We start from the raw sequence: 144179 nt of genomic DNA on the forward strand, positions 1-144179 counted from the left end.
TGCATTTTAACATGATGAAATGTTACATTTTAACATGTTTCATTTTAACATGATAAAATGTTACATTTTAACATGTTGCATTTTAACATGATAAAATGTTACATTTTAACATGTTTCATTTTAACATGATAAAATGTTACATTTTAACATGTTTCATTTTAACATGATAAAATGTTACATTTTAACATGTTTCATTTTAACATGATAAAATGTTACATTTTAACATGTTTCATTTTAACATGATAAAATGTTACATTTTAACATGTTTCATTTTAACATGATAAAATGTTACATTTTAACATGTTTCATTTTAACATGATAAAATCTTACATTTTACATGTTTCATTTTAACATGATAAAATGTTACATTTTAACATGTTTCATTTTAACATGATAAAATGTTACATTTTAACATGTTTCATTTTAACATGATAAAATGTTACATTTTAACTTGTTTCATTTTAACATGATAACATGTTACATTTTAACATGTTTCATTTAAAAATGTTACATTAAAAAATTTTACATTTTAACATGTTATATTTTAATATGTTACATTTTAACATGTTGCATTTTAACATGATAAAATGTTACATTTTAACATGTTGCATTTTAACATGATAAAATGTTACATTTTAACATATTGCGATTTAACACGATAAAATGTTACATTTTAAAATGTTACATTTGAACATGTTACATTTTAATATGTTACATTTTAACATGTTGCATTTTAACATGATAAAATGTTACATTTTAACATGTTGCATTTTAACATGATAAAATGTTACATTTTAACATGTTTCATTTTAACATGATAAAATGTTACATTTTAACATGTTTCATTTTAACATGATAAAATCTTACATTTTAACATGTTTCATTTTAACATGATAAAATGTTACTTTTTAACATGTTGCATTTTAACATGATAAAATGTTACATTTTAACATGTTGCATTTTAACATGATAAAATGTTACATTTTAACTTGTTTCATTTTAACATGATAACATGTTACATTTTAACATGTTTCATTTAAAAATGTTACATTAAAAAATGTTACATTTTAACATGTTATATTCTGTACCGATGGTAGTTAGTTTTTATTTGAAATAACAAAACAATATTATTTAATCATTGGCTAGAAAGATTAAGAAAGAGTGACCAGCAGTTTAGAAGTTTTAGTTTTGTAGGGTTGGTAGTGGTTAGTGATAACTAGGTTCAACTTTGTCAGTTTTAAGTTCACTGGAAATATGGTCATCTAAGTTGTGGTTGCTGTAGAAAATTGTAAGTAGTTTTAATATTGTTTAGTAATAAGATTTTAGCTGATTTATTGTATATAGCTTTGTAGAAATCACTTTTGGAAAAAGATGAAAAGGAATGACTAGTTTTCAAATCAATTTTAATGCATTTCACAAGAAAAGAAAACGAGTAAAGTTTATACAGACCTGTTGAGTTTTGTTCTAGGAGAAGCACATTTTCACAAGAAGTTGTAAAGATCTTAAATCTACTTTTAATTATTAGAATTTATAGAGAATAGTTTTTATTGGGTTTGTGTGATGTTTTCAGACAGAAATCAACCACTTCTTGGTACTACCACTTCTTGTTCACCTTCTTATGATTGGTCCAGTAGCTTTTGCACCACTTCTAGTTGCTTTGCATGGTATCTGCTAGTGCCAGTTCTGACCATTAAACCAGTGTCTCTGTTTAAAGTAAGATCTTTCCACTATTTTATTATTTAGTATAATTTTTGGAAGTAACAACTGGATATTTAATTTCATTTGGAAAGTGTATTTTGAGAAATTTGACATCCGTAAAATAAATGCATCTTTGGGCTACTTTGTCTTTTAATTTATCTCACTTCTACTACCAGCTTAAATTAGATTCATCCTAAATTAAAGTATACTACCTAATTGGCTACAAGGTAGGGGTATACAAGTGCGCCACTCTGCTTATGAATCATTTAAAATTAGAAGCTGGTAAAAGTGAGAAATACGTAGGCCTACATGATTATTGAGGATTATGCCTATGTTAGAAGAATTACAGCAAACAAGTAGAGGCTGAAAATTTTCAACATGTCAAAATACAATTTAAATTATCTAAACAAAGAAGAACTTCTGTACGAGATAAGAATAAGAGGGGAAGAAACGAGTGATAGTGATGTAGACTCTTTAAGAAAAACTTTAAGATCTTGTATTAACCAGAATACCGATTTAACAAATTTAAAAGGTTCATACACTTTATCTGGGGAAATAACTATAATTGGGGAAAAGTGTGAACAAATTGATTCTCTAATTGAACAGTGTAGGGAAAATGTGACTAAACTCAAAATAGCTAAAATCAAGGCTAAACTAGTGCATGTACAAAACCGGACTACTAATCTATTACAATGTAAGCTGGATCCAGATAAGAAAGTTAGTTTAGACAAATTAAATCAGCAAATCTTAAATAGTTTTGAGCAATTTAAAACAATGCATACCTTCTCAGACCAGGAGATGGGGGATTTTGAAGAGGAGCTGAATAACTCTATAGTTGAGCATGAAATAATTGGGGACAAATTAAACCAGTCTAAATCTGTAGTTCCACCAACTGAAAACTTCACTTCATCAACACCTCAAAAAGTAGAAATGGATTGTTTTCAACAAAATGTGCCGGGTCAAGTCATAAATAATCAACCAAACTCATGTACAGTTGTAAATAGTAGCCTAAGTCCTAGTAGCCTTTTTACAAAGTTGTCAAACCCATTGGAAATTTATTTAAAAAATTTTCCTGTGTGTAATGGTTTAGAAACAAACACATTGTTGCAGTTTTTGAGAAACCTAGTTACTGTCCGAAATGAAACTTCTTTATCTGAGCAAGATTTGTATGAGATTCTACCAATTTATTCTACAGCACCATTAGTGAATAAAATATTAGAATTCAAAAGGGAATCAAAATCAATTGATTTGTTGCATGCTAATATAATCACTACATTTTTGCCAATCACCTTAAGGGAAAAGCTGAAACAAGATTTAATTTTTCGACCTCAAAAACACCTTGAACCTTTGTCTATATATGTGCATGAAATAAAAATAAACCACCAGGTATTAAAGTGTGATTTAACTGAGAGTCAACTTGTTAGTTTTATTAAGAATGGAATACATCCTGATTTGCGCAACAAACTAATATTTGAGAAGAACCCTGAAACATTTTTAGACTTAGATCATCTTTGTATAAGTTTAAATAATGTAACATACAATGATTACCTCAGAAATCAAGGTTTTCCAGTTAGTAATAGTAGTGTTAGCAAGCCTTATCTATCAACTGATGATAAGCCTAGGATGGATAAACCTAACCCAGGAGTTCAACGACCTAAAAGTCACTACTCAAATCGTAACAATGAGAGGCCTGTTTGTTTCAAATGTCAAAGAGTAGGTCATATTGCTCGAAATTGTTACAGACCAGATCCAAAAAACTAGTTAAGCCAGGAAAAACACGTAGCCTAGACTACAAATCTGTTTTTCCGGACGGCAAGAAAGAATTCGGAAATAATAAACCTGTATATAGTTCTCATAGTCCCAATTTTAAGTCTGAACTGAGAAGAGTTGTTAAGGATTTTAATAAAATAAATTCACCTGGATTAAAGAAAGTAAAAGCTAAAACTGTAACACATTTACCCTGTATTTCTGTGGATTTAGGAAACAAATTAAGTGTGGGAGCTTTGTTAGACACTGGAGCTAGTCAAAACTTTATAAGCTTGGATTTATACAACAGATTATTGGGAAATAAATTAATTATGAGTGAAAATACTTGGCAGGGAACCATAGTTGCTGCAAACAATGAACCTTTGAACATAAATAAGCAATGTGAAACTTTGATTAAGATAAAATCATTTACCTGGAAACAAACATTTTTAGTGGTTGAGTTAAAATATTTTGACATGATTTTAGGATACCCTTTTATGTGTGCAAGCAAGTTAAACCTAAATATGGATCGACAAATGGGTTATTTTACATTTAAACCTGAAGATGAAATTAAGTTAATTCCAAGTACAAACCTGAGTGAATTAAGCTTAAGTAGTATTAAAGTAGGAGATGTTGAAATGTGTGAAGAAGCTGAGAAGTTAATTAAGAATTTTCCTACTGTTTTTACGGATAAGATAGGATCAGCACTTGATTTGGAAATTGAGCTTAAAGTGACGGATGATAAACCTGTTAGTATACGCCCTTATTTTTTAAGTCCACCCAAAGTAGAGAAGATGAAAGCTATAATTGATGACTGGATAAAACAAGATGTCGCGGAAGTTTCCACTAGTCCATATAGCGCCCCTGCATTTTTGACTCAAGATGACAGACTTGTAATTAACTACTCTGAACTCAATAAGAAGTTAATCAATGTAGATTACCCGCTAGGAGATATGCAGAATATGTATCAGCATCTAAAAGGAGCTAGATATTTTACAGTCATAGATTTAAACAAAGCATTTTTACAATGTCCCATAGCTTTAGAATCCAGAGATTTAACATCTTTTAGTACAATTTTTGGTAAATTTCGTATGAAGAGAATTCCATTTGGATTGAAAATAGGCAGTAGCGTACTATCACATTATTTGGACAAAATATTTAATGACATCAAATTTCAGTATGTGATTAACTTTTGTGACGATATAGTTGTATATAGCCCTGATAAGAGAAACCATATTGAGCACGTTACAGAAGTGATTAAGAGATTAGCAAAACACGGACTTACGGTAAATCCACAAAAAGTCAAATTCTTTTGTAAGGAAATAAGTTTTTTAGGACATATTATTAAACAAGATAGCATCACAATAGATCCCGAGCGAACTAACTCATTAATGAAATTTCCTGCTCCAAAAACTGTGAGGCAAGTGCGACAGTTTATAGGAATGTGTGGTTATTGGTCTAGATATATTCCTAAATATGCTGAAATATGTTTACCTCTGTTTGGGCTGAAGAAGAAAGGTGTAAAATTTAAATGGAACGAGGAGTGTCAAAATGCATTTGAAACCTTAAAGAGTAAGATAGCAAATCCGCCTATACTACAAATGGCCGATTTTTCTAAAGAATTCGAGTTGCATACCGACGCAAGCGACCTTGCAGCTGCTGGTGTTTTATTGCAAAGAAATGAGGAGGGGAATTTAATGCCTATTGCTTACTATTCGAAGAAATTCACACCTACTGAGATGCGTTATAGCACTTACGAAAAGGAAGCTTATAGTGTAATATTGTGTGTAGAGAAATGGCATCAATTCTTGGAAGTAAGAAGTTTTAAATTAGTTACTGATTGTCAAGGTCTTAGTTTCATGCTCAAATCTCGAAAAAGCCGTGGAAGATTGTCTAGATGGTTTGAAAGGTTGTTTAGTCTTCCATTCACAGTTGAACATGTAAAAGGTTCGGAGAATATAATAGCTGATGCGTTATCACGTATGTTTAGTGGAGAGAAAGAGAGTGAGACGGAAATTCACGAAACTAATCTGTTAAGCAATATCAACAATGAAGTCTATTTTTGTAATGTGTTAAATGAAATACCATTGGATCTTAAGGACATTAAAGTACATCAAGAGAGCGATGAAGAGTGTAAGAAAATCATCGAAAGCATCAAGAATAAGACTAATAATGAAAATTATACCCTGAAAAATGAAGTTTTATTGTTTAAAAAGAAGATTTGTTTGCCCAAGAAACTGTTTAGTGTAATATTCGCATTCTATCACAACTCATTAATTGGTGGTCATATGGGAATTTTTAGGACTCAAAGTAAAGTAAATGAAAGTTTTCACCATCCTGAATTAAATGAATTCGTAAAAGGTAAAGTCCGTGAATGTAAGATCTGTCTGATGTCTAAGTCGGAACAACGTAAGTTTGAAGGTCGACTGATATCTGTTCCTGTAACTCAAGCTCTAAACACTGTGTTTATTGACCTAGCTGGACCATTTCCCCGATCAAATAAACTCAATCAGTACATTTTAATTGTGGTCGATGCATTTACCCGTTTTGTATGGTTGTACCCTCTGAAGGATTGCAAGACAAAATTCATCATAGAAAAATTGAAGATAATTTTTGATAGTTTCTCAGTACCCCGAATACTTGTGTCTGATAATGCGAGTTATTTTACATCCAAGGAATTTAAGAAATTCATGTTCAATAACTATGTGGAACACAGAAAGCTAGCTGCGTACAGAGCAAACGGAAATTTGTCGGAACGATATTTGAGGGAGACTAATAATGCTTTACGGAGTTTTTATGGTAATCAACATGATAAATGGGATTCAGATCTGGGACTGATTGCCACAAGTTTGAATACTGCTGTAAATAGTTCGACTAAATCAACTGCTTTTGGTTTAATGTTTGCCCATCCTTGTAACAATGCACTGACAAACTTATGGAATGTTAATGACATTATTTCGGAGAAGTTAACTCCTGATCAAAGGAGGGAAAATTTGGAGAAAGCCATAAATAACGTCAGAAGAAGCATTGCCAGAAATCAAAGAAGGGAGAGATATAGCTATCCTCGGAGAAACCATCCATTTAAGTTGAATATGGAAGTGTACATCAAGACACATTATTTAAGTAATGCAGCGAATAAATTCAGCAAGAAGTTAGCACCTAGATACGTTGGACCTTACGTAATACGCTATTTTCTGAGTGATTCAACAGTACTAGTACAAAATCCTAGCAAGTTAGAAGACGTGAAGAAAATTCATGTAATTGATTTAAAGAAGAGTTAAGTAGTGAAGAGGACCAAAAGTAACCAATGTATTGATGGAAGAGGAAATGTGAAAAATGGAATTAAATGGAAGATTACGGAAGACTGAAGCTAAATTGGTCTTTATGAAATGTCTGTAAAGTAGAAGTTAGATTTGTTTAGTTGAAATATTAATTAGTTAAGGGATTTTAGCAAGCTAAGAGGGAATTTGAAATTTTGTAAATTAGTACTGTGGGAGTTGTTTTAGGTTCTTAAGAATTTTTCAAAGTTTTAAAGTGTTTTTAGTAAGAGAGTGTATAATTGTGTATGTATTGGTGAATGTGTGAGTATTTGTGGCAGCAAAAGGTAGTATGAATCTGTATGAATCTAAAATGGAGTCTGAACGTAGTGTATGAGTGGGATTTTTACTAAAGGACGCACAATAACATTTTGATTAATTTTGCACTTATAAACAGGGAAAATAACACAGAACACAAAACACTTCACACGAAACACACGAGGGAACATAAAAACAGGGAATATAACACACTGGGATAAATAAATTAAGGGAAAACTAAAGAAAAACACAGCACACGCAAACGACATAACTAAACTAAACTGGAGAAGTGAAAGTTTATGTGTCTTGTCTGGAGTTGATGTTGGGAGGGGTCAGTGAACTGTGAGCGGATGTGAAGAGTTCAAAAGAGATTTAAATAGGCTTGTTTAAGATCGCTTAAGTAATTGGGGGTTTTAAAGAAAGGTTTTATTTTAAGGTATAATTTTTGTAAATAAGATTGATAACATTTGAATTGTCATAGGAAAATGAAATGGTTCAAAATGAAAAATTGTGTAAATACAAGTTGTTGTTTTGAGTAGAAGGTTCTGTAAGGTGCTGTAAACGTGTGGAGGCTATTTGAACTAGGAGTTAGTGTTTGTAGAATTTGTTGATAGGTAGCGCTAGTTGAAATGTCAAACGGAGTTAGAGTTTTATTATTTGTTTTAAAAGGTTTGTTTATTTTCTTTTGTAGAGTTGTTGTTTTAAAAGGAAATGTAAATATTAATTTTGAGAAAGAGTGTATAATTTTGTTTATGTAATTTCAAGTTAAGGAGGGGAAATTCTGTACCGATGGTAGTTAGTTTTTATTTGAAATAACAAAACAATATTATTTAATCATTGGCTAGAAAGATTAAGAAAGAGTGACCAGCAGTTTAGAAGTTTTAGTTTTGTAGGGTTGGTAGTGGTTAGTGATAACTAGGTTCAACTTTGTCAGTTTTAAGTTCACTGGAAATATGGTCATCTAAGTTGTGGTTGCTGTAGAAAATTGTAAGTAGTTTTAATATTGTTTAGTAATAAGATTTTAGCTGATTTATTGTATATAGCTTTGTAGAAATCACTTTTGGAAAAAGATGAAAAGGAATGACTAGTTTTCAAATCAATTTTAATGCATTTCACAAGAAAAGAAAACGAGTAAAGTTTATACAGACCTGTTGAGTTTTGTTCTAGGAGAAGCACATTTTCACAAGAAGTTGTAAAGATCTTAAATCTACTTTTAATTATTAGAATTTATAGAGAATAGTTTTTATTGGGTTTGTGTGATGTTTTCAGACAGAAATCAACCACTTCTTGGTACTACCACTTCTTGTTCACCTTCTTATGATTGGTCCAGTAGCTTTTGCACCACTTCTAGTTGCTTTGCATGGTATCTGCTAGTGCCAGTTCTGACCATTAAACCAGTGTCTCTGTTTAAAGTAAGATCTTTCCACTATTTTATTATTTAGTATAATTTTTGGAAGTAACAACTGGATATTTAATTTCATTTGGAAAGTGTATTTTGAGAAATTTGACATCCGTAAAATAAATGCATCTTTGGGCTACTTTGTCTTTTAATTTATCTCACTTCTACTACCAGCTTAAATTAGATTCATCCTAAATTAAAGTATACTACCTAATTGGCTACAAGGTAGGGGTATATATTTTAATATGTTACATTTTAACATGTTGCATTTTAACATGATAAAATGTTACATTTTAACATGTTGCATTTTAACATGATAAAATGTTACATTTTAACATGTTGCATTTTAACATGATAAAATGTTACATTTTAACATGTTGCATTTTACCATGATAAAATGTTACATTTTAACATGTTTCATTTTAACATGATAAAATGTTAAATTTAAAAATGTTACATTTTTACATGTTTCATTTAAACATGATAAAATGTTACATTTTAACATTTTTCATTTTAACATCATAAAATGTTACATTTTAACATGTTTCATTTTAACATGATAAAATCTTACATTTTAACATGTTTCATTTTAACATGATAAAATGTTACATTTTAACATGTTGCATTTTAACATGATAAAATGTTACATTTTAACATGTTGCATTTTAACATGATAAAATGTTACATTTTAACATGTTTCATTTTAACATGATAAAATGTTACATTTTAACATGTTTCATTTTAAAATGTTACATTTTAAAATGTTACATTTTAACATGTTACATTTTAATATGTTACATTTTAACATGTTGCATTTTAACATGATAAAATGTTACATTTTAACATGTTGCATTTTAACATGATAAAATGTTACATTGTAACATGTTGCATTTTAACACGTTCGCTGCGGGCCATCAAACAGCAGGCGTAGCCCCAGTGCGGCGCAGCCCGCAGCGTCGAACAAACTCGATTGCCGGGTTATTGGCTCTCATATTTCGGTATGACAAATAGCAAATAACATGCGGTGATGTCCTGCTTTAGAACAAGAGTCGACGTGGTTCGCTTAACACTCACAGATAGCAGCACTGCTTGGAACGTAGCCAGTCCCATAGTATTGCCAATTTGAGGGAGAAAGACGGGACAACAAGTTGATTTTTAAGTTTGCCAGACGGGGATTTTATGGGGAAATTTTACTACCAACCTACAACACAAGAAAAAGCAAGTCACCCACTACACGCTAACGTGGTATAGGTCCGCCTCCGACCGACGCTAGAGCACAAACTATGATATACGAAAGTCATTGCCGAGCGTATCCCATCGGTTACAGCAGCACCTGAACAGCGCTCGGCCCGTATCCGATCGGATACGCCCGCAGTGAACGTGTTAACATGATAAAATGTTACATTATAACATGTTTCATTTTAACATGATAAAATGTTACATTTTAACATGTTTCATTTTAAAATGTTACATTTTAAAATGTTACATTTTAACATGTTGCATTTTAACATTATAAAATGTTACATTTTAACATGTTGCATTTTAACAAGATAAAATGTTACATTTTAACATGTTGCATTTTAACATGATAAAATGTTACATTTTAACATGTTTCATTTTAACATGATAAAATGTTACATTTTAACATGTTTCATTTTAACATGATAAAATGTTACATTTTAACATGTTTCATTTAAAAATGTTACATTTTAAAATGTTACATTTTAACATGTTACATTTTAATATGTTACATTTTAACATGTTGCATTTTAACATAGTAAAATGTTACATTTTAAAATGTTGCATTTTAACATGATAAAATGTTACATTTTAACATATTGCGATTTAACATGATAAAATGTTACATTTTAAAATGTTACATTTGAACATGTTACATTTTAATATGTTACATTTTAACATGTCTCATTTTAACATGGTAAAATGTTACATTTTAACTTGTTTCATTTTAACATGATAACATGTTACATTTTAACATGATAAAATGTTACATTTTAACATGTTTCATTTTAACATGATAAAATGTTACATTTTAACATGTTTCATTTTAACATGATAAAATGTTACATTTTAACGTTTCATTTTAACATGATAAAATGTTACATTTTAACATGTTGCATTTTAACATGATGAAATGTTACATTTTAACATGTTTCATTTTAACATGATAAAATGTTACATTTTAACATGATAAAATGTTACATTTTAACATGTTTCATTTTAACATGATAAAATGTTACATTTTAACATGTTTCATTTTAACATGATAAAATGTTACATTTTAACATGTTTCATTTTAACATGATAAAATCTTACATTTTAACATGTTTCATTTTAACATGATAAAATCTTACATTTTAACATGTTTCATTTTAACATGATAAAATGTTACTTTTTAACATGTTGCATTTTAACATGATAAAATGTTACATTTTAACATGTTGCATTTTAACATGATAAAATGTTACATTTTAACTTGTTTCATTTTAACATGATAACATGTTACATTTTAACATGTTTCATTTAAAAATGTTACATTAAAAAATGTTACATTTTAACATGTTATATTTTAATATGTTACATTTTAACATGTTGCATTTTAACATGATAAAATGTTACATTTTAACATGTTGCATTTTAACATGATAAAATGTTACATTTTAACATGTTGCATTTTAACATGATAAAATGTTACATTTTAACATGTTTCATTTTAACATGATAAAATGTTACATTTTAACATGTTTCATTTTAAAATGTTACATTTTAAAATGTTACATTTTAACATGTTACATTTTAATATGTTACATTTTAACATGTTGCATTTTAACATGATAAAATGTTACATTTTAACATGTTGCATTTTAACATGATAAAATGTTACATTTTAACATGTTGCATTTTAACATGATAAAATGTTACATTTTAACATGTTTCATTTTAACATGATAAAAAGCTACTTTTTAAAATGTTACATTTTAACATGTTACATTTTAATATGTTACATTTTAACATGTTGCATTTTAACATAGTAAAATGTTACATTTTAACATGTTGCATTTTAACATGATAAAATGTTACATTTTAACATATTGCGATTTAACATGATAAAATGTTACTTTTTAAAATGTTACATTTGAACATGTTACATTTTAATATGTTACATTTTAACATGATAAAATGTTACATTTTAACATGTTTCATTTAAAAATGTTACATTAAAAAATGTTACATTTTAACATGTTACATTTTAATATGTTACATTTTAACATGTCTCATTTTAACATGGTAAAATGTTACATTTTAACATGTTGCATTTTAACATGATAATATGTTACATTTTAACATGTTGCATTTTAACATGATAAAATGTTACATTTTAACATGTTGCATTTTAACATGATAAAATGTTACATTTTAACATGTTTCATTTTAACACGATAAAATGTTAAATTTAAAAATGTTACATTTTTACATGTTTCATTTAAACATTATAAAATGTTACATTTTAACATTTTTCATTCTAACATTATAAAATGTTACATTTTAACATTTTTCATTTTAACATCATAAAATGTAACATTTTAACATGTTACATTTTAATATGTCACATTTAAACATGTTGCATTTTAACATGATAAAATGTTACATTTTAACATGTTGTATTTTAACATGATAAAATGTTACATTTTAACATGTTGCATTTTAACATGTTGCATTTTAACATGATAAAATGTTACATTTTACATGTTTTATTTTAACATGATAAAATGTTACATTTTAACATGTTTCATTTTAAAATGTTACATTTTAATATGTTACATTTTAACATGTTGCATTTTAACATGATAAAATGTTACATTTTAACATGTTTTATTTTAACATGATAAAATGTTACATTTTAACATGTTTCATTTTAACATCATAAAATGTTACATTTTAACATGTTTCATTTTAACATGATAAAATGTTACATTTTTACATGTTTCATTTTAACATGATAAAATCTTACATTTTAACATGTTTCATTTTAACATGATAAAATCTTACATTTTAACATGTTTCATTTTAACATGATAAAATGTTACATTTTAACATGTTGCATTTTAACATGATAAAATGTTACATTTTAACAAGTTGCATTTTAACATGATAAAATGTTACATTTTAACATGTTTCATTTTAACATGATAAAATGTTACATTTTAACATGTTTCATTTTAAAATGTTACATTTTAAAATGTTACATTTTAACATGTTACATTTTAATATGTTACATTTTAACATGTTGCATTTTAACATGATAAAATGTTACATTATAACATGTTTCATTTTAACATGATAAAATGTTACATTTTAACATGTTTCATTTTAAAATGTTACATTTTAAAATGTTACATTTTAACATGTTGCATTTTAACATGATAAAATGTTACATTTTAACATGTTGCATTTTAACATTATAAAATGTTACATTTTAACATGTTGCATTTTAACATGATAAAATGTTACATTTTAACATGTTACATTTTAACATGTTTCATTTTAACATGATAAAATGTTACATTTTAACATGTTTCATTTTAACATGATAAAATGTTACATTTTAACATGTTGCATTTTAACATGATAAAATGTTACATTTTAACATGTTGCATTTTAACATGATAAAATGTTACATTTTAACATGTTTCATTTTAAATTGTTACATTTTAAAATGTAACATTTTAACATGTTACATTTTAATATGTTACATTTTAACATGTTTCATTTTAACATAATAAAATGTTACATTTTAACATGTTTCATTTTAACATGATAAAATGTTACATTTTAACATGTTGCATTTTAACATGATAAAATGTTACATTTTAACATGTTGCATTTTAACATGATAAAATGTTACATATTTACATGTTGCATTTTAACATGATAAAATGTTACATTTTAAAATGTTACATTTTAAATTGTTACATTTTAAAATGTTACATTTTAAATTGTAACATTTTAAAATGTTACATTTTAACATGTTACATTTTAATACGTTACATTTTAACATGTTGCATTTTAACATGATAAAATGTTACATTTTAACATGTTGCATTTTAACATGATAAAATGCTACATTTTAACGTTTCATTTTAACATGATAAAATGTTACATTTTAACATGTTTCATTTTAACATGATAAAATGTTACATTTTAACATGTTGCATTTTAACATGATAAAATGTTACATTTTTACATGTCGCATTTTAACATGATAAAAATGTTACATTTTAACATGTTGCATTTTAACATGATAAAATGTTACATTTTAAAATGTTACATTTGAACATGTTACATTTTAATATGTTACATTTTAACATTTTGCATTTTAACATGATAAAATATTACATTTTAACATGTTGCATTTTAACATGATAAAATGTTACATTTTAACATGTTACATTTTAATATGTTACATTTTAACATGTTGCATTTTAACATGATAAAATGTTACATTTTAACATGTTGCATTTTAACATGATAAAATGTTACATTTTAACATGTTGCATTTTAACATGATAAAATGTTACATTTTAACATGTTTCATTTTAACATGATAAAATGTTACATTTTAACATGTTTCATTTAAAAATGTTACAATTTAAAATGTTACATTTTAACATGTTACATTTTAATATGTTACATTTTAACATGCTGCATTTTAACATGATAAAATGTTACATTTTAACATGTTGCATTTTAACATGATAAATGTTACATTTTAACATGTTTCATTTTAACATGATATAATGTTACATTTTAACATGTTTCATTTTAACATGATAAAATGTTACATTTTAACATGTTTCATTTTAACATGATAAAATGTTACATTTTAACATGTTTCATTTTAACACGATAAAATGTTACATTTTAACATGTTTCATTTTAACATGATAAAATGTTACATTTTAACATGTTTCATTTTAACATGATAAAATGTTACATTTTAACATGTTGCATTTTAACATGATAAAATGTAAAATTTATCATGTTTAATTTTAAAATGTTACATTTTAAAATGTAACATTTTAACATGTTACATTTTAATATGTTACATTTTAACATGTTTCATTTTAACATAATAAAATGTTACATTTTAACATGTTGCATTTTAACATGATAAAATGTTACATTTTAACATGTTGCATTTTAACATGATAAAATGTTACATTTTAACATGTTGCATTTAACATGATAAAATGTTACATTTTAACATGTTGCATTTTAACATGATAAAATGTTACATTTTAACATGTTTCATTTTAACATGATAAAATGTTACATATTAACATGTTGCATTTTAACATGATAAAATGTTACATTTTAACATGTTTCATTTTAAAATGTTACATTTTAAAATGTAACATTTTAACATGTTACATTTTAATATGTTACATTTTAACATGTTTCATTTTAACATGATAAAATGTTACATTTTAACGTTTCATTTTAACATGATAAAATGTTACATTTTACATGTTGCATTTTAACATGATAAAATGTTTCATTTTAACATGTTGCATTTTAACATGATAAAATGTTACATTTTAACATGTTTCATTTTAACATGATAAAATGTTACATTTAAAAATTTTACATTTTTACGTTTCATTTAAACATGATATAATGTTACATTTTAACATTTTTCATTTTAACATGATAAAATGTTACATTTTAACATGTTGCATTTTAACATGATAAAATGTTACATTTTAACATGTTGCATTTTAACATGATAAAATGTTACATTTTAACATGTTGCATTTTAACATGATAAAATGTTACATTTTAACATGTTGCATTTTAACATGATAAAATGTTACATTTTAACATATTGCAATTTAACATGATAAAATGTTACATTTTAACGTTTCATTTTAACATGATAAAATGTTACATTTTAACATGTTGCATTTTAACATGATAAAATGTTACATTTTAACATGTTTCATTTTAACATGATAAAATGTTACATTTTAACATGTTGCATTTTAACATGATAAAATGTTACATTTTAACATGTTTCATTTTAACATGATAAAATGTTACATTTTAACATATTTCATTTTAACATGATAAAATGTTACATTTTAACATGTTTCATTTTAACATGATAAAATGTTACATTTCAATATGTGTCATTTTAACATGATAAAATGTTACATTTTAACATGTTTCATTTTAACATGATAAAATGTTACATTTTAACATGTTTCATTTTAACATGATAAAATCTTACATTTTAACATGTTTCATTCTAACATAATAAAATGTTACTTTTTAACAAGTTGCATTTTAACATGATAAAATGTTACATTTTAACATGTTGCATTTTAACATGATAAAATGTTACATTTTAACTTGTTTCATTTTAACATGATAAAATGTTACATTTTAACATGTTTCATTTAAAAATGTTACATTAAAAAATGTTACATTTTAACATGTTATATTTTAATATGTTACATTTTAACATGTTGCATTTTAAAATGATAAAATGTTACATTTTAACATGTTGCATTTTAACATGATAAAATGTTACATTTTAACATGTTGCATTTTAACATGATAAAATGTTACATTTTAACATGTTGCATTTTAACATGATAAAATGTTACATTTTAACATGTTTCATTTTAACATGATAAAAAGCTACTTTTTAAAATGTTACATTTTAACATGTTACATTTTAATATGTTACATTTTAACATGTTGCATTTTAACATAGTAAAATGTTACATTTTAACATGTTGCATTTTAACATGATAAAATGTTACATTTTAACATATTGCGATTTAACATGATAAAATGTTACTTTTTAAAATGTTACATTTGAACATGTTACATTTTAATATGTTACATTTTAACATGATAAAATGTTACATTTTAACATGTTTCATTTAAAAATGTTACATTAAAAAATGTTACATTTTAACATGTTACATTTTAATATGTTACATTTTAACATGTCTCATTTTAACATGGTAAAATGTTACATTTTAACATGTTGCATTTTAACATGATAATATGTTACATTTTAACATGTTGCATTTTAACATGATAAAATGTTACATTTTAACATGTTGCATTTTAACATGATAAAATGTTACATTTTAACATGTTTCATTTTAACACGATAAAATGTTAAATTTAAAAATGTTACATTTTTACATGTTTCATTTAAACATTATAAAATGTTACATTTTAACATTTTTCATTCTAACATTATAAAATGTTACATTTTAACATTTTTCATTTTAACATCATAAAATGTAACATTTTAACATGTTACATTTTAATATGTCACATTTAAACATGTTGCATTTTAACATGATAAAATGTTACATTTTAACATGTTGTATTTTAACATGATAAAATGTTACATTTTAACATGTTGCATTTTAACATGTTGCATTTTAACATGATAAAATGTTACATTTTACATGTTTTATTTTAACATGATAAAATGTTACATTTTAACATGTTTCATTTTAAAATGTTACATTTTAATATGTTACATTTTAACATGTTGCATTTTAACATGATAAAATGTTACATTTTAACATGTTTTATTTTAACATGATAAAATGTTACATTTTAACATGTTTCATTTTAACATCATAAAATGTTACATTTTAACATGTTTCATTTTAACATGATAAAATGTTACATTTTTACATGTTTCATTTTAACATGATAAAATCTTACATTTTAACATGTTTCATTTTAACATGATAAAATGTTACATTTTAACTTGTTTCATTTTAACATGATAACATGTTACATTTTAACATGTTTCATTAAAAAATGTTACATTAAAAAATGTTACATTTTAACATGTTATATTTTAATATGTTACATTTTAACATGTTTCATTTTAACATGATAAAATCTTACATTTTAACATGTTTCATTTTAACATGATAAAATGTTACATTTTAACATGTTGCATTTTAACATGATAAAATGTTACATTTTAACAAGTTGCATTTTAACATGATAAAATGTTACATTTTAACATGTTTCATTTTAACATGATAAAATGTTACATTTTAACATGTTTCATTTTAAAATGTTACATTTTAAAATGTTACATTTTAACATGTTACATTTTAATATGTTACATTTTAACATGTTGCATTTTAACATGATAAAATGTTACATTATAACATGTTTCATTTTAACATGATAAAATGTTACATTTTAACATGTTTCATTTTAAAATGTTACATTTTAAAATGTTACATTTTAACATGTTGCATTTTAACATGATAAAATGTTACATTTTAACATGTTGCATTTTAACATTATAAAATGTTACATTTTAACATGTTGCATTTTAACATGATAAAATGTTACATTTAAACATGTTTCATTTTAACATGATAAAATGTTACATTTTAACATGTTTCATTTTAAAATGTTACATTTTAAAATGTTACATTTTAACATGTTACATTTTAACATGTTTCATTTTAACATGATAAAATGTTACATTTTAACATGTTTCATTTTAACATGATAAAATGTTACATTTTAACATGTTGCATTTTAACATGATAAAATGTTACATTTTAACATGTTGCATTTTAACATGATAAAATGTTACATTTTAACATGTTTCATTTTAAATTGTTACATTTTAAAATGTAACATTTTAACATGTTACATTTTAATATGTTACATTTTAACATGTTTCATTTTAACATAATAAAATGTTACATTTTAACATGTTTCATTTTAACATGATAAAATGTTACATTTTAACATGTTGCATTTTAACATGATAAAATGTTACATTTTAACATGTTGCATTTTAACATGATAAAATGTTACATATTTACATGTTGCATTTTAACATGATAAAATGTTACATTTTAAAATGTTACATTTTAAATTGTTACATTTTAAAATGTTACATTTTAAATTGTAACATTTTAAAATGTTACATTTTAACATGTTACATTTTAATACGTTACATTTTAACATGTTGCATTTTAACATGATAAAATGTTACATTTTAACATGTTGCATTTTAACATGATAAAATGCTACATTTTAACGTTTCATTTTAACATGATAAAATGTTACATTTTAACATGTTTCATTTTAACATGATAAAATGTTACATTTTAACATGTTGCATTTTAACATGATAAAATGTTACATTTTTACATGTTGCATTTTAACATGATAAAAATGTTACATTTTAACATGTTGCATTTTAACATGATAAAATGTTACATTTTAAAATGTTACATTTGAACATGTTACATTTTAATATGTTACATTTTAACATTTTGCATTTTAACATGATAAAATATTACATTTTAACATGTTGCATTTTAACATGATAAAATGTTACATTTTAACATGTTACATTTTAATATGTTACATTTTAACATGTTGCATTTTAACATGATAAAATGTTACATTTTAACATGTTGCATTTTAACATGATAAAATGTTACATTTTAACATGTTGCATTTTAACATGATAAAATGTTACATTTTAACATGTTTCATTTTAACATGATAAAATGTTACATTTTAACATGTTTCATTTAAAAATGTTACAATTTAAAATGTTACATTTTAACATGTTACATTTTAATATGTTACATTTTAACATGCTGCATTTTAACATGATAAAATGTTACATTTTAACATGTTGCATTTTAACATGATAAATGTTACATTTTAACATGTTTCATTTTAACATGATATAATGTTACATTTTAACATGTTTCATTTTAACATGATAAAATGTTACATTTTAACATGTTTCATTTTAACATGATAAAATGTTACATTTTAACATGTTTCATTTTAACACGATAAAATGTTACATTTTAACATGTTTCATTTTAACATGATAAAATGTTACATTTTAACATGTTTCATTTTAACATGATAAAATGTTACATTTTAACATGTTGCATTTTAACATGATAAAATGTAAAATTTATCATGTTTAATTTTAAAATGTTACATTTTAAAATGTAACATTTTAACATGTTACATTTTAATATGTTACATTTTAACATGTTTCATTTTAACATAATAAAATGTTACATTTTAACATGTTGCATTTTAACATGATAAAATGTTACATTTTAACATGTTGCATTTTAACATGATAAAATGTTACATTTTAACATGTTGCATTTAACATGATAAAATGTTACATTTTAACATGTTGCATTTTAACATGATAAAATGTTACATTTTAACATGTTTCATTTTAACATGATAAAATGTTACATATTAACATGTTGCATTTTAACATGATAAAATGTTACATTTTAACATGTTTCATTTTAAAATGTTACATTTTAAAATGTAACATTTTAACATGTTACATTTTAATATGTTACATTTTAACATGTTTCATTTTAACATGATAAAATGTTACATTTTAACGTTTCATTTTAACATGATAAAATGTTACATTTTACATGTTGCATTTTAACATGATAAAATGTTTCATTTTAACATGTTGCATTTTAACATGATAAAATGTTACATTTTAACATGTTTCATTTTAACATGATAAAATGTTACATTTAAAAATTTTACATTTTTACGTTTCATTTAAACATGATATAATGTTACATTTTAACATTTTTCATTTTAACATGATAAAATGTTACATTTTAACATGTTGCATTTTAACATGATAAAATGTTACATTTTAACATGTTGCATTTTAACATGATAAAATGTTACATTTTAACATGTTGCATTTTAACATGATAAAATGTTACATTTTAACATGTTGCATTTTAACATGATAAAATGTTACATTTTAACATATTGCAATTTAACATGATAAAATGTTACATTTTAACGTTTCATTTTAACATGATAAAATGTTACATTTTAACATGTTTCATTTTAACATGTTACATTTTAACATGTTGCATTTTAACATGATAAAATGTTACATTTTAACATGTTGCATTTTAACATGATAAAATGTTACATTTTAACATGTTTCATTTTAACATGATAAAATGTTACATTTTAACATGTTGCATTTTAACATGATAAAATGTTACATTTTAACATGTTTCATTTTAACATGATAAAATGTTACATTTTAACATATTTCATTTTAACATGATAAAATGTTACATTTTAACATGTTTCATTTTAACATGATAAAATGTTACATTTCAATATGTGTCATTTTAACATGATAAAATGTTACATTTTAACATGTTTCATTTTAACATGATAAAATGTTACATTTTAACATGTTTCATTTTAACATGATAAAATCTTACATTTTAACATGTTTCATTCTAACATGATAAAATGTTACTTTTTAACAAGTTGCATTTTAACATGATAAAATGTTACATTTTAACATGTTGCATTTTAACATGATAAAATGTTACATTTTAACTTGTTTCATTTTAACATGATAAAATGTTACATTTTAACATGTTTCATTTAAAAATGTTACATTAAAAAATGTTACATTTTAACATGTTATATTTTAATATGTTACATTTTAACATGTTGCATTTTAAAATGATAAAATGTTACATTTTAACATGTTGCATTTTAACATGATAAAATGTTACATTTTAACATGTTGCATTTTAACATGATAAAATGTTACATTTTAACATGTTGCATTTTAACATGATAAAATGTTACATTTTAACATGTTTCATTTTTACATGAAAAAATGTTAAATTTAAAAATGTTACATTTTTACATGTTTCATTTAAACATGATAAAATGTTACATTTTAACATTTTTCATTTTAACATCATAAAATGTTACATTTTAACATGTTTCATTTTAACATGATAAAATGTTACATTTTACAATGTTGCATTTTAACATGATAAAATGTTACATTTTAACATGTTGCATTTTAACATGATAAAATGTTACATATTTACATGTTGCATTTTAACATGATAAAATGTTACATTTTAAAATGTTACATTTTAAATTGTTACATTTTAAAATGTTACATTTTAAATTGTAACATTTTAAAATGTTACATTTTAACATGTTACATTTTAATACGTTACATTTTAACATGTTGCATTTTAACATGATAAAATGCTACATTTTAACGTTTCATTTTAACATGATAAAATGTTACATTTTAACATGTTTCATTTTAACATGATAAAATGTTACATTTTAACATGTTGCATTTTAACATGATAAAATGTTACATTTTTACATGTTGCATTTTAACATGATAAAAATGTTACATTTTAACATGTTGCATTTTAACATGATAAAATGTTACATTTTAACATGTTTCATTTTAAAATGTTACATTTTAAAATGTTACATTTTAACATGTTGCATTTTAACATGATAAAATGTTACATTATAACATGTTTCATTTTAACATGATAAAATGTTACATTTTAACATGTTGCATTTTAACATGATAAAATGTTACATTTTAACATATTGCAATTTAACATGATAAAATGTTACATTTTAACGTTTCATTTTAACATGATAAAATGTTACATTTTAACATGTTTCATTTTAACATGTTACATTTTAACATGTTGCATTTTAACATGATAAAATGTTACATTTTAACATGTTGCATTTTAACATGATAAAATGTTACATTTTAACATGTTTCATTTTAACATGATAAAATGTTACATTTTAACATGTTGCATTTTAACATGATAAAATGTTACATTTTAACATGTTTCATTTTAACATGATAAAATGTTACATTTTAACATATTTCATTTTAACATGATAAAATGTTACATTTTAACATGTTTCATTTTAACATGATAAAATGTTACATTTCAATATGTGTCATTTTAACATGATAAAATGTTACATTTTAACATGTTTCATTTTAACATGATAAAATGTTACATTTTAACATGTTTCATTTTAACATGATAAAATCTTACATTTTAACATGTTTCATTCTAACATGATAAAATGTTACTTTTTAACAAGTTGCATTTTAACATGATAAAATGTTACATTTTAACATGTTGCATTTTAACATGATAAAATGTTACATTTTAACTTGTTTCATTTTAACATGATAAAATGTTACATTTTAACATGTTTCATTTAAAAATGTTACATTAAAAAATGTTACATTTTAACATGTTATATTTTAATATGTTACATTTTAACATGTTGCATTTTAAAATGATAAAATGTTACATTTTAACATGTTTCATTTTAACATGATAAAATGTTACATTTTAACATGTTTCATTTTAACATGATAAAATGTTACATTTTAACATGTTGCATTTTAACATGATAAAATGTTACATTTTAACATATTGCAATTTAACATGATAAAATGTTACATTTTAACGTTTCATTTTAACATGATAAAATGTTACATTTTAACATGTTTCATTTTAACATGTTACATTTTAACATGTTGCATTTTAACATGATAAAATGTTACATTTTAACATGTTGCATTTTAACATGATAAAATGTTACATTTTAACATGTTTCATTTTAACATGATAAAATGTTACATTTTAACATGTTGCATTTTAACATGATAAAATGTTACATTTTAACATGTTTCATTTTAACATGATAAAATGTTACATTTTAACATATTTCATTTTAACATGATAAAATGTTACATTTTAACATGTTTCATTTTAACATGATAAAATGTTACATTTCAATATGTGTCATTTTAACATGATAAAATGTTACATTTTAACATGTTTCATTTTAACATGATAAAATGTTACATTTTAACATGTTTCATTTTAACATGATAAAATCTTACATTTTAACATGTTTCATTCTAACATGATAAAATGTTACTTTTTAACAAGTTGCATTTTAACATGATAAAATGTTACATTTTAACATGTTGCATTTTAACATGATAAAATGTTACATTTTAACTTGTTTCATTTTAACATGATAAAATGTTACATTTTAACATGTTTCATTTAAAAATGTTACATTAAAAAATGTTACATTTTAACATGTTATATTTTAATATGTTACATTTTAACATGTTGCATTTTAAAATGATAAAATGTTACATTTTAACATGTTGCATTTTAACATGATAAAATGTTACATTTTAACATGTTGCATTTTAACATGATAAAATGTTACATTTTAACATGTTGCATTTTAACATGATAAAATGTTACATTTTAACATGTTTCATTTTTACATGAAAAAATGTTAAATTTAAAAATGTTACATTTTTACATGTTTCATTTAAACATGATAAAATGTTACATTTTAACATTTTTCATTTTAACATCATAAAATGTTAAATTTTAACATGTTTCATTTTAACATGATAAAATGTTACATTTTAACATGTTGCATTTTAACATGATAAAATGTTACATTTTAACATGTTGCATTTTAACATGATAAAATGTTACATATTTACATGTTGCATTTTAACATGATAAAATGTTACATTTTAAAATGTTACATTTTAAATTGTTACATTTTAAAATGTTACATTTTAAATTGTAACATTTTAAAATGTTACATTTTAACATGTTACATTTTAATACGTTACATTTTAACATGTTGCATTTTAACATGATAAAATGTTACATTTTAACATGTTGCATTTTAACATGATAAAATGCTACATTTTAACGTTTCATTTTAACATGATAAAATGTTACATTTTAACATGTTTCATTTTAACATGATAAAATGTTACATTTTAACATGTTGCATTTTAACATGATAAAATGTTACATTTTTACATGTTGCATTTTAACATGATAAAAATGTTACATTTTAACATGTTGCATTTTAACATGATAAAATGTTACATTTTAACATGTTTCATTTTAAAATGTTACATTTTAAAATGTTACATTTTAACATGTTGCATTTTAACATGATAAAATGTTACATTATAACATGTTTCATTTTAACATGATAAAATGTTACATTTTAACATGTTTCATTTTAAAATGTTACATTTTAAAATGTTACATTTTAACAAGTTGCATTTTAACATGATAAAATGTTACATTTTTACATGTTGCATTTTAACATGATAAAAATGTTACATTTTAACATGTTGCATTTTAACATGATAAAATGTTACATTTTAAAATGTTACATTTTAACATGTTACATTTTAATATGTTACATTTTAACATGTTGCATTTTAACATGATAAAATGTTACATTATAACATGTTTCATTTTAACATGATAAAATGTTACATTTTAACATGTTTCATTTTAAAATGTTACATTTTAAAATGTTACATTTTAACATGTTGCATTTTAACATGATAAAATGTTACATTTTAACATGTTGAATTTTAACATGATAAAATGTTACATTTTAACATGTTGCATTTTAACATGATAAAATGTTACATTTAAACATGTTTCATTTTAACATGATAAAATGTTACATTTTAACATGTTTCATTTTAAAATGTTACATTTTAAAATGTTACATTTTAACATGTTACATTTTAACATGTTTCATTTTAACATGATAAAATGTTACATTTTAACATGTTTCATTTTAACATGATAAAATGTTACATTTTAACATGTTGCATTTTAACATGATAAAATGTTACATTTTAACATGTTGCATTTTAACATGATAAAATGTTACATTTTAACATGTTTCATTTTAAATTGTTACATTTTAAAATGTAACATTTTAACATGTTACATTTTAATATGTTACATTTTAACATGTTTCATTTTAACATAATAAAATGTTACATTTTAACATGTTTCATTTTAACATGATAAAATGTTACATTTTAACATGTTGCATTTTAACATGATAAAATGTTACATTTTAACATGTTGCATTTTAACATGATAAAATGTTACATATTTACATGTTGCATTTTAACATGATAAAATGTTACATTTTAAAATGTTACATTTTAAATTGTTACATTTTAAAATGTTACATTTTAAATTGTTACATTTTAAAATGTTACATTTTAAATTGTAACATTTTAAAATGTTACATTTTAACATGTTACATTTTAATACGTTACATTTTAACATGTTGCATTTTAACATGATAAAATGTTACATTTTAACATGTTGTATTTTAACATGATAAAATGCTACATTTTAACGTTTCATTTTAACATGATAAAATGTTACATTTTAACATGTTTCATTTTAACATGATAAAATGTTACATTTTAACATGTTGCATTTTAACATGATAAAATGTTACATTTTTACATGTTGCATTTTAAAATGATAAAAATGTTACATTTTAACATGTTGCATTTTAACATGATAAAATGTTACATTTTAAAATGTTACATTTGAACATGTTACATTTTAATATGTTACATTTTAACATTTTGCATTTTAACATGATAAAATATTACATTTTAACATGTTGCATTTTAACATGATAAAATGTTACATTTTAACATGTTACATTTTAATATGTTACATTTTAACATGTTGCATTTTAACATGATAAAATGTTACATTTTAACATGTTGCATTTTAACATGATAAAATGTTACATTTTAACATGTTGCATTTTAACATGATAAAATGTTACATTTTAACATGTTTCATTTTAACATGATAAAATGTTACATTTTAACATGTTTCATTTAAAAATGTTACAATTTAAAATGTTACATTTTAACATGTTACATTTTAATATGTTACATTTTAACATGCTGCATTTTAACATGATAAAATGTTACATTTTAACATGTTGCATTTTAACATGATAAATGTTACATTTTAACATGTTTCATTTTAACATGATATAATGTTACATTTTAACATGTTTCATTTTAACATGATAAAATGTTACATTTTAACATGTTTCATTTTAACATGATAAAATGTTACATTTTAACATGTTTCATTTTAACACGATAAAATGATACATTTTAACATGTTTCATTTTAACATGATAAAATGTTACATTTTAACATGTTTCATTTTAACATGATAAAATGTTACATTTTAACATGTTGCATTTTAACATGATAAAATGTAAAATTTATCATGTTTAATTTTAAAATGTTACATTTTAAAATGTAACATTTTAACATGTTACATTTTAATATGTTACATTTTAACATGTTTCATTTTAACATAATAAAATGTTACATTTTAACATGATAAAATGTTACATTTTAACATGTTGCATTTTAACATGATAAAATGTTACATTTTAACATGTTGCATTTAACATGATAAAATGTTACATTTTAACATGTTGCATTTTAACATGATAAAATGTTACATTTTAACATGTTTCATTTTAACATGATAAAATGTTACATATTAACATGTTGCATTTTAACATGATAAAATGTTACATTTTAACATGTTTCATTTTAAAATGTTACATTTTAAAATGTAACATTTTAACATGTTACATTTTAATATGTTACATTTTAACATGTTTCATTTTAACATGATAAAATGTTACATTTTAACGTTTCATTTTAACATGATAAAATGTTACATTTTACATGTTGCATTTTAACATGATAAAATGTTTCATTTTAACATGTTGCATTTTAACATGATAAAATGTTACATTTTAACATGTTTCATTTTAACATGATAAAATGTTACATTTAAAAATTTTACATTTTTACGTTTCATTTAAACATGATATAATGTTACATTTTAACATTTTTCATTTTAACATGATAAAATGTTACATTTTAACATGTTGCATTTTAACATGATAAAATGTTACATTTTAACATGTTGCATTTTAACATGATAAAATGTTACATTTTAACATATTGCAATTTAACATGATAAAATGTTACATTTTAACGTTTCATTTTAACATGATAAAATGTTACATTTTAACATGTTTCATTTTAACATGTTACATTTTAACATGTTGCATTTTAACATGATAAAATGTTACATTTTAACATGTTGCATTTTAACATGATAAAATGTTACATTTTAACATGTTGCATTTTAACATGATAAAATGTTACATTTTAACATGTTTCATTTTAACATGATAAAATGTTACATTTTAACATATTTCATTTTAACATGATAAAATGTTACATTTTAACATGTTTCATTTTAACATGATAAAATGTAACATTTCAATATGTGTCATTTTAACATGATAAAATGTTACATTTTAACATGTTTCATTTTAACATGATAAAATGTTACATTTTAACATGTTTCATTTTAACATGATAAAATCTTACATTTTAACATGTTTCATTTTAACATGATAAAATGTTACTTTTTAACAAGTTGCATTTTAACATGATAAAATGTTACATTTTAACATGTTGCATTTTAACATGATAAAATGTTACATTTTAACTTGTTTCATTTTAACATGATAAAATGTTACATTTTAACATGTTTCATTTAAAAATGTTACATTAAAAAATGTTACATTTTAACATGTTACATTTTAATATGTAACATTTTAACATGTTGCATTTTAACATAGTAAAATGTTACATTTTAACATGTTGCATTTTAACATGTTAAAATGTTACAGTTTAACATGTTGCATTTTAACATGATAAAATGTTACATTTTAAAATGTTGCATTTTAACATGATAAAATACTACATTTTAACATGTTGCATTTTAACATGATAAAATGTTACATTTTAACATGTTTCATTTTAACATGATAAAATGTTAAATTTAAAAATGTTACATTTTTACATGTTTCATTTAAACATTATAAAATGTTACATTTTAACATTTTTCATTTTAACATCATAAAATGTTACATTTTAACATGTTACATTTTAATATGTCACATTTAAACACGTTGCATTTTAACATGATAAAATGTTACATTTTAACATGTTGTATTTTAACATGATAAAATGTAACATTTTAACATGTTGCATTTTAACATGTTGCATTTTAACATAATAAAATGTTACATTTTACATGTTTCATTTTAACATGAAAAAATGTTACATTTTAACATGTTTCATTTTAAAATGTTACATTTTAATATGTTACATTTTAACATGTTGCATTTTAACATGATAAAATGTTACATTTTAACATGTTTTATTTTAACATGATAAAATGTTACATTTTAACATGTTTCATTTTAACATCATAAAATGTTACATTTTAACATGTTTCATTTTAACATGATAAAATGTTACATTTTTACATGTTTCATTTTAACATGATAAAATCTTACATTTTAACATGTTTCATTTTAACATGATAAAATGTTACATTTTAACATGTTGCATTTTAACATGATAAAATGTTACATTTTAACATGTTGCATTTTAACATGATAAAATGTTACATTTTAACATGTTTCATTTTAACATGATAAAATCTTACATGTTAACATGTTTCATTTTAACATGATAAAATGTTACATTTTAACATGTTACATTTTAATATGTTACATTTTAACATGTTGCATTTTAACATGATAAAATGTTACATTTTAACATGTTTCATTTTAACATGATAAAATGTTACATTAAAAAATGTTACATTTTTACATGTTTCATTTAAACATGATAAAATGTTACATTTTAACATTTTTCATTTTAACATCATAAAATGTTACATTTTAACATGTTACATTTTAATATGTTACATTTTAACATGTTGCATTTTAACATGATAAAATGTTACATTTTAACATGTTGCATTTTAACATGTTGCATTTTAACATAATAAAATGTTACATTTTAACATGTTGCATTTTTACATGATAAAATGTTACATTTTAACATGTTTCATTTTTACATGAAAAAAATGTTAAATTTAAAAATGTTACATTTTTACATGTTTCATTTAAACATGATAAAATGTTACATTTTAACATTTTTCATTTTAACATCATAAAATGTTACATTTTAACATGTTTCATTTTAACATGATAAAATCTTACATGTTAACATGTTTCATTTTAACATGATAAAATGTTACATTTTAACATGTTGCATTTTAACATGATAAAATGTTACATTTTAACACGTTTCATTTTAAAATGTTACATTTTAAAATGTTACTTTTTTAAATGTTACATTTTAACATGTTGCATTTTAACATGATAAAATGTTACATTTTAACATGTTGCATTTTAACATGATAAAATGTTACATTTTAACATGTTGCATTTTAACATGATAAAATGTTACATTTTAACATGTTTCATTTTAACATGATAAAATGTTACATTTTAACATGTTTCATTTAAAAATGTTACATTTTAAAATGTTACATTTTAACATGTTACATTTTAATATGTAACATTTTAACATGTTGCATTTTAACATAGTAAAATGTTACATTTTAACATGTTGCATTTTAACATGATAAAATGTTACATTTTAACATATTGCGATTTAACATGATAAAATGTTACATTTTAAAATGTTACATTTGAACATGTTACATTTTAATATGTTACATTTTAACATGATAAAATGTTACATTTTAACATGTTTCATTTAAAAATGTTACATTAAAAAATGTTACATTTTAACATGTTACATTTTAATATGTAACATTTTAACATGTTGCATTTTAACATAGTAAAATGTTACATTTTAACATGTTGCATTTTAACATGATAAAATGTTACATTTTAACATGTTGCATTTTAACATGGTAAAATGTTACAGTTTAACATGTTGCATTTTAACATGATAAAATGTTACATTTTAACATGTTGCATTTTAACATGATAAAATACTACATTTTAACATGTTGCATTTTAACATGATAAAATGTTACATTTTAACATGTTTCATTTTAACATGATAAAATGTTAAATTTAAAAATGTTACATTTTTACATGTTTCATTTAAACATTATAAAATGTTACATTTTAACATTTTTCATTTTAACATCATAAAATGTTACATTTTAACATGTTACATTTTAATATGTCACATTTAAACACGTTGCATTTTAACATGATAAAATGTTACATTTTAACATGTTGTATTTTAACATGATAAAATGTAACATTTTAACATAATAAAATGTTACATTTTACATGTTTCATTTTAACATGAAAAAATGTTACATTTTAACATGTTTCATTTTAAAATGTTACATTTTAATATGTTACATTTTAACATGTTGCATTTTAACATGATAAAATGTTACATTTTAACATGTTTTATTTTAACATGATAAAATGTTACATTTTAACATGTTTCATTTTAACATCATGAAATGTTACATTTTAACATGTTTCATTTTAACATGATAAAATGTTACATTTTTACATGTTTCATTTTAACATGATAAAATCTTACATTTTAACATGTTTCATTTTAACATGATAAAATGTTACATTTTAACATGTTGCATTTTAACATGATAAAATGTTACATTTTAACATGTTGCATTTTAACATGATAAAATGTTACATTTTAACATGTTTCATTTTAACATGATAAAATGTTACATTTTAAAATGTTTCATTTTAAAATGTTACATTTTAAAATGTAACATTTTAACATGTTACATTTTAATATGTTACATTTTAACATGTTGCATTTTAACATGATAAAATGTTACATTTTAACATGTTTCATTTTAACATGATAAAATGTTACATTAAAAAATGTTACATTTTTACATGTTTCATTTAAACATGATAAAATGTTACATTTTAACATTTTTCATTTTAACATCATAAAATGTTACATTTTAACATGTTACATTTTAATATGTTACATTTTAACATGTTGCATTTTAACATGATAAAATGTTACATTTTAACATGTTGCATTTTAACATGATAAAATGTTACATTTTAACATGTTTCATTTAAAAATGTTACATTTTAAAATGTTACATTTTAACATGTTACATTTTAATATGTTACATTTTAACATGTTGCATTTTAACATAGTAAAATGTTACATTTTAACATGTTGCATTTTACATGATAAAATGTTACATTTTAACATATTGCGATTTAACATGATAAAATGTTACATTTTAAAATGTTACATTTGAACATGTTACATTTTAATATGTTACATTTTACCATGTTGCATTTTAACATGATAAAATGTTACATTTTAACATGTTGCATTTTAACATGATAAAATGTTACATTTTAACATGTTTCATTTTAACATGATAAAATGTTACATTTTAACATGTTTCATTTTAACATGATAAAATGTTACATTTTAACATGTTTCATTTTAACATGATGAAATGTTACATTTAAACATGTTTCATTTTAACATGATAAAATTTTACATTTTAACATGTTTCATTTTAACATGATAAAATGTTACATTTTAACATGTTTCATTTTAACATGATAAAATGTTACATTTTAACATGTTTCATTTTAACATGATAAAATGTTACATTTTAACATGTTGCATTTTAACATGATAAAATGTTACATTTTAACTTGTTTCATTTTAACATGATAAAATGTTACATTTTTACATGTTTCATTTAAAAATGTTACATTAAAAAATGTTACATTTTAACATGTTACATTTTAATATGTTACATTTTAACATGTTGCATTTTAACATGATAAAATGTTACATTTTAACATGTTGCATTTTAACATGATAAAATGTTACATTTTAACATGTTGCATTTTAACATGATAAAATGTTACATTTTAACATGTTTCATTTTAACATGATAAAATGTTACATTTAAAAATGTTACATTTTTACATGTTTCATTTAAACATGATAAAATGTTACATTTTAACATTTTCCATTTTAACATCATAAAAGTTACATTTTAACATGTTTCATTTTAACATGATAAAATGTTACATTTTAACATGTTTCATTTAAAAATGTTACATTTTAAAATGTTACATTTTAACATGTTACATTTTAATATGTAACATTTTAACATGTTGCATTTTAACATAGTAAAATGTTACATTTTAACATGTTGCATTTTAACATGATAAAATGTTACATTTTAACATATTGCGATTTAACATGATAAAATGTTACATTTTAAAATGTTACATTTGAACATGTTACATTTTAATATGTTACATTTTAACATGATAAAATGTTACATTTTAACATGTTTCATTTAAAAATGTTACATTAAAAAATGTTACATTTTAACATGTTACATTTTAATATGTAACATTTTAACATGTTGCATTTTAACATAGTAAAATGTTACATTTTAACATGTTGCATTTTAACATGATAAAATGTTACATTTTAACATGTTGCATTTTAACATGATAAAATGTTACATTTTAACATGTTTCATTTTAACATGATAAATGTTACATTTTAACATGTTTCATTTTAACATGATATAATGTTACATTTTAACATGTTTCATTTTAACATGATAAAATGTTACATTTTAACATGTTTCATTTTAACATGATAAAATGTTACATTTTAACATGTTTCATTTTAACACGATAAAATGATACATTTTAACATGTTTCATTTTAACATGATAAAATGTTACATTTTAACATGTTTCATTTTAACATGATAAAATGTTACATTTTAACATGTTGCATTTTAACATGATAAAATGTAAAATTTATCATGTTTAATTTTAAAATGTTACATTTTAAAATGTAACATTTTAACATGTTACATTTTAATATGTTACATTTTAACATGTTTCATTTTAACATAATAAAATGTTACATTTTAACATGATAAAATGTTACATTTTAACATGTTGCATTTTAACATGATAAAATGTTACATTTTAACATGTTGCATTTAACATGATAAAATGTTACATTTTAACATGTTGCATTTTAACATGATAAAATGTTACATTTTAACATGTTTCATTTTAACATGATAAAATGTTACATATTAACATGTTGCATTTTAACATGATAAAATGTTACATTTTAACATGTTTCATTTTAAAATGTTACATTTTAAAATGTAACATTTTAACATGTTACATTTTAATATGTTACATTTTAACATGTTTCATTTTAACATGATAAAATGTTACATTTTAACGTTTCATTTTAACATGATAAAATGTTACATTTTACATGTTGCATTTTAACATGATAAAATGTTTCATTTTAACATGTTGCATTTTAACATGATAAAATGTTACATTTTAACATGTTTCATTTTAACATGATAAAATGTTACATTTAAAAATTTTACATTTTTACGTTTCATTTAAACATGATATAATGTTACATTTTAACATTTTTCATTTTAACATGATAAAATGTTACATTTTAACATGTTGCATTTTAACATGATAAAATGTTACATTTTAACATGTTGCATTTTAACATGATAAAATGTTACATTTTAACATGTTGCATTTTAACATGATAAAATGTTACATTTTAACATATTGCAATTTAACATGATAAAATGTTACATTTTAACGTTTCATTTTAACATGATAAAATGTTACATTTTAACATGTTTCATTTTAACATGTTACATTTTAACATGTTGCATTTTAACATGATAAAATGTTACATTTTAACATGTTGCATTTTAACATGATAAAATGTTACATTTTAACATGTTGCATTTTAACATGATAAAATGTTACATTTTAACATGTTTCATTTTAACATGATAAAATGTTACATTTTAACATATTTCATTTTAACATGATAAAATGTTACATTTTAACATGTTTCATTTTAACATGATAAAATGTAACATTTCAATATGTGTCATTTTAACATGATAAAATGTTACATTTTAACATGTTTCATTTTAACATGATAAAATGTTACATTTTAACATGTTTCATTTTAACATGATAAAATCTTACATTTTAACATGTTTCATTTTAACATGATAAAATGTTACTTTTTAACAAGTTGCATTTTAACATGATAAAATGTTACATTTTAACATGTTGCATTTTAACATGATAAAATGTTACATTTTAACTTGTTTCATTTTAACATGATAAAATGTTACATTTTAACATGTTTCATTTAAAAATGTTACATTAAAAAATGTTACATTTGAACATGTTACATTTTAATATGTTACATTTTAACATGATAAAATGTTACATTTTAACATGTTTCATTTAAAAATGTTACATTAAAAAATGTTACATTTTAACATGTTACATTTTAATATGTAACATTTTAACATGTTGCATTTTAACATAGTAAAATGTTACATTTTAACATGTTGCATTTTAACATGATAAAATGTTACATTTTAACATGTTGCATTTTAACATGTTAAAATGTTACAGTTTAACATGTTGCATTTTAACATGATAAAATGTTACATTTTAACATGTTGCATTTTAACATGATAAAATACTACATTTTAACATGTTGCATTTTAACATGATAAAATGTTACATTTTAACATGTTTCATTTTAACATGATAAAATGTTAAATTTAAAAATGTTACATTTTTACATGTTTCATTTAAACATTATAAAATGTTACATTTTAACATTTTTCATTTTAACATCATAAAATGTTACATTTTAACATGTTACATTTTAATATGTCACATTTAAACACGTTGCATTTTAACATGATAAAATGTTACATTTTAACATGTTGTATTTTAACATGATAAAATGTAACATTTTAACATGTTGCATTTTAACATGTTGCATTTTAACATAATAAAATGTTACATTTTACATGTTTCATTTTAACATGAAAAAATGTTACATTTTAACATGTTTCATTTTAAAATGTTACATTTTAATATGTTACATTTTAACATGTTGCATTTTAACATGATAAAATGTTACATTTTAACATGTTTTATTTTAACATGATAAAATGTTACATTTTAACATGTTTCATTTTAACATCATAAAATGTTACATTTTAACATGTTTCATTTTAACATGATAAAATGTTACATTTTTACATGTTTCATTTTAACATGATAAAATCTTACATTTTAACATGTTTCATTTTAACATGATAAAATGTTACATTTTAACATGTTGCATTTTAACATGATAAAATGTTACATTTTAACATGTTGCATTTTAACATGATAAAATGTTACATTTTAACATGTTTCATTTTAACATGATAAAATCTTACATGTTAACATGTTTCATTTTAACATGATAAAATGTTACATTTTAACATGTTACATTTTAATATGTTACATTTTAACATGTTGCATTTTAACATGATAAAATGTTACATTTTAACATGTTTCATTTTAACATGATAAAATGTTACATTAAAAAATGTTACATTTTTACATGTTTCATTTAAACATGATAAAATGTTACATTTTAACATTTTTCATTTTAACATCATAAAATGTTACATTTTAACATGTTACATTTTAATATGTTACATTTTAACATGTTGCATTTTAACATGATAAAATGTTACATTTTAACATGTTGCATTTTAACATGTTGCATTTTAACATAATAAAATGTTACATTTTAACATGTTGCATTTTTACATGATAAAATGTTACATTTTAACATGTTTCATTTTTACATGAAAAAAATGTTAAATTTAAAAATGTTACATTTTTACATGTTTCATTTAAACATGATAAAATGTTACATTTTAACATTTTTCATTTTAACATCATAAAATGTTACATTTTAACATGTTTCATTTTAACATGATAAAATCTTACATGTTAACATGTTTCATTTTAACATGATAAAATGTTACATTTTAACATGTTGCATTTTAACATGATAAAATGTTACATTTTAACACGTTTCATTTTAAAATGTTACATTTTAAAATGTTACTTTTTTAAATGTTACATTTTAACATGTTGCATTTTAACATGATAAAATGTTACATTTTAACATGTTGCATTTTAACATGATAAAATGTTACATTTTAACATGTTGCATTTTAACATGATAAATTGTTACATTTTAACATGTTTCATTTTAACATGATAAAATGTTACATTTTAACATGTTTCATTTAAAAATGTTACATTTTAAAATGTTACATTTTAACATGTTACATTTTAATATGTAACATTTTAACATGTTGCATTTTAACATAGTAAAATGTTACATTTTAACATGTTGCATTTTAACATGATAAAATGTTACATTTTAACATATTGCGATTTAACATGATAAAATGTTACATTTTAAAATGTTACATTTGAACATGTTACATTTTAATATGTTACATTTTAACATGATAAAATGTTACATTTTAACATGTTTCATTTAAAAATGTTACATTAAAAAATGTTACATTTTAACATGTTACATTTTAATATGTAACATTTTAACATGTTGCATTTTAACATAGTAAAATGTTACATTTTAACATGTTGCATTTTAACATGATAAAATGTTACATTTTAACATGTTGCATTTTAACATGGTAAAATGTTACAGTTTAACATGTTGCATTTTAACATGATAAAATGTTACATTTTAACATGTTGCATTTTAACATGATAAAATACTACATTTTAACATGTTGCATTTTAACATGATAAAATGTTACATTTTAACATGTTTCATTTTAACATGATAAAATGTTAAATTTAAAAATGTTACATTTTTACATGTTTCATTTAAACATTATAAAATGTTACATTTTAACATTTTTCATTTTAACATCATAAAATGTTACATTTTAACATGTTACATTTTAATATGTCACATTTAAACACGTTGCATTTTAACATGATAAAATGTTACATTTTAACATGTTGTATTTTAACATGATAAAATGTAACATTTTAACATAATAAAATGTTACATTTTACATGTTTCATTTTAACATGAAAAAATGTTACATTTTAACATGTTTCATTTTAAAATGTTACATTTTAATATGTTACATTTTAACATGTTGCATTTTAACATGATAAAATGTTACATTTTAACATGTTTTATTTTAACATGATAAAATGTTACATTTTAACATGTTTCATTTTAACATCATGAAATGTTACATTTTAACATGTTTCATTTTAACATGATAAAATGTTACATTTTTACATGTTTCATTTTAACATGATAAAATCTTACATTTTAACATGTTTCATTTTAACATGATAAAATGTTACATTTTAACATGTTGCATTTTAACATGATAAAATGTTACATTTTAACATGTTGCATTTTAACATGATAAAATGTTACATTTTAACATGTTTCATTTTAACATGATAAAATGTTACATTTTAAAATGTTTCATTTTAAAATGTTACATTTTAAAATGTAACATTTTAACATGTTACATTTTAATATGTTACATTTTAACATGTTGCATTTTAACATGATAAAATGTTACATTTTAACATGTTTCATTTTAACATGATAAAATGTTACATTAAAAAATGTTACATTTTTACATGTTTCATTTAAACATGATAAAATGTTACATTTTAACATTTTTCATTTTAACATCATAAAATGTTACATTTTAACATGTTACATTTTAATATGTTACATTTTAACATGTTGCATTTTAACATGATAAAATGTTACATTTTAACATGTTGCATTTTAACATGTTGCATTTTAACATGATAAAATGTTACATTTTAACATGTTGCATTTTAACATGATAAAATGTTACATTTTAACATGTTTCATTTAAAAATGTTACATTTTAAAATGTTACATTTTAACATGTTACATTTTAATATGTTACATTTTAACATGTTGCATTTTAACATAGTAAAATGTTACATTTTAACATGTTGCATTTTACATGATAAAATGTTACATTTTAACATATTGCGATTTAACATGATAAAATGTTACATTTTAAAATGTTACATTTGAACATGTTACATTTTAATATGTTACATTTTACCATGTTGCATTTTAACATGATAAAATGTTACATTTTAACATGTTGCATTTTAACATGATAAAATGTTACATTTTAACATGTTTCATTTTAACATGATAAAATGTTACATTTTAACATGTTTCATTTTAACATGATAAAATGTTACATTTTAACATGTTTCATTTTAACATGATGAAATGTTACATTTAAACATGTTTCATTTTAACATGATAAAATTTTACATTTTAACATGTTTCATTTTAACATGATAAAATGTTACATTTTAACATGTTTCATTTTAACATGATAAAATGTTACATTTTAACATGTTTCATTTTAACATGATAAAATGTTACATTTTAACATGTTGCATTTTAACATGATAAAATGTTACATTTTAACTTGTTTCATTTTAACATGATAAAATGTTACATTTTTACATGTTTCATTTAAAAATGTTACATTAAAAAATGTTACATTTTAACATGTTACATTTTAATATGTTACATTTTAACATGTTGCATTTTAACATGATAAAATGTTACATTTTAACATGTTGCATTTTAACATGATAAAATGTTACATTTTAACATGTTGCATTTTAACATGATAAAATGTTACATTTTAACATGTTTCATTTTAACATGATAAAATGTTACATTTAAAAATGTTACATTTTTACATGTTTCATTTAAACATGATAAAATGTTACATTTTAACATTTTCCATTTTAACATCATAAAATGTTACATTTTAACATGTTTCATTTTAACATGATAAAATGTTACATTTTAACATGTTTCATTTAAAAATGTTACATTTTAAAATGTTACATTTTAACATGTTACATTTTAATATGTAACATTTTAACATGTTGCATTTTAACATAGTAAAATGTTACATTTTAACATGTTGCATTTTAACATGATAAAATGTTACATTTTAACATATTGCGATTTAACATGATAAAATGTTACATTTTAAAATGTTACATTTGAACATGTTACATTTTAATATGTTACATTTTAACATGATAAAATGTTACATTTTAACATGTTTCATTTAAAAATGTTACATTAAAAAATGTTACATTTTAACATGTTACATTTTAATATGTAACATTTTAACATGTTGCATTTTAACATAGTAAAATGTTACATTTTAACATGTTGCATTTTAACATGATAAAATGTTACATTTTAACATGTTGCATTTTAACATGGTAAAATGTTACAGTTTAACATGTTGCATTTTAACATGATAAAATGTTACATTTTAACATGTTGCATTTTAACATGATAAAATACTACATTTTAACATGTTGCATTTTAACATGATAAAATGTTACATTTTAACATGTTTCATTTTAACATGATAAAATGTTAAATTTAAAAATGTTACATTTTTACATGTTTCATTTAAACATTATAAAATGTTACATTTTAACATTTTTCATTTTAACATCATAAAATGTTACATTTTAACATGTTACATTTTAATATGTCACATTTAAACACGTTGCATTTTAACATGATAAAATGTTACATTTTAACATGTTGTATTTTAACATGATAAAATGTAACATTTTAACATGTTGCATTTTAACATGTTGCATTTTAACATGATAAAATGTTACATTTTAACATGTTTCATTTTAACATCATAAAATGTTACATTTTAACATGTTTCATTTTAACATGATAAAATGTTACATTTTTACATGTTTCATTTTAACATGATAAAATCTTACATTTTAACATGTTTCATTTTAACATGATAAAATGTTACATTTTAACATGTTGCATTTTAACATGATAAAATGTTACATTTTAACATGTTGCATTTTAACATGATAAAATGTTACATTTTAACATGTTTCATTTTAACATGATAAAATGTTACATTTTAAAATGTTTCATTTTAAAATGTTACATTTTAAAATGTAACATTTTAACATGTTACATTTTAATATGTTACATTTTAACATGTTGCATTTTAACATGATAAAATGTTACATTTTAACATGTTTCATTTTAACATGATAAAATGTTACATTAAAAAATGTTACATTTTTACATGTTTCATTTAAACATGATAAAATGTTACATTTTAACATTTTTCATTTTAACATCATAAAATGTTACATTTTAACATGTTACATTTTAATATGTTACATTTTAACATGTTGCATTTTAACATGATAAAATGTTACATTTTAACATGTTGCATTTTAACATGTTGCATTTTAACATAATAAAATGTTACATTTTAACATGTTGCATTTTTACATGATAAAATGTTACATTTTAACATGTTGCATTTTAACATGATAAAATGTTACATTTTAACATGTTGCATTTTAACATGATAAAATGTTACATTTTAACATGTTGCATTTTAACATGATAAAATGTTACATTTTAACATTTTGCATTTTAACATGATAAAATGTTACATTATAACATGTTTCAATTTAACATGATAAAATGTTACATTTTAACATGTTACATTTTTATATGTTACATTTTAACATGTTGCATTTTAACATGATAAAATGTTACATTTTAACATGTTGCATTTTAACATGATAAAATGTTACATTTTAACATGTTTCATTTAAAAATGTTACATTTTAAAATGTTACATTTTAACATGTTACATTTTAATATGTTACATTTTAACATGTTGCATTTTAACATAGTAAAATGTTACATTTTAACATGTTGCATTTTACATGATAAAATGTTACATTTTAACATATTGCGATTTAACATGATAAAATGTTACATTTTAAAATGTTACATTTGAACATGTTACATTTTAATATGTTACATTTTACCATGTTGCATTTTAACATGATAAAATGTTACATTTTAACATGTTGCATTTTAACATGATAAAATGTTACATTTTAACATGTTTCATTTTAACATGATAAAATGTTACATTTTAACATGTTTCATTTTAACATGATAAAATGTTACATTTTAACATGTTTCATTTTAACATGATAAAATGTTACATTTAAACATGTTTCATTTTAACATGATAAAATTTTACATTTTAACATGTTTCATTTTAACATGATAAAATGTTACATTTTAACATGTTTCATTTTAACATGATAAAATGTTACATTTTAACATGTTTCATTTTAACATGATAAAATGTTACATTTTAACATGTTGCATTTTAACATGATAAAATGTTACATTTTAACTTGTTTCATTTTAACATGATAAAATGTTACATTTTTACATGTTTCATTTAAAAATGTTACATTAAAAAATGTTACATTTTAACATGTTACATTTTAATATGTTACATTTTAACATGTTGCATTTTAACATGATAAAATGTTACATTTTAACATGTTGCATTTTAACATGATAAAATGTTACATTTTAACATGTTGCATTTTAACATGATAAAATGTTACATTTTAACATGTTTCATTTTAACATGATAAAATGTTACATTTAAAAATGTTACATTTTTACATGTTTCATTTAAACATGATAAAATATTACATTTTAACATTTTCCATTTTAACATCATAAAATGTTACATTTTAACATGTTACATTTTAATATGTTACATTTAAACATGTTGCATTTTAACATGATAAAATGTTACATTTTAACATGTTGCATTTTAACATGATAAAATGTTACATTTAAACATGTTTCATTTTAACATGAAAAAATTTTACATTTTAACATGTTTCATTTTAACATGATAAAATGTTACATTTTAACATGCTTCATTTTAACATCATAAAATGTTACATTTTAACATGTTTCATTTTAACATGATAAAATGTTACATTTTAACATGTTGCATTTTAACATGATAAAATGTTACATTTTAACATGTTTCATTTTAACATGATAAAATGTTACATTTTAACATGTTTCATTTAAAAATGTTACATTTTAAAATGTCACATTTTAACATGTTACATTTTAATATGTTACATTTTAACATGTTGAATTTTAACATAGTAAAATGTTACATTTTAACATGTTGCATTTTAACATGATAAAATGTTACATTTTAACATATTGCGATTTAACATGATAAAATGTTACATTTTAAAATGTTACATTTGAACATGTTACATTTTAATATGTTACATTTTAACATGTTTCATTTTAACATGATAAAATGTTACATTTTAACATGTTTCATTTTAACATGATAAAATGTTACATTTTAACATGATAAAATGTTACATTTTAACATGTTTCATTTTAACATGATAAAATGTTACATTTTAACATGTTTTATTTTAACATGATAAAATGTTACATTTTAACATGTTGCATTTTAACATGATAAAATGTTACATTTTAACTTGTTTCATTTTAACATGATAAAATGTTACATTTTAACGTTTCATTTAAAAATGTTACATTAAAAAATGTTACATTTTAACATGTTACATATTAATATGTTACATTTTAACATGTTGCATTTTAACATGATAAAATGTTACATTTTAACATGTTGCATTTTAACATGATAAAATGTTTCATTTTAACATGTTGCATTTTAACATGATAAAATGTTACATTTTAACATGTTGCATTTTAACATGATAAAGTTATGACGAAATTTCGGATTGAGAGACAAAATTAGATTTTAAAGTACGTACGGTAATTGTCGTCTCACCTGAAATTAGGTCACACCTTAAATTTGTCCAGATAGCTTAGCCTACAATGAGATAGTCCAGGACTCTAACGTGTTCGTTAATTAATGATCGTTTCGAGTTTATTGGCTCAGAATATTAATTACAACAATAATGCTTACAATGTTAAGCTTACCTTTAACAAGTGCTCATCATAGCCACTCGAAAAATATGTGAAGCTAAATTTTGAATTTTGAATAAATGATCGTCAATGCGGATAACCTAATTAATTAGAAACTTAACTAAAACGTGAATCGGTCGTTATACTTGGTAATCACCAAAGTAAACGTGTCGGGAAAATTAGACTCGGACGATCACCAGAGTCGGTACGGGGTTTCTTAAACCAAATTTACGTAGGACGGTCCGGGGTAACGGGGTAAGTCGTACATAAACCGTTCTGGCAACTTAACTGATTTCCGAAGCTGGTTTAAGACATAAGGTAGTGTGCTCGTACGTGAAAAGGCGTGCGGGGTGCGCGCAACTGCGGCACAGTAAAATAAAAATAATAAAACTTCTCTAAAAATGAGATTAAACAAAATAAATTCGGTAGCACACTAACCTGATGACTTATGATTCTACCAGGAACGGGGGAAATCTTTAATTGACCACAATTAAGGAGGTTATAGACTGTTGGATTGTCTCCAAACAGCAAGCGTACTGACGGTTCGGTAGCGGGTGGACGACTCATCATGAGGTCCGCTCTTCTACTGGAGTCTAAACCTTCTTCGCCATCGCCCCTGGCGGCGGGGTAGGTAACTAGCGTCATCCCTTCTACGATGACGTAGGACCCTTGCCCCTACGATGCCGCTGACAACGCGGGCGCGGCTTACCCCGAACGTAGAAAATTAAAATATTTAAAATGAAACTTTGGAAAATCGGGTTTTTACCCCTTAACGGGTTTTGGGTCGTTACACCCCCTTCTTACTTCGCAGAGAAAAAAAGAAAAACGGAAAAAGAAAAAAAAATACCCAAACCTAAGGTATTGTCGACGTCTGCTGCGAAACTCTTGAGCAAGAAAATAACGAAATCGAAACTCTCCTTAAAATGGGCACGTCGCCTCAATATATGTGCTCCATCGTCCGCAGCTTCTTCGTACGGACCCGGAAAAACGTTCCATCTCCCCTGAACACCTTCATCCTCTGGTTTTTCCTTCGCCGCCCCGTGTCTTCCAACGGTAAATTGGACAGGATGTCGCGCACCTCCTGTGGCACTGGCCGGCTAGTGGAATCGGTGGCAATCGGGGTGTGAGGCGTATCGGCGGGGGCATTGCGACGGTTGGCTGGGGATACCTCCACCAGCGCGACCGTGGCAACCGCGGGTCGATGGGGTGGCTCTGTTCGGGATCGGGGATTTGGACTCGGCCGCCCCCTTCTTAGCTGAATCCGGTGTGCGTTTCCCGCCTTGCAATCACATTTAGCGGTCGAAATGCCTTTGGTCTTGCAATAAAAGCATTTCCACGTCCTCGGTTCGGGGCAATCGCGGAACAAGTGTCCCGTACAGTCACAATTCCAGCAGACGTACTGGTTGTTGACGTGGACGGTTCTCTCCAGTGCCACCCCTCTCACATTCGTGTGGGAGTTGGGCACGGATAGGGTTTGTGCCTTGGGTCGCGAACTCGGTCCTTGCCGCGCGCGGTCGTACCTTTGGTGCTGCGGGTAGGTCCGGGAGCTCGATTCGCGTGGTGGCTCAGCAGTGACTGCGGCGTTATCGACCGGACGTTCAGAACGCCTTCGCCCGTGATACGCGGTTTCAGGAATGAGAGAGATAGCCGGAGGGGGTGGAGGACGAAACGTGCTCTTATCCCTAACGTAGGACTCGTACTCCTCGGCACGCTTAATCAGTTCGGTCAGAGTCAAGCAGTCCTGGCGTCGAACCATAAGTTTGTATTCGGGTCGCATATTCGTATAAATCAAGTCAATCTTATCGTGGGACGAAATGGATCCTCTCCTTCGAATTAGCGTGCTTAACGCGACCACAAAATCTCTGAACGGCTCTTGGTCACCCTGTGTCCGCTTACGAATCTCTTCGTCCAAGTTACGGCGATAACCGAGAGGTAGATATTGGATTTCGAAATGGCTACGAAAATCCTGGAAATCGGCCCACGCTTCCCGGTTATTGCGGTACCATAACAAGGCATTACTAGTCAACAGTTCCGGCAGAGCCCTGAAGACCTGGTCTGGGGCTAAGGAATACGCCTCCATTAGCTCCTCCAAGCGTTCCAGGAACGATACCGGGTCTTTGCGGCCGTCAAAACGAAGGTTCCACTTACGAACGACGTTGTAAATGGAGGCTCCGTCTAGCGATTGGCGGCCTGAGGGGCCAGCGTGGCTCGATGGATCGGCATCTCGCAACTCGCGAGTTGCCGAGGCGTTAGGACGTGGTACCGCACCGTAGCACAGATCGGCATAATTCGTGGTAGGGGGTGCGGCGTGAGCGGGAACCGTGTCGGTCACGTAGTGTCCCGTGGGAGTCGCGTCGTTTGACCTCAAGGTATTCACCATCGAGGCTAGGACCCGTCTCACTAGCGTAGAGTCCGCATTCGGTGACAACCCAAGTATCTCCCGTACACTGTCACGTTCGTCGAGGGCAGTATGTACGCCTAACTTGTCCTTAGACGCGTATTCCAACCCGTAATTCGCCGGCGGGATATTAAGAGTGCGTGGAGGATCAACGGTCCGGTAGGGTTCGGTACGGGTAATTGCGGAGAATGGCGATCGCCAAAAATCCACAAAACTCTTCCTAAGTTCCTCAGCCGTACCTGCCGTAGAAAGGCCGTATTTACTCATCTCGTTCTGCAGCTCCTCTTTGCTCAGTCTATAAATCCACCCGACGCGCGGATCGTCAAACGGTGTGCGCGGCACGGACGATTCCATAGACCCACGGGTGTTAACTGTAGTGACAAACGTTGAAGTGGTAACGGCAGATGTAGTGGTAACGGCGGGTGTGGTGGTAACGGCGGGAGAGGTAGTAACAGCGGGAGCGGTTGTGACGGCGGGAGCGGTTGTGACGGCGGGAGTGGTTGTGACGGCGGGAGCGGTAGCGGTTGGCGGTGGGTCATTGTTTTTGCGCGAGGGCCTTTTAACTGATTCATCTGGAGTCAGCACATACATAACTGGGAAAAGATAAGTCCAAAGGCGCAAAAATAATTCCCAAGGTGTCATTTTTAAATTATTATTAGGAAATACAACAGTCGACGATAATGGTTGTTGTCGAAAAAAATACGTAAAAGACTGTGTAACTGTCGTAAGGCTCGTCGCTAATCGCAAATGTTCAGTATAATATTTAAACCACTGATACAATACCCCAACAATCAATGTTTACAATCGAAAAAAGTAAACAAAGTTCCGATAATACGTTAGCCTAATGATCGTTGTGAACTAATTGTTACTGAGCAATACAATAATATGTTAACCAACAATATTATTATATCACTAACGTATACGTAAACCGTCGTAATTAGGCTCAATCCAAAATATAATAATCCTGTGTTATTATATTAAACAATGTTATTTCCTGTGTGTAACAATATTAAATGTATTACAATACAATAAAACTGGGGTATGCTAATTGGTGTTAAATATTAGGACAACCAGAAGTATAACAATATGTTAATCAACAATATTATTATAAAACAGTTCTGATCCCAAATATTTAACGCGTTTCAGTTGCGTTATAAATATTATGCAATGCAATGGATGTAAATATTGTCAGAAATAAGCCGACTAGAATTGAAAGAACTACGGGGAAACTCCAATAACAAACCGTTATCAAACAGCTGATCGGGCCGCTCTTATCTCTTACCCATTCATACAGAGAACAATAGGCAAGCGCAACACTAGTGAACTGACAGGTCGACTAGCCTTCTTAAAGCAGAACAATTCTTACAGAATATTATGAATTAAATCGGAAGGCAGTGTTAACTATTTCCTACTTAGATAATTATAATCGAATAACAATAAATTATCAGAGGAAATGTATAAACACTGGTACAAATAAACACGGTGTATAAACGGTTAAGTTCGAAATCAATTAAATTCCAATAAATATCCTGTAATTCTATTACACAAACGTAGTACGTTAAACAACAGTACTGACGTTTACTCGTATCTAGTTCTACGTTATAAAACCAATATTCCACTGTAATATTACGTCTCGTACACAAAACTGATTATGGTAATGTTCGTATGTGTAATATTTATTAAATTCTGAGCCAAAACAATTAATTATCGACTATGCCTTCGGGCGCCATAAAAATATATTTAACATTCAATAGTCCCTGTTCGGATCGCCATTTGATATGACGAAATTTCGGGTTGAGAGACAAAATTAGATTTTAAAGTACGTACGGTAATTGTCGTCTCACCTGAAATTAGGTCACACCTTAAATTTGTCCAGATAGCTTAGCCTACAATGAGATAGTCCAGGACTCTAACGTGTTCGTTAATTAATGATCGTTTCGAGTTTATTGGCTCAGAATATTAATTACAACAATAATGCTTACAATGTTAAGCTTACCTTTAACAAGTGCTCATCATAGCCACTCGAAAAATATGTGAAGCTAAATTTTGAATTTTGAATAAATGATCGTCAATGCGGATAACCTAATTAATTAGAAACTTAACTAAAACGTGAATCGGTCGTTATACTTGGTAATCACCAAAGTAAACGTGTCGGGAAAATTAGACTCGGACGATCACCAGAGTCGGTACGGGGTTTCTTAAACCAAATTTACGTAGGACGGTCCGGGGTAACGGGGTAAGTCGTACATAAACCGTTCTGGCAACTTAACTGATTTCCGAAGCTGGTTTAAGACATAAGGTAGTGTGCTCGTACGTGAAAAGGCGTGCGGGGTGCGCGCAACTGCGGCACAGTAAAATAAAAATAATAAAACTTCTCTAAAAATGAGATTAAACAAAATAAATTCGGTAGCACACTAACCTGATGACTTATGATTCTACCAGGAACGGGGGAAATCTTTAATTGACCACAATTAAGGAGGTTATAGACTGTTGGATTGTCTCCAAACAGCAAGCGTACTGACGGTTCGGTAGCGGGTGGACGACTCATCATGAGGTCCGCTCTTCTACTGGAGTCTAAACCTTCTTCGCCATCGCCCCTGGCGGCGGGGTAGGTAACTAGCGTCATCCCCTCTACGATGACGTAGGACCCTTGCCCCTACGATGCCGCTGACAACGCGGGCGCGGCTTACCCCGAACGTAGAAAATTAAAATATTTAAAATGAAACTTTGGAAAATCGGGTTTTTACCCCTTAACGGGTTTTGGGTCGTTACAAAATGTTACATTTTAACATGTTTCATTTTAACATGATATAATGTTACATTTTAACGTTTCATTTTAACATGATAAAATGTTACATTTTAACATGTTTCATTTTAACATGATAAAATGTTACATTTTAACGTTTCATTTTAACATGATAAAATGATACATTTTAACATTTTGCATTTTAACATGATAAAATGTTACATTTTAAAATGTTACATTTGAACATGTTACATTTTAATATGTTACATTTTAACATGTTGCATTTTAACATGATAAAATGTTACATTTTAACATGTTGCATTTTAACATGATAAAATGTTACATTTTAACATGTTTCATTTTAACATGATAAAATGTTACATTTTAACATGTTTCATTTTAACATGATAAAATGTTACATTTTAACATGTTTCATTTTAACATGATAAAATGTTACATTTTAACGTTTCATTTTAACATGATAAAATGTTACATTTTAACATGTTTCATTTTAACATGTTACATTTTAACATGTTGCATTTTAACATGATAAAATGTTACATTTTAACATGTTGCATTTTAACATGATGAAATGTTACATTTTAACATGTTTCATTTTAACATGATAAAATGTTACATTTTAACATGTTTCATTTTAACATGATAAAATGTTACATTTTAACATGTTTCATTTTAACATGATAAAATCTTACATTTTAACATGTTTCATTTTAACATGATAAAATGTTACATTTTAACTTGTTTCATTTTAACATGATAAAATGTTACATTTTAACATGTTTCATTTTAACATGGTAAAATGTTACATTTTAACATGTTTCATTTTAACATGATAAAATGTTACATTTTAACATGTTTCATTTTAACATGATAAAATGTTACATTTTAACATGTTTCATTTTAACATGATAAAATGTTACATTTTAACATGTTTCATTTTAACATGATAAAATCTTACATTTTAACATGTTTCATTTTAACATGATAAAATGTTACTTTTTAACATGTTGCATTTTAACATGATAAAATGTTACATTTTAACATGTTGCATTTTAACATGATAAAATGTTACATTTTAACTTGTTTCATTTTAACATGATAACATGTTACATTTTAACATGTTTCATTTAAAAATGTTACATTAAAAAATGTTACATTTTAACATGTTATATTTTAATATGTTACATTTTAACATGTTGCATTTTAACATGATAAAATGTTACATTTTAACATGTTGCATTTTAACATGATAAAATGTTACATTTTAACATGTTGCAATTTAACATGATAAAATGTTACATTTTAACATGTTGCAATTTAACATGATAAAATGTTACATTTTAACATGTTGCATTTTAACATGATAAAATGTTACATTTTAACATGTTTCATTTTAACATGATAAAATGTTAAATTTAAAAATGTTACATTTTTACATGTTTCATTTAAACATGATAAAATGTTACATTTTAACATTTTTCATTTTAACATCATAAAATGTTACATTTTAACATGTTTCATTTTAACATGATAAAATCTTACATTTAAACATGTTTCATTTTAACATGATAAAATGTTACATTTTAACATGTTGCATTTTAACATGATAAAATGTTACATTTTAACATGTTGCATTTTAACATGATAAAATGTTACATTTTAACATGTTTCATTTTAACATGATAAAATGTTACATTTTAACATGTTTCATTTTAAAATGTTACATTTTAAAATGTTACATTTTAACATGTTACATTTTAATATGTTACATTTTAACATGTTGCATTTTAACATGATAAAATGTTACATTTTAACATGTTGCATTTTAACATGATAAAATGTTACATTTTAACATGTTGCATTTTAACATGATAAAATGTTACATTATAACATGTTTCATTTTAACATGATAAAATGTTACATTTTTAAATGTTTCATTTTAACATGATAAAATGTTACATTTTAACATGTTGCATTTTAACATGATAAAATGTTACATTTTAACATGTTGCATTTTAACATGATAAAATGTTACATTTTAACATGTTGCATTTTAACATCATAAAATGTTACATTTTAACATGTTTCATTTTAACATGATAAAATGTTACATTTTAACATGTTTCATTTTAACATGATAAAATCTTACATTTTAACATGTTTCATTTTAACATGATAAAATGTTACATTTTAACATGTTGCATTTTAACATGATAAAATGTTACATTTTAACATGTTGCATTTTAACATGATAAAATGTTACATTTAAACATGTTGCATTTTAACATGATAAAATGTTACATTTTAACATGTTGCATTTTAACATGATAAAATGTTACATTTTAACATATTGTGATTTAACATGATAAAATGTTACATTTTAAAATGTTACATTTGAACATGTTACATTTTAATATGTTACATTTTAACATGTTACATTTTAACATGATAAAATGTTACATTTTAACATCTTGCATTTTAACATGATAAAATGTTACATTTTAACATGTTTCATTTTAACATGATAAAATGTTACATTTTAACATGTTTCATTTTAACATGATAAAATGTTACATTTTAACGTTTCATTTTAACATGATAAAATGTTACATTTTAACATGTTTCATTTTAACATGTTACATTTTAACATGTTGCATTTTAACATGATAAAATGTTACATTTTAACATGTTGCATTTTAACATGATGAAATGTTACATTTTAACATGTTTCATTTTAACATGATAAAATGTTACATTTTAACATGTTGCATTTTAACATGATAAAATGTTACATTTTAACTTGTTTCATTTTAACATGATAAAATGTTACATTTTAACATGTTTCATTTTAACATGGTAAAATGTTACATTTTAACATGTTTCATTTTAACATGATAAAATGTTACATTTTAACATGTTTCATTTTAACATGATAAAATGTTACATTTTAACATGTTTCATTTTAACATGATAAAATGTTACATTTTAACATGTTTCATTTTAACATGATAAAATCTTACATTTTAACATGTTTCATTTTAACATGATAAAATGTTACTTTTTAACATGTTGCATTTTAACATGATAAAATGTTACATTTTAACATGTTGCATTTTAACATGATAAAATGTTACATTTTAACTTGTTTCATTTTAACATGATAACATGTTACATTTTAACATGTTTCATTTAAAAATGTTACATTAAAAAATGTTACATTTTAACATGTTATATTTTAATATGTTACATTTTAACATGTTGCATTTTAACATGATAAAATGTTACATTTTAACATGTTGCATTTTAACATGATAAAATGTTACATTTTAACATGTTGCAATTTAACATGATAAAATGTTACATTTTAACATGTTGCATTTTAACATGATAAAATGTTACATTTTAACATGTTTCATTTTAACATGATAAAATGTTAAATTTAAAAATGTTACATTTTTACATGTTTCATTTAAACATGATAAAATGTTACATTTTAACATTTTTCATTTTAACATCATAAAATGTTACATTTTAACATGTTTCATTTTAACATGATAAAATCTTACATTTTAACATGTTTCATTTTAACATGATAAAATGTTACATTTTAACATGTTGCATTTTAACATGATAAAATGTTACATTTTAACATGTTGCATTTTAACATGATAAAATGTTACATTTTAACATGTTTCATTTTAACATGATAAAATGTTACATTTTAACATGTTTCATTTTAAAATGTTACATTTTAAAATGTTACATTTTAACATGTTACATTTTAATATGTTACATTTTAACATGTTGCATTTTAACATGATAAAATGTTACATTTTAAAATGTTGCATTTTAACATGATAAAATGTTACATTTTAACATGTAGCATTTTAACATGATAAAATGTTACATTATAACATGTTTCATTTTAACATGATAAAATGTTACATTTTAACATGTTGCATTTTAACATGATAAAATGTTACATTTTAACATGTTTCATTTTAACATGATAAAATGTTACATTTTAACATGTTTCATTTTAACATGATAAAATGTTACATTTTAACATGTTTCATTTAAAAATGTTACATTTTAAAATATTACATTTTAACATGTTACATTTTAATATGTTACATTTTAACATGTTGCATTTTAACATAGTAAAATGTTACATTTTAACATGTTGCATTTTAACATGATAAAATGTTACATTTTAACATATTGCGATTTAACATGATAAAATGTTACATTTTAAAATGTTACATTTGAACATGTTACATTTTAATATGTTACATTTTAACATGATAAAATGTTACATTTTAACATGTTTCATTTAAAAATGTTACATTAAAAAATGTTACATTTTAACATGTTACATTTTAATATGTTACATTTTAACATGTCTCATTTAAACATGGTAAAATGTTACATTTTAACATGTTGCATTTTAACATGATAAAATGTTACATTTTAACATGTTGCATTTTAACATGATAAAATGTTACATTTTAACATGTTGCATTTTAACATGATAAAATGTTACATTTTAACATGTTTCATTTTAACATGATAAAATGTTAAATTTAAAAATGTTACATTTTTACATGTTTCATTTAAACATTATAAAATGTTACATTTTAACATTTTTCATTTTAACATCATAAAATGTTACATTTTAACATGTTACATTTTAATATGTCACATTTAAACATGTTGCATTTCAACATGATAAAATGTTACATTTTAACATGTTGCATTTTAACATGATAAAATGTTACATTATAACATGTTTCAATTTAACATGATAAAATGTTACATTTTAACATTTTTCATTTTAACATCATAAAATGTTACATTTTAACATGTTACATTTTAATATGTTACATTTTAACATGTTGCATTTTAACATGTTGCATTTTAACATGATAAAATATTACATTTTAACATGTTGCATTTTTACATGATAAAATGTTACATTTTAACATGTTGCATTTAACATGATAAAATGTTACATTTTAACATGTTGCATTTTAACATGATAAAATGTTACATTGTAACATGTTGCATTTTAACATGATAAAATGTTACATTATAACATGTTTCAATTTAACATGATAAAATGTTACATTTTAACATGTTTTATTTTAAAATGTTACATTTTAAAATGTTACATTTTAACATGTTACATTTTTATATGTTACATTTTAACATGTTGCATTTTAACATGATAAAATGTTACATTTTAACATGTTGCATTTTAACATGTTAAAATGTTACATTTTAACATGTTGCATTTTAACATGATAAAATGTTACATTTTAACATGTTTCATTTTAACATGATAAAATGTTACATTTTAACATGTTTCATTTAAAAATGTTACATTATAAAATGTTACATTTTAACATGTTACATTTTAATATGTTACATTTTAACATGTTGCATTTTAACATAGTAAAATGTTACATTTTAACATGTTGCATTTTAACATGATAAAATGTTACATTTTAACATATTGCGATTTAACATGATAAAATGTTACATTTTAAAATGTTACATTTGAACATGTTACATTTTAATATGTTACATTTTAACATGTTGCATTTTAACATGATAAAATGTTACATTTTATCATGTTAAAATGCAACATGTTAAAATGTAACATTTTACTATGTTAAAATGCAACATGTTAAAATGTAACATATTAAAATGTAACATGTTAAAATGTTACATTTTAAAATGTAACATTTTTAAATGAAACATGTTAAAATGTAACATTTTATCATGTTAAATTGAAACATGTTATAATGTAACATTTTATCATGTTAAAATGCAACATGTTAAAATGTAACATTTTATCATGTTAAAATGCAACATGTTAAAATGTAACATTTTATCATGTTAAAATGCAACATGTTAAAATGTAACATTTTATCATGTAAAAATGCAACATGTTAAAATGCAACATGTTAAAATGCAACATGTTAAAATGTTACATTTTAACATGTTTCATTTTAACATGGTAAAATGTTACATTTTAACATGTTTCATTTTAACATGATAAAATGTTACATTTTAACATGTTTCATTTTAACATGATAAAATGTTACATTTTAACATGTTTCATTTTAACATGATAAAATGTTACATTTTAACATGTTTCATTTTAACATGATAAAATCTTACATTTTAACATGTTTCATTTTAACATGATAAAATGTTACTTTTTAACATGTTGCATTTTAACATGATAAAATGTTACATTTTAACATGTTGCATTTTAACATGATAAAATGTTACATTTTAACTTGTTTCATTTTAACATGATAACATGTTACATTTTAACATGTTTCATTTAAAAATGTTACATTAAAAAATGTTACATTTTAACATGTTATATTTTAATATGTTACATTTTAACATGTTGCATTTTAACATGATAAAATGTTACATTTTAACATGTTGCATTTTAACATGATAAAATGTTACATTTTAACATGTTGCAATTTAACATGATAAAATGTTACATTTTAACATGTTGCATTTTAACATGATAAAATGTTACATTTTAACATGTTTCATTTTAACATGATAAAATGTTAAATTTAAAAATGTTACATTTTTACATGTTTCATTTAAACATGATAAAATGTTACATTTTAACATTTTTCATTTTAACATCATAAAATGTTACATTTTAACATGTTTCATTTTAACATGATAAAATCTTACATTTTAACATGTTTCATTTTAACATGATAAAATGTTACATTTTAACATGTTGCATTTTAACATGATAAAATGTTACATTTTAACATGTTGCATTTTAACATGATAAAATGTTACATTTTAACATGTTTCATTTTAACATGATAAAATGTTACATTTTAACATGTTTCATTTTAAAATGTTACATTTTAAAATGTTACATTTTAACATGTTACATTTTAATATGTTACATTTTAACATGTTGCATTTTAACATGATAAAATGTTACATTTTAACATGTTTCATTTTAACATGATAAAATGTTACATTTTAACATGTTGCATTTTAACATGATAAAATGTTACATTTTAACATGTTTCATTTTAACATGATAAAATGTTACATTTTAACATGTTTCATTTTAACATGATAAAATGTTACATTTTAACATGTTTCATTTAAAAATGTTACATTTTAAAATATTACATTTTAACATGTTACATTTTAATATGTTACATTTTAACATGTTGCATTTTAACATAGTAAAATGTTACATTTTAACATGTTGCATTTTAACATGATAAAATGTTACATTTTAACATATTGCGATTTAACATGATAAAATGTTACATTTTAAAATGTTACATTTGAACATGTTACATTTTAATATGTTACATTTTAACATGATAAAATGTTACATTTTAACATGTTTCATTTAAAAATGTTACATTAAAAAATGTTACATTTTAACATGTCTCATTTAAACATGGTAAAATGTTACATTTTAACATGTTGCATTTTAACATGATAAAATGTTACATTTTAACATGTTGCATTTTAACATGATAAAATGTTACATTTTAACATGTTGCATTTTAACATGATAAAATGTTACATTTTAACATGTTTCATTTTAACATGATAAAATGTTAAATTTAAAAATGTTACATTTTTACATGTTTCATTTAAACATTATAAAATGTTACATTTTAACATTTTTCATTTTAACATCATAAAATGTTACATTTTAACATGTTACATTTTAATATGTCACATTTAAACATGTTGCATTTCAACATGATAAAATGTTACATTTTAACATGTTGTATTTTAACATGATAAAATGTTACATTTTAACATGTTGCATTTTAACATGATAAAATGTTACATTTTACATGTTTCATTTTAACATGATAAAATGTTACATTTTAACATGTTTCATTTTAAAATGTTACATTTTAATATGTTACATTTTAACATGTTGCATTTTAACATGATAAAATGTTACATTTTAACATGTTTTATTTTAACATGATTAAATGTTACATTTTAACATTTTTCATTTTAACATCATAAAATATTACATTTTAACATGTTTCATTTTAACATGATAAAATGTTACATTTTTACATGTTTCATTTTAACATGATAAAATCTTACATTTTAACATGTTTCATTTTAACATGTTAAAATGTACATGTTGCATTTTAACATGATAAAATGTTACATTTTAACATGTTGCATTTTAACATGATAAAATGTTACATTTTAACATGTTGCATTTTAACATGATAAAATGTTACATTTTAACATGTTGCATTTTAACATGATAAAATGTTACATTATAACATGTTTCAATTTAACATGATAAAATGTTACATTTTAACATTTTTCATTTTAACATCATAAAATGTTACATTTTAATATGTTACATTTTAACATGTTGCATTTTAACATGTTGCATTTTAACATGATAAAATATTACATTTTAACATGTTGCATTTTTACATGATAAAATGTTACATTTTAACATGTTGCATTTAACATGATAAAATGTTACATTTTAACATGTTGCATTTTAACATGATAAAATGTTACATTGTAACATGTTGCATTTTAACATGATAAAATGTTACATTATAACATGTTTCAATTTAACATGATAAAATGTTACATTTTAACATGTTTTATTTTAAAATGTTACATTTTAAAATGTTACATTTTAACATGTTACATTTTTATATGTTACATTTTAACATGTTGCATTTTAACATGATAAAATCTTACATTTTAACATGTTGCATTTTAACATGTTAAAATGTTACATTTTAACATGTTGCATTTTAACATGATAAAATGTTACATTTTAACATGTTTCATTTTAACATGATAAAATGTTACATTTTAACATGTTTCATTTAAAAATGTTACATTATAAAATGTTACATTTTAACATGTTACATTTTAATATGTTACATTTTAACATGTTGCATTTTAACATAGTAAAATGTTACATTTTAACATGTTGCATTTTAACATGATAAAATGTTACATTTTAACATATTGCGATTTAACATGATAAAATGTTACATTTTAAAATGTTACATTTGAACATGTTACATTTTAATATGTTACATTTTAACATGTTGCATTTTAACATGATAAAATGTTACATTTTATCATGTTAAAATGCAACATGTTAAAATGTAACATTTTACTATGTTAAAATGCAACATGTTAAAATGTAACATATTAAAATGTAACATGTTAAAATGTTACATTTTAAAATGTAACATTTTTAAATGAAACATGTTAAAATGTAACATTTTATCATGTTAAATTGAAACATGTTATAATGTAACATTTTATCATGTTAAAATGCAACATGTTAAAATGTAACATTTTATCATGTTAAAATGCAACATGTTAAAATGTAACATTTTATCATGTTAAAATGCAACATGTTAAAATGTAACATTTTATCATGTAAAAATGCAACATGTTAAAATGCAACATGTTAAAATGTAACATTTTATCATGTTAAAATGCAACATGTTAAAATGTAACATATTAAAATGTAACATGTTAAAATGTAACATTTTATGATGTTAAAATGAAAAATGTTAAAATGTAACATTTTATCATGTTAAATTGAAACATGTTATAATGTAACATTTTATCATGTTAAAATGCAACATGTTAAAACGTAACCTTTTATCATGTTAAAATGCAACATGTTAAAATGTAACATTTTATCATGTTAAAATGAAACATGTTAAAATGTAAGATTTTATCATGTTAAAATGAAACATGTAAAAATGTAACATTTTATCATGTTAAAATGAAACATGTTAAAATGTAACATTTTATGATGTTAAAATGAAACATGTTAAAATGTAACATTTTATCATGTTAAAATAAAACATGTTCAAATGTAACATTTTATCATGTTAAAATGCAACATGTTAAAATGTAACATATTAAAATGTAACATTTTAAAATGAAACATGTTAAAATGTAACATTTTATCATGTTAAAATGCAAAATGTTAAAATGTAACATTTTATCATGTTAAAATGCAACATGTTAAAATGCAACATGTTAAAATGTAACATTTTATCATGTTAAAATACAACATGTTAAAATGTAACATTTTATCATGTTAAAATGCAACATGTTTAAATGTGACATATTAAAATGTAACATGTTAAAATGTAACATTTTATGATGTTAAAATGAAAAATGTTAAAATGTAACATTTTATAATGTTTAAATGAAACATGTAAAAATGTAACATTTTTAAATTTAACATTTTATCATGTTAAAATGAAACATGTTAAAATGTAACATTTTTTCATGTTAAAATGCAACATGATATATTGCATTTTAACATGTTACATTTTAATATGTTACATTTTAACATGTTGCATTTTAACATGATAAAATGTTACATTTTAACATGTTTCATTTTAACATGATAAAATGTTACATTTTAACATGTTTCATTTTAACATGATAAAATGTTACATTTTAACATGTTTCATTTTAACATGATAAAATGTTACATTTTAACATGTTTCATTTTAACATGATAAAATTTTAAATTTTAACATGTTTCATTTTAACATGATAAAATGTTACATTTTAACATGTTTCATTTTAACATGATAAAATGTTACATTTTAACATGTTTCATTTTAACATGATAAAATGTTACATTTTAACATGTTGCATTTTAACATGATAAAATGTTACATTTTAACTTGTTTCATTTTAACATGATAAAATGTTACATTTTTACATGTTTCATTTAAAAATGTTACATTAAAAAATGTTACATTTTAACATGTTACATTTTAATATGTTACATTTTAACATGATAAAATGTTACATTTTAACGTGTTTCATTTAAAAATGTTACATTAAAAAATGTTACATTTTAACATGTTACATTTTAATATGTTACATTTTAACATGTCTCATTTAAACATGGTAAAATGTTACATTTTAACATGTTGCATTTTAACATGATAAAATGTTACATTTTAACATGTTGCATTTTAACATGATAAAATGTTACATTTTAACATGTTGCATTTTAACATGTTGCATTTTAACATGATAAAATGTTACATTTTAACATGTTTCATTTTAACATGATAAAATGTTAAATTTAAAAATGTGACATTTTTACATGTTTCATTTAAACATTATTAAATGTTACATTTTAACATTTTTCATTTTAACATCATAAAATGTTACATTTTAACATGTTACATTTTAATATGTCACATTTAAACATGTTGCATTTTAACATGATAAAATGTTACATTTTAACATGTTGTATTTTAACATGATAAAATGTTACATTTTAACATGTTGCATTTTAACATGATAAAATGTTACATTTTACATGTTTCATTTTAACATGATAAAATGTTACATTTTAACATGTTTCATTTTAAAGTGTTACATTTTAATATGTTACATTTTAACATGTTGCATTTTAACATGATAAAATGTTACATTTTAACATGTTTTATTTTAACATGATAAAATGTTACATTTTAACATGTTTCATTTTAACATCATAAAATGTTACATTTTAACATGTTTCATTTTAACATGATAAAATGTTACATTTTTACATGTTTCATTTTAACATGATAAAATCTTACATTTTAACATGTTTCATTTTAACATGATAAAATGTTACATTTTAACATGTTGCATTTTAACATGATAAAATGTTACATTTTAACATGTTGCATTTTAACATGATAAAATGTTACATTTTAACATGTTGCATTTTAACATGATAAAATGTTACATTTTAACATGTTGCATTTTAACATGATAAAATGTTACATTATAACATGTTGCAATTTAACATGATAAAATGTTACATTTTAACATTTTTCATTTTAACATCATAAAATGTTACATTTTAACATGTTGCATTTTAACATGTTGCATTTTTACATGATAAAATGTTACATTTTAACATGTTGCATTTTAACATGATAAAATGTTACATTTTAACATGTTGCATTTTAACATGATAAAATATTACATTTTAACATGTTGCATTTTTACATGATAAAATGTTACATTTTAACATGTTGCATTTAACATGATAAAATGTTACATTTTAACATGTTGCATTTTAACATGATAAAATGTTACATTTTAACATGTTTCAATTTAACATGATAAAATGTTACATTTTAAAATGTTACATTTTAACATGTTACATTTTTATATGTTACATTTTAACATGTTGCATTTTAACATGATAAAATGTTACATTTTAACATGTTACATTTTAACATGATAAAATGTTACATTTTAACATGTTGCATTTTAACATGATAAAATGTTACATTTTAACATGTTTCATTTTAACATGATAAAATGTTACATTTTAACATGTTTCATTTAAAAATGTTACATTTTAAAATGTTACATTTTAACATGTTACATTTTAATATGTTACATTTTAACATGTTGCATTTTAACATAGTAAAATGTTACATTTTAACATGTTGCATTTTAACATGATAAAATGTTACATTTTAACATATTGCGATTTAACATGATAAAATGTTACATTTTAAAATGTTACATTTTATCATGTTAAAATGCAACATGTTAAAATGTAACATTTTACTATGTTAAAATGCAACATGTTAAAATATAACATATTAAAATGTAACATGTTAAAATGTTACATTTTAAAATGTAACATTTTTAAATGAAACATGTTAAAATGTAACATTTTATCATGTTAAAATGAAACATGTTAAAATGTAACATTTTATCATGTTAAAATGCAACATGTTAAAATGTAACATTTTATCATGTTAAAATGCAACATGTTAAAATGTAACATTCTATCATGTTAAAATGCAACATGTTAAAATGTAACATATAAAAATGTAACATGTTAAAATGTAACATTTTAAAATGTAACATTTTAAAATAAAACATGTTAAAATGTAACATTTTATCATGTTAAATTGAAACATGTTATAATGTAACATTTTATCATGTTAAAATGCAACATGTTAAAATGTAACATTTTATCATGTTAAAATGCAACATGTTAAAATGTAACATTTTATCATGTTAAAATGCAACATGTTAAAATGTAACATTTTATCATGTAAAAATGCAACATGTTAAAATGTAATATTTTATCATGTTAAAATGCAACATGTTAAAATGCAACATGTTAAAATGTAACATTTTATCATGTTAAAATGCAACATGTTAAAATGTAACATATTAAAATGTAACATGTTAAAATGTAACATTTTATGATGTTAAAATGAAAAATGTTAAAATGTAACATTTTATCATGTTAAATTGAAACATGTTATAATGTAACATTTTATCATGTTAAAATGCAACATGTTAAAATGTAACATTTTATCATGTTAAAATGCAACATGTTAAAATGTAACATTTTATCATGTTAAAATGCAACATGTTAAAATGTAACCTTTTATCATGTTAAAATGCAACATGTTAAAATGTAACATTTTATCATGTTAAAATGAAACATGTTAAAATGTAAGATTTTATCATGTTAAAATGAAACATGTAAAAATGTAACATTTTATCATGTTAAAATGAAACATGTTAAAATGTAACATTTTATGATGTTAAAATGAAACATGTTAAAATGTAACATTTTATCATGTTAAAATAAAACATGTTAAAATGTAACATTTTATCATGTTAAAATGCAACATGTTAAAATGTAACATATTAAAATGTAACATTTTAAAATGAAACATGTTAAAATGTAACATTTTATCATGTTAAAATGAAACATGTAAAATGTAACATTTTATCATGTTAAAATGCAACATGTTAAAATGCAACATGTTAAAATGTAACATTTTATCATGTTAAAATACAACATGTTAAAATGTAACATTTTATCATGTTAAAATGCAACATGTTTAAATGTGACATATTAAAATGTAACATGTTAAAATGTAACATTTTATGATGTTAAAATGAAAAATGTTAAAATGTAACATTTTATAATGTTTAAATGAAACATGTAAAAATGTAACATTTTTAAATTTAACATTTTATCATGTTAAAATGAAACATGTTAAAATGTAACATTTTATCATGTTAAAATGCAACATGTTTAAATGTGACATATTAAAATGTAACATGTTAAAATGTAACATTTTATCATGTTCAAATGCAACATGTTAAAATGGAACATATAAAAATGTAACATGTTAAAATGTAACATTTTAAAATGTAACATTTTAAAATAAAACATGTTAAAATGTAACATTTTATCATGTTAAATTGAAACATGTTATAATGTAACATTTTATCATGTTAAAATGCAACATGTTAAAATGTAACATTTTATCATGTTAAAATGCAACATGTTAAAATGTAACATTTTATCATGTTAAAATAAAACATGTTAAAATGTAACATTTTATCATGTAAAAATGCAACATGTTAAAATGTAATATTTTATCATGTTAAAATGCAACATGTTAAAATGCAACATGTTAAAATGTAACATTTTATCATGTTAAAATGCAACATGTTAAAATGTAACATATTAAAATGTAACATGTTAAAATGTAACATTTTATGATGTTAAAATGAAAAATGTTAAAATGTAACATTTTATCATGTTAAATTGAAACATGTTATAATGTAACATTTTATCATGTTAAAATGCAACATGTTAAAATGTAACATTTTATCATGTTAAAATGCAACATGTTAAAATGTAACATTTTATCATGTTAAAATGCAACATGTTAAAATGTAACATTTTATCATGTTAAAATGCAACATGTTAAAATGTAACATTTTATCATGTTAAAATGAAACATGTTAAAATGTAAGATTTTATCATGTTAAAATGAAACATGTAAAAATGTAACATTTTATCATGTTAAAATGAAACATGTTAAAATGTAACATTTTATGATGTTAAAATGAAACATGTTAAAATGTAACATTTTATCATGTTAAAATAAAACATGTTAAAATGTAACATTTTATCATGTTAAAATGCAACATGTTAAAATGTAACATATTAAAATGTAACATTTTAAAATGAAACATGTTAAAATGTAACATTTTATCATGTTAAAATGAAACATGTAAAATGTAACATTTTATCATGTTAAAATACAACATGTTAAAATGTAACATTTTATCATGTTAAAATGCAACATGTTTAAATGTGACATATTAAAATGTAACATTAATAAAATGTAACATTTTATGATGTTAAAATGAAAAATGTTAAAATGTAACATTTTATAATGTTTAAATGAAACATGTAAAAATGTAACATTTTTAAATTTAACATTTTATCATGTTAAAATGAAACATGTTAAAATGTAACATTTTATCATGTTAAAATGCAACATGATATATTGCATTTTAACATGTTACATTTTAATATGTTACATTTTAACATGATAAAATGTTACATTTTAACATGTTTCATTTTAACATGATAAAATGTTACATTTTAACATGTTTCATTTTAACATGATAAAATGTTACATTTTAACATGTTGCATTTTAACATGATAAAATGTTACATTTTAACTTGTTTCATTTTAACATGATAAAATGTTACATTTTTACATGTTTCATTTAAAAATGTTACATTAAAAATTGTTACATTTTAACATGTTACATTTTAATATGTTACATTTTAACATGTTGCATTTTAACATGATAAAATGTTACATTTTAACATGTTGCATTTTAACATGATAAAATGTTACATTTTAACATGTTGCATTTTAACATGATAAAATGTTACATTTTAACATGTTGCATTTTAACATGATAAAATGTTACATTTAAAAATGTTACATTTTTACATGTTTCATTTAAACATGATAAAATGTTACATTTTAACATTTTTCATTTTAACATCATAAAATGTTACATTTTAACATGTTACATTTTAATATGTTACATTTAAACATGTTGCATTTTAACATGATAAAATGTTACATTTTAACATGTTGCATTTTAACATGATAAAATGTTACATTTTAACATGTTTCATTTTAACATGATAAAATGTTACATTTTAACATGCTTCATTTTAACATCATAAAATGTTACATTTTAACGTTTCATTTTAACATGATAAAATGTTACATTTTAACATGTTTCATTTTAACATGATAAAATCTTACATTTTAACATGTTTTATTTTAACATGATAAAATGTTACATTTAAAAATGTTACATTTTATACATGTTGCATTTTAACATGATAAAATGTTACATTTTAACATGTTTCATTTTAACATGATATAATGTTACATTTTAACATGTTTCATTTTAACATGATAAAATGTTACATTTTAACATGTTTCATTTTAACATGATAAAATGTTACATTTTAACATGTTTCATTTTAACATGATAAAATGTTACATTTTAACATGTTTAATTTTAACATGATAAAATGTTACATTTTAACATGTTGCATTTTAACATGATAAAATGTTACATTTTAACATGTTTCATTTTAACATGATAAAATGTTAAATTTAAAAATGTTACATTTTTACATGTTTCATTTGAACATGATAAAATGTTACATTTTAACATTTTTCATTTTAACATCATAAAATGTTACATTTTAACATGTTTCATTTTAACATGATAAAATCTTACATTTTAACATGTTTCATTTTAACATGATAAAATGTTACATTTTAACATGTTGCATTTTAACATGATAAAATGTTACATTTTAACATGTTGCATTTTAACATGATAAAATGTTACATTTTAACATGTTTCATTTTAACATGATAAAATGTTACATTTTAACATGTTTCATTTTAACATGATAAAATGTTACATTTTAACATGTTTCATTTTAAAATGTTACATTTTAAAATGTTACATTTTAACATGTTACATTTTAATATGTTACATTTTAACATGTTGCATTTTAACATGATAAAATGTTACATTTTAACATGTTGCATTTTAACATGATAAAATGTAACATTTTAACATGTTGCATTTTAACATGATAAAATGTTACATTATAACATGTTTCATTTTAACATGATAAAATGTTACATTTTAACATGTTTCATTTTAAAATGTTACATTTTAAAATGTTACATTTTAACATGTTGCATTTTAACATGATAAAATGTTACATTTTAACATGTTGCATTTTAACATGATAAAATGTTACATTTTAACATGTTTCATTTTAACATGATAAAATGTTACATTTTAACATGTTTCATTTTAAAATGTTACGTTTTAAAATGTTACATTTTAACATGTTTCATTTTAACATGATAAAATGTTACATTTTAACATGTTTCATTTTAACATGATAAAATGTTACATTTTAACATGTTGCATTTTAACATGATAAAATGTTACATTTTAACATGTTTCATTTTAAATTGTTACATTTTAAAATGTGACATTTTAACATGTTACATTTTAATATGTTACATTTTAACATGTTTCATTTTAACATGATAAAATGTTACATTTTAACATGTTTCATTTTAACATGATAAAATGTTACATTTTAACATGTTGCATTTTAACATGATAAAATGTTACATTTTAACATGTTGCATTTTAACATGATAAAATGTTACATTTTAACATGTTGCATTTTAACATGATAAAATGTTACATATTAAAATGTAACATTTTAAATTGTTACATTTTAAAATGTTACATTTTAAATTGTAACATTTTAAAATGTTACATTTTAACATGTTACATTTTAATACGTTACATTTTAACATGTTGCATTTTAACATGATAAAATGTTACATTTTAACATGTTGCATTTTAACATGATAAAATGCTACATTTTAACATGTTTCATTTTAACATGATAAAATGTTACATTTTAACATGTTTCATTTTAACATGATAAAATGTTACATTTTAACATGTTGCATTTTAACATGATAAAATGTTACATTTTTACATGTTGCATTTTAACTTGATAAAAATGTTACATTTTAACATGTTGCATTTTAACATGATAAAATGTTACATTATAACATGTTGCATTTTAACATGATAAAATGTTACATTTTAACATGTATCATTTTAACATGATAATATGTTACATTTTAACATGTTTCATTTTAAAATGTTACATTTTAACATGTTACATTTTAATATGTTACATTTTAACATGTTGCATTTTAACATGATAAAATGTTACATTTTAACATGTTGCATTTCAACATGATAAAATGTTACATTTTAACATGTTGCATTTCAACATGATAAAATGTTACATTTTAACATGTTGCATTTTAACATGATAAAATGTTACATTTAAACATGTTTCATTTTAACATGATAAAATGTTACATTTTAACATGTTTCATTTAAAAATGTTACAATTTAAAATGTTACATTTTAACATGTTACATTTTAATATGTTACATTTTAACATGTTGCATTTAACCATGATAAAATGTTACATTTTAACATGTTGCATTTTAACATGATAAAATGTTACATTTTAACATATTGCGATTTAAAATGATAAAATGTTACATTTTAAAATGTTACATTTGAACATGTTACATTTTAATATGTTACATTTTAACATGTTGCATTTTAACATGATAAAATGTTACATTTTAACATGTTGCATTTTAACATGATAAAATGTTACATTTTAACATGTTTCATTTAAACATGATAAAATGTTACATTTTAACATGTTTCATTTTAACATGATAAAATGTTACATTTTAACGTTTCATTTTAACATGATAAAATGTTACATTTTAACATGTTTCATTTTAACATGTTACATTTTAACATGTTGCATTTTAACATGATAAAATGTTAAATTTTAACATGTTGCATTTTAACATGATGAAATGTTACATTTTAACATGTTTCATTTTAACATGATAAAATGTTACATTTTAACATGTTGCATTTTAACATGATAAAATGTTACATTTTAACATGTTTCATTTTAACATGATAAAATGTTACATTTTAACATGTTTCATTTTAACATGATAAAATGTTACATTTTAACATGTTTCATTTTAACATGATAAAATGTTACATTTTAACATGTTTCATTTTAACATGATAAAATGTTACATTTTAACATGTTTCATTTTAACATGATAAAATCTTACATTTTACATGTTTCATTTTAACATGATAAAATGTTACTTTTTAACATGTTGCATTTTAACATGATAAAATGTTACATTTTAACATGTTGCATTTTAACATGATAAAATGTTACATTTTAACTTGTTTCATTTTAACATGATATAATGTTACATTTTAACATGTTTCATTTTAACATGATAAAATGTTACATTTTAACATGTTTCATTTTAACATGATAAAATGTTACATTTTAACATGTTTCATTTTAACATGATAAAATGTTACATTTTAACATGTTTCATTTTAACATGATAAAATGTTACATTTTAACATGTTGCATTTTAACATGATAAAATGTTACATTTTAACATGTTTCATTTTAACATGATAAAATGTTAAATTTAAAAATGTTACATTTTTACATGTTTCATTTGAACATGATAAAATGTTACATTTTAACATTTTTCATTTTAACATCATAAAATGTTACATTTTAACATATTGCGATTTAACATGATAAAATGTTACATTTTAAAATGTTACATTTGAACATGTTACATTTTAATATGTTACATTTTAACATGTTGCATTTTAACATGATAAAATGTTACATTTTAACATGTTGCATTTTAACATGATAAAATGTTACATTTTAACATGTTTCATTTTAACATGATAAAATGTTACATTTTAACATTTTTCATTTTAACATCATAAAATGTTACATTTTAACATGTTACATTTTAATATGTTACATTTTAACATGTTGCATTTTAACATGTTGCATTTTAACATGATAAAATATTACATTTTAACATGTTTCATTTTAACATGATAAAATGTTACATTTTAACATGTTGCATTTTAACATGATAAAATGTTACATTTTAACATGTTGCATTTTAACATGATAAAATGTTACATTTTAACATGTTTCATTTTAACATGATAAAATGTTACATTTTAACATGTTTCATTTTAACATGATAAAATGTTACATTTTAACATGTTTCATTTTAAAATGTTACATTTTAAAATGTTACATTTTAACATGTTACATTTTAATATGTTACATTTTAACATGTTGCATTTTAACATGATAAAATGTTACATTTTAACATGTTGCATTTTAACATGATAAAATGTAACATTTTAACATGTTGCATTTTAACATGATAAAATGTTACATTATAACATGTTTCATTTTAACATGATAAAATGTTACATTTTAACATGTTTCATTTTAAAATGTTACATTTTAAAATGTTACATTTTAACATGTTGCATTTTAACATGATAAAATGTTACATTTTAACATGTTGCATTTTAACATGATAAAATGTTACATTTTAACATGTTTCATTTTAACATGATAAAATGTTACATTTTAACATGTTTCATTTTAAAATGTTACGTTTTAAAATGTTACATTTTAACATGTTTCATTTTAACATGATAAAATGTTACATTTTAACATGTTTCATTTTAACATGATAAAATGTTACATTTTAACATGTTGCATTTTAACATGATAAAATGTTACATTTTAACATGTTTCATTTTAAATTGTTACATTTTAAAATGTGACATTTTAACATGTTACATTTTAATATGTTACATTTTAACATGTTTCATTTTAACATGATAAAATGTTACATTTTAACATGTTTCATTTTAACATGATAAAATGTTACATTTTAACATGTTGCATTTTAACATGATAAAATGTTACATTTTAACATGTTGCATTTTAACATGATAAAATGTTACATTTTAACATGTTGCATTTTAACATGATAAAATGTTACATATTAAAATGTAACATTTTAAATTGTTACATTTTAAAATGTTACATTTTAAATTGTAACATTTTAAAATGTTACATTTTAACATGTTACATTTTAATACGCTACATTTTAACATGTTGCATTTTAACATGATAAAATGTTACATTTTAACATGTTGCATTTTAACATGATAAAATGCTACATTTTAACATGTTTCATTTTAACATGATAAAATGTTACATTTTAACATGTTTCATTTTAACATGATAAAATGTTACATTTTAACATGTTGCATTTTAACATGATAAAATGTTACATTTTTACATGTTTCATTTTAACATGATAATATGTTACATTTTAACATGTTTCATTTTAAAATGTTACATTTTAACATGTTACATTTTAATATGTTACATTTTAACATGTTGCATTTTAACATGTTGCATTTTAACATGATAAAATGTTACATTTTAACATGTTGCATTTCAACATGATAAAATGTTACATTTTAACATGTTGCATTTCAACATGATAAAATGTTACATTTTAACATGTTGCATTTTAACATGATAAAATGTTACATTTAAACATGTTTCATTTTAACATGATAAAATGTTACATTTTAACATGTTTCATTTAAAAATGTTACAATTTAAAATGTTACATTTTAACATGTTACATTTTAATATGTTACATTTTAACATGTTGCATTTAACCATGATAAAATGTTACATTTTAACATGTTGCATTTTAACATGATAAAATGTTACATTTTAACATATTGCGATTTAACATGATAAAATGTTACATTTTAAAATGTTACATTTGAACATGTTACATTTTAATATGTTACATTTTAACATGTTGCATTTTAACATGATAAAATGTTACATTTTAACATGTTGCATTTTAACATGATAAAATGTTACATTTTAACATGTTTCATTTTAACATGAAAAAATGTTACATTTTAACATGTTTCATTTTAACATGATAAAATGTTACATTTTAACGTTTCATTTTAACATGATAAAATGTTACATTTTAACATGTTTCATTTTAACATGTTACATTTTAACATGTTGCATTTTAACATGATAAAATGTTAAATTTTAACATGTTGCATTTTAACATGATGAAATGTTACATTTTAACATGTTTCATTTTAACATGATAAAATGTTACATTTTAACATGTTGCATTTTAACATGATAAAATGTTACATTTTAACATGTTTCATTTTAACATGATAAAATGTTACATTTTAACATGTTTCATTTTAACATGATAAAATGTTACATTTTAACATGTTTCATTTTAACATGATAAAATGTTACATTTTAACATGTTTCATTTTAACATGATAAAATGTTACATTTTAACATGTTTCATTTTAACATGATAAAATGTTACATTTTAACATGTTTCATTTTAACATGATAAAATCTTACATTTTAACATGTTTCATTTTAACATGATAAAATCTTACATTTTACATGTTTCATTTTAACATGATAAAATGTTACTTTTTAACATGTTGCATTTTAACATGATAAAATGTTACATTTTAACATGTTGCATTTTAACATGATAAAATGTTACATTTTAACTTGTTTCATTTTAACATGATAACATGTTACATTTTAACATGTTTCATTTAAAAATGTTACATTAAAAAATTTTACATTTTAACATGTTATATTTTAATATGTTACATTTTAACATGTTGCATTTTAACATGATAAAATGTTACATTTTAACATGTTGCATTTTAACATGATAAAATGTTACATTTTAACATATTGCGATTTAACACGATAAAATGTTACATTTTAAAATGTTACATTTGAACATGTTACATTTTAATATGTTACATTTTAACATGTTGCATTTTAACATGATAAAATGTTACATTTTAACATGTTTCATTTTAACATGATAAAATGTTACATTTTAACATGTTTCATTTTAACATGATAAAATGTTACATTTTAACGTTTCATTTTAACATGATAAAATGTTACATTTTAACATGTTTCATTTTAACATGATAAAATGTTACATTTTAACATGTTTCATTTTAACATGATAAAATGTTACATTTTAACATGTTTCATTTTAACATGATAAAATCTTACATTTTAACATGTTTCATTTTAACATGATAAAATCTTACATTTTAACATGTTTCATTTTAACATGATAAAATGTTACTTTTTAACATGTTGCATTTTAACATGATAAAATGTTACATTTTAACATGTTGCATTTTAACATGATAAAATGTTACATTTTAACTTGTTTCATTTTAACATGATAACATGTTACACTTTAACATGTTTCATTTAAAAATGTTACATTAAAAAATGTTACATTTTAACATGTTATATTTTAATATGTTACATTTTAACATGTTGCATTTTAACATGATAAAATGTTACATTTTAACATGTTGCATTTTAACATGATAAAATGTTACATTTTAACATGTTGCATTTTAACATGATAAAATGTTACATTTTAACATGTTGCATTTTACCATGATAAAATGTTACATTTTAACATGTTTCATTTTAACATGATAAAATGTTAAATTTAAAAATGTTACATTTTTACATGTTTCATTTAAACATGATAAAATGTTACATTTTAACATTTTTCATTTTAACATCATAAAATGTTACATTTAAACATGTTTCATTTTAACATGATAAAATCTTACATTTTAACATGTTTCATTTTAACATGATAAAATGTTACATTTTAACATGTTGCATTTTAACATGATAAAATGTTACATTTTAACATGTTTCATTTTAACATGATAAAATGTTACATTTTAACATGTTTCATTTTAACATGATAAAATGTTACATTTTAACATGTTTCATTTTAAAATGTTACATTTTAAAATGTTACATTTTAACATGTTACATTTTAATATGTTACATTTTAACATGTTGCATTTTAACATGATAAAATGTTACATTTTAACATGTTGCATTTTAACATGAGAAAATGTTACATTGTAACATGTTGCATTTTAACACGTTCGCTGCGGGCCATCAAACAGCAGGCGTAGCCCCAGTGCGGCGCAGCCCGCAGCGTCGAACAAACTCGATTGCCGGGTTATTGGCTCTCATATTTCGGTATGACAAATAGCAAATAACATGCGGTGATGTCCTGCTTTAGAACAAGAGTCGACGTGGTTCGCTTAACACTCACAGATAGCAGCACTGCTTGGAACGTAGCCAGTCCCATAGTATTGCCAATTTGAGGGAGAAAGACGGGACAACAAGTTGATTTTTAAGTTTGCCAGACGGGGATTTTATGGGGAAATTTTACTACCAACCTACAACACAAGAAAAAGCAAGTCACCCACTACACGCTAACGTGGTATAGGTCCGCCTCTGACCGACGCTAGAGCACAAACTATGATATACGAAAGTCATTGCCGAGCGTATCCCATCGGTTACAGCAGCACCTGAACAGCGCTCGGCCCGTATCCGATCGGATACGCCCGCAGTGAACGTGTTAACATGATAAAATGTTACATTATAACATGTTTCATTTTAACATGATAAAATGTTACATTTTAACATGTTTCATTTTAAAATGTTACATTTTAAAATGTTACATTTTAACATGTTGCATTTTAACATTATAAAATGTTACATTTTAACATGTTGCATTTTAACAAGATAAAATGTTACATTTTAACATGTTGCATTTTAACATGATAAAATGTTACATTTTAACATGTTTCATTTTAACATGATAAAATGTTACATTTTAACATGTTTCATTTTAACATGATAAAATGTTACATTTTAACATGTTTCATTTAAAAATGTTACATTTTAAAATGTTACATTTTAACATGTTACATTTTAATATGTTACATTTTAACATGTTGCATTTTACATAGTAAAATGTTACATTTTAAAATGTTGCATTTTAACATGATAAAATGTTACATTTTAACATATTGCGATTTAACATGATAAAATGTTACATTTTAAAATGTTACATTTGAACATGTTACATTTTAATATGTTACATTTTAACATGATAAAATGTTACATTTTAACATGTTTCATTTAAAAATGTTACATTAAAAAATTTTAAATTTTAACATGTTACATTTTAATATGTTACATTTTAACATGTCTTATTTTAACATGGTAAAATGTTACATTTTAACTTGTTTCATTTTAACATGATAACATGTTACATTTTAACATGTTTCATTTAAAAATGTTACATTAAAAAATGTTACATTTTAACATGTTATATTTTAATATGTTACATTTTAACATGTTGCATTTTAACATGATAAAATGTTACATTTTAACATGTTGCATTTTAACATGATAAAATGTTACATTTTAACATATTGCGATTTAACATGATAAAATGTTACATTTTAAAATGTTACATTTGAACATGTTACATTTTAATATGTTACATTTTAACATGTTGCATTTTAACATGATAAAATGTTACATTTTAACATGTTGCATTTTAACATGATAAAATGTTACATTTTAACATGTTTCATTTTAACATGATAAAATGTTACATTTTAACATGTTTCATTTTAACATGATAAAATGTTACATTTTAACGTTTCATTTTAACATGATAAAATGTTACATTTTAACATGTTTCATTTTAACATGTTACATTTTAACATGTTGCATTTTAACATGATAAAATGTTACATTTTAACATGTTGCATTTTAACATGATGAAATGTTACATTTTAACATGTTTCATTTTAACATGATAAAATGTTACATTTTAACATGTTGCATTTTAACATGATAAAATGTTACATTTTAACATGTTGCATTTTAACATGATAAAATGTTACATTTTAACATGTTTCATTTTAACATGATAAAATGTTACATTTTAACATGTTTCATTTGAACATGATAAAATGTTACATTTTAACATGTTTCATTTTAACATGATAAAATGTTACATTTTAACATGTTTCATTTTAACATGATAAAATGTTACATTTTAACATGTTTCATTTTAACATGATAAAATGTTACATTTTAACATGTTTCATTTTAACATGATAAAATGTTACATTTTAACATGTTTCATTTTAACATGATAAAAACTTACATTTTAACATGTTTCATTTTAACATGATAAAATGTTACTTTTTAACATGTTGCATTTTAACATGATAAAATGTTACATTTTAACATGTTGCATTTTAACATGATAAAATGTTACATTTTAACTTGTTTCATTTTAACATGATAACATGTTACATTTTAACATGTTTCATTTAAAAATGTTACATTAAAAAATGTTACATTTTAACATGTTATATTTTAATATGTTACATTTTAACATGTTGCATTTTAACATGATAAAATGTTACATTTTAACATGTTGCATTTTAACATGATAAAATGTTACATTTTAACATGTTGCATTTTAACATGATAAAATGTTACATTTTAACATGTTGCATTTTACCATGATAAAATGTTACATTTTAACATGTTTCATTTTAACATGATAAAATGTTAAATTTAAAAATGTTACATTTTTACATGTTTCATTTAAACATGATAAAATGTTACATTTTAACATTTTTCATTTTAACATCATAAAATGTTACATTTTTACATGTTTCATTTTAACATGATAAAATCTTACATTTTAACATGTTTCATTTTAACATGATAAAATGTTACATTTTAACATGTTGCATTTTAACATGATAAAATGTTACATTTTAACATGTTGCATTTTAACATGATAAAATGTTACATTTTAACATGTTTCATTTTAACATGATAAAATGTTACATTTTAACATGTTTCATTTTAAAATGTTACATTTTAAAATGTTACATTTTAACATGTTACATTTTAATATGTTACATTTTAACATGTTGCATTTTAACATAATAAAATGTTACATTTTAACATGTTGCATTTTAACATGATAAAATGTTACATTTTAACATGTTGCATTTTAACATGATAAAATGTTACATTTTAACATGTTGCATTTTAACATGATAAAATGTTACATTATAACATGTTTCATTTTAACATGATAAAATGTTACATTTTTACATGTTGCATTTTAACATGATAAAATGTTACATTTTAACATGTTTCATTTTAACATGATAAAATGTTACATTTTAACATGTTTCATTTTAACATGATAAAAAGTTACTTTTTAAAATGTTACATTTTAACATGTTACATTTTAATATGTTACATTTTAACATGTTGCATTTTAACATAGTAAAATGTTACATTTTAACATGTTGCATTTTAACATGATAAAATGTTACATTTTAACATATTGCGATTTAACATGATAAAATGTTACTTTTTAAAATGTTACATTTGAACATGTTACATTTTAATATGTTACATTTTAACATGATAAAATGTTACATTTTAACATGTTTCATTTAAAAATGTTACATTAAAAAATGTTACATTTTAACATGTTACATTTTAATATGTTACATTTTAACATGTCTCATTTTAACATGGTAAAATGTTACATTTTAACATGTTGCATTTTAACATGATAAAATGTTACATTTTAACATATTGCGATTTAACATGATAAAATGTTACATTTTAAAATGTTACATTTGAACATGTTACATTTTAATATGTTACATTTTAACATGATAAAATGTTACATTTTAACATGTTTCATTTAAAAATGTTACATTAAAAAATTTTACATTTTAACATGTTACATTTTAATATGTTACATTTTAACATGTCTCATTTTAACATGGTAAAATGTTACATTTTAACTTGTTTCATTTTAACATGATAACATGTTACATTTTAACATGTTTCATTTAAAAATGTTACATTAAAAAATGTTACATTTTAACATGTTATATTTTAATATGTTACATTTTAACATGTTGCATTTTAACATGATAAAATGTTACATTTTAACATGTTGCATTTTAACATGATAAAATGTTACATTTTAACATATAGCGATTTAACATGATAAAATGTTACATTTTAAAATGTTACATTTGAACATGTTACATTTTAATATGTTACATTTTAACATGTTGCATTTTAACATGATAAAATGTTACATTTTAACATGTTGCATTTTAACATGATAAAATGTTACATTTTAACATGTTTCATTTTAACATGATAAAATGTTACATTTTAACATGTTTCATTTTAACATGATAAAATGTTACATTTTAACGTTTCATTTTAACATGATAAAATGTTACATTTTAACATGTTTCATTTTAACATGTTACATTTTAACATGTTGCATTTTAACATGATAAAATGTTACATTTTAACATGTTGCATTTTAACATGATGAAATGTTACATTTTAACATGTTTCATTTTAACATGATAAAATGTTACATTTTAACATGTTGCATTTTAACATGATAAAATGTTACATTTTAACATGTTTCATTTTAACATGATAAAATGTTACATTTTAACATGTTTCATTTGAACATGATAAAATGTTACATTTTAACATGTTTCATTTTAACATGATAAAATGTTACATTTTAACATGTTTCATTTTAACATGATAAAATGTTACATTTTAACATGTTTCATTTTAACATGATAAAATGTTACATTTTAACATGTTTCATTTTAACATGATAAAATGTTACATTTTAACATGTTTCATTTTAACATGATAAAATCTTACATTTTAACATGTTTCATTTTAACATGATAAAATGTTACTTTTTAACATGTTGCATTTTAACATGATAAAATGTTACATTTTAACATGTTGCATTTTAACATGATAAAATGTTCCATTTTAACTTGTTTCATTTTAACATGATAACATGTTACATTTTAACATGTTTCATTTAAAAATGTTACATTAAAAAATGTTACATTTTAACATGTTATATTTTAATATGTTACATTTTAACATGTTGCATTTTAACATGATAAAATGTTACATTTTAACATGTTGCATTTTAACATGATAAAATGTTACATTTTAACATGTTGCATTTTACCATGATAAAATGTTACATTTTAACATGTTTCATTTTAACATGATAAAATGTTAAATTTAAAAATGTTACATTTTTACATGTTTCATTTAAACATGATAAAATGTTACATTTTAACATTTTTCATTTTAACATCATAAAATGTTACATTTTTACATGTTTCATTTTAACATGATAAAATCTTACATTTTAACATGTTTCATTTTAACATGATAAAATGTTACATTTTAACATGTTGCATTTTAACATGATAAAATGTTACATTTTAACATGTTGCATTTTAACATGATAAAATGTTACATTTTAACATGTTTCATTTTAACATGATAAAATGTTACATTTTAACATGTTTCATTTTAAAATGTTACATTTTAAAATGTTACATTTTAACATGTTACATTTTAATATGTTACATTTTAACATGTTGCATTTTAACATGATAAAATGTTACATTTTAACATGTTGCATTTTAACATGATAAAATGTTACATTTTAACATGTTGCATTTTAACATGATAAAATGTTACATTATAACATGTTTCATTTTAACATGATAAAATGTTACATTTTAACATGTTGCATTTTAACATGATAAAATGTTACATTTTAACATGTTTCATTTTAACATGATAAAATGTTACATTTTAACATGTTTCATTTTAACATGATAAAAAGTTACTTTTTAAAATGTTACATTTTAACATGTTACATTTTAATATGTTACATTTTAACATGTTGCATTTTAACATAGTAAAATGTTACATTTTAACATGTTGCATTTTAACATGATAAAATGTTACATTTTAACATATTGCGATTTAACATGATAAAATGTTACTTTTTAAAATGTTACATTTGAACATGTTACATTTTAATATGTTACATTTTAACATGATAAAATGTTACATTTTAACATGTTTCATTTAAAAATGTTACATTAAAAAATGTTACATTTTAACATGTTACATTTTAATATGTTACATTTTAACATGTCTCATTTTAACATGGTAAAATGTTACATTTTAACATGTTGCATTTTAACATGATAAAATGTTACATTTTAACATGTTGCAATTTAACATGATAAAATGTTACATTTTAACATGTTGCATTTTAACATGATAAAATGTTACATTTTAACATGTTTCATTTTAACACGATAAAATGTTAAATTTAAAAATGTTACATTTTTACATGTTTCATTTAAACATTATAAAATGTTACATTTTAACATTTTTCATTTTAACATTATAAAATGTTACATTTTAACATTTTTCATTCTAACATCATAAAATGTTACATTTTAACATTTTTCATTCTAACATCATAAAATGTTACATTTTAACATGTTACATTTTAATATGTCACATTTAAACATGTTGCATTTTAACATGATAAAATGTTACATTTTAACATGTTGTATTTTAACATGATAAAATGTTACATTTTAACATGTTGCATTTTAACATGTTGCATTTTAACATGATAAAATGTTACATTTTACATGTTTCATTTTAACATGATAAAATGTTACATTTTAACATGTTTCATTTTAACATCATAAAATGTTACATTTTAACATGTTTCATTTTAACATGATAAAATGTTACATTTTTACATGTTTCATTTTAACATGATAAAATCTTACATTTTAACATGTTTCATTTTAACATGATAAAATGTTACATTTTAACTTGTTTCATTTTAACATGATAACATGTTACATTTTAACATGTTTCATTAAAAAATGTTACATTAAAAAATGTTACATTTTAACATGTTATATTTTAATATGTTACATTTTAACATGTTATATTTTAATATGTTACATTTTAACATGTTTCATTTTAACATGATAAAATCTTACATTTTAACATGTTTCATTTTAACATGATAAAATGTTACATTTTAACATGTTGCATTTTAACATGATAAAATGTTACATTTTAACAAGTTGCATTTTAACATGATAAAATGTTACATTTTAACATGTTTCATTTTAACATGATAAAATGTTACATTTTAACATGTTTCATTTTAACATGATAAAAAGTTACTTTTTAAAATGTTACATTTTAACATGTTACATTTTAATATGTTACATTTTAACATGTTGCATTTTAACATAGTAAAATGTTACATTTTAACATGTTGCATTTTAACATGATAAAATGTTACATTTTAACATATTGCGATTTAACATGATAAAATGTTACTTTTTAAAATGTTACATTTGAACATGTTACATTTTAATATGTTACATTTTAACATGATAAAATGTTACATTTTAACATGTTTCATTTAAAAATGTTACATTAAAAAATGTTACATTTTAACATGTTACATTTTAATATGTTACATTTTAACATGTCTCATTTTAACATGGTAAAATGTTACATTTTAACATGTTGCATTTTAACATGATAAAATGTTACATTTTAACATGTTGCAATTTAACATGATAAAATGTTACATTTTAACATGTTGCATTTTAACATGATAAAATGTTACATTTTAACATGTTTCATTTTAACACGATAAAATGTTAAATTTAAAAATGTTACATTTTTACATGTTTCATTTAAACATTATAAAATGTTACATTTTAACATTTTTCATTTTAACATTATAAAATGTTACATTTTAACATTTTTTATTCTAACATCATAAAATGTTACATTTTAACATTTTTCATTCTAACATCATAAAATGTTACATTTTAACATGTTACATTTTAATATGTCACATTTAAACATGTTGCATTTTAACATGATAAAATGTTACATTTTAACATGTTGTATTTTAACATGATAAAATGTTACATTTTAACATGTTGCATTTTAACATGTTGCATTTTAACATGATAAAATGTTACATTTTACATGTTTCATTTTAACATGATAAAATGTTACATTTTAACATGATTCATTTTAAAATGTTACATTTTAATATGTTACATTTTAACATGTTGCATTTTAACATGATAAAATGTTACATTTTAACATGTTTTATTTTAACATGATAAAATGTTACATTTTAACATGTTTCATTTTAACATCATAAAATGTTACATTTTAACATGTTTCATTTTAACATGATAAAATGTTACATTTTTACATGTTTCATTTTAACATGATAAAATCTTACATTTTAACATGTTTCATTTTAACATGATAAAATGTTACATTTTAACTTGTTTCATTTTAACATGATAACATGTTACATTTTAACATGTTTCATTAAAAAATGTTACATTAAAAAATGTTACATTTTAACATGTTATATTTTAATATGTTACATTTTAACATGTTATATTTTAATATGTTACATTTTAACATGTTTCATTTTAACATGATAAAATCTTACATTTTAACATGTTTCATTTTAACATGATAAAATGTTACATTTTAACATGTTGCATTTTAACATGATAAAATGTTACATTTTAACAAGTTGCATTTTAACATGATAAAATGTTACATTTTAACATGTTTCATTTTAACATGATAAAATGTTACATTTTAACATGTTTCATTTTAAAATGTTACATTTTAAAATGTTACATTTTAACATGTTACATTTTAATATGTTACATTTTAACATGTTGCATTTTAACATGATAAAATGTTACATTATAACATGTTTCATTTTAACATGATAAAATGTTACATTTTAACATGTTTCATTTTAAAATGTTACATTTTAAAATGTTACATTTTAACATGTTGCATTTTAACATGATAAAATGTTACATTTTAACATGTTGCATTTTAACATGATAAAATGTTACATTTTAACATGTTGCATTTTAACATGATAAAATGTTACATTTAAACATGTTTCATTTTAACATGATAAAATGTTACATTTTAACATGTTTCATTTTAAAATGTTACATTTTAAAATGTTACATTTTAACATGTTACATTTTAACATGTTTCATTTTAACATGATAAAATGTTACATTTTAACATGTTTCATTTTAACATGATAAAATGTTACATTTTAACATGTTGCATTTTAACATGATAAAATGTTACATTTTAACATGTTGCATTTTAACATGATAAAATGTTACATTTTAACATGTTTCATTTTAAATTGTTACATTTTAAAATGTAACATTTTAACATGTTACATTTTAATATGTTACATTTTAACATGTTTCATTTTAACATAATAAAATGTTACATTTTAACATGTTTCATTTTAACATGATAAAATGTTACATTTTAAAATGTTACATTTTAAATTGTAACATTTTAAAATGTTACATTTTAACATGTTACATTTTAATACGTTACATTTTAACATGTTGCATTTTAACATGATAAAATGTTACATTTTAACATGTTGCATTTTAACATGATAAAATGCTACATTTTAACGTTTCATTTTAACATGATAAAATGTTACATTTTAACATGTTTCATTTTAACATGATAAAATGTTACATTTTAACATGTTGCATTTTAACATGATAAAATGCTACATTTTTACATGTTGCATTTTAACATGATAAAAATGTTACATTTTAACATGTTGCATTTTAACATGATAAAATGTTACATTTTAACATGTTACATTTTAATATGTTACATTTTAACATGTTGCATTTTAACATGATAAAATGTTACATTTTAACATGTTGCATTTTAACATGATAAAATGTTACATTTTAACATGTTGCATTTTAACATGATAAAATGTTACATTTTAACATGTTGCATTTTAACATGATAAAATGTTACATTTTAACATGTTTCATTTTAACATGATAAAATGTTACATTTTAACATGTTTCATTTAAAAATGTTACAATTTAAAATGTTACATTTTAACATGTTACATTTTAATATGTTACATTTTAACATGCTGCATTTTAACATGATAAAATGTTACATTTTAACATGTTGCATTTTAACATGATAAATGTTACATTTTAACATGTTTCATTTTAACATGATATAATGTTACATTTTAACATGTTTCATTTTAACATGATAAAATGTTACATTTTAACATGTTTCATTTTAACATGATAAAATGTTACATTTTAACATGTTTCATTTTAACACGATAAAATGTTACATTTTAACATGTTTCATTTTAACATGATAAAATGTTACATTTTAACATGTTTCATTTTAACATGATAAAATGTTACATTTTAACATGTTGCATTTTAACATGATAAAATGTAAAATTTATCATGTTTAATTTTAAAATGTTACATTTTAAAATGTAACATTTTAACATGTTACATTTTAATATGTTACATTTTAACATGTTTCATTTTAACATAATAAAATGTTACATTTTAACATGTTGCATTTTAACATGATAAAATGTTACATTTTAACATGTTGCATTTTAACATGATAAAATGTTACATTTTAACATGTTGCATTTAACATGATAAAATGTTACATTTTAACATGTTGCATTTTAACATGATAAAATGTTACATTTTAACATGTTTTATTTTAACATGATAAAATGTTACATTTAAAAATGTTACATTTTTACATGTTGCATTTTAACATGATAAAATGTTACATTTTAACATGTTTCATTTTAACATGATATAATGTTACATTTTAACATGTTTCATTTTAACATGATAAAATGTTACATTTTAACATGTTTCATTTTAACATGATAAAATGTTACATTTTAACATGTTTCATTTTAACATGATAAAATGTTACATTTTAACATGTTTCATTTTAACATGATAAAATGTTACATTTTAACATGTTTCATTTTAACATGATAAAATGTTACATTTTAACATGTTTCATTTTAACATGATAAAATGTTACATTTTAACATGTTTCATTTTAACATGATAAAATGTTACATTTTAACATGTTTCATTTTAACATGATAAAATGTTACATTTTAACATGTTGCATTTTAACATGATAAAATGTTACATTTTAACATGTTTCATTTTAAATTGTTACATTTTAACATGTGTCATTTTAACATAATAAAATGTTAAATTTTAACATGTTTCATTTTAACATGATAAAATGTTACATTTTAACGTTTCATTTTAACATGATAAAATGTTACATTTTAACATGTTGCATTTTAACATGATAAAATGTTACATTTTAACATGTTTCATTTTAACATGATAAAATGTTACATTTTAACGTTTCATTTTAACATGATAAAATGTTACATTTTAACATGATAAAATGTTACATTTTAACATGTTTCATTTTAACATGATAAAATGTTACATATTAACATGTTGCATTTTAACATGATAAAATGTTACATTTTAACATGTTTCATTTTAAAATGTTACATTTTAAAATGTTACATTTTAACATGTTACATTTTAATATGTTACATTTTAACATGTTTCATTTTAACATGATAAAATGTTTCATTTTAACATGTTGCATTTTAACATGATAAAATGTTACATTTTAACATGTTTCATTTTAACATGATAAAATGTTACATTTAAAAATTTTACATTTTTACGTTTCATTTAAACATGATATAATGTTACATTTTAACATTTTTCATTTTAACATGATAAAATGTTACATTTTAACATGTTGCATTTTAACATGATAAAATGTTACATTTTAACATGTTGCATTTTAACATGATAAAATGTTACATTTTAACATGTTGCATTTTAACATGATAAAATGTTACATTTTAACATGTTTCATTTTAACATGATATAATGTTACATTTTAACATGTTTCATTTTAACATGATAAAATGTTACATTTTAACATGTTTCATTTTAACATGATAAAATGTTACATTTTAATGTTTCATTTTAACATGATAAAATGTTACATTTTAACATGTTGCATTTTAACATGATAAAATGTTACATTTTAACATGTTTCATTTTAAAATGTTACATTTTAAAATGTTACATTTAAAAATGTTAAATTTTAAAATGTTACATTTTAACATGTTACATTTTAATACGTTACATTTTAACATGTTGCATTTTAACATGATAAAATGTTACATTTTAACATGTTTCATTTAAAAATGTTACATTAAAAAATGTTACATTTTAACATGTTACATTTTAATATGTTACATTTTAACATGTCTCATTTTAACATGGTAAAATGTTACATTTTAACATGTTGCATTTTAACATGATAAAATGTTACATTTTAACATGTTGCAATTTAACATGATAAAATGTTACATTTTAACATGTTGCATTTTAACATGATAAAATGTTACATTTTAACATGTTTCATTTTAACACGATAAAATGTTAAATTTAAAAATGTTACATTTTTACATGTTTCATTTAAACATTATAAAATGTTACATTTTAACATTTTTCATTTTAACATTATAAAATGTTACATTTTAACATTTTTCATTCTAACATCATAAAATGTTACATTTTAACATTTTTCATTCTAACATCATAAAATGTTACATTTTAACATGTTACATTTTAATATGTCACATTTAAACATGTTGCATTTTAACATGATAAAATGTTACATTTTAACATGTTGTATTTTAACATGATAAAATGTTACATTTTAACATGTTGCATTTTAACATGTTGCATTTTAACATGATAAAATGTACATTTTACATGTTTCATTTTAACATGATAAAATGTTACATTTTAACATGATTCATTTTAAAATGTTACATTTTAATATGTTACATTTTAACATGTTGCATTTTAACATGATAAAATGTTACATTTTAACATGTTTTATTTTAACATGATAAAATGTTACATTTTAACATGTTTCATTTTAACATCATAAAATGTTACATTTTAACATGTTTCATTTTAACATGATAAAATGTTACATTTTTACATGTTTCATTTTAACATGATAAAATCTTACATTTTAACATGTTTCATTTTAACATGATAAAATGTTACATTTTAACTTGTTTCATTTTAACATGATAACATGTTACATTTTAACATGTTTCATTAAAAAATGTTACATTAAAAAATGTTACATTTTAACATGTTATATTTTAATATGTTACATTTTAACATGTTTCATTTTAACATGATAAAATCTTACATTTTAACATGTTTCATTTTAACATGATAAAATGTTACATTTTAACATGTTGCATTTTAACATGATAAAATGTTACATTTTAACAAGTTGCATTTTAACATGATAAAATGTTACATTTTAACATGTTTCATTTTAACATGATAAAATGTTACATTTTAACATGTTTCATTTTAAAATGTTACATTTTAAAATGTTACATTTTAACATGTTACATTTTAATATGTTACATTTTAACATGTTGCATTTTAACATGATAAAATGTTACATTATAACATGTTTCATTTTAACATGATAAAATGTTACATTTTAACATGTTTCATTTTAAAATGTTACATTTTAAAATGTTACATTTTAACATGTTGCATTTTAACATGATAAAATGTTACATTTTAACATGTTGCATTTTAACATGATAAAATGTTACATTTTAACATGTTGCATTTTAACATGATAAAATGTTACATTTAAACATGTTTCATTTTAACATGATAAAATGTTACATTTTAACATGTTTCATTTTAAAATGTTACATTTTAAAATGTTACATTTTAACATGTTACATTTTAACATGTTTCATTTTAACATGATAAAATGTTACATTTTAACATGTTTCATTTTAACATGATAAAATGTTACATTTTAACATGTTGCATTTTAACATGATAAAATGTTACATTTTAACATGTTGCATTTTAACATGATAAAATGTTACATTTTAACATGTTTCATTTTAAATTGTTACATTTTAAAATGTAACATTTTAACATGTTACATTTTAATATGTTACATTTTAACATGTTTCATTTTAACATAATAAAATGTTACATTTTAACATGTTTCATTTTAACATGATAAAATGTTACATTTTAACATGTTGCATTTTAACATGATAAAATGTTACATTTTAACATGTTGCATTTTAACATGATAAAATGTTACATATTTACATGTTGCATTTTAACATGATAAAATGTTACATTTTAAAATGTTACATTTTAAATTGTTACATTTTAAAATGTTACATTTTAAATTGTAACATTTTAAAATGTTACATTTTAACATGTTACATTTTAATACGTTACATTTTAACATGTTGCATTTTAACATGATAAAATGTTACATTTTAACATGTTGCATTTTAACATGATAAAATGCTACATTTTAACGTTTCATTTTAACATGATAAAATGTTACATTTTAACATGTTTCATTTTAACATGATAAAATGTTACATTTTAACATGTTGCATTTTAACATGATAAAATGTTACATTTTTACATGTTGCATTTTAACATGATAAAAATGTTACATTTTAACATGTTGCATTTTAACATGATAAAATGTTACATTTTAAAATGTTACATTTGAACATGTTACATTTTAATATGTTACATTTTAACATTTTGCATTTTAACATGATAAAATGTTACATTTTAACATGTTGCATTTTAACATGATAAAATGTTACATTTTAACATGTTACATTTTAATATGTTACATTTTAACATGTTGCATTTTAACATGATAAAATGTTACATTTTAACATGTTGCATTTTAACATTATAAAATGTTACATTTTAACATGTTGCATTTTAACATGATAAAATGTTACATTTTAACATGTTGCATTTTAACATGATAAAATGTTACATTTTAACATGTTTCATTTTAACATGATAAAATGTTACATTTTAACATGTTTCATTTAAAAATGTTACAATTTAAAATGTTACATTTTAACATGTTACATTTTAATATGTTACATTTTAACATGCTGCATTTTAACATGATAAAATGTTACATTTTAACATGTTGCATTTTAACATGATAAATGTTACATTTTAACATGTTTCATTTTAACATGATATAATGTTACATTTTAACATGTTTCATTTTAACATGATAAAATGTTACATTTTAACATGTTTCATTTTAACACGATAAAATGTTACATTTTAACATGTTTCATTTTAACATGATAAAATGTTACATTTTAACATGTTTCATTTTAACATGATAAAATGTTACATTTTAACATGTTGCATTTTAACATGATAAAATGTAAAATTTATCATGTTTAATTTTAAAATGTTACATTTTAAAATGTAACATTTTAACATGTTACATTTTAATATGTTACATTTTAACATGTTTCATTTTAACATAATAAAATGTTACATTTTAACATGTTGCATTTTAACATGATAAAATGTTACATTTTAACATGTTGCATTTTAACATGATAAAATGTTACATTTTAACATGTTGCATTTAACATGATAAAATGTTACATTTTAACATGTTGCATTTTAACATGATAAAATGTTACATTTTAACATGTTTTATTTTAACATGATAAAATGTTACATTTAAAAATGTTACATTTTTACATGTTGCATTTTAACATGATAAAATGTTACATTTTAACATGTTTCATTTTAACATGATATAATGTTACATTTTAACATGTTTCATTTTAACATGATAAAATGTTACATTTTAACATGTTTCATTTTAACATGATAAAATGTTACATTTTAACATGTTTCATTTTAACATGATAAAATGTTACATTTTAACATGTTTCATTTTAACATGATAAAATGTTACATTTTAACATGTTTCATTTTAACATGATAAAATGTTACATTTTAACATGTTTCATTTTAACATGATAAAATGTTACATTTTAACATGTTGCATTTTAACATGATAAAATGTTACATTTTAACATGTTTCATTTTAAATTGTTACATTTTAACATGTGTCATTTTAACATAATAAAATGTTACATTTTAACATGTTTCATTTTAACATGATAAAATGTTACATTTTAACGTTTCATTTTAACATGATAAAATGTTACATTTTAACATGTTGCATTTTAACATGATAAAATGTTACATTTTAACATGTTTCATTTTAACATGATAAAATGTTACATTTTAACGTTTCATTTTAACATGATAAAATGTTACATTTTAACATGATAAAATGTTACATTTTAACATGTTTCATTTTAACATGATAAAATGTTACATATTAACATGTTGCATTTTAACATGATAAAATGTTACATTTTAACATGTTTCATTTTAAAATGTTACATTTTAAAATGTAACATTTTAACATGTTACATTTTAATATGTTACATTTTAACATGTTTCATTTTAACATGATAAAATGTTTCATTTTAACATGTTGCATTTTAACATGATAAAATGTTACATTTTAACATGTTTCATTTTAACATGATAAAATGTTACATTTAAAAATTTTACATTTTTACGTTTCATTTAAACATGATATAATGTTACATTTTAACATTTTTCATTTTAACATGATAAAATGTTACATTTTAACATGTTGCATTTTAACATGATAAAATGTTACATTTTAACATGTTGCATTTTAACATGATAAAATGTTACATTTTAACATGTTGCATTTTAACATGATAAAATGTTACATTTTAACATGTTTCATTTTAACATGATATAATGTTACATTTTAACATGTTTCATTTTAACATGATAAAATGTTACATTTTAACATGTTTCATTTTAACATGATAAAATGTTACATTTTAATGTTTCATTTTAACATGATAAAATGTTACATTTTAACATGTTGCATTTTAACATGATAAAATGTTACATTTTAACATGTTTCATTTTAAAATGTTACATTTTAAAATGTTACATTTAAAAATGTTAAATTTTAAAATGTTACATTTTAACATGTTACATTTTAATACGTTACATTTTAACATGTTGCATTTTAACATGATAAAATGTTACATTTTAACATGTTGCATTTTAACATGATAAAATGTTACATTTTAACATGATAAAATGTTACATTTTAACATGTTTCATTTTAACATGATAAAATGTTACATTTTAACATGTTTCATTTTAACATGATAAAATGTTACATTTTAACATGTTGCATTTTAACATGATAAAATGTTACATTTTTACATGTTGCATTTTAACATGATAAAAATGTTACATTTTAACATGTTGCATTTTAACATGATAAAATGTTACATTTTAAAATGTTACATTTGAACATGTTACATTTTAATATGTTACATTTTAACATTTTGCATTTTAACATGATAAAATGTTACATTTTAACATGTTGCATTTTAACATGATAAAATGTTACATTTTAACATGTTACATTTTAATATGTTACATTTTAACATGTTGCATTTTAACATGATAAAATGTTACATTTTAACATGTTGCATTTTAACATGATAAAATGTTACAATTTAACATGTTGCATTTTAACATGATAAAATGTTACATTTTAACATGATAAAATGTTACATTTTAACATGTTTCATTTAAAAATGTTACAATTTAAAATGTTACATTTTAACATGTTACATTTTAATATGTTACATTTTAACATGCTGCATTTTAACATGATAAAATGTTACATTTTAACATGTTGCATTTTAACATGATAAATGTTACATTTTAACATGTTTCATTTTAACATGATATAATGTTACATTTTAACATGTTTCATTTTAACATGATAAAATGTTACATTTTAACATGTTTCATTTTAACACGATAAAATGTTACATTTTAACATGTTTCATTTTAACATGATAAAATGTTACATTTTAACATGTTTCATTTTAACATGATAAAATGTTACATTTTAACATGTTGCATTTTAACATGATAAAATGTAAAATTTATCATGTTTAATTTTAAAATGTTACATTTTAAAATGTAACATTTTAACATGTTACATTTTAATATGTTACATTTTAACATGTTTCATTTTAACATAATAAAATGTTACATTTTAACATGTTGCATTTTAACATGATAAAATGTTACATTTTAACATGTTGCATTTTAACATGATAAAATGTTACATTTTAACATGTTGCATTTAACATGATAAAATGTTACATTTTAACATGTTGCATTTTAACATGATAAAATGTTACATTTTAACATGTTTTATTTTAACATGATAAAATGTTACATTTAAAAATGTTACATTTTTACATGTTGCATTTTAACATGATAAAATGTTACATTTTAACATGTTTCATTTTAACATGATATAATGTTACATTTTAACATGTTTCATTTTAACATGATAAAATGTTACATTTTAACATGTTTCATTTTAACATGATAAAATGTTACATTTTAACATGTTTCATTTTAACATGATAAAATGTTACATTTTAACATGTTTCATTTTAACATGATAAAATGTTACATTTTAACATGTTTCATTTTAACATGATATAATGTTACATTTTAACATGTTTCATTTTAACATGATAAAATGTTACATTTTAACATGTTTCATTTTAACATGATAAAATGTTACATTTTAACATGTTTTATTTTAACATGATAAAATGTTACATTTAAAAATGTTACATTTTTACATGTTGCATTTTAACATGATAAAATGTTACATTTTAACATGTTTCATTTTAACATGATATAATGTTACATTTTAACATGTTTCATTTTAACATGATATAATGTTACATTTTAACATGTTTCATTTTAACATGATAAAATGTTACATTTTAACATGTTTCATTTTAACATGATAAAATGTTACATTTTAACATGTTTCATTTTAACATGATAAAATGTTACATTTTAACATGTTGCATTTTAACATGATAAAATGTTACATTTTAACATGTTTCATTTTAAATTGTTACATTTTAACATGTGTCATTTTAACATAATAAAATGTTACATTTTAACATGTTTCATTTTAACATGATAAAATGTTACATTTTAACGTTTCATTTTAACATGATAAAATGTTACATTTTAACATGTTGCATTTTAACATGATAAAATGTTACATTTTAACATGTTTCATTTTAACATGATAAAATGTTACATTTTAACGTTTCATTTTAACATGATAAAATGTTACATTTTAACATGATAAAATGTTACATTTTAACATGTTTCATTTTAACATGATAAAATGTTACATATTAACATGTTGCATTTTAACATGATAAAATGTTACATTTTAACATGTTTCATTTTAAAATGTTACATTTTAAAATGTAACATTTTAACATGTTACATTTTAATATGTTACATTTTAACATGTTTCATTTTAACATGATAAAATGTTTCATTTTAACATGTTGCATTTTAACATGATAAAATGTTACATTTTAACATGTTTCATTTTAACATGATAAAATGTTACATTTAAAAATTTTACATTTTTACGTTTCATTTAAACATGATATAATGTTACATTTTAACATTTTTCATTTTAACATGATAAAATGTTACATTTTAACATGTTGCATTTTAACATGATAAAATGTTACATTTTAACATGTTGCATTTTAACATGATAAAATGTTACATTTTAACATGTTGCATTTTAACATGATAAAATGTTACATTTTAACATGTTGCATTTTAACATGATAAAATGTTACATTTTAACATGTTTCATTTTAACATGATATAATGTTACATTTTAACATGTTTCATTTTAACATGATAAAATGTTACATTTTAACATGTTTCATTTTAACATGATAAAATGTTACACTTTAATGTTTCATTTTAACATGATAAAATGTTACATTTTAACATGTTGCATTTTAACATGATAAAATGTTACATTTTAACATGTTTCATTTTAAAATGTTACATTTTAAAATGTTACATTTAAAAATGTTAAATTTTAAAATGTTACATTTTAACATGTTACATTTTAATACGTTACATTTTAACATGTTGCATTTTAACATGATAAAATGTTACATTTTAACATGTTGCATTTTAACATGATAAAATGTTACATTTTAACATGATAAAATGTTACATTTTAACATGTTTCATTTTAACATGATAAAATGTTACATTTTAACATGTTTCATTTTAACATGATAAAATGTTACATTCTAACATGTTGCATTTTAACATGATAAAATGTTACATTTTTACATGTTGCATTTTAACATGATAAAAATGTTACATTTTAACATGTTGCATTTTAACATGAAAAAATGTTACATTTTAAAATGTTACATTTGAACATGTTACATTTTAATGTTACATTTTAACATTTTGCATTTTAACATGATAAAATGTTACATTTTAACATGTTGCATTTTAACATGATAAAATGTTACATTTTAACATGTTTCATTTTAACATGATAATATGTTACATTTTAACATGTTTCATTTTAAAATGTTACATTTTAACATGTTACATTTTAATATGTTACATTTTAACATGTTGCATTTTAACATGATAAAATGTTACATTTTAACATGTTGCATTTCAACATGATAAAATGTTACATTTTAACATGTTGCATTTCAACATGATAAAATGTTACATTTTAACATGTTGCATTTTAACATGATAAAATGTTACATTTTAACATGTTTCATTTTAACATGATAAAATGTTACATTTTAACGTTTCATTTAAAAATGTTACAATTTAAAATGTTACATTTTAACATGTTACATTTTAATATGTTACATTTTAACATGTTGCATTTTAACATGATAAAATGTTACATTTTAACATGTTGCATTTTAACATGAAAAAATGTTACATTTTAAAATGTTACATTTGAACATGTTACATTTTAATGTTACATTTTAACATTTTGCATTTTAACATGATAAAATGTTACATTTTAACATGTTGCATTTTAACATGATAAAATGTTACATTTTAACATGTTTCATTTTAACATGATAATATGTTACATTTTAACATGTTTCATTTTAAAATGTTACATTTTAACATGTTACATTTTAATATGTTACATTTTAACACGTTGCATTTTAACATGATAAAATGTTACATTTTAACATGTTGCATTTCAACATGATAAAATGTTACATTTTAACGTTTCATTTAAAAATGTTACAATTTAAAATGTTACATTTTAACATGTTACATTTTAATATGTTACATTTTAACATGTTGCATTTTAACATGATAAAATGTTACATTTTAACATATTGCGATTTAACATGATAAAATGTTACATTTTAAAATGTTACATTTGAACATGTTACATTTTAATATGTTACATTTTAACATGTTGCATTTTAACATGATAAAATGTTACATTTTAACATGTTGCATTTCAACATGATAAAATGTTACATTTTAACATGTATCATTTTAACATGATAAAATGTTACATTTTAACATGTTTCATTTTAACATGATCAAATGTTACATTTTAACGTTTCATTTTAACATGATAAAATGTTACATTTTAACATGTTTCATTTTAACATGTTACATTTTAACATGTTGCATTTTAACATGATAAAATGTTACATTTTAACATGTTGCATTTTAACATGATAAAATAATACATTTTAACATGTTTCATTTTAACATGATAAAATGTTACATTTTAACATGTTTCATTTTAACATGATAAAATGTTACATTTTAACATGTTGCATTTTAACATGATAAAATGTTACATTTTTACATGTTGCATTTTAACATGATAAAAATGTTACATTTTAACATGTTGCATTTTAACATGAAAAAATGTTACATTTTAAAATGTTACATTTGAACATGTTACATTTTAATGTTACATTTTAACATTTTGCATTTTAACATGATAAAATGTTACATTTTAACATGTTGCATTTTAACATGATAAAATGTTACATTTTAACATGTTTCATTTTAACATGATAATATGTTACATTTTAACATGTTTCATTTTAAAATGTTACATTTTAACATGTTACATTTTAATATGTTACATTTTAACATGTTGCATTTTAACATGATAAAATGTTACATTTTAACATGTTGCATTTCAACATGATAAAATGTTACATTTTAACATGTTGCATTTCAACATGATAAAATGTTACATTTTAACATGTTGCATTTTAACATGATAAAATGTTACATTTTAACATGTTTCATTTTAACATGATAAAATGTTACATTTTAACGTTTCATTTAAAAATGTTACAATTTAAAATGTTACATTTTAACATGTTACATTTTAATATGTTACATTTTAACATGTTGCATTTTAACATGATAAAATGTTACATTTTAACATATTGCGATTTAACATGATAAAATGTTACATTTTAAAATGTTACATTTGAACATGTTACATTTTAATATGTTACATTTTAACATGTTGCATTTTAACATGATAAAATGTTACATTTTTACATGTTGCATTTTAACATGATAAAAATGTTACATTTTAACATGTTGCATTTTAACATGAAAAAATGTTACATTTTAAAATGTTACATTTGAACATGTTACATTTTAATGTTACATTTTAACATTTTGCATTTTAACATGATAAAATGTTACATTTTAACATGTTGCATTTTAACATGATAAAATGTTACATTTTAACATGTTTCATTTTAACATGATAATATGTTACATTTTAACATGTTTCATTTTAAAATGTTACATTTTAACATGTTACATTTTAATATGTTACATTTTAACATGTTGCATTTTAACATGATAAAATGTTACATTTTAACATGTTGCATTTCAACATGATAAAATGTTACATTTTAACGTTTCATTTAAAAATGTTACAATTTAAAATGTTACATTTTAACATGTTACATTTTAATATGTTACATTTTAACATGTTGCATTTTAACATGATAAAATGTTACATTTTAACATATTGCGATTTAACATGATAAAATGTTACATTTTAAAATGTTACATTTGAACATGTTACATTTTAATATGTTACATTTTAACATGTTGCATTTTAACATGATAAAATGTTACATTTTAACATGTTGCATTTCAACATGATAAAATGTTACATTTTAACATGTTTCATTTTAACATGATAAAATGTTACATTTTAACATGTTTCATTTTAACATGATCAAATGTTACATTTTAACGTTTCATTTTAACATGATAAAATGTTACATTTTAACATGTTTCATTTTAACATGTTACATTTTAACATGTTGCATTTTAACATGATAAAATGTTACATTTTAACATGTTGCATTTTAACATGATAAAATAATACATTTTAACATGTTTCATTTTAACATGATAAAATGTTACATTTTAACATGTTGCATTTTAACATGATAAAATGTTACATTTTAACATGTTTCATTTTAACATGATAAAATGTTACATTTCAATATGTGTCATTTTAACATGATAAAATGTTACATTTTAACATGTTTCATTTAAACATGATAAAATGTTACATTTTAACATGTTTCATTTTAACATGATAAAATCTTACATTTTAACATGTTTCATTTTAACATGATAAAATGTTACTTTTTAACAAGTTGCATTTTAACATGATAAAATATTACATTTTAACATGTTGCATTTTAACATGATAAAATGTTACATTTTAACTTGTTTCATTTTAACATGATAAAATGTTACATTTTAACATGTTTTATTTAAAAATGTTACATTAAAAAATGTTACATTTTAACATGTTATATTTTAATATGTTACATTTTAACATGTTGCATTTTAACATGATAAAATGTTACATTTTAACATGTTGCATTTTAACATGATAAAATGTTACATTTTAACATGTTGCATTTTAACATGATAAAATGTTACATTTTAACATGTTTCATTTTAACATGATAAAATGTTACATTTTAACATGTTGCATTTTAACATGATAAAATGTTACATTTTAACATGTTGCATTTTAACATGATAAAATGTTACATTTTAACATGTTTCATTTTAAATTGTTACATTTTAAAATGTAACATTTTAACATGTTACATTTTAATATGTTACATTTTAACATGTTTCATTTTAACATAATAAAATGTTACATTTTAACATGTTTCATTTTAACATGATAAAATGTTACATTTTAACATGTTGCATTTTAACATGATAAAATGTTACATTTTAAATTGTTACATTTTAAATTGTTACATTTTAAAATGTTACATTTTAAATTGTAACATTTTAAAATGTTACATTTTAACATGTTACATTTTAATACGTTACATTTTAACATGTTGCATTTTAACATGATAAAATGTTACATTTTAACATGTTGCATTTTAACATGATAAAATGCTACATTTTAACGTTTCATTTTAACATGATAAAATGTTACATTTTAACATGTTTCATTTTAACATGATAAAATGTTACATTTTAACATGTTGCATTTTAACATAATAAAATGTTACATTTTTACATGTTGCATTTTAACATGATAAAAATGTTACATTTTAACATGTTGCATTTTAACATGATAAAATGTTACATTTTAAAATGTTACATTTGAACATGTTACATTTTAATATGTTACATTTTAACATTTTGCATTTTAACATGATAAAATGTTACATTTTAACATGTTGCATTTTAACATGATAAAATGTTACATTTTAACATGTTACATTTTAATATGTTACATTTTAACATGTTGCATTTTAACATGATAAAATGTTACATTTTAACATGTTGCATTTTAACATGATAAAATGTTACATTTTAACATGTTGCATTTTAACATGATAAAATGTTACATTTTAACATGTTGCATTTTAACATGATAAAATGTTACATTTTAACATGTTTCATTTTAACATGATAAAATGTTACATTTTAACATGTTTCATTTAAAAATGTTACAATTTAAAATGTTACATTTTAACATGTTACATTTTAATATGTTACATTTTAACATGCTGCATTTTAACATGATAAAATGTTACATTTTAACATGTTGCATTTTAACATGATAAATGTTACATTTTAACATGTTTCATTTTAACATGATATAATGTTACATTTTAACATGTTTCATTTTAACATGATAAAATGTTACATTTTAACATGTTTCATTTTAACATGATAAAATGTTACATTTTAACATGTTTCATTTTAACACGATAAAATGTTACATTTTAACATGTTTCATTTTAACATGATAAAATGTTACATTTTAACATGTTTCATTTTAACATGATAAAATGTTACATTTTAACATGTTGCATTTTAACATGATAAAATGTAAAATTTATCATGTTTAATTTTAAAATGTTACATTTTAAAATGTAACATTTTAACATGTTACATTTTAATATGTTACATTTTAACATGTTTCATTTTAACATAATAAAATGTTACATTTTAACATGTTGCATTTTAACATGATAAAATGTTACATTTTAACATGTTGCATTTTAACATGATAAAATGTTACATTTTAACATGTTTCATTTTAAATTGTTACATTTTAAAATGTAACATTTTAACATGTTGCATTTTAATATGTTACATTTTAACATGTGTCATTTTAACATAATAAAATGTTACATTTTAACATGTTTCATTTTAACATGATAAAATGTTAAATTTTAACGTTTCATTTTAACATGATAAAATGTTACATTTTAACGTTTCATTTTAACATGATAAAATGTTACATTTTAACATGATAAAATGTTACATTTTAACATGATAAAATGTTACATTTTAACATGTTTCATTTTAACATGATAAAATGTTACATATTAACATGTTGCATTTTAACATGATAAAATGTTACATTTTAACATGTTTCATTTTAAAATGTTACATTTTAAAATGTAACATTTTAACATGTTACATTTTAATATGTTACATTTTAACATGTTTCATTTTAACATGATAAAATGTTTCATTTTAACATGTTGCATTTTAACATGATAAAATGTTACATTTTAACATGTTTCATTTTAACATGATAAAATGTTACATTTAAAAATTTTACATTTTTACGTTTCATTTAAACATGATATAATGTTACATTTTAACATTTTTCATTTTAACATGAAAAAATGTTACATTTTAACATGTTGCATTTTAACATGATAAAATGTTACATTTTAACATGTTGCATTTTAACATGATAAAATGTTACATTTTAACATGTTGCATTTTAACATGATAAAATGTTACATTTTAACATGTTTCATTTTAACATGATATAATGTTACATTTTAACATGTTTCATTTTAACATGATAAAATGTTACATTTTAACATGTTTCATTTTAACATGATAAAATGTTACATTTTAATGTTTCATTTTAACATGATAAAATGTTACATTTTAACATGTTGCATTTTAACATGATAAAATGTTACATTTTAACATGTTTCATTTTAAAATGTTACATTTTCAAATGTTACATTTAAAAATGTTAAATTTAAAAATGTTAAATTTTAAAATGTTACATTTTAACATGTTGCATTTTAACATGATAAAATGTTACATTTTAACATGTTTCATTTTAACATGATAAAATGTTACATTTTAACATGTTTCATTTTAACATGATAAAATGTTACATTTTAACATGTTGCATTTTAACATGATAAAATGTTACATTTTTACATGTTGCATTTTAACATGATAAAAATGTTACATTTTAACATGTTGCATTTTAACATGAAAAAATGTTACATTTTAAAATGTTACATTTGAACATGTTACATTTTAATGTTACATTTTAACATTTTGCATTTTAACATGATAAAATGTTACATTTTAACATGTTGCATTTTAACATGATAAAATGTTACATTTTAACATGTTTCATTTTAACATGATAATATGTTACATTTTAACATGTTTCATTTTAAAATGTTACATTTTAACATGTTACATTTTAATATGTTACATTTTAACATGTTGCATTTTAACATGATAAAATGTTACATTTTAACATGTTTCATTTCAACATGATAAAATGTTACATTTTAACATGTTGCATTTCAACATGATAAAATGTTACATTTTAACATGTTGCATTTTAACATGATAAAATGTTACATTTTAACATGTTTCATTTTAACATGATAAAATGTTACATTTTAACGTTTCATTTAAAAATGTTACAATTTAAAATGTTACATTTGAACATGTTACATTTTAATATGTTACATTTTAACATGTTGCATTTTAACATGATAAAATGTTACATTTTAACATGTTTCATTTTAACATGATAAAATGTTACATTTCAATATGTGTCATTATAACATGATAAAATGTTACATTTTAACATGTTTCATTTAAACATGATAAAATGTTACATTTTAACATGTTTCATTTTAACATGATAAAATCTTACATTTTAACATGTTTCATTTTAACATGATAAAATGTTACTTTTTAACAAGTTGCATTTTAACATGATAAAATGTTACATTTTAACATGTTGCATTTTAACATGATAAAATGTTACATTTTAACTTGTTTCATTTTAACATGATAAAATGTTACATTTTAACATGTTTTATTTAAAAATGTTACATTAAAAAATGTTACATTTTAACATGTTATATTTTAATATGTTACATTTTAACATGTTGCATTTTAAAATAATAAAATGTTACATTTTAACATGTTGCATTTTAACATGATAAAATGTTACATTTTAACATGTTGCATTTTAACATGATAAAATGTTACATTTTAACATGTTTCATTTTAACATGATAAAATGTTACATTTTAACATGTTGCATTTTAACATGATAAAATGTTACATTTTAACATGTTGCATTTTAACATGATAAAATGTTACATTTTAACATGTTTCATTTTAAATTGTTACATTTTAAAATGTAACATTTTAACATGTTACATTTTAATATGTTACATTTTAACATGTTTCATTTTAACATAATAAAATGTTACATTTTAACATGTTTCATTTTAACATGATAAAATGTTACATTTTAACATGTTGCATTTTAACATGATAAAATGTTACATTTTAAATTGTTACATTTTAAATTGTTACATTTTAAAATGTTACATTTTAAATTGTAACGTTTTAAAATGTTACATTTTAACATGTTACATTTTAATACGTTACATTTTAACATGTTGCATTTTAACATGATAAAATGTTACATTTTAACATGTTGCATTTTAACATGATAAAATGCTACATTTTAACGTTTCATTTTAACATGATAAAATGTTACATTTTAACATGTTTCATTTTAACATGATAAAATGTTACATTTTAACATGTTGCATTTTAACATAATAAAATGTTACATTTTTACATGTTGCATTTTAACATGATAAAAATGTTACATTTTAACATGTTGCATTTTAACATGATAAAATGTTACATTTTAAAATGTTACATTTGAACATGTTACATTTTAATATGTTACATTTTAACATTTTGCATTTTAACATGATAAAATGTTACATTTTAACATGTTGCATTTTAACATGATAAAATGTTACATTTTAACATGTTACATTTTAATATGTTACATTTTAACATGTTGCATTTTAACATGATAAAATGTTACATTTTAACATGTTGCATTTTAACATGATAAAATGTTACATTTTAACATGTTGCATTTTAACATGATAAAATGTTACATTTTAACATGTTTCATTTTAACATGATAAAATGTTACATTTTAACATGTTTCATTTAAAAATGTTACAATTTAAAATGTTACATTTTAACATGTTACATTTTAATATGTTACATTTTAACATGCTGCATTTTAACATGATAAAATGTTACATTTTAACATGTTGCATTTTAACATGATAAATGTTACATTTTAACATGTTTCATTTTAACATGATATAATGTTACATTTTAACATGTTTCATTTTAACATGATAAAATGTTACATTTTAACATGTTTCATTTTAACATGATAAAATGTTACATTTTAACATGTTTCATTTTAACACGATAAAATGTTACATTTTAACATGTTTCATTTTAACATGATAAAATGTTACATTTTAACATGTTTCATTTTAACATGATAAAATGTTACATTTTAACATGTTGCATTTTAACATGATAAAATGTAAAATTTATCATGTTTAATTTTAAAATGTTACATTTTAAAATGTAACATTTTAACATGTTACATTTTAATATGTTACATTTTAACATGTTTCATTTTAACATAATAAAATGTTACATTTTAACATGTTGCATTTTAACATGATAAAATGTTACATTTTAACATGTTGCATTTTAACATGATAAAATGTTACATTTTAACATGTTTCATTTTAAATTGTTACATTTTAAAATGTAACATTTTAACATGTTGCATTTTAATATGTTACATTTTAACATGTGTCATTTTAACATAATAAAATGTTACATTTTAACATGTTTCATTTTAACATGATAAAATGTTAAATTTTAACGTTTCATTTTAACATGATAAAATGTTACATTTTAACATGTTGCATTTTAACATGATAAAATGTTACATTTTAACATGTTTCATTTTAACATGATAAAATGTTACATTTTAACGTTTCATTTTAACATGATAAAATGTTACATTTTAACATGATAAAATGTTACATTTTAACATGTTTCATTTTAACATGATAAAATGTTACATATTAACATGTTGCATTTTAACATGATAAAATGTTACATTTTAACATGTTTCATTTTAAAATGTTACATTTTAAAATGTAACATTTTAACATGTTACATTTTAATATGTTACATTTTAACATGTTTCATTTTAACATGATAAAATGTTTCATTTTAACATGTTGCATTTTAACATGATAAAATGTTACATTTTAACATGTTTCATTTTAACATGATAAAATGTTACATTTAAAAATTTTACATTTTTACGTTTCATTTAAACATGATATAATGTTACATTTTAACATTTTTCATTTTAACATGAAAAAATGTTACATTTTAACATGTTGCATTTTAACATGATAAAATGTTACATTTTAACATGTTGCATTTTAACATGATAAAATGTTACATTTTAACATGTTGCATTTTAACATGATAAAATGTTACATTTTAACATGTTTCATTTTAACATGATATAATGTTACATTTTAACATGTTTCATTTTAACATGATAAAATATTACATTTTAACATGTTTCATTTTAACATGATAAAATGTTACATTTTAATGTTTCATTTTAACATGATAAAATGTTACATTTTAACATGTTGCATTTTAACATGATAAAATGTTACATTTTAACATGTTTCATTTTAAAATGTTACATTTTAAAATGTTACATTTAAAAATGTTAAATTTTAAAATGTTACATTTTAACATGTTGCATTTTAACATGATAAAATGTTACATTTTAACATGTTTCATTTTAACATGATAAAATGTTACATTTTAACATGTTTCATTTTAACATGATAAAATGTTACATTTTAACATGTTGCATTTTAACATGATAAAATGTTACATTTTTACATGTTGCATTTTAACATGATAAAAATGTTACATTTTAACATGTTGCATTTTAACATGAAAAAATGTTACATTTTAAAATGTTACATTTGAACATGTTACATTTTAATGTTACATTTTAACATTTTGCATTTTAACATGATAAAATGTTACATTTTAACATGTTGCATTTTAACATGATAAAATGTTACATTTTAACATGTTTCATTTTAACATGATAATATGTTACATTTTAACATGTTTCATTTTAAAATGTTACATTTTAACATGTTACATTTTAATATGTTACATTTTAACATGTTGCATTTTAACATGATAAAATGTTACATTTTAACATGTTGCATTTCAACATGATAAAATGTTACATTTTAACATGTTGCATTTCAACATGATAAAATGTTACATTTTAACATGTTGCATTTTAACATGATAAAATGTTACATTTTAACATGTTTCATTTTAACATGATAAAATGTTACATTTCAACATGTTTCATTTTAACATGATAAAATGTTACATTTTTACATGTTGCATTTTAACATGATAAAAATGTTACATTTTAACATGTTGCATTTTAACATGAAAAAATGTTACATTTTAAAATGTTACATTTGAACATGTTACATTTTAATGTTACATTTTAACATTTTGCATTTTAACATGATAAAATGTTACATTTTAACATGTTGCATTTTAACATGATAAAATGTTACATTTTAACATGTTTCATTTTAACATGATAATATGTTACATTTTAACATGTTTCATTTTAAAATGTTACATTTTAACATGTTACATTTTAATATGTTACATTTTAACATGTTGCATTTTAACATGATAAAATGTTACATTTTAACATGTTGCATTTCAACATGATAAAATGTTACATTTTAACATGTTGCATTTCAACATGATAAAATGTTACATTTTAACATGTTGCATTTTAACATGATAAAATGTTACATTTTAACATGTTGCATTTTAACATGATAAAATGCTACATTTTAACGTTTCATTTTAACATGATAAAATGTTACATTTTAACATGTTTCATTTTAACATGATAAAATGTTACATTTTAACATGTTGCATTTTAACATAATAAAATGTTACATTTTTACATGTTGCATTTTAACATGATAAAAATGTTACATTTTAACATGTTGCATTTTAACATGATAAAATGTTACATTTTAAAATGTTACATTTGAACATGTTACATTTTAATATGTTACATTTTAACATTTTGCATTTTAACATGATAAAATGTTACATTTTAACATGTTGCATTTTAACATGATAAAATGTTACATTTTAACATGTTACATTTTAATATGTTACATTTTAACATGTTGCATTTTAACATGATAAAATGTTACATTTTAACATGTTGCATTTTAACATGATAAAATGTTACATTTTAACATGTTGCATTTTAACATGATAAAATGTTACATTTTAACATGTTTCATTTTAACATGATAAAATGTTACATTTTAACATGTTTCATTTAAAAATGTTACAATTTAAAATGTTACATTTTAACATGTTACATTTTAATATGTTACATTTTAACATGCTGCATTTTAACATGATAAAATGTTACATTTTAACATGTTGCATTTTAACATGATAAATGTTACATTTTAACATGTTTCATTTTAACATGATATAATGTTACATTTTAACATGTTTCATTTTAACATGATAAAATGTTACATTTTAACATGTTTCATTTTAACATGATAAAATGTTACATTTTAACATGTTTCATTTTAACACGATAAAATGTTACATTTTAACATGTTTCATTTTAACATGATAAAATGTTACATTTTAACATGTTTCATTTTAACATGATAAAATGTTACATTTTAACATGTTGCATTTTAACATGATAAAATGTAAAATTTATCATGTTTAATTTTAAAATGTTACATTTTAAAATGTAACATTTTAACATGTTACATTTTAATATGTTACATTTTAACATGTTTCATTTTAACATAATAAAATGTTACATTTTAACATGTTGCATTTTAACATGATAAAATGTTACATTTTAACATGTTGCATTTTAACATGATAAAATGTTACATTTTAACATGTTTCATTTTAAATTGTTACATTTTAAAATGTAACATTTTAACATGTTGCATTTTAATATGTTACATTTTAACATGTGTCATTTTAACATAATAAAATGTTACATTTTAACATGTTTCATTTTAACATGATAAAATGTTAAATTTTAACGTTTCATTTTAACATGATAAAATGTTACATTTTAACATGTTGCATTTTAACATGATAAAATGTTACATTTTAACATGTTTCATTTTAACATGATAAAATGTTACATTTTAACGTTTCATTTTAACATGATAAAATGTTACATTTTAACATGATAAAATGTTACATTTTAACATGTTTCATTTTAACATGATAAAATGTTACATATTAACATGTTGCATTTTAACATGATAAAATGTTACATTTTAACATGTTTCATTTTAAAATGTTACATTTTAAAATGTAACATTTTAACATGTTACATTTTAATATGTTACATTTTAACATGTTTCATTTTAACATGATAAAATGTTACAAATTAAAAAATTTTACATTTTTACGTTTCATTTAAACATGATATAATGTTACATTTTAACATTTTTCATTTTAACATGAAAAAATGTTACATTTTAACATGTTGCATTTTAACATGATAAAATGTTACATTTTAACATGTTGCATTTTAACATGATAAAATGTTACATTTTAACATGTTGCATTTTAACATGATAAAATGTTACATTTTAACATGTTTCATTTTAACATGATATAATGTTACATTTTAACATGTTTCATTTTAACATGATAAAATATTACATTTTAACATGTTTCATTTTAACATGATAAAATGTTACATTTTAATGTTTCATTTTAACATGATAAAATGTTACATTTTAACATGTTGCATTTTAACATGATAAAATGTTACATTTTAACATGTTTCATTTTAAAATGTTACATTTTAAAATGTTACATTTAAAAATGTTAAATTTTAAAATGTTACATTTTAACATGTTGCATTTTAACATGATAAAATGTTACATTTTAACATGTTTCATTTTAACATGATAAAATGTTACATTTTAACATGTTTCATTTTAACATGATAAAATGTTACATTTTAACATGTTGCATTTTAACATGATAAAATGTTACATTTTTACATGTTGCATTTTAACATGATAAAAATGTTACATTTTAACATGTTGCATTTTAACATGAAAAAATGTTACATTTTAAAATGTTACATTTGAACATGTTACATTTTAATGTTACATTTTAACATTTTGCATTTTAACATGATAAAATGTTACATTTTAACATGTTGCATTTTAACATGATAAAATGTTACATTTTAACATGTTTCATTTTAACATGATAATATGTTACATTTTAACATGTTTCATTTTAAAACGTTACATTTTAACATGTTACATTTTAATATGTTACATTTTAACATGTTGCATTTTAACATGATAAAATGTTACATTTTAACATGTTGCATTTCAACATGATAAAATGTTACATTTTAACATGTTGCATTTCAACATGATAAAATGTTACATTTTAACATGTTGCATTTTAACATGATAAAATGTTACATTTTAACATGTTTCATTTTAACATGATAAAATGTTACATTTTAACGTTTCATTTAAAAATGTTACAATTTAAAATGTTACATTTGAACATGTTACATTTTAATATGTTACATTTTAACATGTTGCATTTTAACATGATAAAATGTTACATTTTAACATGTTGCATTTTAACATGATAAAATGTTACATTTTAACATGTTTCATTTTAACATGATAAAATGTTACATTTTAACATGTTTCATTTTAACATGATCAAATGTTACATTTTAACGTTTCATTTTAACATGATAAAATGTTACATTTTAACATGTTTCATTTTAACATGTTACATTTTAACATGTTGCATTTTAACATGATAAAATGTTACATTTTAACATGTTGCATTTTAACATGATAAAATGTTACATTTTAACATGTTTCATTTTAACATGATAAAATGTTACATTTTAACATGTTGCATTTTAACATGATAAAATGTTACATTTTAACATGTTTCATTTTAACATGATAAAATGTTACATTTCAACATGTTTCATTTTAACATGATAAAATGTTACATTTTTACATGTTGCATTTTAACATGATAAAAATGTTACATTTTAACATGTTGCATTTTAACATGAAAAAATGTTACATTTTAAAATGTTACATTTGAACATGTTACATTTTAATGTTACATTTTAACATTTTGCATTTTAACATGATAAAATGTTACATTTTAACATGTTGCATTTTAACATGATAAAATGTTACATTTTAACATGTTTCATTTTAACATGATAATATGTTACATTTTAACATGTTTCATTTTAAAATGTTACATTTTAACATGTTACATTTTAATATGTTACATTTTAACATGTTGCATTTTAACATGATAAAATGTTACATTTTAACATGTTGCATTTCAACATGATAAAATGTTACATTTTAACATGTTGCATTTCAACATGATAAAATGTTACATTTTAACATGTTGCATTTTAACATGATAAAATGTTACATTTTAACATGTTGCATTTTAACATGATAAAATGCTACATTTTAACGTTTCATTTTAACATGATAAAATGTTACATTTTAACATGTTTCATTTTAACATGATAAAATGTTACATTTTAACATGTTGCATTTTAACATAATAAAATGTTACATTTTTACATGTTGCATTTTAACATGATAAAAATGTTACATTTTAACATGTTGCATTTTAACATGATAAAATGTTACATTTTAAAATGTTACATTTGAACATGTTACATTTTAATATGTTACATTTTAACATTTTGCATTTTAACATGATAAAATGTTACATTTTAACATGTTGCATTTTAACATGATAAAATGTTACATTTTAACATGTTACATTTTAATATGTTACATTTTAACATGTTGCATTTTAACATGATAAAATGTTACATTTTAACATGTTGCATTTTAACATGATAAAATGTTACATTTTAACATGTTGCATTTTAACATGATAAAATGTTACATTTTAACATGTTTCATTTTAACATGATAAAATGTTACATTTTAACATGTTTCATTTAAAAATGTTACAATTTAAAATGTTACATTTTAACATGTTACATTTTAATATGTTACATTTTAACATGCTGCATTTTAACATGATAAAATGTTACATTTTAACATGTTGCATTTTAACATGATAAATGTTACATTTTAACATGTTTCATTTTAACATGATATAATGTTACATTTTAACATGTTTCATTTTAACATGATAAAATGTTACATTTTAACATGTTTCATTTTAACATGATAAAATGTTACATTTTAACATGTTTCATTTTAACACGATAAAATGTTACATTTTAACATGTTTCATTTTAACATGATAAAATGTTACATTTTAACATGTTTCATTTTAACATGATAAAATGTTACATTTTAACATGTTGCATTTTAACATGATAAAATGTAAAATTTATCATGTTTAATTTTAAAATGTTACATTTTAAAATGTAACATTTTAACATGTTACATTTTAATATGTTACATTTTAACATGTTTCATTTTAACATAATAAAATGTTACATTTTAACATGTTGCATTTTAACATGATAAAATGTTACATTTTAACATGTTGCATTTTAACATGATAAAATGTTACATTTTAACATGTTTCATTTTAAATTGTTACATTTTAAAATGTAACATTTTAACATGTTGCATTTTAATATGTTACATTTTAACATGTGTCATTTTAACATAATAAAATGTTACATTTTAACATGTTTCATTTTAACATGATAAAATGTTAAATTTTAACGTTTCATTTTAACATGATAAAATGTTACATTTTAACATGTTGCATTTTAACATGATAAAATGTTACATTTTAACATGTTTCATTTTAACATGATAAAATGTTACATTTTAACGTTTCATTTTAACATGATAAAATGTTACATTTTAACATGATAAAATGTTACATTTTAACATGTTTCATTTTAACATGATAAAATGTTACATATTAACATGTTGCATTTTAACATGATAAAATGTTACATTTTAACATGTTTCATTTTAAAATGTTACATTTTAAAATGTAACATTTTAACATGTTACATTTTAATATGTTACATTTTAACATGTTTCATTTTAACATGATAAAATGTTTCATTTTAACATGTTGCATTTTAACATGATAAAATGTTACATTTTAACATGTTTCATTTTAACATGATAAAATGTTACATTTAAAAATTTTACATTTTTACGTTTCATTTAAACATGATATAATGTTACATTTTAACATTTTTCATTTTAACATGAAAAAATGTTACATTTTAACATGTTGCATTTTAACATGATAAAATGTTACATTTTAACATGTTGCATTTTAACATGATAAAATGTTACATTTTAACATGTTGCATTTTAACATGATAAAATGTTACATTTTAACATGTTTCATTTTAACATGATATAATGTTACATTTTAACATGTTTCATTTTAACATGATAAAATATTACATTTTAACATGTTTCATTTTAACATGATAAAATGTTACATTTTAATGTTTCATTTTAACATGATAAAATGTTACATTTTAACATGTTGCATTTTAACATGATAAAATGTTACATTTTAACATGTTTCATTTTAAAATGTTACATTTTAAAATGTTACATTTAAAAATGTTAAATTTTAAAATGTTACATTTTAACATGTTGCATTTTAACATGATAAAATGTTACATTTTAACATGTTTCATTTTAACATGATAAAATGTTACATTTTAACATGTTTCATTTTAACATGATAAAATGTTACATTTTAACATGTTGCATTTTAACATGATAAAATGTTACATTTTTACATGTTGCATTTTAACATGATAAAAATGTTACATTTTAACATGTTGCATTTTAACATGAAAAAATGTTACATTTTAAAATGTTACATTTGAACATGTTACATTTTAATGTTACATTTTAACATTTTGCATTTTAACATGATAAAATGTTACATTTTAACATGTTGCATTTTAACATGATAAAATGTTACATTTTAACATGTTTCATTTTAACATGATAATATGTTACATTTTAACATGTTTCATTTTAAAATGTTACATTTTAACATGTTACATTTTAATATGTTACATTTTAACATGTTGCATTTTAACATGATAAAATGTTACATTTTAACATGTTGCATTTCAACATGATAAAATGTTACATTTTAACATGTTGCATTTCAACATGATAAAATGTTACATTTTAACATGTTGCATTTTAACATGATAAAATGTTACATTTTAACATGTTTCATTTTAACATGATAAAATGTTACATTTTAACGTTTCATTTAAAAATGTTACAATTTAAAATGTTACATTTGAACATGTTACATTTTAATATGTTACATTTTAACATGTTGCATTTTAACATGATAAAATGTTACATTTTAACATGTTGCATTTTAACATGATAAAATGTTACATTTTAACATGTTTCATTTTAACATGATAAAATGTTACATTTTAACATGTTTCATTTTAACATGATCAAATGTTACATTTTAACGTTTCATTTTAACATGATAAAATGTTACATTTTAACATGTTTCATTTTAACATGTTACATTTTAACATGTTGCATTTTAACATGATAAAATGTTACATTTTAACATGTTGCATTTTAACATGATAAAATGTTACATTTTAACATGTTTCATTTTAACATGATAAAATGTTACATTTTAACATGTTGCATTTTAACATGATAAAATGTTACATTTTAACATGTTTCATTTTAACATGATAAAATGTTACATTTCAACATGTTTCATTTTAACATGATAAAATGTTACATTTCAATATGTGTCATTTTAACATGATAAAATGTTACATTTTAACATGTTTCATTTAAACATGATAAAATGTTACATTTTAACATGTTTCATTTTAACATGATAAAATCTTACATTTTAACATGTTTCATTTTAACATGATAAAATGTTACTTTTTAACAAGTTGCATTTTAACATGATAAAATGTTACATTTTAACATGTTGCATTTTAACATGATAAAATGTTACATTTTAACTTGTTTCATTTTAACATGATAAAATGTTACATTTTAACATGTTTTATTTAAAAATGTTACATTAAAAAATGTTACATTTTAACATGTTATATTTTAATATGTTACATTTTAACATGTTGCATTTTAAAATGATAAAATGTTACATTTTAACATGTTGCATTTTAACATGATAAAATGTTACATTTTAACATGTTGCATTTTAACATGATAAAATGTTACATTTTAACATGTTGCATTTTAACATGATAAAATGTTACATTTTAACATGTTTCATTTTTACATGATAAAATGTTAAATTTAAAAATGTTACATTTTTACATGTTTCATTTAAACATGATAAAATGTTACATTTTAACATTTTTCATTTTAACATCATAAAATGTTACATTTTAACATGTTTCATTTTAACTTGATAAAATCTTACATGTTAACATGTTTCATGATAAAATGTTACATTTTAACATGTTGCATTTTAACATGATTAAATGTTACATTTTAACATGTTTCATTTTAAAATGTTACATTTTAAAATGTTACATTTTAAAATGTTACATTTTAAAATGTTACATTTTAACATGTTGCATTTTAACATGATAAAATGTTACATTTTAACATGTTGCATTTTAACATGATAAAATGTTACATTTTAACATGTTGCATTTTAACATGATAAAATGTTACATTTTAACATGTTTCATTTTAACATGATAAAATGTTACATTTTAACATGTTTCATTTAAAAATGTTACATTTTAAAATGTTAAATTTTAACATGTTACATTTTAATATGTTACATTTTAACATGTTGCATTTTAACATGGTAAAATGGTACATTTTAACATGTTGCATTTTAACATGATAAAATGTTACATTTTAACATATTGCGATTTAACATGATAAAATGTTACATTTTAAAATGTTACATTTGAACATGTTACATTTTAATATGTTACATTTTAACATGTTGCATTTTAACATGGTAAAATGTTACAGTTTAACATGTTGCATTTTAACATGATAAAATGTTACATTTTAACATGTTTCATTTTAACATGATAAAATGTTAAATTTAAAAATGTTACATTTTTACATGTTTCATTTAAACATTATAAAATGTTACATTTTAACATTTTTCATTTTAACATCATAAAATGTTACATTTTAACATGTTACATTTTAATATGTCACATTTAAACACGTTGCATTTTAACATGATAAAATGTTACATTTTAACATGTTGTATTTTAACATGATAAAATGTAACATTTTAACATGTTGCATTTTAACATGTTGCATTTTAACATAATAAAATGTTACATTTTACATGTTTCATTTTAACATGAAAAAATGTTACATTTTAACATGTTTCATTTTAAAATGTTACATTTTAATATGTTACATTTTAACATGTTGCATTTTAACATGATAAAATGTTACATTTTAACATGTTTTATTTTAACATGATAAAATGTTACATTTTAACATGTTTCATTTTAACATCATAAAATGTTACATTTTAACATGTTTCATTTTAACATGATAAAATGTTACATTTTTACATGTTTCATTTTAACATGATAAAATCTTACATTTTAACATGTTTCATTTTAACATGATAAAATGTTACATTTTAACATGTTGCATTTTAACATGATAAAATGTTACATTTTAACATGTTGCATTTTAACATGATAAAATGTTACATTTTAACATGTTTCATTTTAACATGATAAAATGTTACATTTTAAAATGTTTCATTTTAAAATGTTACATTTTAAAATGTTACATTTTAACATGTTACATTTTAATATGTTACATTTTAACATGTTGCATTTTAACATGATAAAATGTTACATTTTAACATGTTTCATTTTAACATGATAAAATGTTATATTAAAAAATGTTACATTTTTACATGTTTCATTTAAACATGATAAAATGTTACATTTTAACATGTTGCATTTTAACATGATAAAATGTTACATTTTAACATGTTTCATTTTAACATGATAAAATGTTACATTTTAACATGTTGCATTTTAACATGATAAAATGTTACATTTTAACATGTTGCATTTTAACATGATAAAATGTTACATTTTAACATGTTTCATTTTAAATTGTTACATTTTAAAATGTAACATTTTAACATGTTACATTTTAATATGTTACATTTTAACATGTTTCATTTTAACATAATAAAATGTTACATTTTAACATGTTTCATTTTAACATGATAAAATGTTACATTTTAACATGTTGCATTTTAACATGATAAAATGTTACATTTTAACATGTTGCATTTTAACATGATAAAATGTTACATATTTACATGTTGCATTTTAACATGATAAAATGTTACATTTTAAAATGTTACATTTTAAAATGTTACATTTTAAAATGTTACATTTTAAAATGTTACATTTTAACATGTTACATTTTAATACGTTACATTTTAACATGTTGCATTTTAACATGATAAAATGTTACATTTTAACATGTTGCATTTTAACATGATAAAATGCTACATTTTAACGTTTTATTTTAACATGATAAAATGTTACATTTTAACATGTTTCATTTTAACATGATAAAATGTTACATTTTAACATGTTGCATTTTAACATGATAAAATGTTACATTTTAAAATGTTACATTTGAACATGTTACATTTTAATATGTTACATTTTAACATTTTGCATTTTAACATGATAAAATGTTACATTTTAACATGTTGCATTTTAACATGATAAAATGTTACATTTTAACATGTTACATTTTAATATGTTACATTTTAACATGTTGCATTTTAACATGATAAAATGTTACATTTTAACATGTTGCATTTTAACATGATAAAATGTTACATTTTAACATGTTGCATTTTAACATGATAAAATGTTACATTTTAACATGTTTCATTTTAACATGATAAAATGTTACATTTTAACATGTTTCATTTAAAAATGTTACAATTTAAAATGTTACATTTTAACATGTTACATTTTAATATGTTACATTTTAACATGTTGCATTTTAACATGATAAAATGTTACATTTTAACATGTTTCATTTTAAATTGTTACATTTTAAAATGTAACATTTTAACATGTTACATTTTAATATGTTACATTTTAACATGTTTCATTTTAACATAATAAAATGTTACATTTTAACATGTTTCATTTTAACATGATAAAATGTTACATTTTAACATGTTGCATTTTAACATGATAAAATGTTACATTTTAACATGTTGCATTTTAACATGATAAAATGTTACATATTTACATGTTGCATTTTAACATGATAAAATGTTACATTTTAAAATGTTACATTTTAAAATGTTACATTTTAAAATGTTACATTTTAACATGTTACATTTTAATACGTTACATTTTAACATGTTGCATTTTAACATGATAAAATGTTACATTTTAACATGTTGCATTTTAACATGATAAAATGCTACATTTTAACGTTTTATTTTAACATGATAAAATGTTACATTTTAACATGTTTCATTTTAACATGATAAAATGTTACATTTTAACATGTTGCATTTTAACATGATAAAATGTTACATTTTTACATGTTGCATTTTAACATGATAAAAATGTTACATTTTAACATGTTGCATTTTAACATGATAAAATGTTACATTTTAAAATGTTACATTTGAACATGTTACATTTTAATATGTTACATTTTAACATTTTGCATTTTAACATGATAAAATGTTACATTTTAACATGTTGCATTTTAACATGATAAAATGTTACATTTTAACATGTTACATTTTAATATGTTACATTTTAACATGTTGCATTTTAACATGATAAAATGTTACATTTTAACATGTTGCATTTTAACATGATAAAATGTTACATTTTAACATGTTGCATTTTAACATGATAAAATGTTACATTTTAACATGTTTCATTTTAACATGATAAAATGTTACATTTTAACATGTTTCATTTAAAAATGTTACAATTTAAAATGTTACATTTTAACATGTTACATTTTAATATGTTACATTTTAACATGCTGCATTTTAACATGATAAAATGTTACATTTTAACATGTTGCATTTTAACATGATAAATGTTACATTTTAACATGTTTCATTTTAACATGATATAATGTTACATTTTAACATGTTTCATTTTAACATGATAAAATGTTACATTTTAACATGTTTCATTTTAACATGATAAAATGTTACATTTTAACATGTTTCATTTTAACACGATAAAATGTTACATTTTAACATGTTTCATTTTAACATGATAAAATGTTACATTTTAACATGTTTCATTTTAACATGATAAAATGTTACATTTTAACATGTTGCATTTTAACATGATAAAATGTAAAATTTATCATGTTTAATTTTAAAATGTTACATTTTAAAATGTAACATTTTAACATGTTACATTTTAATATGTTACATTTTAACATGTTTCATTTTAACATAATAAAATGTTACATTTTAACATGTTGCATTTTAACATGATAAAATGTTACATTTTAACATGTTGCATTTTAACATGATAAAATGTTACATTTTAACATGTTGCATTTAACATGATAAAATGTTACATTTTAACATGTTGCATTTTAACATGATTAAATGTTACATTTTAACATGTTTTATTTTAACATGATAAAATGTTACATTTAAAAATGTTACATTTTTACATGTTGCATTTTAACATGATAAAATGTTACATTTTAACATGTTTCATTTTAACATGATATAATGTTACATTTTAACATGTTTCATTTTAACATGATAAAATGTTACATTTTAACATGTTTCATTTTAACATGATGAAATGTTACATTTTAACATGTTTCATTTTAACATGATAAAATGTTACATTTTAACATGTTTCATTTTAACATGATAAAATGTTACATTTTAACATGTTTCATTTTAACATGATAAAATGTTACATTTTAACATGTTTCATTTTAACATGATAAAATGTTACATTTTAACATGTTGCATTTTAACATGATAAAATGTTACATTTTAACATGTTTCATTTTAAATTGTTACATTTTAAAATGTAACATTTTAACATGTTGCATTTTAATATGTTACATTTTAACATGTGTCATTTTAACATAATAAAATGTTACATTTTAACATGTTTCATTTTAACATGATAAAATGTTACATTTTAACGTTTCATTTTAACATGATAAAATGTTACATTTTAACATGTTGCATTTTAACATGATAAAATGTTACATTTTAACATGTTTCATTTTAACATGATAAAATGTTACATTTTAACGTTTCATTTTAACATGATAAAATGTTGCATTTTAACATGATAAAATGTTACATTTTAACATGTTTCATTTTAACATGATAAAATGTTACATATTAACATGTTGCATTTTAACATGATAAAATGTTACATTTTAACATGTTTCATTTTAAAATGTTACATTTTAAAATGTAACATTTTAACATGTTACATTTTAATATGTTACATTTTAACATGTTTCATTTTAACATGATAAAATGTTACATTTTAACGTTTCATTTTAACATGATAAAATGTTACATTTTACATGTTGCATTTTAACATGATAAAATGTTTCATTTTAACATGTTGCATTTTAACATGATAAAATGTTACATTTAAAAATTTTACATTTTTACGTTTCATTTAAACATGATATAATGTTACATTTTAACATTTTTCATTTTAACATGATAAAATGTTACATTTTAACATGTTGCATTTTAACATGATAAAATGTTACATTTTAACATGTTGCATTTTAACATGATAAAATGTTACATTTTAACATGTTTCATTTTAACATGATATAATGTTACATTTTAACATGTTTCATTTTAACATGATAAAATGTTACATTTTAACATGTTTCATTTTAACATGATAAAATGTTACATTTTAATGTTTCATTTTAACATGATAAAATGTTACATTTTAACATGTTGCATTTTAACATGATAAAATGTTACATTTTAACATGTTTCATTTTAAAATGTTACATTTTAGAATGTTACATTTTAATACGTTACATTTTAACATGTTGCATTTTAACATGATAAAATGTTACATTTTAACATGTTGCATTTTAACATGATAAAATGTTACATTTTAACATGTTTCATTTTAACATGATAAAATGTTACATTTTAACATGTTGCATTTTAACATGAAAAAATGTTACATTTTAAAATGTTACATTTGAACATGTTACATTTTAATTTTTTGCATTTTAACATGATAAAATGTTACATTTTAACATGTTGCATTTTAACATGATAAAATGTTACATTTTAACATGTTTCATTTTAACATGATAATATGTTACATTTTAACATGTTTCATTTTAAAATGTTACATTTTAACATGCTACATTTTAATATGTTACATTTTAACATGTTGCATTTTAACATGATAAAATGTTACATTTTAACATGTTGCATTTCAACATGATAAAAAGTTACATTTCAACATGTTGCATTTCAACATGATAAAATGTTACATTTTAACATGTTGCATTTTAACATGATAAAATGTTACATTTTAACATGTTTCATTTTAACATGATAAAATGTTACATTTTAACGTTTCATTTAAAAATGTTACAATTTAAAATGTTACATTTTAACATGTTACATTTTAATATGTTACATTTTAACATGTTGCATTTTAACATGATAAAATGTTACATTTTAACATGTTGCATTTTAACATGATAAAATGTTACATTTTAACATATTGCGATTTAACATGATAAAATGTTACATTTTAAAATGTTACATTTGAACATGTTACATTTTAATATGTTACATTTTAACATGTTGCATTTTAACATGATAAAATGTTACATTTTAACATGTTGCATTTTAACATGATAAAATGTTACATTTTAACATGTTTCATTTTAACATGATAAAATGTTACATTTTAACATGTTTCATTTTAACATGATCAAATGTTACATTTTAACGTTTCATTTTAACATGATAAAATGTTACATTTTAACATGTTTCATTTTAACATGTTACATTTTAACATGTTGCATTTTAACATGATAAAATGTTACATTTTAACATGTTGCATTTTAACATGATAAAATGTTACATTTTAACATGTTGCATTTTAACATGATAAAATGTTACATTTTAACATGTTTCATTTTAACATGATAAAATGTTACATTTTAACATGTTGCATTTTAACATGATAAAATGTTACATTTTAACATGTTTCATTTTAACATGATAAAATGTTACATTTCAATATGTGTCATTTTAACATGATAAAATGTTACATTTTAACATGTTTCATTTAAACATGATAAAATGTTACATTTTAACATGTTTCATTTAAACATGATAAAATGTTACATTTTAACATGTTTCATTTTAACATGATAAAATCTTACATTTTAACATGTTTCATTTTAACATGATAAAATGTTACTTTTTAACAAGTTGCATTTTAACATGATAAAATGTTACATTTTAACATGTTGCATTTTAACATGATAAAATGTTACATTTTAACTTGTTTCATTTTAACATGATAAAATGTTACATTTTAACATGTTTTATTTAAAAATGTTACATTAAAAAATGTTACATTTTAACATGTTATATTTTAATATGTTACATTTTAACATGTTGCATTTTAAAATGATAAAATGTTACATTTTAACATGTTGCATTTTAACATGATAAAATGTTACATTTTAACATGTTGCATTTTAACATGATAAAATGTTACATTTTAACATGTTTCATTTTTACATGATAAAATGTTAAATTTAAAAATGTTACATTTTTACATGTTTCATTTAAACATGATAAAATGTTACATTTTAACATTTTTCATTTTAACATCATAAAATGTTACATTTTAACATGTTTCATTTTAACATGATAAAATCTTACATGTTAACATGTTTCATTTTAACATGATAAAATGTTACATTTTAACATGTTGCATTTTAACATGATTAAATGTTACATTTTAACATGTTTCATTTTAAAATGTTACATTTTAAAATGTTACATTTTAAAATGTTACATTTTAACATGTTGCATTTTAACATGATAAAATGTTACATTTTAACATGTTGCATTTTAACATGATAAAATGTTACATTTTAACATGTTGCATTTTAACATGATAAAATGTTACATTTTAACATGTTTCATTTTAACATGATAAAATGTTACATTTTAACATGTTTCATTATAAAATGTTACATTTTAAAATGTTACATTTTAACATGTTACATTTTAATATGTTACATTTTAACAGGTTGCATTTTAACATAGTAAAATGGTACATTTTAACATGTTGCATTTTAACATGATAAAATGTTACATTTTAACATATTGCGATTTAACATGATAAAATGTTACATTTTAAAATGTTACATTTGAACATGTTACATTTTAATATGTTACATTTTAACATGATAAAATGTTACATTTTAACATGTTTCATTTAAAAATGTTACATTAAAAAATGTTACATTTTAACATGTTACATTTTAATATGTTACATTTTAACATGTTGCATTTTAACATGGTAAAATGTTACAGTTTAACATGTTGCATTTTAACATGATAAAATGTTACATTTTAACATGTTGCATTTTAACATGATAAAATACTACATTTTAACATGTTGCATTTTAACATGATAAAATGTTACATTTTAACATGTTTCATTTTAACATGATAAAATGTTAAATTTAAAAATGTTACATTTTTACATGTTTCATTTAAACATTATAAAATGTTACATTTTAACATTTTTCATTTTAACATCATAAAATGTTACATTTTAACATGTTACATTTTAATATGTCACATTTAAACACGTTGCATTTTAACATGATAAAATGTTACATTTTAACATGTTGTATTTTAACATGATAAAATGTAACATTTTAACATGTTGCATTTTAACATGTTGCATTTTAACATAATAAAATGTTACATTTTACATGTTTCATTTTAACATGAAAAAATGTTACATTTTAACATGTTTCATTTTAAAATGTTACATTTTAATATGTTACATTTTAACATGTTGCATTTTAACATGATAAAATGTTACATTTTAACATGTTTTATTTTAACATGATAAAATGTTACATTTTAACATGTTTCATTTTAACATCATAAAATGTTACATTTTAACATGTTTCATTTTAACATGATAAAATGTTACATTTTTACATGTTTCATTTTAACATGATAAAATCTTACATTTTAACATGTTTCATTTTAACATGATAAAATTTTACATTTTAACATGTTGCATTTTAACATGATAAAATGTTACATTTTAACATGTTGCATTTTAACATGATAAAATGTTACATTTTAACATGTTTCATTTTAACATGATAAAATGTTACATTTTAAAATGTTTCATTTTAAAATGTTACATTTTAAAATGTTACATTTTAACATGTTACATTTTAATATGTTACATTTTAACATGTTGCATTTTAACATGATAAAATGTTACATTTTAACATGTTTCATTTTAACATGATAAAATGTTACATTAAAAAATGTTACATTTTTACATGTTTCATTTAAACATGATAAAATGTTACATTTTAACATTTTTCATTTTAACATCATAAAATGTTACATTTTAACATGTTACATTTTAATATGTAACATTTTAACATGTTGCATTTTAACATGATAAAATGTTACATTTTAACATGTTGCATTTTAACATGATAAAATGTTACATTTTTACATGTTGCATTTTAACATGATAAAAATGTTACATTTTAACATGTTACATTTTAATTTTTTGCATTTTAACATGATAAAATGTTACATTTTAACATGTTGCATTTTAACATGATAAAATGTTACATTTTAACATGTTTCATTTTAACATGATAATATGTTACATTTTAACATGTTTCATTTTAAAATGTTACATTTTAACATGCTACATTTTAATATGTTACATTTTAACATGTTGCATTTTAACATGATAAAATGTTACATTTTAACATGTTGCATTTCAACATGATAAAAAGTTACATTTCAACATGTTGCATTTCAACATGATAAAATGTTACATTTTAACATGTTGCATTTTAACATGATAAAATGTTACATTTTAACATGTTTCATTTTAACATGATAAAATGTTACATTTTAACGTTTCATTTAAAAATGTTACAATTTAAAATGTTACATTTTAACATGTTACATTTTAATATGTTACATTTTAACAAGTTTCATTTTAATATGTTACATTTTAACATGTTTCATTTTAACATGATCAAATGTTACATTTTAACGTTTCATTTTAACATGAAAAAATGTTACATTTTAACATGTTTCATTTTAACATGTTACATTTTAACATGTTGCATTTTAACATGATAAAATGTTACATTTTAACATGTTGCATTTTAACATGATAAAATGTTACATTTTAACATGTTTCATTTTAACAGTATAAAATGTTACATTTTAACATGTTGCATTTTAACATGATAAAATGTTACATTTTAACATGTTTCATTTTAACATGATAAAATGTTACATTTCAATATGTGTCATTTTAACATGATAAAATGTTACATTTTAACATGTTTCATTTAAACATGATAAAATGTTACATTTTAACATGTTTCATTTTAACATGATAAAATCTTACATTTTAACATGTTTCATTTTAACATGATAAAATGTTACTTTTTAACAAGTTGCATTTTAACATGATAAAATGTTACATTTTAACATGTTGCATTTTAACATGATAAAATGTTACATTTTAACTTGTATCATTTTAACATGATAAAATGTTACATTTTAACATGTTTTATTTAAAAATGTTACATTAAAAAATGTTACATTTTAACATGTTTTATTTAAAAATGTTACATTAAAAAATGTTACATTTTAACATGTTATATTTTAATATGTTACATTTTAACATGTTGCATTTTAAAATGATAAAATGTTACATTTTAACATGTTGCATTTTAACATGATAAAATGTTACATTTTAACATGTTGCATTTTAACATGATAAAATGTTACATTTTAACATGTTGCATTTTAACATTATAAAATGTTACATTTTAACATGTTTCATTTTTACATGATAAAATGTTAAATTTAAAAATGTTACATTTTTACATGTTTCATTTAAACATGATAAAATGTTACATTTTAACATTTTTCATTTTAACATCATAAAATGTTACATTTTAACATGTTTCATTTTAACATGATAAAATCTTACATGTTAACATGTTTCATTTTAACATGATAAAATGTTACATTTTAACATGTTGCATTTTAACATGATTAAATGTTACATTTTAACATGTTTCATTTTAAAATGTTACATTTTAAAATGTTACATTTTAAAATGTTACATTTTAACATGTTGCATTTTAACATGATAAAATGTTACATTTTAACATGTTGCATTTTAACATGATAAAATGTTACATTTTAACATGTTGCATTTTAACATGATAAAATGTTACATTTTAACATGTTTCATTTTAACATGATAAAATGTTACATTTTAACATGTTTCATTTAAAAATGTTACATTTAAAAATGTTACATTTTAACATGTTACATTTTAATATGTTACATTTTAACATGTTGCATTTTAACATAGTAAAATGGTACATTTTAACATGTTGAATTTTAACATGATAAAATGTTACATTTTAACATATTGCGATTTAACATGATAAAATGTTACATTTTAATATGTTACATTTTAACATGTTGCATTTTAACATGGTAAAATGTTACAGTTTAACATGTTGCATTTTAACATGATAAAATGTTACATTTTAACATGTTGCATTTTAACATGATAAAATACTACATTTTAACATGTTGCATTTTAACATGATAAAATGTTACATTTTAACATGTTTCATTTTAACATGATAAAATGTTAAATTTAAAAATGTTACATTTTTACATGTTTCATTTAAACATTATAAAATGTTACATTTTAACATTTTTCATTTTAACATCATAAAATGTTACATTTTAACATGTTACATTTTAATATGTCACATTTAAACACGTTGCATTTTAACATGATAAAATGTTACATTTTAACATGTTGTATTTTAACATGATAAAATGTAACATTTTAACATGTTGCATTTTAACATGTTGCATTTTAACATAATAAAATGTTACATTTTACATGTTTCATTTTAACATGAAAAAATGTTACATTTTAACATGTTTCATTTTAAAATGTTACATTTTAATATGTTACATTTTAACATGTTGCATTTTAACATGATAAAATGTTACATTTTAACATGTTTTATTTTAACATGATAAAATGTTACATTTTAACATGTTTCATTTTAACATCATAAAATGTTACATTTTAACATGTTTCATTTTAACATGATAAAATGTTACATTTTTACATGTTTCATTTTAACATGATAAAATCTTACATTTTAACATGTTTCATTTTAACATGATAAAATGTTACATTTTAACATGTTGCATTTTAACATGATAAAATGTTACATTTTAACATGTTGCATTTTAACATGATAAAATGTTACATTTTAACATGTTTCATTTTAACGTGATAAAATGTTACATTTCAAAATGTTTCATTTTAAAATGTTACATTTTAAAATGTTACATTTTAACATGTTACATTTTAATATGTTACATTTTAACATGTTGCATTTTAACATGATAAAATGTTACATTTTAACATGTTTCATTTTAACATGATAAAATGTTACATTAAAAAATGTTACATTTTTACATGTTTCATTTAAACATGATAAAATGTTACATTTTAACATTTTTCATTTTAACATCATAAAATGTTACATTTTAACATGTTACATTTTAATATGTAACATTTTAACATGTTGCATTTTAACATGATAAAATGTTACATTTTAACATGTTGCATTTTAACATGTTGCATTTTAACATGATAAAATGTTACATTTTAACATGTTGCATTTTTACATGATAAAATGTTACATTTTAACATGTTGCATTTTAACATGATAAAATGTTACATTTTAACATGTTGCATTTTAACATGATAAAATGTTACATTTTAACATGTTGCATTTTAACATGATAAAATGTTACATTTTAACATGTTGCATTTTAACATGATAAAATGTTACATTATAACATGTTTCAATTTAACATGATAAAATGTTACATTTTAACATGTTACATTTTTATATGTTACATTTTAACATGTTGCATTTTAACATGATAAAATGTTACATTTTAACATGTTGCATTTTAACATGATAAAATGTTACATTTTAACATGTTGCATTTTAACATGATAAAATGTTACATTTTAACATGTTTCATTTTAACATGATAAAATGTTACATTTTAACATGTTTCATTTAAAAATGTTACATTTTAAAATGTTACATTTTAACATGTTACATTTTAATATGTTACATTTTAACATGTTACATTTTAATATGTTACATTTTAACATGTTGCATTTTAACATGATAAAATGTTACATTTTAACATATTGCGATTTAACATGATAAAATGTTACATTTTAAAATGTTACATTTGAACATGTTACATTTTAATATGTTACATTTTACCATGTTGCATTTTAACATGATAAAATGTTACATTTTAACATGTTGCATTTTAACATGATAAAATGTTACATTTTAACATGTTTCATTTTAACATGATAAAATGTTACATTTTAACATGTTTCATTTTAACATAATAAAATGTTACATTTTAACATGTTTCATTTTAACATGATAAAATGTTACATTTAAACATGTTTCATTTTAACATGATAAAATTTTACATTTTAACATGTTTCATTTTAACATGATAAAATGTTACATTTTAACATGTTGCATTTTAACATGATAAAATGTTACATTTTAACATGTTTCATTTTAACATGATAAAATGTTACATTTTAACATGTTGCATTTTAACATGATAAAATGTTACATTTTAACTTGTTTCATTTTAACATGATAAAATGTTACATTTTTACATGTTTCATTTAAAAATGTTACATTAAAAAATGTTACATTTTAACATGTTACATTTTAATATGTTACATTTTAACATGTTGCATTTTAACATGATAAAATGTTACATTTTAACATGTTGCATTTTAACATGATAAAATGTTACATTTTAACATGTTGCATTTTAACATGATAAAATGTTACATTTTAACATGTTTCATTTTAACATGATAAAATGTTACATTTAAAAATGTTACATTTTTACATGTTTCATTTAAACATGATAAAATGTTACATTTTAACATTTTCCATTTTAACATCATAAAAAGTTACATTTTAACATGTTACATTTTAATATGTTACATTTAAACATGTTGCATTTTAACATGATAAAATGTTACATTTTAACATATTGCGATTTAACATGATAAAATGTTACATTTTAAAATGTTACATTTGAACATGTTACATTTTAATACGTTACCTTTTAACATGTTGCATTTTAACATGATAAAATGTTACATTTTAACATGTTGCATTTTAACATGATAAAATGTTACATTTTAACATGTTTCATTTTAACATGATAAAATGTTACATTTTAACATGTTTCATTTTAACATGATCAAATGTTACATTTTAACGTTTCATTTTAACATGATAAAATGTTACATTTTAACATGTTTCATTTTAACATGTTACATTTTAACATGTTGCATTTTAACATGATAAAATGTTACATTTTAACATGTTGCATTTTAACATGATAAAATGTTACATTTTAACATGTTTCATTTTAACATGATAAAATGTTACATTTTAACATGTTGCATTTTAACATGATAAAATGTTACATTTTAACATGTTTCATTTTAACATGATAAAATGTTACATTTCAATATGTGTCATTTTAACATGATAAAATGTTACATTTTAACATGTTTCATTTAAACATGATAAAATGTTACATTTTAACATGTTTCATTTTAACATGATAAAATCTTACATTTTAACATGTTTCATTTTAACATGATAAAACGTTACTTTTTAACAAGTTGCATTTTAACATGATAAAATGTTACATTTTAACATGTTGCATTTTAACATGATAAAATGTTACATTTTAACTTGTTTCATTTTAACATGATAAAATGTTACATTTTAACATGTTTTATTTAAAAATGTTACATTAAAAAATGTTACATTTTAACATGTTATATTTTAATATGTTACATTTTAACATGTTGCATTTTAAAATGATAAAATGTTACATTTTAACATGTTGCATTTTAACATGATAAAATGTTACATTTTAACATGTTGCATTTTAACATGATAAAATGTTACATTTTAACATGTTGCATTTTAACATTATAAAATGTTACATTTTAACATGTTTCATTTTTACATGATAAAATGTTAAATTTAAAAATGTTACATTTTTACATGTTTCATTTAAACATGATAAAATGTTACATTTTAACATTTTTCATTTTAACATCATAAAATGTTACATTTTAACATGTTTCATTTTAACATGATAAAATCTTACATGTTAACATGTTTCATTTTAACATGATAAAATGTTACATTTTAACATGTTGCATTTTAACATGATTAAATGTTACATTTTAACATGTTTCATTTTAAAATGTTACATTTTAAAATGTTACATTTTAAAATGTTACATTTTAACATGTTGCATTTTAACATGATAAAATGTTACATTTTAACATGTTGCATTTTAACATGATAAAATGTTACATTTTAACATGTTGCATTTTAACATGATAAAATGTTACATTTTAACATGTTTCATTTTAACATGATAAAATGTTACATTTTAACATGTTTCATTTAAAAATGTTACATTTTAAAATGTTACATTTTAACATGTTACATTTTAATATGTTACATTTTAACATGTTGCATTTTAACATAGTAAAATGGTACATTTTAACATGTTGCATTTTAACATGATAAAATGTTACATTTTAACATATTGCGATTTAACATGATAAAATGTTACATTTTAAAATGTTACATTTGAACATGTTACATTTTAATATGTTACATTTTAACATGATAAAATGTTACATTTTAACATGTTTCATTTAAAAATGTTACATTAAAAAATGTTACATTTTAACATGTTACATTTTAATATGTTACATTTTAACATGTTGCATTTTAACATGGTAAAATGTTACAGTTTAACATGTTGCATTTTAACATGATAAAATGTTACATTTTAACATGTTGCATTTTAACATGATAAAATACTACATTTTAACATGTTGCATTTTAACATGATAAAATGTTACATTTTAACATGTTTCATTTTAACATGATAAAATGTTAAATTTAAAAATGTTACATTTTTACATGTTTCATTTAAACATTATAAAATGTTACATTTTAACATTTTTCATTTTAACATCATAAAATGTTACATTTTAACATGTTACATTTTAATATGTCACATTTAAACACGTTGCATTTTAACATAATAAAATGTTACATTTTAACATGTTGTATTTTAACATGATAAAATGTAACATTTTAACATGTTGCATTTTAACATGTTGCATTTTAACATAATAAAATGTTACATTTTACATGTTTCATTTTAACATGAAAAAATGTTACATTTTAACATGTTTCATTTTAAAATGTTACATTTTAATATGTTACATTTTAACATGTTGCATTTTAACATGATAAAATGTTACATTTTAACATGTTTTATTTTAACATGATAAAATGTTACATTTTAACATGTTTCATTTTAACATCATAAAATGTTACATTTTAACATGTTTCATTTTAACATGATAAAATGTTACATTTTTACATGTTTCATTTTAACATGATAAAATCTTACATTTTAACATGTTTCATTTTAACATGATAAAATGTTACATTTTAACATGTTGCATTTTAACATGATAAAATGTTACATTTTAACTTGTTGCATTTTAACATGATAAAATGTTACATTTTAACATGTTTCATTTTAACATGATAAAATGTTACATTTTAAAATGTTTCATTTTAAAAAGTTACATTTTAAAATGTTACATTTTAACATGTTACATTTTAATATGTTACATTTTAACATGTTGCATTTTAACATGATAAAATGTTACATTTTAACATGTTTCATTTTAACATGATAAAATGTTACATTAAAAAATGTTACATTTTTACATGTTTCATTTAAACATGATAAAATGTTACATTTTAACATTTTTCATTTTAACATCATAAAATGTTACATTTTAACATGTTACATTTTAATATGTAACATTTTAACATGTTGCATTTTAACATGATAAAATGTTACATTTTAACATGTTGCATTTTAACATGTTGCATTTTAACATGTTGCATTTTAACATGATAAAATGTTACATTTTAACATGTTGCATTTTTACATGATAAAATGTTACATTTTAACATGTTGCATTTTAACATGATAAAATGTTACATTTTAACATGTTGCATTTTAACATGATAAAATGTTACATTTTAACATGTTGCATTTTAACATGATAAAATGTTACATTTTAACATGTTGCATTTTAACATGATAAAATGTTACATTATAACATGTTTCAATTTAACATGATAAAATGTTACATTTTAACATGTTACATTTTTATATGTTACATTTTAACATGTTGCATTTTAACATGATAAAATGTTACATTTTAACATGTTGCATTTTAACATGATAAAATGTTACATTTTAACATGTTGCATTTTAACATGATAAAATGTTACATTTTAACATGTTTCATTTTAACATGATAAAATGTTACATTTTAACATGTTTCATTTAAAAATGTTACATTTTAAAATGTTACATTTTAACATGTTACATTTTAATATGTTACATTTTAACATGTTACATTTTAATATGTTACATTTTAACATGTTGCATTTTAACATGATAAAATGTTACATTTTAACATATTGCGATTTAACATGATAAAATGTTACATTTTAAAATGTTACATTTGAACATGTTACATTTTAATATGTTACATTTTACCATGTTGCATTTTAACATGATAAAATGTTACATTTTAACATGTTGCATTTTAACATGATAAAATGTTACATTTTAACATGTTTCATTTTAACATGATAAAATGTTACATTTTAACATGTTTCATTTTAACATAATAAAATGTTACATTTTAACATGTTTCATTTTAACATGATAAAATGTTACATTTAAACATGTTTCATTTTAACATGATAAAATTTTACATTTTAACATGTTTCATTTTAACATGATAAAATGTTACATTTTAACATGTTTCATTTTAACATGATAAAATGTTACATTTTAACATGTTTCATTTTAACATGATAAAATGTTACATTTTAACATGTTGCATTTTAACATGATAAAATGTTACATTTTAACTTGTTTCATTTTAACATGATAAAATGTTACATTTTTACATGTTTCATTTAAAAATGTTACATTAAAAAATGTTACATTTTAACATGTTACATTTTAATATGTTACATTTTAACATGTTGCATTTTAACATGATAAAATGTTACATTTTAACATGTTGCATTTTAACATGATAAAATGTTACATTTTAACATGTTGCATTTTAACATGATAAAATGTTACATTTTAACATGTTTCATTTTAACATGATAAAATGTTACATTTAAAAATGTTACATTTTTACATGTTTCATTTAAACATGATAAAATGTTACATTTTAACATTTTCCATTTTAACATCATAAAAAGTTACATTTTAACATGTTACATTTTAATATGTTACATTTAAACATGTTGCATTTTAACATGATAAAATGTTACATTTTAACATGTTGCATTTTAACATGATAAAATGTTACATTTAAACATGTTTCATTTTAACATGATAAAATTTTACATTTTAACATGTTTCATTTTAACATGATAAAATGTTACATTTTAACATGTTTCATTTTAACATGTTTCATTTTAACATGATAAAATGTTACATTTTAACATGTTTCATTTTAACATGATAAAATTCATTTTAACATCATAAAATGTTACATTTTAACATGTTTCATTTTAACATGATAAAATGTTACATTTTAACATGTTGCATTTTAACATGATAAAATGTTACATTTTAACATGTTTCATTTTAACATGATAAAATGTTACATTTTAACATGTTTCATTTAAAAATGTTACATTTTAAAATGTTACATTTTAACATGTTACATTTTAATATGTTACATTTTAACATGTTGCATTTTAACATAGTAAAATGTTACATTTTAACATGTTGCATTTTAACATGATAAAATGTTACATTTTAACATATTGCGATTTAACATGATAAAATGTTACATTTTAAAATGTTACATTTGAACATGTTACATTTTAATATGTTACATTTTAACATGTTGCATTTTAACATGATAAAATGTTACATTTTAACATGTTGCATTTTAACATGATAAAATGTTACATTTTAACATGTTTCATTTTAACATGATAAAATGTTACATTTTAACATGTTTCATTTTAACATGATAAAATGTTACATTTTAACATGTTTCATTTTAACATGATAAAATGTTACATTTAAACATGTTTCATTTTAACATGATAAAATTTTACATTTTAACATGTTTCATTTTAACATGATAAAATGTTACATTTTAACATGTTTCATTTTAACATGATAAAATGTTACATTTTAACATGTTTCATTTTAACATGATAAAATGTTACATTTTAACATGTTGCATTTTAACATGATAAAATTTTACATTTTAACTTGTTTCATTTTAACATGATAAAATGTTACATTTTTACGTTTCATTTAAAAATGTTACATTAAAAAATGTTACATTTTAACATGTTACATTTTAATATGTTATATTTTAACATGTTGCATTTTAACATGATAAAATGTTACATTTTAACATGTTGCATTTTAACATGATAAAATGTTACATTTTAACATGTTGCATTTTAACATGATAAAATGTTTCATTTTAACATGTTGCATTTTAACATGATAAAATGTTACATTTTAACATGTTTCATTTTAACATGATATAATGTTACATTTTAACATGTTTCATTTTAACATGATAAAATGTTACATTTTAACATGTTTCATTTTAACATGATAAAATGTTACATTTTAACGTTTCATTTTAACATGATAAAATGTTACATTTTAACATTTTGCATTTTAACATGATAAAATGTTACATTTTAACATGTTTCATTTTAAAATGTTACATTTTAAAATGTTACATTTAAAAATGTTAAATTTTAAAATGTTACATTTTAACATGTTACATTTTAATACGTTACATTTTAACATGTTGCATTTTAACATGATAAAATGTTACATTTTAACATGTTGCATTTTAACATGATAAAATGTTACATTTTAAAATGTTAAATTTTAAAATGTTACATTTTAAAATGTTACATTTGAACATGTTACATTTTAATATGTTACATTTTATCATGTTGCATTTTAACATGATAAAATGTTACATTTTAACATGTTGCATTTTAACATGATAAAATGTTACATTTTAACATGTTTCATTTTAACATGATAAAATTTTACATTTTAACATGTTTCATTTTAACATGATAAAATGTTACATTTTAACATGTTTCATTTTAACATGATAAAATGTTACATTTTAACATGTTTCATTTTAACATGATAATATGTTACATTTTAACATGTTTCATTTTAAAATGTTACATTTTAACATGTTACATTTTAATATGTTACATTTTAACATGTTGCATTTTAACATGATAAAATGTTACATTTTAACATGTTGCATTTCAACATGATAAAATGTTACATTTTAACATGTTGCATTTTAACATGATAAAATGTTACATTTAAACATGTTTCATTTTAACATGATAAAATGTTACATTTTAACATGTTTCATTTAAAAATGTTACAATTTAAAATGTTACATTTTAACATGTTACATTTTAATATGTTACATTTTAACATGTTGCATTTTAACATGATAAAATGTTACATTTTAACATGTTGCATTTTAACATGATAAAATGTTACATTTTAACATATTGTGATTTAACATGATAAAATGTTACATTTTAAAATGTTACATTTGAACATGTTACATTTTAATATGTTACATTTTAACATGTTGCATTTTAACATGATAAAATGTTACATTTTAACATGTTGCATTTTAACATGATAAAATGTTACATTTTAACATGTTTCATTTTAACATGATAAAATGTTACATTTTAACATGTTTCATTTTAACATGTTACATTTTAACATGTTGCATTTTAACATGATAAAATGTTACATTTTAACATGTTGCATTTTAACATGATGAAATGTTACATTTTAACATGTTTCATTTTAACATGATAAAATGTTACATTTTAACATGTTGCATTTTAACATGATAAAATGTTACATTTTAACATGTTTCATTTTAACATGATAAAATGTTACATTTTAACATGTTTCATTTTAACATGGTAAAATGTTACATTTTAACATGTTTCATTTTAACATGATAAAATGTTACATTTTAAAATGTTTCATTTTAAAATGTTACATTTTAAAATGTTTGTTACATTTTAACATGTTACATTTTAATATGTTACATTTTAACATGTTGCATTTTAACATGATAAAATGTTACATTTTAACATATTTCATTTTAACATGATAAAATGTTACATTAAAAAATGTTACATTTTTACATGTTTCATTTAAACATGATAAAATGTTACATTTTAACATTTTTTATTTTAACATCATAAAATGTTACATTTTAACATGTTACATTTTAATATGTTACATTTTAACATGTTGCATTTTAACATGATAAAATGTTACATTTTAACATGTTGCATTTTAACATGTTGCATTTTAACATGATAAAATGTTACATTTTAACATGTTGCATTTTTACATGATAAAATGTTACATTTTAACATGTTGCATTTTAACATGATAAAATGTTACATTTTAACATGTTGCATTTTAACATGATAAAATGTTACATTTTAACATGTTGCATTTTAACATGATAAAATGTTACATTATAACATGTTTCAATTTAACATGATAAAATGTTACATTTTAACATGTTACATTTTTATATGTTACATTTTAACATGTTGCATTTTAACATGATAAAATGTTACATTTTAACATGTTGCATTTTAACATGATAAAATGTTACATTTTAACATGTTGCATTTTAACATGATAAAATGTTACATTTTAACATGTTTCATTTTAACATGATAAAATGTTACATTTTAACATGTTTCATTTAAAAATGTTACATTTTAAAATGTTACATTTTAACATGTTACATTTTAATATGTTACATTTTAACATGTTGCATTTTAACATAGTAAAATGTTACATTTTAACATGTTGCATTTTAACATGATAAAATGTTACATTTTAACATATTGCGATTTAACATGATAAAATGTTACATTTTAAAATGTTACATTTGAACATGTTACATTTTAATATGTTACATTTTACCATGTTGCATTTTAACATGATAAAATGTTACATTTTAACATGTTGCATTTTAACATGATAAAATGTTACATTTTAACATGTTTCATTTTAACATGATAAAATGTTACATTTTAACATGTTTCATTTTAACATGATAAAATGTTACATTTTAACATGTTTCATTTTAACATGATAAAATGTTACATTTAAACATGTTTCATTTTAACATGATAAAATTTTACATTTTAACATGCTTCATTTTAACATGTTTCATTTTAACATGATAAAATGTTACATTTTAACATGTTTCATTTTAACATGATAAAATGTTACATTTTAACATGTTGCATTTTAACATGATAAAATGTTACATTTTAACTTGTTTCATTTTAACATGATAAAATGTTACATTTTTACATGTTTCATTTAAAAATGTTACATTAAAAAATGTTACATTTTAACATGTTACATTTTAATATGTTACATTTTAACATGTTGCATTTTAACATGATAAAATGTTACATTTTAACATGTTGCATTTTAACATGATAAAATGTTACATTTTAACATGTTTCATTTTAACATGATAAAATGTTACATTTTAACATGTTGCATTTTAACATGATAAAATGTTACATTTTTACATGTTTCATTTAAAAATGTTACATTAAAAAATGTTACATTTTAACATGTTACATTTTAATATGTTACATTTTAACATGTTGCATTTTAACATGATAAAATGTTACATTTTAACATGTTGCATTTTAACATCATAAAATGTTACATTTTAACATGTTACATTTTAATATGTTACATTTTAACATGTTGCATTTTAACATGATAAAATGTTACATTTTAACATGTTGCATTTTAACATGATAAAATGTTACATTTTTACATGTTTCATTTAAAAATGTTACATTAAAAAATGTTACATTTTAACATGTTACATTTTAATATGTTACATTTTAACATGTTGCATTTTAACATGATAAAATGTTACATTTTAACATGTTGCATTTTAACATCATAAAATGTTACATTTTAACATGTTACATTTTAATATGTTACATTTTAACATGTTGCATTTTAACATGATAAAATGTTACATTTTAACATGTTGCATTTTAACATGTTGCATTTTAACATGATAAAATGTTACATTTTAACATGTTGCATTTTAACATGATAAAATGTTACATTTTAACATGTTTCATTTTAACATGATAAAATGTTACATTTAAAAATGTTACATTTTTACATGTTTCATTTAAACATGATAAAATGTTACATTTTAACATGTTGCATTTTAACATGATAAAATGTTACATTTTAACTTGTTTCATTTTAACATGATAAAATGTTACATTTTTACGTTTCATTTAAAAATGTTACATTAAAAAATGTTACATTTTAACATGTTACATTTTAATATGTTATATTTTAACATGTTGCATTTTAACATGATAAAATGTTACATTTTAACATGTTGCATTTTAACATGATAAAATGTTACATTTTAACATGTTGCATTTTAACATGATAAAATGTTTCATTTTAACATGTTGCATTTTAACATGATAAAATGTTACATTTTAACATGTTGCATTTTAACATGATAAAATGTTACATTTTAACATGTTTCATTTTAACATGATATAATGTTACATTTTAACATGTTTCATTTTAACATGATAAAATGTTACATTTTAACATGTTTCATTTTAACATGATAAAATGTTACATTTTAACGTTTCATTTTAACATGATAAAATGTTACATTTTAACATTTTGCATTTTAACATGATAAAATGTTACATTTTAACATGTTACATTTTAATATGTTACATTTTAACATGTTGCATTTTAACATGATAAAATGTTACATTTTAACATGTTGCATTTTAACATGATAAAATGTTACATTTTAACATATTGTGATTTAACATGATAAAATGTTACATTTTAAAATGTTACATTTGAACATGTTACATTTTAATATGTTACATTTTAACATGTTGCATTTTAACATGATAAAATGTTACATTTTAACATGTTGCATTTTAACATGATAAAATGTTACATTTTAACATGTTTCATTTTAACATGATAAAATGTTACATTTTAACATGTTTCATTTTAACATGTTACATTTTAACATGTTGCATTTTAACATGATAAAATGTTACATTTTAACATGTTGCATTTTAACATGATGAAATGTTACATTTTAACATGTTTCATTTTAACATGATAAAATGTTACATTTTAACATGTTGCATTTTAACATGATAAAATGTTACATTTTAACATGTTTCATTTTAACATGATAAAATGTTACATTTTAACATGTTTCATTTTAACATGGTAAAATGTTACATTTTAACATGTTTCATTTTAACATGATAAAATGTTACATTTTAAAATGTTTCATTTTAAAATGTTACATTTTAAAATGTTACATTTTAACATGTTACATTTTAATATGTTACATTTTAACATGTTGCATTTTAACATGATAAAATGTTACATTTTAACATGTTTCATTTTAACATGATAAAATGTTACATTAAAAAATGTTACATTTTTACATGTTTCATTTAAACATGATAAAATGTTACATTTTAACATTTTTTATTTTAACATCATAAAATGTTACATTTTAACATGTTACATTTTAATATGTTACATTTTAACATGTTGCATTTTAACATGATAAAATGTTACATTTTAACATGTTGCATTTTAACATGTTGCAATTTAACATGATAAAATGTTACATTTTAACATGTTGCATTTTTACATGATAAAATGTTACATTTTAACATGTTGCATTTTAACATGATAAAATGTTACATTTTAACATGTTGCATTTTAACATGATAAAATGTTACATTTTAACATGTTGCATTTTAACATGATAAAATGTTACATTATAACATGTTTCAATTTAACATGATAAAATGTTACATTTTAACATGTTACATTTTTATATGTTACATTTTAACATGTTGCATTTTAACATGATAAAATGTTACATTTTAACATATTGCATTTTAACATGATAAAATGTTACATTTTAACATGTTGCATTTTAACATGATAAAATGTTACATTTTAACATGTTTCATTTTAACATGATAAAATGTTACATTTTAACATGTTTCATTTAAAAATGTTACATTTTAAAATGTTACATTTTAACATGTTACATTTTAATATGTTACATTTTAACATGTTGCATTTTAACATAGTAAAATGTTACATTTTAACATGTTGCATTTTAACATGATAAAATGTTACATTTTAACATATTGCGATTTAACATGATAAAATGTTACATTTTAAAATGTTACATTTGAACATGTTACATTTTAATATGTTACATTTTACCATGTTGCATTTTAACATGATAAAATGTTACATTTTAACATGTTGCATTTTAACATGATAAAATGTTACATTTTAACATGTTTCATTTTAACATGATAAAATGTTACATTTTAACATGTTTCATTTTAACATGATAAAATGTTACATTTTAACATGTTTCATTTTAACATGATAAAATTTTACATTTAAACATGTTTCATTTTAACATGATAAAATTTTACATTTTAACATGCTTCATTTTAACATGTTTCATTTTAACATGATAAAATGTTACATTTTAACATGTTTCATTTTAACATGATAAAATGTTACATTTTAACATGTTGCATTTTAACATGATAAAATGTTACATTTTAACTTGTTTCATTTTAACATGATAAAATGTTACATTTTTACATGTTTCATTTAAAAATGTTACATTAAAAAATGTTACATTTTAACATGTTACATTTTAATATGTTACATTTTAACATGTTGCATTTTATCATGATAAAATGTTACATTTTAACATGTTGCATTTTAACATGATAAAATGTTACATTTTAACATGATAAAATGTTACATTTTAACATGTTTCATTTTAACATGATAAAATGTTACATTTAAAAATGTTACATTTTTACATGTTTCATTTAAACATGATAAAATGTTACATTTTAACATTTTCCATTTTAACATCATAAAATGTTACATTTTAACATGTTACATTTTAATATGTTACATTTAAACATGTTGCATTTTAACATGATAAAATGTTACATTTTAACATGTTGCATTTTAACATGATAAAATGTTACATTTAAACATGTTTCATTTTAACATGATAAAATTTTACATTTTAACATGTTTCATTTTAACATGATAAAATGTTACATTTTAACATGTTTCATTTTAACATGATAAAATGTTACATTTTAACATGTTTCATTTTAACATGATAAAATGTTACATTTTAACATGCTTCATTTTAACATCATAAAATGTTACATTTTAACATGTTTCATTTTAACATGATAAAATTTTACATTTAAACATGTTTCATTTTAACATGATAAAATTTTACATTTTAACATGCTTCATTTTAACATGTTTCATTTTAACATGATAAAATGTTACATTTTAACATGTTTCATTTTAACATGATAAAATGTTACATTTTAACATGTTGCATTTTAACATCATAAAATGTTACATTTTAACATGTTACATTTTAATATGTTACATTTTAACATGTTGCATTTTAACATGATAAAATGTTACATTTTAACATGTTGCATTTTAACATGATAAAATGTTACATTTTTACATGTTTCATTTAAAAATGTTACATTAAAAAATGTTACATTTTAACATGTTACATTTTAATATGTTACATTTTAACATGTTGCATTTTAACATGATAAAATGTTACATTTTAACATGTTGCATTTTAACATCATAAAATGTTACATTTTAACATGTTACATTTTAATATGTTACATTTTAACATGTTGCATTTTAACATGATAAAATGTTACATTTTAACATGTTGCATTTTAACATGTTGCATTTTAACATGATAAAATGTTACATTTTAACATGTTGCATTTTAACATGATAAAATGTTACATTTTAACATGTTTCATTTTAACATGATAAAATGTTACATTTAAAAATGTTACATTTTTACATGTTTCATTTAAACATGATAAAATGTTACATTTTAACATGTTGCATTTTAACATGATAAAATGTTACATTTTAACTTGTTTCATTTTAACATGATAAAATGTTACATTTTTACGTTTCATTTAAAAATGTTACATTAAAAAATGTTACATTTTAACATGTTACATTTTAATATGTTATATTTTAACATGTTGCATTTTAACATGATAAAATGTTACATTTTAACATGTTGCATTTTAACATGATAAAATGTTACATTTTAACATGTTGCATTTTAACATGATAAAATGTTTCATTTTAACATGTTGCATTTTAACATGATAAAATGTTACATTTTAACATGTTGCATTTTAACATGATAAAATGTTACATTTTAACATGTTTCATTTTAACATGATATAATGTTACATTTTAACATGTTTCATTTTAACATGATAAAATGTTACATTTTAACATGTTTCATTTTAACATGATAAAATGTTACATTTTAACGTTTCATTTTAACATGATAAAATGTTACATTTTAACATTTTGCATTTTAACATGATAAAATGTTACATTTTAACATGTTACATTTTAATATGTTACATTTTAACATGTTGCATTTTAACATGATAAAATGTTACATTTTAACATGTTGCATTTTAACATGATAAAATGTTACATTTTAACATATTGTGATTTAACATGATAAAATGTTACATTTTAAAATGTTACATTTGAACATGTTACATTTTAATATGTTACATTTTAACATGTTGCATTTTAACATGATAAAATGTTACATTTTAACATGTTGCATTTTAACATGATAAAATGTTACATTTTAACATGTTTCATTTTAACATGATAAAATGTTACATTTTAACATGTTTCATTTTAACATGTTACATTTTAACATGTTGCATTTTAACATGATAAAATGTTACATTTTAACATGTTGCATTTTAACATGATGAAATGTTACATTTTAACATGTTTCATTTTAACATGATAAAATGTTACATTTTAACATGTTGCATTTTAACATGATAAAATGTTACATTTTAACATGTTTCATTTTAACATGATAAAATGTTACATTTTAACATGTTTCATTTTAACATGGTAAAATGTTACATTTTAACATGTTTCATTTTAACATGATAAAATGTTACATTTTAAAATGTTTCATTTTAAAATGTTACATTTTAAAATGTTACATTTTAACATGTTACATTTTAATATGTTACATTTTAACATGTTGCATTTTAACATGATAAAATGTTACATTTTAACATGTTTCATTTTAACATGATAAAATGTTACATTAAAAAATGTTACATTTTTACATGTTTCATTTAAACATGATAAAATGTTACATTTTAACATTTTTTATTTTAACATCATAAAATGTTACATTTTAACATGTTACATTTTAATATGTTACATTTTAACATGTTGCATTTTAACATGATAAAATGTTACATTTTAACATGTTGCATTTTAACATGTTGCAATTTAACATGATAAAATGTTACATTTTAACATGTTGCATTTTTACATGATAAAATGTTACATTTTAACATGTTGCATTTTAACATGATAAAATGTTACATTTTAACATGTTGCATTTTAACATGATAAAATGTTACATTTTAACATGTTGCATTTTAACATGATAAAATGTTACATTATAACATGTTTCAATTTAACATGATAAAATGTTACATTTTAACATGTTACATTTTTATATGTTACATTTTAACATGTTGCATTTTAACATGATAAAATGTTACATTTTAACATATTGCATTTTAACATGATAAAATGTTACATTTTAACATGTTGCATTTTAACATGATAAAATGTTACATTTTAACATGTTTCATTTTAACATGATAAAATGTTACATTTTAACATGTTTCATTTAAAAATGTTACATTTTAAAATGTTACATTTTAACATGTTACATTTTAATATGTTACATTTTAACATGTTGCATTTTAACATAGTAAAATGTTACATTTTAACATGTTGCATTTTAACATGATAAAATGTTACATTTTAACATATTGCGATTTAACATGATAAAATGTTACATTTTAAAATGTTACATTTGAACATGTTACATTTTAATATGTTACATTTTACCATGTTGCATTTTAACATGATAAAATGTTACATTTTAACATGTTGCATTTTAACATGATAAAATGTTACATTTTAACATGTTTCATTTTAACATGATAAAATGTTACATTTTAACATGTTTCATTTTAACATGATAAAATGTTACATTTTAACATGTTTCATTTTAACATGATAAAATTTTACATTTAAACATGTTTCATTTTAACATGATAAAATTTTACATTTTAACATGCTTCATTTTAACATGTTTCATTTTAACATGATAAAATGTTACATTTTAACATGTTTCATTTTAACATGATAAAATGTTACATTTTAACATGTTGCATTTTAACATGATAAAATGTTACATTTTAACTTGTTTCATTTTAACATGATAAAATGTTACATTTTTACATGTTTCATTTAAAAATGTTACATTAAAAAATGTTACATTTTAACATGTTACATTTTAATATGTTACATTTTAACATGTTGCATTTTATCATGATAAAATGTTACATTTTAACATGTTGCATTTTAACATGATAAAATGTTACATTTTAACATGATAAAATGTTACATTTTAACATGTTTCATTTTAACATGATAAAATGTTACATTTAAAAATGTTACATTTTTACATGTTTCATTTAAACATGATAAAATGTTACATTTTAACATTTTCCATTTTAACATCATAAAATGTTACATTTTAACATGTTACATTTTAATATGTTACATTTAAACATGTTGCATTTTAACATGATAAAATGTTACATTTTAACATGTTGCATTTTAACATGATAAAATGTTACATTTAAACATGTTTCATTTTAACATGATAAAATTTTACATTTTAACATGTTTCATTTTAACATGATAAAATGTTACATTTTAACATGTTTCATTTTAACATGATAAAATGTTACATTTTAACATGTTTCATTTTAACATGATAAAATGTTACATTTTAACATGCTTCATTTTAACATCATAAAATGTTACATTTTAACATGTTTCATTTTAACATGATAAAATGTTACATTTTAACATGTTGCATTTTAACATGATAAAATGTTAGATTTTAACATGTTTCATTTTAACATGATAAAATGTTACATTTTAACATGTTTCATTTAAAAATGTTACATTTTAAAATGTTACATTTTAACATGTTACATTTTAATATGTTACATATTAACATGTTGCATTTTAACATAGTAAAATGTTACATTTTAACATGTTGCATTTTAACATGATAAAATGTTACATTTTAACATATTGCGATTTAACATGATAAAATGTTACATTTTAAAATGTTACATTTGAACATGTTACATTTTAATATGTTACATTTTAACATGTTGCATTTTAACATGATAAAATGTTACATTTTAACATGTTGCATTTTAACATGATAAAATGTTACATTTTAACATGTTTCATTTTAACATGTTGCATTTTAACATGATAAAATGTTACATTTTAACATGTTTCATTTTAACATGATAAAATGTTACATTTTAACATGTTTCATTTTAACATGATAAAATGTTACATTTTAACATGTTTCATTTTAACATGATAAAATGTTACATTTAAACATGTTTCATTTTAACATGATAAAATGTTACATTTAAACATGTTTCATTTTAACATGATAAAATGTTACATTTTAACATGTTTCATTTTAACATGATAAAATGTTACATTTTAACATGTTTCATTTTAACATGATAAAATGTTACATTTTAACATGTTGCATTTTAACATGATAAAATGTTACATTTTAACTTGTTTCATTTTAACATGATAAAATGTTACATTTTTACGTTTCATTTAAAAATGTTACATTAAAAAATGTTACATTTTAACATGTTACATTTTAATATGTTACATTTTAACATGTTGCATTTTAACATGATAAAATGTTACATTTTAACATGTTGCATTTTAACATGTTGCATTTTAACATGATAAAATGTTACATTTTAACATGTTGCATTTTTACATGATAAAATGTTACATTTTAACATGTTGCATTTTAACATGATAAAATGTTACATTTTAACATGTTGCATTTTAACATGATAAAATGTTACATTTTAACATGTTGCATTTTAACATGATAAAATGTTACATTATAACATGTTTCAATTTAACATGATAAAATGTTACATTTTAACATGTTACATTTTTATATGTTACATTTTAACATGTTGCATTTTAACATGATAAAATGTTACATTTTAACATGTTGCATTTTAACATGATAAAATGTTACATTTTAACATGTTGCATTTTAACATGATAAAATGTTACATTTTAACATGTTTCATTTTAACATGATAAAATGTTACATTTTAACATGTTTCATTTAAAAATGTTACATTTTAAAATGTTACATTTTAACATGTTACATTTTAATATGTTACATTTTAACATGTTGCATTTTAACATAGTAAAATGTTACATTTTAACATGTTGCATTTTAACATGATAAAATGTTACATTTTAACATATTGCGATTTAACATGATAAAATGTTACATTTTAAAATGTTACATTTGAACATGTTACATTTTAATATGTTACATTTTACCATGTTGCATTTTAACATGATAAAATGTTACATTTTAACATGTTGCATTTTAACATGATAAAATGTTACATTTTAACATGTTTCATTTTAACATGATAAAATGTTACATTTTAACATGTTTCATTTTAACATGATAAAATGTTACATTTTAACATGTTTCATTTTAACATGATAAAATGTTACATTTAAACATGTTTCATTTTAACATGATAAAATTTTACATTTTAACATGCTTCATTTTAACATGTTTCATTTTAACATGATAAAATGTTACATTTTAACATGTTTCATTTTAACATGATAAAATGTTACATTTTAACATGTTGCATTTTAACATGATAAAATGTTACATTTTAACTTGTTTCATTTTAACATGATAAAATGTTACATTTTTACATGTTTCATTTAAAAATGTTACATTAAAAAATGTTACATTTTAACATGTTACATTTTAATATGTTACATTTTAACATGTTGCATTTTATCATGATAAAATGTTACATTTTAACATGTTGCATTTTAACATGATAAAATGTTACATTTTAACATGATAAAATGTTACATTTTAACATGTTTCATTTTAACATGATAAAATGTTACATTTAAAAATGTTACATTTTTACATGTTTCATTTAAACATGATAAAATGTTACATTTTAACATTTTCCATTTTAACATCATAAAATGTTACATTTTAACATGTTACATTTTAATATGTTATATTTTAACATGTTGCATTTTAACATGATAAAATGTTACATTTTAACATGTTGCATTTTAACATGATAAAATGTTACATTTTAACATGTTGCATTTTAACATGATAAAATGTTTCATTTTAACATGTTGCATTTTAACATGATAAAATGTTACATTTTAACATGTTGCATTTTAACATGATAAAATGTTACATTTTAACATGTTTCA

This window comes from Macrosteles quadrilineatus, unplaced genomic scaffold (genome assembly GCF_028750875.1).
Source record: "Macrosteles quadrilineatus isolate MER2022 unplaced genomic scaffold, UCM_ALF_1.0 Scaffold_29__1_contigs__length_1510060, whole genome shotgun sequence".
Lineage (NCBI taxonomy): Eukaryota > Metazoa > Arthropoda > Insecta > Hemiptera > Cicadellidae > Macrosteles > Macrosteles quadrilineatus.